This window comes from Haliotis cracherodii, unplaced genomic scaffold (genome assembly GCF_022045235.1).
Source record: "Haliotis cracherodii isolate W230 unplaced genomic scaffold, xgHalCrac1.p SCAF_10, whole genome shotgun sequence".
Lineage (NCBI taxonomy): Eukaryota > Metazoa > Mollusca > Gastropoda > Lepetellida > Haliotidae > Haliotis > Haliotis cracherodii.
Window position 1 is genome coordinate 4,424,597 of NW_027266265.1, and position 137,904 is coordinate 4,562,500.

At 40.8% G+C, this 137,904-nt stretch overlaps 5 protein-coding genes across 13 annotated transcripts in view; 3 read left to right on the forward strand and 2 right to left on the reverse strand.

Moving 5' to 3' along the window:
• Window positions 1-25,331: 25,331 nt before the first annotated feature.
• LOC139445389 (uncharacterized) lies at window positions 25,332-31,005 on the forward strand. The gene is made up of 3 exons (XM_071226529.1): window positions 25,332-25,454; window positions 27,282-27,631; window positions 29,501-31,005. The coding sequence occupies exons 2-3, from the start codon at window positions 27,349-27,351 to the stop codon at window positions 29,680-29,682; spliced, it is 465 nt and encodes a 154-aa protein (XP_071082630.1). The 5' UTR covers window positions 25,332-25,454; window positions 27,282-27,348; the 3' UTR covers window positions 29,683-31,005.
• Window positions 31,006-42,181: 11,176 nt separating this feature from the next.
• On the forward strand, window positions 42,182-54,065 carry LOC139445396 (endosome-associated-trafficking regulator 1-like). 2 transcript variants are annotated; one of them, XR_011651867.1, is made up of 8 exons: window positions 42,182-42,368; window positions 45,350-45,933; window positions 48,551-48,624; window positions 50,580-50,691; window positions 51,133-51,195; window positions 51,549-51,682; window positions 53,203-53,737; window positions 53,772-54,065. XR_011651867.1 is itself a non-coding variant. In XM_071226538.1 (7 exons), the coding sequence occupies exons 1-7, from the start codon at window positions 42,182-42,184 to the stop codon at window positions 53,324-53,326; spliced, it is 1,278 nt and encodes a 425-aa protein (XP_071082639.1). In that variant the 3' UTR covers window positions 53,327-54,065. The 2 variants fall into 2 exon arrangements, 1 of the variants encoding a protein (XP_071082639.1); XM_071226538.1 differs by having other exon boundaries at window positions 53,203-54,065.
• Window positions 54,066-63,721: 9,656 nt separating this feature from the next.
• LOC139453976 (CCR4-NOT transcription complex subunit 1-like) lies at window positions 63,722-111,722 on the forward strand. Of its 8 annotated transcripts, none has more exons than XM_071235436.1 (50): window positions 63,722-64,020; window positions 70,145-70,252; window positions 70,768-70,878; window positions 71,286-71,466; window positions 72,294-72,437; window positions 73,619-73,728; window positions 74,192-74,247; window positions 74,359-74,485; window positions 74,703-74,807; window positions 75,297-75,464; window positions 76,185-76,312; window positions 76,862-76,994; window positions 77,702-77,809; window positions 78,541-78,660; window positions 79,394-79,516; window positions 79,594-79,763; window positions 80,078-80,237; window positions 80,428-81,358; window positions 82,137-82,277; window positions 82,900-83,087; window positions 84,149-84,273; window positions 84,821-84,931; window positions 85,379-85,457; window positions 86,196-86,447; window positions 87,174-87,314; window positions 90,627-90,806; window positions 91,750-91,866; window positions 92,720-92,830; window positions 93,104-93,238; window positions 94,274-94,576; window positions 95,004-95,144; window positions 95,576-95,731; window positions 95,948-96,088; window positions 96,576-96,680; window positions 97,107-97,223; window positions 97,443-97,631; window positions 97,898-98,055; window positions 98,705-98,912; window positions 99,264-99,331; window positions 100,327-100,564; window positions 101,840-102,079; window positions 103,660-103,823; window positions 104,046-104,163; window positions 104,555-104,656; window positions 106,929-107,186; window positions 107,718-107,786; window positions 108,389-108,566; window positions 108,967-109,099; window positions 110,252-110,386; window positions 110,998-111,722. In XM_071235436.1, the coding sequence occupies exons 1-50, from the start codon at window positions 63,919-63,921 to the stop codon at window positions 111,092-111,094; spliced, it is 7,983 nt and encodes a 2,660-aa protein (XP_071091537.1). In that variant the 5' UTR covers window positions 63,722-63,918; the 3' UTR covers window positions 111,095-111,722. The 8 variants fall into 8 exon arrangements, with proteins under 8 accessions (XP_071091537.1, XP_071091539.1, XP_071091538.1 ...); XM_071235438.1 differs by having other exon boundaries at window positions 111,010-111,722; XM_071235437.1 differs by having other exon boundaries at window positions 100,327-100,561.
• Window positions 111,723-125,076: 13,354 nt separating this feature from the next.
• LOC139445418 (putative ankyrin repeat protein RF_0381) lies at window positions 125,077-131,316 on the reverse strand. Its single transcript, XM_071226564.1, has 4 exons — window positions 131,032-131,316; window positions 129,570-129,751; window positions 127,047-127,200; window positions 125,077-126,340 (listed from the first exon to the last, which is right to left on the reverse strand). Exons 1-4 carry the CDS (start codon window positions 131,260-131,262, stop codon window positions 125,642-125,644), a joined length of 1,266 nt encoding a protein of 421 aa, XP_071082665.1. The 5' UTR covers window positions 131,263-131,316; the 3' UTR covers window positions 125,077-125,641.
• A 1,223-nt stretch (window positions 131,317-132,539) lies between these two features.
• LOC139445427 (serine protease 42-like) overlaps window positions 132,540-137,904 on the reverse strand; it is an 11,259-nt gene continuing 5,894 nt past the window's right edge. The window contains 5 exon segments of the mRNA XM_071226576.1: window positions 132,540-132,689; window positions 134,566-134,717; window positions 135,222-135,234; window positions 135,236-135,372; window positions 136,384-136,508. Of these exon segments, the coding sequence (XP_071082677.1) occupies window positions 132,540-132,689; window positions 134,566-134,717; window positions 135,222-135,234; window positions 135,236-135,372; window positions 136,384-136,508 (577 nt within the window).

A 137,904-nucleotide genomic window follows, 5' to 3' on the forward strand; every position in this document is an offset into this window, starting at 1 on the left:
GTTGTTGTGTTTTGGGGGGGTTGGGGGTTGCTACTTGTGGGCGGTCTGTAAACATTCGAGTCAGGACCATACAATTGGTCGTCGATATACACAAGTGGGATGCAACCACATGCATCAACCAAGTCCACGAGTCGCCTCTCACGAGTAGCATGGGTTGCTGAATGCCAGTTCTAACTGGATCTTCACGAGGGTCATATTTCATGCATGCTCCATACACATCCATGCACCTACATTCCATCGCGGCATACTTCCTGAACTTCTCCACCATTAATGTCAGCAATTTCTTAATGTTATAATACGAGCAACATATAAATCATTGTGTAAGTAACGATGTCCAAAAAAGCTAAGTTAAATGCTGAAAAAAACATTATATTTATTGCTGTAATACTGATATTTCAAGATTGAGCAACAACGAAAACATCACATTTTGATCTACCTGGTATAATTTATTGACAGATAACATTTTGTTAACATGTATACTGACACACAATAAAAACGCAACGCCATGTTTTCAAACATCAAACATGATGTGTTTTTGTACTCGTGTCGTATCTCGAAATTCATCGATTGAGATTAGAACGCGAAAGACGACATGCTGGTTTTTGCTTCATGCCTATATACACAGAACAACTTAATTGATAACTTCATTTTGCGGCCAGTGTGGCAAATACTAAAAACAATCGATTGCAAAATGTATTCAGTAAAACAAAAATTTTGGATAGTAATTTACACACGTGTTGATTGATAAATTTGAAAACTCAGAAGACTCTCTTATGTGTATTACTTGGGGATGGGGACACTGTTAACGCCATCTAACAACTGATTAACTGCAGTGTCAGATCTCTTACGTGCACCCGTGAAGATCCTGGTTAGAATTGGTCTTCAGCAACTCATGCTTGTCGAGAGGCCACTAACAGGATCGGGAGATCAGGTTCGCTCGCTTGGTTGATGCATGTCATCGTATCCCAGTTTTGTGGATCGATGCTCACAATGTGAATCACTGGATTGTCTGGTCCAGACTCAATTATTTACAGACCGCCGTCATAAAGCTGGGATATTGCGGAGTGCGGTGTTAAACAACAAACAGTTTTGTGGATCGATGCTCATAATGTCAATCTCTGGATTGTCAGGTCCAGACTCGATTATTTACAGACCGCCGTCATATAGCTGGGATATTGCGGAGTGCGGCGTTAAACAACAAACACAAATTTTGTGTACCATATCTGCACGAGGAAGAGCGTGTGCTTTTACATTTGTTTTAAAAGCTAGATAAATGCAAATAATTCATACGGGAAATAATTTGAGTCAGTAAGCCCCGTTCTGGATGAGTGTGAGTGTACGGACTTTCTTGTGCCATTTCTCAAACAGCTATATGGGAAGTATGATTTGGCAACGGAATGTCCAGGAAGGACGGCCTCGTGTGTATACCGGTTTAATAGCAGTCATCAATTAGCGTCAACCTACATACACTGACAACACAATCATTATCTCCTGTCCTTTCTTCCGGTTGTCAGCTCCGCTTTCCGCAGTCTGGACGTTTTACAGTAGTGACAACATCTTACATGTTCTTTCTCTTACAATGGATATCGAGAGATTTTTGTACAAAATGTAAAAAAAACCTTCTCACATGGGATTTCCGGTGAGAGTTTAGGCCCCAAGCCACGATTGAGACTAAACGGATCGGGTGGTCAGGTTGACGCATCATATCCTAATTGCGAAAATCGATGCTCATGATACCATTCACTAGATTGTCTGGTCTAGGCTCGACTATTTACAGATAGATTTCAAACAAATCAACACATTATTACGCATAAAGTTCCGCCCCAGTGTAGTGGATATAGCGTATGTCATTAGAGTGGTAGGTCTGTGGTTCGACCGCGCCAAGAAAAAACCCCGTAAAGGAGTGAAATAATCTTGAACGCGGCGTCAAATCACATCTCATCTCACCTCACCTGTTACACAAAAACCTCGAATTTATACAACACCAGTGTGTATGCATCAACAGACTAAACATCAGTGGCGATGCTTCTGCAGACTAAACACCAATGGCGATACATCTACGGTCTAAACACCAGTGGCGATACATCTACAGTCTAAACACCAATGGCGATACATCTACGGACTAAACACAAGAGGCGATGCATCTACGGACTAAACACAAGAGGCGATGCATCTACGGACTATGCACCAGGGGAGATGCATCTACGGTCTAAACACAAGAGGCGATGCATCTACGGACTAAACACAAGAGGAGATGCATATATATACGGACTATGCACCAGGGGAGATGCATCTACGGTCTAAACACCAGTGGCGATACATCTACGGACTATGCACCAGGGGAGATGCATCTACGGACTAAACACAAGAGGCGATGCATCTACGGACTATGCACCAGGGGAGATGCATCTACGGACTAAACACAAGAGGCGATGCATCTACGGACTATGCACCAGTGGCGATACATCTACGGTCTAAACACCAGTGGCGATACATCTACGGACTAAACACAAGAGGCGATACATCTACGGACTAAACACCAATGGCGATACATCTACGGTCTAAACACCAGTGGCGATACATCTACGGACTAAACACAAGAGGCGATACATCTACGGACTAAACACCAATGGCGATACATCTACGGTCTAAACACCAGTGGCGATGCATCTACGGTCTAAACACCAGTGGCGATACATCTACGGTCTAAACACCAGGGGCGATAAATCTACGGACTAAACAAAAGAGGCGATGCATCTACGGTCTAAACACCAGTGGCGATACATCTACGGACTAAACACAAGAGGCGATACATCTACGGACTAAACACCAATGGCGATACATCTACGGTCTAAACACCAGTGGCGATGCATCTACGGTCTAAACACCAGTGGCGATACATCTACGGTCTAAACACCAGGGGCGATACATCTACGGACTAAACAAAAGAGGCGATGCATCTACGGACTAAACACCAGTGGCGATACATCTACGGTCTAAACACAAGAGGCGATACATCTACGGACTAAACACAAGAGGCGATGCATCTACGGACTAAACACAAGAGGAGATGCATCTACGGTCTAAACACAAGAGGCGATACATCTACGGACTAAACACAAGAGGCGATGCATCTACGGACTAAACACAAGAGGCGATGCATCTACGGACTAAACACAAGAGGCGATGCATCTACGGACTATGCACCAGGGGAGATGCATCTACGGTCTAAACACCAGTGGCGATACATCTACGGACTAATTATCAGTGGCGATACATCTGCAGACTTAACACCAGTGGCGATATATCTACGGTCTAAACACCAGTAGCGATACATCTACGGTCTAAACACAAGAGGCGATACATCTATTGATCAAACACCAGTGGAGATGCATCTACGGACTAAACACCAATGGCGATCATCTACTGACTAAACAACATTGATGATGCATTTGCAGACTAAACACCCATGGCGATGCATCCACTGACAAAACACCAGGGGCGATGCATCTATTGACTTAACACCAGGGGCGATGCATCTATTGACTAAACACCAGGGGCGATGCATCTACGGACTTAACACTTGGGGCGATGCATCTACGGACTTAACACTTGGGGTGATGCACCTACAGACAAAACACCAGGGGCGATGCATCTACGGACTAAACACCTGTGGTGATGCATCTAGGGACCAAACAGCAGACTAACACGTCCCCACTGACTGCATCTACTGTTGAGCTACTGAAACATTTGAGCACCTAATATAAACACTAAGCGACAAAAGAAAGTATAGGTTGGCAATTTGTAATTTTCCTAAAAACAGCGATAACTAGTGGAAAGTGGGTATTGGGAATAAGACTGCCAAGAAACAGGTACCCAAAAACACCTCACCCGAACACGCCACCTTTGACGGCACTCGTGCGGTGACAAAAAATTGGTGAAACAGGTTTCCCGCCTATGACATAAACTGCACGTGCATGTTAGCTGTATAAATGCGTTCGTCTGCAGGGTATAATTACACGTGATGAAACCAAACAAAGAAAATGCCACGACTGTCACAGGAGCAGAGAGAGAGAGAGCAATCGATATGGCCGAAAAGGGGGCAACACAGGTCCAAATTGCCAGAATGTTTGGTTGTACACCATTGACAGTAGCCAGGCTGATTCAACGGTACAGGTAGACAGGGAGGACACAGGACAGACCTAGAACCGGACGACCCCGAGTGACAACACCAGTGGAAGACAGTCAGATACTGCTCATTCACCCGCGAAACAGATTCGTAGCGGCGACGGCGACGGCAGCAGCAGCGTTGGGACATCCCATTTGCCAACGTACAGTACTACGACGACTTCGTGCTGCTGTAATCCGAGCGTATCGACCTTTCCGAGGAATGGTACTGACTGCTCAACATCGACGCCTGAGACTGCGATGGGCTGGCAGGTTCGACGCTGGCAAGTGAAAAATTGGCGTCGAGTGCTGTTTACTGATGAAAGTCGGTTTAATTTGTTTCGAAATGACGGCAGAGAATGGGTTTATCGACGCAGAGGGGAACGTTTGGCTCCGGCGTGTATTCGAGAGGTCCATCCATTCGGCGGGAGAGGTGTCATGGTGTGGCGCGGTATTTGTGGAGATCAGAAGACTGATTTGGTGATTATACAGGGAAACCTGAAGGCTGTGCAGTACAGAGACCAAGTGTTGCAGCCAGTTGTGCTTCCGTTCTTACAAAACCAACAGCAGGGGAGATTGTTTCAACACGACAATACCAGGCCCCATACTGCAAGCCTGACTCGGAACTATCTAAACCAGCAGAACGTTGACGTTTTGCCCTGGCCTGCCCACACCCCCGATATGAATCCTATTGAACACCTGTGGGACTATCTTGACAGACAGATTAGAGCACGCCATCAGCCTCCCGTCAACAGACAAGAAATGCAGCAGGCCCTGAGAGACGAGTGGCAACGGATTCCAGTCCACGTCATCAGAAGACTGACGTCATCGATGAGGCGGCGTATCCCAGCATGCATTGAGGCAGCTGGAGGTCATACACGCTATTGAAGGCAACTGTGTCGACAATGAACTTGTAGTGTCTGATAATTTTTTGGCGACATTTCAGAAAACTTTTGAAAATGAAATTTCTTACCCCACCATTGTTTACCTTGAGCTTACATTAGCAGTGATTGGACAATTTCATTCAAACTGTGCTTGATCAATCACTTGTTACACCTCCCTAGATTATATTATAATTCACAACAAAACCTCTTCTTGTTATTGTTTTATCGATCATGGAACTCGACCTATACTCTATTGTGCCGCCCAGTTTATTTTACTCGGTGGGGCAGTTTACAACAGGTGGTAGTTCAGACTTACTGTGACGGTGTACACGTAATTCAGACAGTCTGATGGGCTAGTTAAGACTTACAGAGTGTTCTGGTTGAGAAATTTACTTCCAACCGAAATATGCAATGTCCCCACAACATGCATAAATAGTGCCTTATTGCCACGATAGACGTCTGCAGCAGGCGTTGACAGACCGTCTTGATTGTGTTGAGGTATGGTGCAGCATGTATATTTGTGATATGCTCATGTGAAGTGTGTTAAAGGCCTCCTGACGAACTACCGAAGCCGTCTCGTGTCTACTCGTATAATTTTGCCTGGAAAATCTCATTCGAACATGTATGAAGTCTCTTCCGAAGAGGGCGCTCATAAAAAGGCTATCGCTCGTAAAAACGATCGTGAAGAGAATATTTCAATCGCCTAAAGAGAACACTCAATCAACTCCGAGAAATATCACCGTAAACCCTGGAGAAATTGAAACGATCTATGTCAGCGTGTAGCATTGTGGAGTGGATGCTTCAGTGACGTCTTGGTCCTGTCTATAATAGTTGGAGTAGAGAGGCTGCTGTGGACAGGACCCTAGTCGTCTCGTTGTTATTGGATGGGGATTAAGGTAAAGTATTAACTGTCAGTACACAATCACATACTGCCTATACAAGGGAACTTTAAAAGACATAAACTTCATCTTCACTTTGTGATGGACATATTGCCAACGACCGCCACAAATATGTTTCCTGATAACGTATTCTGGGCTTTGCCGTTTGGCTAGACTAACATAGTCCATGAAATCCTTTATTACACTACAGATTTCTCTCCTTTAAAAAAATACTTTTCCCTTACGTTGATGTGGAAAGGCGCTCGCTAGACTTTCTTTTGTATAATTTAGATTGGTTATGGTTGCATTAAATACATATTTTCCAGTCATGTTGCAGGACCACCTTTTCGAATTGATCTTAAACAAGCCCTACTTTTCGTAAGAGGCGACTACCAGGATCAGGTGCTCACGCTCGCTGACTTGGTTAATGCATGTCATCGTATCCCACTGGCGTAGATCAATACTCTTGCTGTCAATCACTGGATTGTCTGGTCCAGACTCGATGATTTACAGACCGCCGTCATATACGAGGCTGGAATATTTCTGCGTGCGGCGTTAAACAACCTGACAAACGCGAACAGCTTACATTAATAATAAAAAACTATCCTTTTTGCAATGGACATAAAGAGAAAAAAGTATCAAACACTCAACCTGTAACTCGAAAAACCTTGAACGAATTCAGCCTGTCACTGTTATTATTCTTTCTTTTCAAATTCATATTTATAATGTTCGTAGTAAGCTAGAGACCCATGAACACTTGAACCCGAACAGAACCAAACTGCGATGACATTATCATTATTGGGTGTTGCTGTGCTTAGGCTTGTGGTGAATAGGTAAGTGACAAGATAGGATAGTATTACAGGTTGAAGGGTTAACGTCAGTGGGTGATTGTTGTGAGGTTTATGGTTGGTTGGTAATGCCAGAGTATCGATCAATCAGGTGGACCCCAGTCGGGCTGACGGCCACCTGATCTCGGTGCTGAATGACTCAGCGAGCCCATGCGGTGTGCTCAAACGGGTGTAAGGTAATGAACCGGCTTACACGTCTACCTGTGCACTCAGTTCGGCACCTGGAGCTGAAATTTATTATAGGCGAGGTCAAATTATGTCACGATTGCGCCCCCTATGAACCCTTACTTATATACACCTATAAAAGCTCCAACAAATAGTACGTCTACCTATTGCCAACACTACTAGATGAGCAACCAAATTTGCAATCTAACAGTAGTGGTACAGTTCTATCAATAGTTACAGCTAGTCTCTACAATGACCAGTACTTTTAAAATTTGCTGTCATTTGCTGTATATATGCTTATAACGAATTTCGGTTATAACAAACGACATTTTAGTGGTTCCTTTGAGTTCGTTAAAACCAAAGTTTACTGTACCACGACCACACACAGTACTTCTTAAGAGTTCACTAGCGACGTGGTTATCACGTTCGCTCGTCATGAAAAAAACGTCAGTTTTTTTTCCACAAATGGACCAATCAACATGTTTCTTGTATGAGTGACGTAACGATTCACCACAGAATCAGTGAACTGCGACATTCTTTGCCAGGAAATCGTATCGTAAATGTCGATACAAAATATGGAGCATGTTATGATGCAATATAATGAAATATGAAATATTATGTCTTGACGGAGAGAACACGAGGTGTCAAGCCACTCACTGTGAGGTAAGGGTTGGTTTTGTTTAAGCATGTAATTACAGTTGAACCTCGTTGTGTCGAACTCCTGGAGACCTGGAAAACAGTTCGAGTTATCCGGGGTTCGAGACCAAACGGGAATGTTAGGTTTAATTTGGATAATGTGGACTCCCAAATGAGTTCGAGACAACCGGGAATTCGACACTTCAAAGTTCGAGATAACGAGGTTCGATGTCGTATGTTTTTCTGGAAATTACAGTAACCTGGTAAACGTCTAGGACCTACATCACTTCGGGCTTTACTCCAAGATCAAGCTGCCACGCCGTCATATAACTGAAATATTGTTCCAAGTAGCGATAAACAGAACAACCCGTACACTCACTGTAGGAATATGGCATCACAACAAATGGCGAGTTTGCATGCATGTAATTGCACATTTATGTACACCACTCAGATGTTTAAATTGTACAACAAACGTGCATAGCATCAACGAAAACAATCAGAGCAAAGGTAGTTTATGTGAGTGAGTGGAATAACGCCGCTTTAAACAGTATGTCAGTTATATCACGAGCTCCTGTGAGGAAAGCCCAAAGTGATGCAGGTCTTAGATATTTATAGCGCTTTGATAAAAACCACGAGCACGGGTATGATGCTGAAAAACCTCGAAACATAATCGTGGCGAACAGGGATTCGAAGCTACGATCACTAAGTTTAAAGGTTGGGTGTGATAGCATACCCACGATCATTAAGGGGGTGGGTATGCTTTTACGTCGCTTTTAGCAATATTTCAGCAATATCACGGCGGGGGAACCAGAAATGGGCTTCACACATTGTAGTAATTTGTACCCATGTCGGGAATCGAACCCGGGTCTTCGGCGTGACGAGCGAACGCTTTAACCACCAGGCTACCCGACCGACCCTCATTAAGTTTAGATATTGCGTATGATAGCATACCCACGATCATTAAGTTTAAAAGTTGTCTATGATAGTATACCCTAGATCATTAAGTTAAAAGCTGGGTATGATAGCATAACCACGATCATTAACTTAAAAGATGTCTATGATAGCATACCCTAGATCATTAAGTTAAATGTTGGCTATGATAGCATACCCTAGATCATTAAGTTAAAAGATGTCTATGATAGCATACCCTAGATCATTAAGTTAAATGTTGTCTATGATAGCATACCCTAGATCTTTTAAGTGAAGAGCTTGGTTTGATAGCATACCCTAGATCATTAAGTTAAACGTTGTCTATGATAGCATACCCTAGATCATTAAGTTAAATGTTGTCTATGATAGCATACCCACGATCATTTAAGTGAAGAGCTTGGTTTGATAGCATACCCTAGATCATTACGTTAAAAGTTGGGTATAATAGCATACCCTAAATCATTAAGTTAAAAGTTGGGTATGCTAGCATAACGACGATCATTAAGTTAAACGTTGTCTATGATAGCATACCCTAGATCAATAAGTTAAATGTTGTCTATGATAGCATACCCTAGATCATTTAAGTGAAGAGCTTGGTTTGATAGCATACCCTAGATCATTTAAGTTCAACGGTTGGATATGAAAGCATACCCACGATCATTAAGTTAAAAGTTGGGTATGATAGCATACCCTAAATCATTAAGTTAAAAGTTGGGTATGCTAGCATAAAGACGATCATTAAGTTAAACGTTGTCTATGATAGCATACCCTAGATCAATAAGTTAAATGTTGTCTATGATAGCATACCCTAGATCATTTAAGTTTAGAGCTTGGTTTGATAGCATACCCTAGATCATTTAAGTTCAACGGTTGGATATGAAAGCATACCCACGATCATTAAGTTATATGTTGTCTATGATAGCATACCCTAGATCATTAAGTTAAAAGTTGGGTATGATAGCATAACCACGATCATTAAGATAAAAGTTGGGTATGCTAGCATAACGACGATCATTAAGTTAAACGTTGTCTATGATAGCATACCCACGATCATTAAGTTAAATGTTGGGTATGATAGCATACCCTAGATCATTAAATTAAAAGTTGTCTGTGATAGCATACCCACGATCATTAAGTTAAAAGTTGGGTATGATAGCAACGGTATTCAAATATGTAATGGTGTAGTAAAGACAGATTCGCCCTGGTTATGAACCTTGGTTTACATGGTACTTTACCACAGTTGTAAACCTCTAAGACCTTCAGAAGGCGGTCGGATAGCCTATAGACTATAGTGGTTAAAGCGTTTGCTCGTCACGCCAAAGACCCGGGTTCGATACCCGACATGGGTACAATGTGTGAAGCCCATTTCTAGTGTCCCCCGCCGTGATATTGCTAGAATATTGCGAAAAGCGGCGTAAAATCATACTCACTCACTCACGCACTCACGCACTCACGCACTCACGCACTCACTCTGGTGTCCAACGCCGTGATATTGCTGGAATATTACTATAAGCGGCGTAAAACCATACTCATTCAGTCACTCTAAGACCTACATCACTCCGGGAAAGCTTCCCACATTGGTTTGTTTGTTTGTTTGTTGTTTAAAGCCGCAGTCAGAAATATTCCAGTTATAGGACGGCAGTCTGTATATAATCGAGTCTGGACCAGACAGTCCAGTGATTGACAGCAAGAGTATCGATCTACGCAATTGGTATTAGGTAACATGCATCAACCAAGTCAGCGGGCCTGACCACCCGATCCCGTGCGTCGCCTCTTACGACAAGCATAGTCGACTTTTACAGCAAGCATGGGTTGCTGAAGACCTATTCTTCCTCGGATCTTCACGGGTCTCCTCCCACATTGGTGATGTATAACTGAAATAATGTTCAAAGCGGCGTTCAACCAAACTCACTATAGTTAATAAGTTGTTTATATATCAAATAATAGTTTAGTTGACATGTGTTATCTCAACGATTCTAACAATTATTTTAGAGTTTGCGTGTCATTATTGCCACAGAGTCTCCGAGGACCTTGGTACCTCCTTATGGAGGTTGAGCACAAGAACACGTGGACTTTCGTGCGTAGGTGAACAGACTTGCTATTTTAGGGTTGCCTGTTATAAGACACTTGACACATTGTTTTCAATTTCGAAATGTTAACAGTTTTCAAAATAACATCGCATAGTCTTGTCTGGTGATATTTATTTACCCAGAACATGTCTGATATTTCAAAATTGTACAATCTTATGTAAATTACATCTGCACTGCTTAACATCGTCTTTTATAAAGACCCACATAAAGGGTAATGCGTGTTTCAGAAATCACACCTGCTGAACCCTCTGAAATGACTGTTTCCTTCACGAGGAAAACCTTCCATCTGAATCTATTTCAACCCAAACAAATTCATGAGAAATTATTGTAATGTTACCCCATCGCCGATTTAAATCTCTTTTTGAGTACGTCGGTGTCAGAGGTTTAGGAATAACTGCGTTGAAGCTATAATTATGTGGTCTAGTATGGCAGTGGTCTAACAATTAAATCGTATCAGTGCATAAACACGTCGTCAATGTGTTAAGTCAACGCGATCAGGAAGTGATATATAACTTTGTCCTAGCTGGCTGGGCCAGGTTTGAGAAAAGGGAACACGATGCGGATTGAAAAGCTGGTAAACAACCCTTTACCGCATTAACTAAATAAGGATAAATCGAACCGTTTTCTCGTTAAAGTATCATTCGCAATAAGGAAATACCTTCATCTGAAATGAACATTTATCAGAATGAGATATCACTCAACCTTTTCCCACAATTTAAGGCACAAAATGACACGAATCTGACACTTGCATCTGGGCGTATTTCGTGAAGTTATCAAAATTCCAAATACAACGAACAATCCTATTTGGCATTAGCATGCAACATTGCAAGGAATATTTGCTACAATCATTAAAGCGGCATGGACACTGTACCGAGTCACCCCTGGCGGTATTGTCAAGGGGCACAAGGCATCTTATCAACTTGACTAATTACCGAAGCAGGTGCCCGCTTAGCGATCCTATAAACTGATACACGATAGTGGCAATACCCCCACCAATACGACTGCAGCGAGAGGGCGGGGGACACTGGATAACATAAATATTCCGATGAGACAGTGAAGAAGACGTGACTGATGGGCTGGTGCCAGCAGGTGTTCTAGGGTGAATAGAGGACACCGGTCATGGGTCGCCAGCGTCTAGATTTACCGGGGGACCTGATCAACCCCTATTCTTGATGTTCGAGTGTGACCAATTTTACTTGTAACAAACCAGAAACATTCTCGAAAACAGTGATGAGAACCCCATAAAGCATTTCGAGGCAAGCGTCAATTAACATAATTTTACGAGGGGGTACCCACTGGGCCAATGCAGGGGATAGTTTGTTTATGGTGGGTATTCAGGGCAACGTCCAAATTTTATTTGACCAAAAAGATAAAACTTGTTATCTCCAAACCATATAGAAAATTATGAAGACTCCCCTAGGAGGATTCCTGGGTTGACTGCGTTTAACGCAGCTGTGACGGAAAAGGAGTCCCGCTGTCTGCTTGCATAAGGCTATGAGTCGGGGAAGGAGGGACTATTTCTCATGCTAAACAGGCACGTGTACAGCATATTCAAAAGAGGTGTATTCTTTCAGTGGCAAGTCATGCACAAAGCTATGTTGAATGATGTAAGAATTTCGGTAACAAAGATTAAAATGAGTGAGGGATTTAGGTTTTACGACGCTTTGACGAATATCACAGCAGTATGGCACACCAGAATGGGCTTCACACATTTTACATGTGGGGAATCGAAACAGGACCTTCGGCGTGACGAGAGAAGCGTTTAACGCTGAGGCTACCCTACCGCCTCCAAATGTGTAAGACTTCCGGTGAGAGGATGGGGCGGAGGTGGAGTTGTGCTTGCAGCAGGCCCGTAACATGTTATTATCATTACAGATTGGCAACATGGTTTAAAAAGACGTGATTTTCTGTTGAGAACTGTTTCGCTTAATTATCAGGGTCACAGTTCGCTGTGCAGAGTTTCGTCCCTTGGCCACGCCAGAAACCTATGATTGTTGGTTTGATTCCGATTCGCCCCGATAATGTCTTTAGGTTTGTCTGCCCCATACCAGTGCTCGTGGGCATCTGAGACCTACATCCCTTCAGTCTTTCCTCCCACAATAAGCTGACACGGTGCGATATAACTGGAATACTGTTAAAGCAGCGTCAAACCAAACTCACTCACTCACGTACCAGTGTTTCTTCAATATTTGCTGTGGTTATGATCCTTGGTCGGTCATCACAAACCTAGTGCCTAGTCGTCTTTGGCCTGCCTCAAGGTTTTCCTCCCACATTCAACCAAAACGCCGTGGTATAAAGGACGTAATGTTGAAAGCGACGTTAACACATCACTCACTCACACAAATTGTCACCATTTTGACCATTAGACGATGGGTCGTAAAAGGGCAGCAACAATCTGTACAGACTGAGAGCAGGCAACACCATATATAGGCGTATAGGTGCATAGGCTCGAACCCATGATGAGCGGGGGCGCAGTAGGGAGACTAGTGGTTCAAGAGTTTACTCATCATTGCGAAGGCAGTGATAGAAACTTACCCTTTTAGTCCCCATAATGATAACATATAGCTAAACCCTTAAAAAGGGCAAATTTCTACTAGTCCTTATGATACCTTAACTATTGGGCAGTTTGGCAAGGACATTAGGACTAGTGCCAATTTCTAACGCTGCGAAGGCCCGGTTTCGATTCCTCAGATAGGTACAATATGTGAAGACCATTTCTGTTGTGATATTGCTGGAATATTATTAAGAGCGACGTAAGATCATACTCACTCGCTCACTTATAACTGCCCTTCACTACGCCATCATTTCATTTAGGTTGAAGGGGTCAAAACAAATATTACAACGATAGAGATATACGGCGTAAACACACACCGCGTTGATACCACTATAGGAGACAACTCTTACCCTGTTTGTGCGTGAAAGAGAGCACAGACGTAACAGTGCTGCATGGCGTTTAACGTAACTCGAACACATGGAAGAATAAAATACAGTAAAGTACGGTTATAACGAACTCAAAGGGACTACTAATTTTAGTTCGTTATAACCGTAGTTCGTTATAAGCATATATACAGTATAACAACAGAAAATAGTCTGGACCAAAAAAGTAAGTTCGTTATATCCGTCAGTTCGTTATAAGCGTGTTCGTTACAACCGTAGTATACTGTAGTAAGCGCTAGAATCCAAACAATCAAATTAAGTACTACGTGAAGCACGAAGCACATGTGAATCCAATATGTTACTGGGGTACAGGACATGCATAATCCCTCCTTTTAACAACAGGCTAAGTAGAATATCAGGTTGCGCTATCTTATTGTTACTACTGAATGTTAACGCGGTTGCAATGTTTTCACTTGCTGATCGGCTATTCCTGCCAACAAAGTGCCCTTATGCAACTCGTAACCACAGAAATTTATAGCGATTATATGTCGCTTTTGTACATCGCCCTTTGAAACTTACAGCGTTTATACATCGTTAATATACATCAGTCTATTTCACCCTGTATGATATTACCAGCAAAACATTTTCGTGTGTGCCTTTTATGTTTATACAACCTTGATTTACTTGCAAAATGTTCAGTTTTTCGTCTGGAACCTGAGCGTTACACGATGTTGAATGATTTATATCTAATTTCCATTGACCGTGCCCAGTAAAAATTGAAGCACATGGGAATATATACAAGATATAGTTTTTGTGGTTTAGAATCGAGTCTTACGACTAACCTTCTCTTATCTTGCATTCAGTCGTGCAAGAGGTTCTTAATTGAAGAACACACACACACACACACACACACACACACACACACACACACACACACACACACACACACCTTCCTTTACATGTGCATGTGCATATACATACACGCGCTTCATCGCCGTAGAATACTGTCAAATGAACTTCGCTGTGTATTAGTGCTATAATCGCCACTGAGTACGCATGTAGGTTCACTAAGGGCGTCTGGTCTCCTAACACATATACGAAAGATCATTTAATTTTAAATGGTAAAATCACATATTTAGTCACATTAATATAAATATATTTATTGGTAGGGTGGTAGCGGTTAGTGTCTGCCAGGAATATCAATCAAGCTGTAAAATGGGCACCCGGTAGGATGGTAGCGGTTAGTGTCTAGCAGGAGTATCAATCAAGCTGTAAAATGGGGACCCGGTAGGTTGGTAGCTGTCAGTGTCTACCAGGAGTATTAATCAAGTAGTTAAATGGGGACCCGGTAGGGTGGTAGCTGTCAGTGTCTACCAGGAGTATCAATCAAGCTGTAAAATGGGGACCCGGTAAGGTGGTAGCGGTCAGTGTCTACCAGGAGTATATTAACCAAGCTGTAAAATGGGGACCCGGTAGGGTGGTAGCTGTCAGTGTCTACCAGGAGTATCAATCAAGCTGTAAAATGGGGGGGGGGGGGGCGGTAGGGTGGTAGCGGTCAGTGTCTACCAGGAGTATTAACCAAGCTGTAAAATGGGGACCCGGTAGGGTGGTAGCGGTTAGTGTCTACCAGGAGTATCAATCAAGCTGTAAAATGGGGACCCGGTAGGGTTGTAGCTGACATTGTCTACCAGGAGTATTAATCAAGCTGTAAAATGGGGACCCGGTAGGGTGGTAGCGGTCAGTGTCTACCAGGAGTATTAACCAAGCTGTAAAATGGGGACCCGGTAGGGTGGTAGCGGTTAGTGTCTACCAGGAGTATCAATCAAGCTGTAAAATGGGGACCCGGTAGGGTTGTAGCTGACATTGTCTACCAGGAGTATTAATCAAGCTGTAAAATGGGGACCCGGTAGGGTGGTAGCGGTCAGTGTCTACCAGGAGTATTAACCAAGCTGTAAAATGGGGACCCGGTAGGGTGGTAGCTGTCAGTGTCTACCAGGAGTATCAATCAAGCTGTAAAATGGGGGGGGGCGGTAGGGTGGTAGCGGTCAGTGTCTACCAGGAGTATTAACCAAGCTGTAAAATGGGGACCCGGTAGGGTGGTAGCGGTTAGTGTCTACCAGGAGTATCAATCAAGCTGTAAAATGGGGACCCGGTAGGGTTGTAGCTGACATTGTCTACCAGGAGTATTAATCAAGCTGTAAAATGGGGACCCGGTAGGGTGGTAGCTGACAGTGTCTACCAGGAGTATCAATCAAGCTGTAAAATGGGCACCCGGTAGGATAGTAGCGGTCAGTGTCTACCATGAGTACGAGATAGGTTAATGGTAGCTAGGCTTCCTCACACTCACCTGCCACGCCGTGACATATCTGAAATATTGTCCAGAGCGGCGTCACACTCAAGCTGCCACGCCGTGACATATCTGAAATATCGTCCAGAGCGGCGTCACACTCAAGCTGCCACGCCGTGACATATCTGAAATATCGTCCAGAGCGGCGTCAAAACCAAACTCAGTCGGTCCAGAATACCTTCAGCATGGTGCGATGAAACACTAGATCAAAGTCAGTGTATTTCTACTCACAAGAGAGTGTGGCCGACCAGTGTTCAGTCCACGGAAGTCGTGTGAGGAGAAGTAAAATGTGACAGTTTAGAACATTGACCTTCCAGCTGAAGCGCACGTAAACTGTCTCGTGTGTGACGCACTGTATACTTTAAATCCATTGTACGATTATCTCAGCGAAATATGTTCTTATTTTCACACTTATTTGTAATTCAAGTCACAACTTGAGTTTTAGTTAAATGTAGACTTTGTACAGAGACTTTGGCTTACATGTCTTTATAATACATTTGTACAGTTTATAACAGTGATCATTGTGTGGATCATTTGCAAATTAAAATCATTTCACAAGAGTGAGTCAGTTCTAGTTACAAGAAGAAAACGAAAGTGTATGCCATTTATTTGTCATTTCATTTATAATCAACGCTGCTTTACCAGATTATGTAGAATGTGAAACAAACGTTTCTAGTTGCATCTGCATCGATTCTCGAGAATTTTACACATCTGATGATCATCCTTTTGGAGTTTGATATTTCCGAACACTAATTACATTTCTCAAGCCATTATGTGAGTAGTGTGAGATATATGAAACAGCGGCACAACCGTACAGCTCAAGTACAGCCCGTTAAACTATGGTCCAAGGGACATAGTCAGGTCGCGGACACAAAATGAAGCCGTCAAAAGTTATCTCCCCTTCTAAACTAAACTTCAAGCTCCTTCCCAGCGCGTGACACCTTCGTTACACTCTCGGTAGTATAGAGAGCTCCGCGAACTGGCTATCGCTGTGAGGAGCTTGACTAAACTTATGGCTGCATACATAAAATATTGCTATACTTCACACATGCGATTTATTTCTGGAATAATATCATAATCTGATCTGCCGCGCCAACGCAATGAATAAATAGAGGTTATCACGCGAGTGTGTTTGGGGATGGTAAATATCCTGCATTAGGAATAAACGTTGTATTTAGCGAGCCTTGGCGAGCTAAATACATAGTGTTTATTCCTAAAACAGGATATTTACCATCCCCAAACACACAAGCGTGATAACTTCTTTATCATATAATGTCATTCTTTAATTCTGTACTTCAAAATCGCTTTCACTCTCTCACAAACATTACACCGAAACATTGCGAGTTTTCCTGGAATGCGCGCATTAATATTTATTTCGTCAGAGGGTTAGTGATGTGTCAGTCGGACAGTGACAGTAGCCAATATAGTTCCAACTGAAACCTATTTCTTATACAGTGGCGAAGCAACATAAACGCAAAACAACAATTGTTTTTTATTGCCTTTCGCGGCAATCCATCGGTCTGTCCGCAAGAGTAACTGCGCTTAGTCAAAGGGAAGCTACTCTAACCCTAGTCTAAGAGACGTCACGGCCACGGTCAGTCGTTGTTGTCAGTCGGTCTGTCCTGTCATAACGTTAAGAAGTGTAGTCAGATGTACACACAAAACGAAACAAGGTAACAATTCAAACATATTTCGACCAAATCCAACTATTTTAATTTGTGGAGAAGGTTTCAAGCCGCAGAGGTCTACAAGCATAGATATGGCTACTGATCCCGCTTGGCTAGGCCTCGTGCCCTCGCAAATGTTTCGAAATATATATCTCCAAAGTTGCCAAAACTTACAAAATCCCTTAGCTACGTCACAGTGAGACACTGATTTTCAGTATATTAGACTGTTCTTTTGGTAATGATAGCAATTATCCCTGTAAATTATCCGGATTTCCGATGGTTAATTCTGACTCGATCGCCGAATGACGAGGGCGACGCCATGTTTGTTTATAAACAGTGAAAGTATTCCCTACTTGACCTTTTATATTTGCATCTCTATCCGCATATGACCCCAACGGATATCGTTTTTATCCGTTGGCTTTATCCTGCCGAGAAACCTACCCATTATTCTCGGCAGGATAAAGCCAACAGATAAGAGGAATAAGTGAAGATACATTTTCTTAAACGACTGAGTTTGCAAACCCGTATCATCACGTGCTCACCATATTAGGGGGCACGAGTGTCCCAGTCGTCTAAGGCTGTGCGGGGTTGCGTTCCCTTGGGCACGCCAGAAACCTATGATTGTGGGTTAGAATCCCGGTTCGCCCCGATTATGTTTCTAGGTTTGTCTGCACCATACCCGTGCTCATGGGTTTCACCGAAGTGGTTAACGTCTGAGACCTGCATCACTTCGGGCTTTCCTCCCACATTAAGCTGACACGCCGCGATATAACTGGAATACTGTTAAAAGTGGCGTTAAACCAAACTCACTCACTCACCAAATCATGTCCATCATATTCCCGATCAGATCACGTTCAGCTGATGGGTGATTTCCCAGGGGCAATCGGGGTCTAAAGTGTCAGCCACAATACATCGATATGATCATTTGTCAAAAAAATGTGGGTGGACCGACCACATCTGCTGCACGAATGATGTGAGAATACTTTTAGTGTCAATGGGCCTTGTCAGTCTCATTAAAATCAGATCTTAGTTCTCGCTACCGCTAAACAAAGATCTGAGGATATCCCATTACGGGTCACGTCAGACCGACCTTGCGCGAACTTTGACCGAACTTTGACCGACCAATGGAATGACCAATCAGAAGGCAGCTTTCTCCAGCTTTACGTCACTAATTTCAAATTGGCGACTACGCTTCGAAACATATTTTGTCAAATTCTCCAAACCTGAACAAAAAAATATTCTGGAATGGGTAATAGATGGTCTAGATTGGATGGATTCGGTCCTTAAACCCGTAACTATCGTTCGGAATACCCCGTGTTAAAGTTTTCGAGATTGCATGATTAGAAATCACATTCCGACTGTCACTTTCATGATCTGGTAAGCGACGCTCTGATTGGTCGGATGAAAGGTCGTTCTGACGTGACCCCTAATGGGATGTCTTCAGATCTTCGTTTAGAGGTAGTAAAATAAGGTCTGATTTTAATGAGATTGTGGGCCTTGTGTGATCGAAAACCGGATTATATACAATTTCAGGATATTGAAATTCTAGTTATTCTAGACTGGTATGGCAAACACTATTAATGCATGCATCATTAGTATGTCCAGAAACAACATCCAGCTAACACAGACTTGAGCTTGTCAACATACACTGCTGGACAAAAACACACAAAAGTATACACATGAAAAATAGATTTGACCAAAATATTACAAATTTTATCAAAACGTTATTAGGCTGAAAACAGTCGCCGAGACACTGCAAACGTAGGGTCGAAAGCCCAACTATGATACCCGTATCAGATACATCACCATCGAAAAACTGTTTGTTATATTTTAAGCAACAATCAAACATGGGTGAATAATTTATTTTTGAACCTATTAGTCAAAACACACATGCTACAAATTGTGTAGCGTTGCTGCAGGTTGAGTTGTTCATAATAAGCTTGCTTTGGAGCACATAACAAATCATACACTGACAGTTCATGGTTAATAAGTCAAGATTATGACTCATTTTTATCATCATTTATTGTGACTGTGTATTGTTATTGTGTCTACCAGGCCAGGGGCACGTTCCGCAATGCAATAGTAGCGCCGAGGTGATCGTAACTCCAATACTTTAACATCGTCTTACGATAATCGTAACGCTAAGATGTTCGTAACGCCCATATTGTAACATCGGCTTACGATAATCGTAGCGCTAAGATGGCTTTGTGGATCAGGGGCTTGATTAAATTAAAAAGTCAGGCACATGAAAAAATATAATGGAGTACAAACTGAGCAGAGTGTTCATTTAGATCTAAATCGAACTACATTTTGATAAAGTCATGCATGAGATTGTAGGGCTGCAACATTATTTGAATTAATATATTCAGCATGGGTTAATATGACACATTTACACTTGCAGCATGGCAGGTACATTTGTATTTTATTAAAACATTATATTTCATCTTCACTGCAGTGTAGACACAGAGTATCTGAAATAGTATCAGCTTATTAAGACGTATTCAATTGAGCTTTAGATGATGGTATGACGTTTGGAATCTGCAGTGACCTATTTATCATAGATATGGGTTACATGATAGTTTTGTGGCCGTGAATGAGTTAACTTAATACTGCAAAAACGTGCGATGCAGATTCTAGAATGCCGCTTTGAAAGACCGCAACTACCGCCTTTGCCTGAAACATATACTCGTCTCGCCTATATTCAAAATCGTGTGTTGTAAACAGAATGGTGACCCCCACACAGAAGTCTTAATTTAACAAGGTCAGGGACTGTCGGTAAAAAGATTAATTTCGACAGTGGTAAGTATGGACTTTTTGGTATAAGTGGATGATATTTCAGTGTCGATCTGTAGAATCTAGACTTTTACCATTTTGTCAATAATAACAATTGACATGAAAACGGGGAAGAAAAGGTCGTCGGCTTGTTTATGCAAATCATTTGCATCACAAAATCACGTGATGAGCATCTGAACCTCGCGGTCCATTGACTACAACTGTATAAAGAAACAAGGGATGTGACTTCCGTTCATAACACTTATGGCTGAACGTTGCATTAGCCATAGAGTCCATGCATAGTATTAGGTTCAAACATCGAATTTGTGAGAATATTACGTGACACAAAATACTGAAACAAAATCATACTTGAGGATTGACTGTATGTTTTTCGGTTCATTGAGGTATGAATAGAAAAACCGATATGCAAACTGTATGAATCCGTGTAACGTCGATGGGCGTGGCTTACATTCATTAGGAAATGAGTTCAATAACACGTAACCAAGTTAGCCAATCAGAATGAAGGAAATACAATGACCAGCGAAAATTTAATTATTTCGAATTAAGAAGAATAACTCTTGGTCAGTGAAAATCCCCTTATCTACTGTAACTTAAGAACTCAGAGGTTGTTTTTTTTTATTTTGGTTAAGTTAAAGAAATTATCTGAGTATTTTCATTGTTTTGAATGGTTTGGTTTTTCGGAGATGAGTTTCGTTTGCCGCGAGAATATGGTTACCTCCCTTTAACTAGGACTCGCTGACTTCCTGAGGAGGAGTGAGTGAGTGACTTAGGTTTAGCGCCGCTTTGAACAGTATCCCAGTTATATCACGGCGTGTCAGCTTAATGTTGGAGGCAAGCCCAAAGTGATGCAGGTCTCAGACGTTTACCACTTCGGTAAACCCACGAGCACGGGTATGGTGCTGACAAACCTAGAAACAGAATAGGGGCGAATAAAATTGTTTTAACAATAAGTCTTAAATTGGGTTCTGAATATGTTGTAACAATCTAACAACACTATATGTGCTAGAATATCAATGAAATTGTATTCAGAAGGTTATGAAAAGAGTTTTGACAAAGCTGAAACAAGCGAAAAATACATCGAGGTACGTCTGCTGTGAATAACCCTGAATTAACTGCTACTTTTGCACAGCCACCATTCCGAGTTAACTAAATGCCACTAAAATGAGTGAGTAAGTTGGGTTTAATGCCGCTTTGAACAATATTCCAGTTATATCACGGCGTGTCAGTTTAATAGGGGGGGGGGGGGGGGGGGGGGGGGAAGCCCGAAGTGATGCAAGTCTCAGACGTTTACCACTCTGGTGAAACCCACGAGCACGGGTATGGTGCAGACAAACCTAGAAACATAATCGGGGTGAACTGGGATATTCGAACCCACAATCATAGGTTTCTGGCGTGCACAAGAGACGCAACTCTGCACAGCGAATCCCGGCGCCGTAGACGACTGGGCCACACGTGCCCCCTACTGAGGATGAAACAGTAAGGACGTTTAAAATTTATTTGCAATATGAAATTGAAATATTAGGAAACAGGGAGTGTAATGAAGAAACAAAAGTATTCCAGGCAGGTAAGACAGCTTTGTTGATAGGCATTATTTAGTATCGCGATAATACCCGCGTGAAGATTCTGGTTAGAATTTGTCAACAGCAACCCATGCTTGTCTTCAGAGGCGACAAACGGGAACAGGTGGTCAGAGTCTGCACTCAGCAATATTCCAGCTACAGACGCTGGTCTGTAAATGTATCGAGTCTGGACCAGAAAATCTAGTAAGCATGGGTCTACGCAGTGTTGGATACCATGACATGCATCAAGTGCGGCGTGTGAGTTTGATGTGGGAGGAAGCCCACGAGCACGGGTATGATGCTGACAAACCTATAGAAGCAAGCTGGGTCAATCTGGGATGCGAAGATCATGGGCTTCTGGTAATAGACGCAACTTTTCACAGCGACTTGTGGCGCCTTGGACAAGGGAGCCACCCCTGCCGCCTTCCTCCTCCCCAGTCCCCGTCCCTTTATATACGTATCCGCAACACAGTTATTTGTCACAGTGAAATAGCTAGATTGATGACTACTCATCACGTTTTGCTGTATGTGATGCAGTGAGGTGGGGATTCATAGACCTCAACAGTGTTGTCGTGCTAATACTGTCTACAGACGCGCACCTGCTTGGTCGTACCCGGATACGTTACGAAGCTCCGAAGTAAGTTTCCTGTTTACTATTTACTGTTAGAGATAAAACAGACATTTGGACATTCCAGAAAATGTTCATGTTTTTTCAATGACACATTGCTCTGTATCATAAACGATTTGACGAGAATAGTTAGGACATCAGTCCTAACGATCAGTCCTTGAATCCCTCGGTCAATGATTTGTTATGTTTATGTAACTAATTGTAAATTACGTTAACTACAGTTAATGGACATACGTGTAAGTAACGCTAACGTACATACACAGTTGATATGACATCCTCGTAAATACATGCTACAAGACCCTTTTCATAACCATAACAAAGCTTTGTAACTGCAGAATCCATTGCACGATTCCGTCTAAACTGCCGGGCAAAAGTACACACGGTGTTGTATTTGATACGGGTATCATAGGCGATATGACATGCATCATATCAATGAGTGTCTCACAACAGGCGACGTGCACCTGACGTCTCAAGGAACATAGAGGTCGCATTTTCACAGTACACAGTTATGGGTATCTAAGTTGTCTAGCACTATAAATCGGCATCAGTCCGGCCGAGTACAAGATGCAACACACACACACACACTCACACTCACACTCACACTCACACTCACACTCACACACATACGTGCATGCACGGGAGTTAAGTGACTATAAAAGTCCAGCTTCCAGTGGAAAGATGCTATAGCGCTTTCCTTTTTATAATAACGCTTTCTTTCCTAAATGTGGGATGCCCTTTCCAGGTAATATCAGAAACGGTTAAGTTGTTTTAACTGAGAAATTATATAACATGGATTTTAACTTTGAACCGGAAACAACTTCATAGAATGCAAACCTTGAACTTGCTCTAACTGTTGAATACACAAGGAAATTTGCCTCGTGAAGCCACGTATTAACTTTCGAAGGGAGTTAAGATTTGAATTTAAGAAAGATCACTCCAAAATCAATATCCGAATTTAAGTCCATGGGCCTAAATACGGAATTATTTCTGTTTTTAGACCCATGAGCGTAATTACGCGTGGGCTGAAATACGGGATTTCCCGCTAGTTAATGCTGAGTGCCCGAGCGTCCATATTATAAATGCAGTAGACGAAGCAGCCTGTCACCACTCAATGTGCAGAGTTAAACAGAGGACGATATCTATGTATGTTTAGTGAGTGACATGTGCACTGTTTGTTATTATGTGCGAACAAAACGCAGTGTCCCACTTGAATAAATGAGCTCGTGTTTCCTTCTCAAAGTGATCTTACGAAACGTTTCAAATTCATAGACAAACTGTGTTGTTATATATTATACGGTTTTTTTTTATTATCTGTGGTTTAAAAAGAAATGTGGGTATGTTAAAGTTGTTTAACATCCTTATGTTCATGACATAAATTACACGACCAAGCAACCGTAAATTCGATAAAAGCATGACAATCTCCAATAGCAACATTCTTTAATCTGCCTATATTGTCGTAATAACCTTAATGACTCCCATGCGGTAATGTAGTAATATTGAAATGCAACTTGTACTTTATATCTTTAATAGAGGCATGGACTGCCTCCATGGTCTGACATGCGCACCATTGCTTTGGATGTGTGGACAAGGGCCTAACGTTCTCCCATAGTTCCAAGTTTGGTGTAATAAGGTTAACATGGTGGTAGAGCTTCTGCCCGGGGAGCGGAAGGCCCGGGGTTCGATCCCCCGCGTCATACCAAAAGAGGTTAAAAGATCGTACTTGTTGTTACCCTGTCAGGCGCTCGGCATTAAGGGGCTAAACTAAGGACAGGTCGGCTCGGAGTCAGTATACTGTGTCTGAGTGGGATATTCATTTAAACTGCGGCATGGCATCTCAGTGAGCTAGCACTATAAATCGGCATCAGTCCTGACTAGTACAAGCAGCCACACACACACACACACACACACACTCGTGCATGCACGTCGCTATATGCAAGTGCAATAATCTTGGACGCGACGTAAACCCCACCTCACCTAATAGAGGCATGAAAATGTCCAGGGAACATGGGATGTATCTTGACCTGCTCAGAGGTCATTGTTCGGCACCAAGCAGTTGTCTAAAACATTCCCAAATTGGAATGAAGCAATTTCCAAGTTATGTTATTATAGTATTTAGTCCTGTAAGGCTGTGCAGAGGTGACTTGCATCTCACTATTAAACACAGCCAATAAACAGAAGAGGCGTTGATGTTTAGTTTTACATTTTTCCATTGAATGAAGTATACGTAATAAAATACAATCCAATTTTGAACAAATCACGTGGGGTTTTTTTCATTTTGTCTGAACAGGGAATTTAGTTTGGATGCTAAGATACTCTCTGCAGTGTATAAGGTCGGTTGCACTATAGTCAGGTCCCCCTATAATTTCGGGTTGGAACGGTCCCTATGCTGGTCGAGGCGGCGACCAAATGCACCGGGGATCAGGCTCGGTAACTTGGTTGATTGCGTGTCATCCATCGTAGCCCGGTAGGAGACGATGCTCATGATATCAGTCACTGGATTGTCTGGTCCAGAATGGATTATTAGCAGACCGCCGTCATATACCTGTAATACTGCTGAGCGCGGCGGCGTTATGCAACAAAAACAAACTTATCTGAATAAAGCCGATTCTTTCGACGACATGGTCCCCATTGATATTTCATAGGTATTTTCATTACAAATAGAGCAGGGTAATATACTAAGCGTGCTATTTGCAATATTAACTTGATCTGGGCAATTTGACAAAACAGATTGACATACCTGCGCGTCAACTCTGAAACCTCGTCCACAGCGCCAACCATCGCGTTTGTAAATTGTCGTCTGCTACATGGATACCGGTTGGAAAACTTTCTGTACACAGATGGCGTTGCAACATGAACTTCCGGTTTACCTGGCTTGTTGATTACAGGTAATCCTGGACGAGAAATAATAACATCACTAACAACTGTGGAGACTTGTAAATGTTGCAACGATGTAGGACAGGAATACGTCACAACATCCACTAAGTGGTAAGCGTTGGAGTTTTAAAATATCTTCATTACACACATTCTCAGTGGGGAGTTAGGTAATCAGGTGACTGACGAGACAAGACTGTGTCAAACGAAAGTCATCAACAACAATTAGATCTCGTAAAAAAAATTGCCACGAAAAGATCGACTGGTGTATTACCACAAAAGACTGTTGTCTCTCCGCTATGGGCTTCACAGCCCTATCAAGAGACATGCAGCATATGTTTAAAACATCTAACTTTGTTAAATTGTTTGGTAATTCATTTTTTTCTTTCCTAGTAATACTCCAATGCCGAACTTTTTATAATGACTTTGTGAGTTCAAAATCTTTAGGATGTCGTAATCAACATGTCTAACAGTACAGATATTTTCTGATTGTTCTCCCTCAAAATAGCATGATAATGGTGAATGTACCTAGTATATTATGAGTCAACAGATTGCTAGCATGAATCGTTGCAGTTGCCATATTCCCCATCAGATTTTCTGTATGTAAACATGCATTTACTTGTACATTTACTACTATATGTTGGGCGATATATTATTCATTTTTTGTTTGTGAATTTGACCGTGTCCGAGGCGACTGTGCTTGTCGTAAGAGGCGACTGTGCCTGTCGTAAGAGGCGACTGTGCTTGCTGTAAGAGGCGACTGTGCTTGTCGTAAGAGGCGACTGTGCTTGTCGTAAGAGGTGACTGTGTTTGCAGTAAGAGGCGACTGTGCTTGTCGTAAGAGGCGACTAACAGGATCGGGTGGTCAGGCTCGCTGACTTGATTGATGCATGTCATCGTATCCCAATTGCGTGGATCGATGCTTATGTTGTCAATCACTGGATTGTCTGGTCCAGACTTGATTATTTACAGACCGGCGTCATATAGCTTTAACATGTTTAATGTTGCTCAGTGTGGCTTTAAACATGAAACAAAGAATGAAAGACATAAATAATTTGTTTGCAAGCTTCTGTAAACCATAATGCATGTCTAATATTTACTGGAAACACTGGAAGCCTGATGAAACCATCAAATGTACTCTGATCAGGATGTTAGTGGAACATATTCTTGAACTGATATATAATTTTCTAAGTGTACTTTACACGCCCTTGCCCTGCAGTATTTCCAATCATGTATTGCACATCACAAGTCTGTTGTGTGCTTAGTGCCCCTGGCTAGTCCCCTCCAAACAGGATATCCTATCTGTGGAGTCTATACTTGACCTTTAACCTCTCGAGTTGATGACATGTTGCATATATATATACAAAAAGAGTTTAATGTTTGATCGTTTATTGTGCTACGTTTGAAGTACAATGCTTGCGGTATCAGTGTTGAGAGCAATAAAAATGGATAAAGTTGAAAAATTGAAGCACAGCAAAATAGTGCTGAGGTCAAGTAAAAATACAATTATGGCAGTCCTAATTGACCTGCAGCGTTTGAGGACTATAATTCCGAACCACTTCCCGTTGCTTCAGTTTTTACTACCAACTGGAACTGATTAAAACTGACAGAAGAAGTATGGTGACATGTTTGTGTTCTTAAAGCAGGACTAGCTACAAATCCTGAAGAATAGTGAAGATAAAAAACAGGGTTTTACCAGACACAGAAATGTAATGAATGGATGCAGAATATAAATATTGTGTTACAATGGTATTCATTCTTACAAACACTTGATAAGATGATAAGGTCCTGTATTATTAAGATTTAGGTTAGATTCCCCACATTTGTGCAGCCCATTTTCCAATGTCCCCAGCCATGATATTCCTGGAATATTGCTAAAAGCAGCGTTAAAACCATACTCACTCGCTGTTTGAACTGACACAGTAATGACTTACATTCCAGTAATCCATCCGAGGCAATAATATCCACCTGCAGTAGCCGATGTGGCAGGCGACAAGGATGAGACAGAATGGCCAAGTTTGAAGATGATGTGCAGGTCACAACTGCAGCAGCTACAACCACTACAACAACAGAAGATGACAGCAATGCTGGTGACAAGGACCAGGTCATGGTGCCGGGGGAAGACACCCCAATCACTGACACAGTGGCCGCCGTCACTGTCGCCATACTAGCAGTCGTGTTACTTCTCACGCTGTTGGTCATTTTCCGTGCCTTACGCAAACGTAGACGTGCACGCCAGGGTCAAAGGATGGACGATATCCCAACAGTATCAGCAGGCATCATGGGAGCAAGTAAGTAACCAGTGGATTAACAGAGCTCACGATGACATGCATACATCACAATCGCACAATTGATTTTGAATTATTTGCATACAAATAAGCATGAGAAAAGAAAGACAATAGCATTATGACATTGTGTAATTACCTTACATAACATTTTCAACTGGCATACCTGTATGTCTCTCCAGATCTTTATAAACTGAGTGAATGCAGGAATTATGTATGCATGAGATGAGTGAGTTGGGTTTAACGCCGCTTTGAACAGTATTCCAGTTATATCACAGCGTGTCAGCTAATGTGGTAGGAAAGCCCGAGGTGATGCAGGTCTCAGACGTTTACCACTTTGGTGAAATCCATGACCATGTCTATGGTGCTGACAGACCTAGAAACATAATCGAGGTGAACCAGGATTCGAACCCACAATCATAGGTTTCTGGCGTGCCCAAGGGACGCAACTCTGCACAGCGATTTGCGGCACCCCAGACGACTGGGCCACCCGTCCCCCCTACGTATACATGAACTCTACTGCAGTGTATACCGGCTAAGGTGCTACATCTCCCTCATTGTAACTCAGATTTGTATCACTGTTGCGAGCTTAGGTGGCCCACTAGGCGTACCACATAAACAGATGAAAATCAAAAGTGACCTGCAACAGTGTTTCAGAAAGGTTCACTCATTGGTTTAAAAATACCAATAGACTGGGATAAAAATATATTCAGACCTCAGAAAAAACAATCAATTGATACCCAAAGTGATAATAACATGTGGCTAAAAATAGGATCTGCTGCTCTGGCATAAAGTATTCCCTGAAGTTTGCATTTTGTAGCCTATAGTTGTACATATAATAATATAGTGAGTGAGTTTGGTTTTACACCGCTTTTAGCAATATTCCAGCAATATCACGGCGGGGGACACCAGAATATAATTATATAAATATGCCTACCAACACTGACTGTAAACAAGGTACTGTCCTAAAAAATATAGGTTTCCTGCTTTCTTGCCTTGATGAAAGACAACAATTACATTGTCCTACTGTATGTACACAGAGGCCTTGAAGTTGAATTTTCTTTATTGGTTTTACCACCAAACCATCTCCATAGTGCTGTGTATAGAGTAGGCATGGGACAATACACCAACTGTGCGATCCGAAACGTATCATGATACCTTGCTCACAATCCGATATGTATCTCGATACTTGCATGTGCTGTTATCAGTGGTGAGTAAGCCATCTTTTTCATAGACAGGATGGCCAAATACCTGGCGCACTGATGATTTACAGTTGGCAGTGTCAAGTTTTGGCACAACGGATGAAACTATGTATGTTTTCACTTCTCATTTCCACTTGTAATTAGTGTTTGGTGTAACATTTATTAAAGAATACATTTAAGGTAAGAATCAATACTTTTTACTTAGTGTGCGATTGTGATCGATACTTGTGTATCGAGAAGTGAAAAAATTCCGATCCACCGATGCATCGGTGTATCATCCCACTACTAGTATATAGCGTGACTGTCTGGTGAGCGGGGGGTCAGTGGTTCGAATCCCAGTCTGTGTCATGCGAAAAGATGTTCAAAGACATACTTGTTGTTACCTTGTGCTTGTTGTTACTGAGCATTAAGTGGATAAAACAAGGACTGGCTGGTTCAGAGTTAGTATATAAATGTGTTTGAGTGGGGTATCCATGTTAAACTTGGGAGTGGTATCTCAGACAGCTAGCTCTTCAAAACTGGTAGAAGTCCAGACAAATACAAGCAATCATACACACACATGCATACACATCGCTATAGGAGTGAGATAATCATGAACGCAATTTTAAACCCCATTTGACCTGACCTTAGATTTTGAAGACAGCACTGACAAGCACCTGTTTTGTCCTCCAAGGTGTGAGTGCCTACAACAACATCCCAGTCGCAGGCCGAGTTACGTGGGAGCCAGTGTCACCGTCCACGTCCTCCGCCCAGCAGACCAGTCTACACCAAGACAACCCTTCACCCACCAGAGCAGGCCGCCACAACAGAAGGTCAAGGCCACCAAGGGGAGCCAACCCTCAGTCAACAAGTTAAAATCATCCTCCAGTTCTAGCACATCTACCTTGCTGTGCTCTAAGAATACTAACATAGAGAACATTTGTGATAGAAATTAGGCTGCCACAAAAGAAGGTCAAGGCCACCAAGGGGAGCCAACCCTCAGTCAACAAATAAAGATCATCTTCCAGTTCTAGCACATGTACCTTACTGTGCTCTAAGTATACTAATATGGAGAACATTTGTGATTGAAATCTCTGAAAGGAATTTGATATTCTGAAGGCCATGGTTGAACAGAGACCAATGGGGAGATAACTCCCGTACAAAGAAGGAAATCATGTCGAAGGTGTAGATATTATTTAATGTTTTTAGTGATGTTTGGGTTATGAGTGACAAGTCTTTCAGTACAAAATGTTTTCACTGTTTGTTTGTAAGTTTAAATGCCCTATTGTTTTGGTTTAAGGTAACAAATGTAAGGGTCACTGGTTTTAGTTATGTGAAATGTTTGTTGTTATTTGATGTTTCATTATTGTTTTAGATGACACAGTGCTGTGATTATAGAATGGCAGATTGTGAAAGAGTTTTAATTATATGTTATATGATTTTAGATAATCAGGAAGTGTTAAGCTGATTTTATACTGCTTCGTCACACCATGCCTTGTGTTGATCTTAAATCAAGCAGTCCTTGTAAGGACCAGTAGTGGGTGTCATGCTATCAACATTATAAAAAAAGATTAAGGTCAGCCATAGTTGTTACTAAAATGACCTCAAAAGTCCTAAATTAATAAGAATACCAGAATGTTAGGGACTGGTCATTGCAGTGATTATTTCTTGTAAAAAATGGGGGGCACAGGTGGCCCAGTCGTCTAAGGCGCCGCGATTTGCTGTGTAGAGTTGCGTCCCTTGGGCACGCCAGAAACCTATGATTGTGGGTTCGCATCCCGGTTCATCCCGATTATGGTTCTAGGTTTGTCAGCACCATACCCGTGCTCGTGGGTTTCACCGAAGAGGTAAATGTCTGAGACCTGCATCACTTCACGTTATCCTCCCACATTAAGCTGACACGTCGCGATATAACTGGAATACTGTTAAAAGCGGCGTTAAACCCAACTCACTCACTCACTTACTCTAATAAATGTCCAGTGTTTGTTTACATGTTGATAAAATAGAACAGAAAGTTTATCACCCAAAAGCAGATAGTGAAATCAAGCAATATCTCCCTGTAGTGAAATTGCATCACAATGCTTTGCAGACCATTGTGATGTCATCTGTACCCGAGAGGTCACAGTTAAATGACATCTCTAATCCCTCTGAAGCTGGTTAGCCAAAGGGTGCGTTGCAAAGCATCAGTCACTTGCAAACGATGTACAGTCATTCACCTTATACTGTGAATGCGCTAACTTTCAGTTGCTTGCAAACGAAAAAATCGCTGTCTGAGGTCGCTTCAGTCTCAAACCAAAATGACTGAATCAAGGAGGAAATGAACAAAGGCAGCTAACACCCCATCATCCTCAGTCTGCTCCACACCTTCAAAGTAGTCATAAATTTCATCAGCTCGCCGTCGAACCTCTTCTATTACATTCTTCATTACGTCAAGGCAACCAAGCAGTAGTTGCGCCCCCATTTTGGAAGAGTGCGCAAGCACTTCGAATTGTTGCAGACCTTGGGATGAGCAATTAATTTGCTTTCTCTAAGCGATTCCTGGCTTGCAACGCGCCCTAGTTTTCACACTCAAGACACTGCTCATTACTGTTTGCAAACTGAAAAAGTTGGAATAATGATTTTGAATGATGTGAAATAGAATCTCACATTCAAGTCTTTTAATATTAAATACTGTTGATATTAGATTAAAACTTGAGTTAATATATATGATATCAAAAGACACAGGGAGAGTCTCTCTGTATAAGTCTTTGTAAGATGCCATGGTGGTTCGAAACTGGATCCTGTCAACCACAGTTAGTCATATTTCTCTGTACATGTCCATGTTGGGAGATCATCATCCTCGATAATCCAGGGTATTATATCTCCATACTCTCCAAGAGATACCGTTCGCAATCAAAGCTTCATCAAAGTAACATCGCTATCTTCATCTCTCTTATCACCAACTTAGAGCTAATCAATGACTTAGGACTTAATTAGTGGTCCAATGTGTGCATCATCGCGTGAGATTACTTATGTTCATAGTGTACTGATACAGACGTTAACTGTACTGAAGAGTTTTTGTGATTGATGTAAGTTCAACCAGGTCATTGTTATGCATATGTTCCATTTTAGTTTTTGAATTTGAAAAGAAAATATGTAATTCATGTACATAATAATTTTGTAATGATCATTATAACATTCAGGAAAGGTTTCAAGGTTAACATATAAATAGATGTGGTATTTTCCTGCAGTTAGAATTCAACAAGTTGGAACCCTGTACTGGCCAGAACTATTATATAAATGTAGCAGCATATGAAATGTCTCAAGCTTAAATCTTTTAAATGGATACAAAATCTAATTTATTGTGATTAATGCTCAGTCAGTCTTGCCTAAAAAGTGGAATGCTTACATTATATATGGTATTTTCTGTCACGGTTTTGATTCTGAAAACAGCAAAAGTTACAATATACTCTCCAGGAAATAGCCCATGTCAACATCAATGTCAGTCAGACTGTCACCAAGGACACCTGTCGTATTTAATATCCATTTAATATTCAGGGAGGCCTAGGATGCTGATTTAACACGATGTTGTTTCAGTCAGCCCGTCAGAACATACAATCTGCTTTTCTGAAAGGAAGAGCCACCCAAACAATTATTCATTTTCCCATTTCCATTTGCATATGCTTCAAACAAAATGGCAATGCTCAGTCAAAACGATCAGATCGATGATCAAGATCTATATTGTAACAAAACAAGTCTTACCTCGCAAAGAGCATCAAACCATGTGAGTACCTTGATTAAAAATATGAAAAGATTTCGAAAATACCTGTCGACATCCCAGCAGTGCAAAATTGCAAATTTTTAAATGAGGGCCTGAAGAGTTTAGTCAGGGCCTGCAGCTTCTAAAGTCTGTGGGTCCTGATAACAGCCTGGGTTCTTTTTAAATTCGAACACTGCATCCCAGGCACGCCCCAAGAATATGAACTGGTCAAGCTTGTGCTGTTCATACACTATATACAGGGATCTGAGTAGCCTGTGAGAACTGTCATTGAGTAATAGGATCTTTACCCTCTGATTACTAGCATCGTCAATGTGTACACACTGCGTTCATCCATCCATGTAAACAACTCAAGGGCGGATCCAGCATTTATAAAAGGGAGGGGTCTAAAATATCAAAACCATCTCTCATTGGGGGTGGGGTGGTGGAGGTATTGTCTGCAACATACAAACATTTGGTTTTTAATTAAAAGGGGGGTGTCTGGACCTATGCACCCCCCCCCCCCCCACACACACACACACACCCCACCCCACACCACACCACCCCTCTTAATCCGCTTATGCAAGCCCATGAGGACGACGATACATTCCATGTGGATGTTATATATGTTAACTGTATCATTTCTTCCTTTGTCACATGTCACTCTCAGCTGTACTTCCATTCCACAGTACTTTGTTATCCTCTTATTGCATCAGTGCAGTTGACATAATAATCTCTGATTGACCCGTCTAGCAAAGTCTCAGGAGAAGCAAGGTCTGGTTCACAAAGTGTTCAGCTACGGAAGATGTACCCTTGGCTTGTAAGCATAGTCTGGGTCAAACAGAGTCTACATTCCACAGACATAAGAGTATGAGGTATACATTCTGTTGTCAGTCGCAAAGACACTTAACACAGTGAAACTATACACAGCAATGGCCTAACCTTGGGGTGGGGGTTGGGGATATTGGTCTTAGGACTATATATTTTGCTCAACCACAACCCCCATTTTTAGAGGGGTAGTGAGATGGGGTAGGGAGGTGTCATGTAGAAATGACAGAGAAAAGAGGGCGGTGGCCAATATTTATAACAACTATGATGAGGAGTTTGGACTATTTTTTAATTTGAACATAAATTAGGGACTGGTCATTTATTATAAAGTAAGGGTCATATGAAATAATGTTACATGTTGTAGGGGATCGCCCCGATTATGTTTCTAGGTTTGTCAGTGCCATGCCCGTACTCGTGGGTGGCTCCGAAGTGGTAACGTCTAAGACCTGTATCACCTCGGGCTTTCCTGCCACATTAAGCTGACACGCTGTGATATAACTGGAATACTGTTAAGAGCGGCCTTAAACCTAACTCACTCACAGGTAGAGCCATCATGTGTGTCAGTTGCAGTGTGGTGCTGTGGTAGAGCCATCATGGGTCTCTGTTGCAGTGCCGTAGAGTCATCATGGGTCTCTGTTGCAGTGTGGTAGAGCCATCATGGGTCTCTGTTGCAGTGCTGTAGAGCCATCATGGGGTCTCTGTTGCAGTGTTGTTCTGTGGTAGAGCCATCGTGGGTCTCTGTTGCAGTGTGGTGCTGCGTGTACATTGTAGCAATCTTTCTCAAAGCTAATCTCAAAGTTACTCCGAAAAAATCTCAGTTTCCTGGAGATAATCTCAAGTTATTTGCATGTACTGTTCAAAGTTACAGATTATGGGAGTATTTGTATCTGTTATTCTGTTAATTTCGTAGTTTTGAAGATGTTCCTGTTGACCTGTATATCTTATTTGAGTACCGATATATCAAAACTTCCAACAAGTACAGGCTGACTGATCGAGATAATGTTACTGAATTATTGAAGTGAATCTGTTGGGAAGTATAGTTCTTTAGTTCATCAATATATGGATATGATGTATGAATGATGAAGAAGATGTAGTGATTTATGATTACAATTGTTGAAAAGGTGAAGTGTGTAGGTTTTAGATCTGAAAGAATGTATGCTTCACCACAAGAGCATAAAGCAATCAAACTACACAAGCAGACAGAACACAGATGCCTATGTTTCGCTTCTGAAGACATCATTAATTTATCCGAAGGATGTACCAACTTCCTGATTTGTCTTTTTCATATTATGAGATTGAACCATTTTGTATGTAATCGCATCATTTTACTAAGTATCAATATGATCATTTTGTGATATAACTTCAGCGGTAATACACAACAGCCTGTATAAGGTTCACTGAATCCTCTCTATCTCCAGAGCTTGAACTTCCGTAAACCTACACCAAGGGTACCGACCATCTTCCCGAGGCAAGAGAGTTAACTGATTTTAAAAGTCCAATTTCCACCCTTGCTGAACTAGGCTGGAATTCTGGGCTCGATTGTAGCGCCACCAGTGGTTATTATGAGTTATGCCCCTTCTGAGCCACTCCTATGGACCAATCCGATTCCATCACTTGCATTGGTTTCATACAAAATGGTGGCGCCCAGTCAGGACGATCTGATCAAAATAAAGATCTATATTGTGATCGCGAAGTGCATCAAATCCTGCAATCGACCGAAATCTGATTTCGATTTCGTTGTGAGATTTTGATTGGACTATGCATAGACTCGTTGGTCCAGCCAAAATTAACTCCATAATCCCAGCCTAGTTCAGCAAGGGTGGAAACTGAACTTGTATAGTCATTTAACTCCCTTGCCTCAGGAAGATGGGTACTGACATACAAACCCTGGTGATAAAGAGGATGGCTTCACCGAAACTGAATCATTCAAAGGAAATAAGGTCATTTATTTTATTATTAAATTTAATTTCTTTTTTTCTTTTTTTTATTCTATTTCATATGATTTTGGGGGGGGAATTAACATCATACCCACCCTGAGAATTGTTTTAAGAGTATACTTTTTGCTTCTGCCTTCCTGGCATTGTGAATGTATGCAAAACAAGAATTATAACTGGTATAACTAAACAAAGATATTAATTTGTCAGGTGTGTCAGCACCATACCCGTGCTCGTGGGTTTCAGTGAAGTGGTAAACGTCTGAGACCTTCATCACTTCGGGCTTTCCTCCCACATTAAGCTGACACGCTGGTAATAGTGTTAAAAGCGGCATTAAACCCAACTCACTCACTCACTGGTTCACTGAACAATAAAGAATGAAAGTTTGCTTCTGGGTAGACTCCATTAACTGTAACCGTGGTAACTAGAGACACTGGCTGTAGGGTGCAATGTGTCACCAAGTGTATAGACACAAGCAACATGTATCATTGTGTAACAAAGTCATAGGCTTGAAGGTATTTGGGGGATATAATCTGTTTCAGCATAAACTTGTATATTCCACGGCAAACAGAGCCATTAGAAGACAAAGAGTCCTGAGAATAGATTAGCAAGGAATCACTCAAATATCACTGAGGCATATGGTGGACCATGCCCTAGCTATCATTATAATCAAGAATTTTGTACAAAATGTTAACAATTCAAACGAATCTTGTAATTTGTCTCCTATATCTAAATGTACCCTCTGTCAATACATACGCTATACATGGGTATGTATTAAACAAGAAAAGCAGTCTAAGTTTACCTAATTTATGGATAACACCTTCATTATTATACTGTTACAGCTGTTATCCATAAATTGTGTCTGACCACTTCTGAGAAAAGCCCATCAAAGAATTCGGGTGAAGATGTATCTAGTACTTATTGATCTAATATTAAACTATATTGTATAAGATATGACAGTGCTTTCAAGAAAGGGTGTCACAGTTGTTTCGTGAAACTCTATATGATACAGCAATACATTCAATGAAACCATGCAAATATGAAATACTCATATTGTCTTAATATACCGGTAAGCTCTCTTGATTTTAAATATTAATATGAAATGCAATATTATTTTAATAAAATGTCTTTTTAACATCATTAGGCACTGTCTGTATAACAGGCAGTGTGTCATTGGTCATTGCATGCCGTTCCTGAAAGTGTGGAAAAGATATTCTTTTATATTTAAGTGAAAGGTCATTTTAATTGTGTACATATATGATATGCAGTGTTTTAGAAGCATTTATATGTGTACATATACATCTTGATATATAATATATAACATTTATCCAAATGAAATGTTTTGTTATTTACCCCAAGATAAGATTGTATGATAGCTAGTGTGTATGTATTTGTTGGTAATTGTGACATGCGTTATTGATTAAAGACTATGTACAGTTTTATTAATCAAAATGTGTGTGTATTTATTGACTCTAACTCAGACGTGTGGTTTATTACCTAGTTTACCGATACGAAGTTAACAGATGCCAAGTTAACATGTCTACTTTACAGATCCCTAGATTACAGGATCACCTCCGTGGTAGTGGTAGAATGTCCGCCCGGAGAGTGCAAGGTTGAGGGTTTGAATCCCCGGATGTTTCATACTAAAAGGTGTTAAAAGATGGTACTTGTTGTTACCCTGCCTGGCACTCTGCATTAAGGGGCTAAAACAAGGACTGGTCGGCTAGGACTCTGGCTTAAGTTTGATTGTTAACGCCGCACTCAGCAATATTCCAGCTATATGATGACAGCAGTCTGTGAATAATGAAGTCTGGGCCAGACAATCCAGTGATTGACATCATGAACATCCATCTACGCAATTGGGATATGATGTCATGGATGAACCAAGTCTGACCACCCGATCCTGTTAGTCGCCAAGTGGGGTATCCATGGTAAACTCTGGTATGGTATCTCCCTGGGCCAGCAAAATATAATCAGCATTAGTATACACACATGTACACACACGCACTGTAAATCAGCATTAGCATACATAAACGTACACACACGCACTGTAAATCAGCATCAGTATACACACACATACACACACGCACTGTAAATCAGCATTAGTATACGCACACGTGCACACACGCACTGTAAATCAGCATTAATCCGGACTAGTGCAAGCAGCCACACACACACACATGCATGCACTTCGCTGTATATATAAGTGGAAAAATCTTGAACGCGACGTTAATCCCCATTTCACCTCACCTTGTTAACAGATCCCCCAATTTTCACAGATGTGGCATAAAATTAAAATAATGAGCATTGTTATTTTTTTTGTTTCTGCAGAGTTTTAATATATATACTCACCGACAAAAGAAACACCAATATCATACATATTAGTAAATAAATGAAGAATTATTCATATTCAAGAGATAATAGATTGGTTCAATGCCCAAATGAACACACTGATATGTTGTGGAATTTTTTTCGTCTTTAACAAATGATACTGCTGAGGCTGGCAAACCCCCTTTGGTACGCAGAATTTGGGGGTCTATTGAGAGGATATTCGTGACTCTCTAGTGTTTATACATCATATAAATAATCAACAGATGGCAATCGGTTGTTCAAAATTGATGTGCTTGCTGTCGTTGATCCAGTGCATCCAATAAATGTTCCATTGTGTTTAAATCTTTAGACCTGGCGAGCCATGGCAGGACCTTGATGTTGTTTATCCTCAAATAGGCTGTCTTGCCGTGTGATGTCGGGCGTTGTCTTGTTGTGTCATGGGAAGGGCATGTGGCCGAAAAATCTCATCCGTGTAAGGTTATTTCGTTTTATTACCCAGAACTTGCACCAAGTCTGTTCTACCAGTGTAGGAGATGGCTGCCCACATCATCACACTACCACCACCAAATCTGACCACTTTCTTTATGCAGTTTCGTACATAACATTCCCGTAACGCCTGCAAACACAACGTCTACGCAGAAAACAGGACTTGTTACTTGTCTCTGTAGAAGATGTGGCCCTAATCTCTGGCCTTGAGTCGCAGCCCACGATTCAGGTCCGTCAAAATGACACCGTAATTCAGCGCGTAAACGGTTCCTCACTGTCTGGGCTGATATCCTACACACTCCAGGTATTGCCCTAGTTGTAGAGGGGCCGTGGTGGTTCTTTCACATAAGTGACGAAGCCATATGAATCTGTTCTGTGCTCTAGTAGTGATAGGTGGTCGACCGGATCTGCGAAGGTCTCGTGTTGTCCCGTGTGTCTGATAACGGTTCCAGAGTATTGTGGTGTTTGGTGCTATGTGGATAAACCTGGCAACAGCTAAAGGTGATTCTCCTGTTTGCAGTCGGACGGTTGCATTGTTGCGTTGGCCTCTCACCAGTCGTGGCATGTTTTCGCTGTTCGCTTGCTGTAATGATGGCATGCAAATGAAAACGTTTTTATCGCCCAACAAGTGATATTGCACGTGCATGTCATGTTGATGTGTTTCGGCGCCAGGCTCTCACCTGGTTGTGTTTTTTTAGATGTTTCGATCTTTTCACCAAATTTCTGCGGTACCCCATTCTTTCCACACAAATTAATCCCAATTCATGCTGAAATGACCCACTAATTTTTAGCATTAATTTTGTATGGATGTCGACATCAGTATTTACGATTTTACTACTTTGGCGTTTCTTTTTTTGCAGAGTATGCAATCTTATGTGGTACGCAGATCCTACATTTAAAACACAATTAATGATGTACACAAAAAGTACCTCTATATACTTTATTTGTTCAGTACATTCACTTTTCTATATATATACAATCCAGCCAACCTGCATACTAGACTGGGCAGCTGTCTACATAAAAGTGGTGAGCTTGCGCACCAATGGTGGAACCAGTTTATAGCCTACTTGTACAGGTCGTACATTAGAATGGCCAATCAGATAGTTAGGTTTTATAGTGTGTAATGGTAAGATATAAAACATAATAACTAGACTGGGGATAAGGTCAACAATCAATATATTTTTTGGCTGACTTGAATTTATAATAAACGTTTATATATTAGATGGATCATAGTTCTATAGAGATGATTAAAAAAAAAGACTATTATTTTTTAATTTATTTCTAAAGATGCAACAACAATAATATTCCCATTGATGGTTCACACTGACCGTGTACTCCTAACTATTTAGCAATGTTACATGTGATAAAAGATTGATAAGGCAGGTATAGAGTATCCAATATATTCAGCGTTCATTACAGGTGTACAATATGAAATATATTCAGTGTTCATTACAGGTGTACAGTATGAAATATATTCAGCGTTCATTACGGGTGTACAGTATCAAATATATTCAGCGTTCATTACAGGTGTACAGCATCAAATATATTCAGCGTTCATTACAGGTGTACAGTATCAAATATATTCAGAACATTAAGGAAAATAAGGTCATCTTTGAGGATATTAATAACAGATGGTGCAGGAAAATGTGTGTCTTGTTGTTTCTTAATTTTCTAACACTGGAACTATAAATCGAACGACTATCCCTCAGAAGCTCTCTAATCGGTGCTGCTTTGTTCATATCTGGCGCTTACATAAGGGCGTTCACGACCAGTTGGCTCTAATTCCCTTCCTTCTCTGGCTCCTGTACAGTTCTGACAGGGGCGGTGGGAGGTCATGTGGTAAAAGTAAAGCGTCTGGAAAAGGCCATGTGGACCAGCACTTCATTATACTGCAGCACAATTTGCTAAGCCATCCGTGTCCGCACTCCGCCGTAACGTCCCTAAACCACTGCGGAAAATACTCACTTACTCCTTTCGACAGCTCACGGATTTTCCCGACTTTTAACGAGTGTTGGCGATTTTACCGCATGTGACCCAGATTCGGCCGTACTACGCAACAAGCGAGCATCGACCAGGATAACATTTGTGAATGATATTGTGCATATTTCGACCCCATCTTTGTTTCACTGCCAAATATATTGAATGTAGGTGAGGTACTGTGAACGATACTGGAGCTAGATATATATTAGCGCTACATTCCCAAGGCCTCCATCTTTGTCCGGCTTGTGCGGTACAGAGTCTAACAACAGGCTTCCAAGCATTCCGAGTGTTGTACTTTCACGCAATCAAGATGTCCTTCGTTTTAGGTCCCGACATGGCGAAGTTTCGCATAGAACATTACTGGACAATCCGAGGCAATGACGCTATTATTGTAGATGGTTACAAGTACCGATCTGGAGGTGCGGGCGGTAAAAGTCACCTGTGGCGTTGTGTATTAAAACAGTGCGGTGCCTACTGCAGAACGGACTTAAACGCTACTTGCATTCTAAGGTATAAGTTTTGTCACGAACACCCGGAGACAGCACCGGGTGGTCGGTGTAATCGGAAACGGAAGAAGACGCCTGAAGCGGCGAGCGTCGTGCCATGCAAGCTGTTCAAGAATAGTACCACGTCTGGCGAAGAGCATTCCAATCAACAGGAAGACTTCCAGAGTCATGACTTTCAACAATTAAATTGCCAAAATGCTTCAAGAACGAGTTGTTTCAATGAAACCACGCCAGTAGGTGAACACGAGGAATACTGTCAGCCCGTGGCGCATGTTAAGTTAGGTGGGTTACAATCTTTCATATGGTCTCTGGTATAGTTCAGTTGTCTGCCCCTGGGGTAGCCGGGTGGTTGAAACATTGGGTCGTCATGGTGACGGCCTGGCTGCTATTCCCAATGGGTGTAATGTGTGAAGCCCATTCTGTTACTGGAATATTGCTAGAAGCGGCGTAAAACATAACTTACCCAATTGAATTGTCAACTAATGTCAATTGAAGCGGTTCGTCCGATGAAGGAGACACGGGTAGTTTGGGGCTTTGCAGAGTTGCGTCCCTGTGACGTGCCGAGATCAGCACCAAATCCATCATGCGGTAAGACTTCCGCCCGTATGCAAACCCTAACAAATATGTGTAATTAAAAGGATTGAGCGGTAATGCATACATATGTAACTTTTTGAAGAGGGGATACGGGCGGAGGTCTTCCCCAAAACGTTCATAAATAAGCATTTGGGAGGGTAATCTATTTTTTTAGTACGCTCACTGGTGAAAAGTTCAACCCTGCCCCAAAGAACCGTCGTAATAAACACCCATTGCATATTCTCATGATTAGGTTGGTTAGCAAGTTGTCTCAGTATTAATTAAGTGCAAACATGATATGTCATTAGGTATGGAAGATCTTATATTGATCTGTGTGTATAATGCGGAATATAAAAGTTACACAGATTGTACATCGAAACGGAAGCGTAAGCATTGTGACATGGATTTTTAACAGACCATTTATAACTATTCAGTCTATTGAACTCTTCTTTTTTTTAAATATAGGGATTCGGGTATGTTCACACAAACGCGCACGCACACACACATAGATGGATATATGGATGGATACATGGGTCATTATAAATATTTTTATTTGTGTACAGCTACGAATTTCTGTATTTTAAAGCAGGACTGTGTAAGTAAAACCCATTTTCACTTGTCTGTCTGTGTTATCTGCGCGTATCGAATGTGTATTGTTGCTTGTGTTTGTTTGGGCTTCTATGTTCTAGCAGAGACCAATTACCGATATATGGTCTCTGGTTCTAGAAGTTTATGTTGTGATACCTCTGAAACCTTGAAGGGGGCGGAAAAAAGAAGAGCCGTCTTCATGGCTGACATCGGGGAGTAGTTTGTAATTGTTTATAATTGAAAAGATAATATCTTCGCTAGAATCTGCCAACTGTAACTGTACAAATTTTTGTGCTATGCTAATATGTCAGTTAATGCCGTTTTGTTAACTACCCATTACGTGCAGTCAATTACTTAGTTCTCTCCTCCATGTAGAAAATGAGCAATAACCGGTCCTTTTAATCACAACAAAAATGGCGGAGGGTGGCGGAGAGGACTCGGAAAATCCATTTTCGTTCAAAAAGTTCGTGAAGAAGAAAGATCACAATCATTCACTGAGTGATGAAGACAAAGATAAAGACGACACGGAAGACATGTTCCTCCTCCCAGACGTGTCGGCGCTGAAGAAAAAGGGGAAGGCAGCGCTGATTGTTGAAGATGGTAGAATCTTATGTCTGTCTATCTCATAACTCGTTGACTGATTAATCTATGGCGCTGTAAATTGACAGTCCGGGGTTGTTTCTGATTGGTATTGACGATGGGTTTCTATAAAGCAGTTCTCAGTCTCACGCTTGTCCAAGGCTTTACTGAATTCTCCTCGGAGATAAGCAAGGGGGAGTCAAAAGAAACACTATCATGACAGATGATCTGTAGTCAGGGATAACTTGTCAAATTGCCATTCAGTCGAAATATTATCAGCTGATTATAACTCAAACGACGCAAGGGACTGGCCATTTGGTATTATTAGTGGGAGGGAAGAAGGGGGTGGTCACTAAAACATATGTCAGTCTTCAGGGAGGGTCCTAAAAAATAATACACATATTTGGGGAGGGTCATGAAAAAATGAACAGTTCATGTGAAAATATAAAGTGTTATTGCATTTCGTCTTTTCAGAGAGGGTCACAATAAAAATGTATCCTCGAGGTATGGATTTTCGAGCTCCTGAGAAGTGATAAATATTGATTAGATGTCTTATGACCATCCCAATGCACTACATTTAGCATGTTTAGGCCTTACCTTTGTGGGGGCGGTCGGGTAGCCTAGTGGTTAAAGCGTTTGCTCGTCACGCCGAAGACCCGGGTTCGATTCCCAACATAGGTACAATATGTGAAGCCCATTTCTGGTGTCCCCCGCCATGATATTGCTGGAATATTGCTAAAAGCGGCGTAAAACCATATTCACTCACTCACTCACTCACTGGCCACTCACTTACCTTTGAGAACATTTATTGCTGTTAAGACATGGATGGTCAAATAACCATGTCTTGTTAATTTTATGGTGATAACGCCCAATCTCATTAAAATCAGATCTTAGTTCTCGCTATTGCTAAACAAAGATCTGAGGACATCCGATTACGGGTCAGAAGGACCTTTCATCTAACCAATCAAAGCATCGCTTCCCAGATCATGAGAGTGACAGTTGGAATGTGTTGTCTAATCACGCAACCTCGAAAACTTTAACAGGGGGTATTCCGAACGACTCTCTCTTCCGTGGGATAAACATTTGAACGGAGCAGGCGTTGCACAGTATGTGTACAATCTCAACCATATATTAGACATACCAGAATTTTCATTTGTTCAGTTTTCAAAATATTAATCGAGAACTTTGTCAACATATTTTTCAAGCGTGGTCTGAAATGGAAGTCGCCAGGTTGAAACGAGTGCTTTTTAACCTCGAGAAAGCTGCTTTCTAATTGGCTGATGTCGACTTCTTGTTAGTCATTTCAGTGGTCGGTCAAAGTTCGTGGAAGGTCGTTCTCTCATGACCCGTAATGGGGTGTCCTCAGATTTTTGTTTAGCGGCAGCGAGAACTCGGATCTGATTTGAATGAGATTAATAATGCCTGATCGATCAAGGGACGAGTCAATCAGGCACCAACTTGTTACTGTCACATGATTTTGAGCCCCTCCGTTACAATCAAGTTAAGATAGATGCACAAAATGATCAATCACATGGCATTACACACAGGAAGTGTACAAACAGCATCATCAGTGCATATGATTGTTCTGATGCAAAATTATCGTCAGATCAAGTTTGATTTAATATGCAGTAGTGAAAAAGTAAGTTTTGAGGTATGTTTTCATTACTTAGTGAATATCTTACAACATGTTTAATTTGTAACACCGCCATGATTTTGCTGGAATATTGCTAAAAGCAGCTGAAAACCATACTAACTCACTTTACTCGTAACATAACTTCAGTGGCAAGTAGCCAATACTTTAATGTGTTCAGTATGCTTTGAACCATCTACCTAGACTACATGATCGAGCATGTGCTTATGTATTGTTTAAGGGCTCAAATATGGTCGTGGAGATTCAAGGACATGGGGAGGGTCATCCACAAAATGACAAGTGTTAAGGGAGGGTCATTTTTTTCTGTACATAGATGTATAAAAAATCTTTGTCCCCCCAACCCAACCCCACCCCACCAATGTCTGTAAACCAACAGGTGTATAATATCATGAAAAATTGTGATATTTGCCATGGCAATAATTACAGAGATGCATAAATGGGCTCTATAATAATGATGCTGCACACCCCTCCAGGATTCGTTTTAACTGTTGCTCAGAGTGAATATTATTCCATGAATGGCATGGTTAACAGGACCACAAGACAACTTGTCAGTGTTAAGACAAGGAGTGGGACTACTCAAGCCATTGATAAAAATGTTTAATATTTCCATTAGAATGTTTAATTCTTATGCATCCGCCAGGATGTAGTTTATGTTTTTCATAAAAAATCATGTCTTTGTACATACTGGATGCACATGTCGTCTTACTGTATGTATCACATATAAACACGGAACAAGGTGTACCTGCTTAAGATTCTAACCTTTTCCAAAGCTATCATTTAGGGAATAACATGGGGAATTCAAAGATTTATCTGGACCTGCTCAGAGGCCGATATTTATCCAGACTACCCAAGTCTGCAGCAAATGATAGTAAAAATTCCCAATTTAAATTTAAACTTTCCAATTATTTGGAATTTATGAAGATATGAAATTTAAAATAATCAAAGTTTGGACAATATCATAATTTTGTCCCAATTTGCTTGTTTGTTTGGAATCCTTGGAAGCATTGATTATCTGTCCCAAGTCATGAGTAATCACTGGCAATGGCAAGTCCTATATATTTTGTTTGTTCTGAGTGAAAATGTATGCACACTGATAAAGATGTGTGTTTCACCACATTTTTCATTCTAGCAATTGTTGTAAGAGTGTAACTGCTGTTGCATAATGTCTTCCGAGACTTTGTTAACAAGTCAGTCTCGTTAGACTTTTCAATGCTATCAGCCAAGCTGAATAAATGAAAGCCGACGATAGGACAGCAAACACAAAGATTAGACAAAATGGTATGTACATACCAACGTCTAGTAGGTGTATATTTATAACATGATGAAAGGTTACTTTCTTCTTATTTCCCAGAGCCCCAGGCCACTCCAGCCAAGAAAGGCAGTGATGAAAATCCATTTTCCTTTAAGAAGTTTTTGTCTGGCCCTCAAACTAGTGGTGCAAGACCAAAGTCAGGAACGTCTCCCCGATCAAGGAGTAATGCCCCTGACTTTGCCAGCGATCTCCCAGATTTTGTACAGGGTCATTTTCTTGACGAGACCCAAATAAAGAAGGAGCGCATAACCAGAAACCCGGATCTTGATCTTCCTGACTTTGCTCTGACTTCAAACGTCGAAGACAATGTCAGTGCCTCTAGTCAGACCATGACCCAGTCACTGTATGATGGAGGTGACCTGCCTGATATTGGTGGCAATGGTACAGAAAATGGTGACCATCACTTGGAAAACAGTGATGAGTCCACAAGGAACAGACCAACAATGCCATCTAGTATATCCAGTCTTCCAGACTTCTTGTCAGACGGGGCAATGAACAATACAGAGTTGTTCAATGGTCACAGTAATGGAGGGAGTGACGGTTCTGTGCATGGTGCTCAGAGAGGAGTGCGGGATGTGTCATCCTTGGAGGTTCATGGAGACTTGGAACTGGAGAACAGAAGAGTAAGTTGTATACCGGTTTACCTGCTTCTATCTCACCATGGGGATTGCGGGTTAGAATTGGTCCCCAGAAACCTATGCTGGTCTTAAGAGACAACTAAATGGATCAGGTGGTAAGACTCAACAACTTACCCCAATGGTAGGGATCATTGCTGTCATGTATTAATCACTGTGAGACAGTGTCTATCTCACCGTGGGGATTCCAGGTTAGAATAGGTCTCCAGCAACCTGTGCTGGTTTGTAAGAGGCAATCAAATAGGATTCCGGGATAGAATAGGTCTTCAGCAACCCATACTATTGAGAGTTGTCATTCCACCTATCGTTATTGACCCATGAAGATCCCGGTTAGAATAGTTCTAGATCTTCGGCAACCCATGCTTGCCGTAGAAAGCGACTATGCTTGTCGTAAAAGGCGACTAACGGGATCGGGTGGTCAGGCTCACTGACTTGGTTGATGCATGTCATCGATCCCAATTGCATGGATTGATGCTCATGATGTCAATCACTGGATTGTCTGGTCCAGACTCGATTATTTTACAGACCACCGTCATATAGCTGGAATATTGCTGAGTGCGGCGTTAAACAACAAACAAACAACAAAAAACAATCAAATAGATCAGATGGTCAGACTTAATGACTTACCCCAATGGCGTGGATCAATATCAATCACTGGATTGTCTGGTCGTGGCTATAATTTACAGGCTGCCAGAAAAAAAGCTGGAGTGTTGCTGAGTGGGGGCATTGACATGATTAACAAGAAACAAATCAGTTGAGCACCCGATCCATTATTCATCTCTTGCAACCAGCAGAGGTTGCTGGGGACCTATTCTAACCCGGAATCCCCATGTGAGATAGACATGTGTTTCGTGCGTGCTATGAAATTAAATAATGCCAACTAGAACTGCAGAAGAATAACTTTGATTCATCATCAAACAGATTTCACCAAGGCTGTCTACCTGGTAATTAAGAGTTGTAGTTTTGCCCCCTTCCTTGTCTTTGAGATAGATAATGTTACTTCACAAAATGCATGGTGACTGCAATATCAGAAACTACTGAAGTTAGCTTATCTAAGAGATACTTATGAAGACTTTGACTAAGAGTTTGAGAATTGGTGCCATAAGTTATTTTTTTCCAGAGAAGGTGCCATAAGTTATTTTTTCCAGAGAAGGTGCCTTTTGTGTGTTCTAATGTCACATTTAATCATCTTTTCTGACGACATAAAGCGATCCTAGTGCCTCTTCTTAAGGCTTCATGGGACTCTTTTCTATAATTTATATTCACTGACCGCCTCAGTGGTCTAGTGGTAGAGCGTCCCCCCCAGAGAGCGGAAGGTCCGGGGTTCGATCCCCGGCCGCATCATACCAAAAGACGTTAAAAGATGGTACTTGTTGTTACCCTGTCTGGCGCTTGGCATTAAGGGGCTAAAACAAGGACAGGTCGGCTCGGAGTCAGTATACTGTGTCTGAGTGGGGTATTTATGTTAAACTGCAGCATGGTATCTCAGTGAGCTAGCACTATAAATCGGCATCAGTCCGGAATAGTACAAGCAGCCACACACACACACACGTACATGCACGTCGTTATATAAGTGCAATAATCTTGGACGCGACGTTAAACCCCATTTCATCTCACCTTTATAGTCACTACTATATGAACAAAGAAAATTCTTGTGCACCCTATGGTGGGGTATGGTGATAACGCTGTGTTCTTGTTCGCTTATGAATACCCAATTGTCTGTTGTTAATCAAACTGAGCTGTAAGAATGTTCACCTACTTGTGGTTTCCTACAGTCAACACTGTCACAAGCTCTTTTTGAAATATTAGATTTCTTCACACGCCCTTCCGGTTCAGGGAACTTATATGTGTGTCACTGCTATTTTGTCTGTGCTATCGGCACTAAAAATGCTAAAGTACAAGGAATTTTGAACCCTGGTACCTATTCTAGCCGGAACAGAGTGAATGTGAGGAATATAATCCAAGCTGTATGGGGTGAATGTAACATCAGTTTCCCTGGTGATGAGGGTCGAAATTAGCAATATTCCAGCTAAATGATGGTGGTCTGTAAATAGTGTGTAAAAAATCGAGACAGTGATTGACCAGACAGTCCAGTGATTGACATCATGAACATCAATTGGGATATGACATGCATCAACCAAGTAAGCAAGTCTGACCACCCAATGCTGTTAGTCGCCTCTTATGACAAGCATAGTTGCCTTTTACAGCAAAACATGGGTTGGTGAAGACCTATTCTGCTCGGGATTTTCACGGGATGTCTATGGGAGGGACAGGTTAATTATGGCACCTGAAATATTGTATGGAGATTGGATATTATTTCAGTTATAGCTGCAAAACTAGATATTTGTTTACTTAAAACCATGAGTCTAAAACCTTTTTTTTTTTAATTGTCAAAAATGTTTTAGCTTCAACGTTCGTGCCAAGTTTGTTCTCCGCCACTATATCTCTAACAACAAATTTGACAAGTTATGGTTTTGTTAAGTATCCCCTTTATCAAGTGGCCAGGGTCAATATACATCTACTAATCAAGTCTTAATTGAAAGTAGAGGAAGCACACATGGTCAAAATCATTATGAATGAATGCCATACCAATTGTTGATTTCAGTTACGAGAAGAGAATCAAAAGTTGAAACAGACAGTTGATGATACCAAAAAGTTAGCTGTTAAAGAAACAGAACGGTAAGAGCTGTCACATGAGAGATTGTTACATTATGTCCTCATTGTTAGTGTCAATCTGATCTTGTGTCCTCTGCTAAATAAATATTTGTTTACTTAAAACTATGAGTCTAAACACTATTTTGTTTTATAATAAATGACTTGAATGTGTCAATATATATTACTTGCACCTGTGTCGTAGTATATGTCTAACTGTCCTCCCCAGAGTGTCTTGGTATATATATGTACCTGTCCTCCCTAGAGTGTCGTGGTATATATGTAACTGTCCTCCCCAGTGTTCTGGTATAGATGTAACTGTCCTCCCCAGCATTTGCCCAGTGATGTGGTATATATGTAACTGTCCTCCCCAGTGTCGTGGTAGATATGTAACTGTCCTCCTCAGTGTCGTGGTATATATGTAACTGTACTCCCATGTGTTGTGGTATACATGTATATGTAACTGTCCTCCCAGTGATGTGGTATATATGTAACTGTCCTCCCCAGTGTTGTGGTATATATGTAACTGTCCTCCCCAGTGTCGTGGTATATATGTAACTGTCCTCCCCAGTGTCGTGGAATATATGTAACTGTCCTCCCCAGTGTTGTTGTATATATGTAACTGTCCTCCCAGTGACGTAGTATATATGTAACTGTCCTCCCCAGTGTTGTTGTATATATGTAAATCTCCTCCCCAGTGTTGTTGTATAGATGTAACTGTCCTCCCCAGAGTTGTTGTATAGATGTAACTGTCCTCCCCAGTGTTGTTGTATAGATGTAACTGTCCTCCCCGGTGTTGTTGTATATATGTAACTGTCCTCCCCAGTGTTGTGGTATATATGTAACTGCCCTCCCCAGTGTCATGGTATATATGTAACTGTCCTCCCCAGTGTTGTGGTATATATGTAACTGTTCTCCCCAGCGTTGTTGTATGTATGAAACTGTTTTCCCGAGTGTTGTTGTACATATGTGACTGTCCTCCCCAGTGTTGTTGTATATATGTTACTGTCCTGCCCAGTGACGTGGTATATATGTAACTGTCCTCCCCAATGTTGTGGTATATATGTAACTGTTCTCCCCAGTGTTGTGGTATATATGTAACTGTTCTCCCCAGTGACGTGGTATATATGTAACTGCCCTCCCCAGTGTCATGGTATATATGTAACTGTCCTCCCCAATGATGTGGTATATATGTAACTGTTCTCCCCAGTGTTGTGGTATATATGTAACTGTTCTCCCCAGTGACGTGGTATATATGTAACTGCCCTCCCCAGTGTCATGGTATATATGTAACTGTCCTCCCCAATGATGTGGTATATATGTAACTGTTCTCCCCAGTGTTGTGGTATATATGTAACTGTCCTCCCCAGTGTCGTGGTATATATGTAACTGTCCTCCCCAATGACGTGGTATATATGTAACTGTCCTCCCCAATGACGTGGTATATATGTAACTGTCCTCCCCAATGATGTGGTATACATGTAACTGTCCTACCCAGTGTCGTGGTATGTATATGTAACTGTCCTCCCCAGTGTCATGGTATATATGTAACTGTCCTCCCCAATGACGTGGTATATATGTAACTGTCCTCCCCAGTGATGTGGTATATATGTAACTGCCCTCCCCAGTGTCATGGTATATATGTAACTGTCCTCCCCAATGATGTGGTATATATGTAACTGTCCTCCCCAGTGTTGTGGTATATATGTAACTGTCCTCCCCAGTGTCGTGGTATATATGTAACTGTCCTCCCCAATGACGTGGTATATATGTAACTGTCCTCCCCAATGATGTGGTATATATGTAACTGTCCTACCCAGTGTCGGGGTATGTTTATGTAACTGTCCTCCCCAGTGTCATGGTATATATGTAACTTTCCTCCCCAATGACGTGGTATATATGTAACTGTCCTCCCCAGTGATGTGGTATATATGTAACTGTCCTCCCCAATGATGTGGTATATATGTAACTGTCCTCCACAGGGTGTCTGAGCTTCTGAAGCAGATGGAGAGACAGCAGAAGAAGGAGGCAGAGGAGACGGCAGTGATGGAGCGAGCCGTGCAGCAGGTGGAGGCCAACCTTGTCACCACCACGGTCAGTAGCACATCAGAGAGTCGCCCTGGGGAGGTATAGTAACACCATGGGGTGACGTAACGTCTGTTATGGAGAAAATGGGGCCACACCTTCGGGAGCCTGGTGTAGCCCTTCTAATAGAGAGAATTGGGAGTCTGTTGTAGCCTTTCTAATAGAGAGACTGTGGGGCCACACCTTCGGGAGCCTGGTGTAGCCATTCCAATAGAGAGAAGCCCTGTCCAAGGCCATCTGCTTGACATGGAAGCAAAATCATTGAAAGGTGATCTCTGATTGGCTTAAAAAAACATGTATCATTTTGATTGGGTTCACTGTAGGAAAGGTCAGACACTGACAAAGAGAGGTATTAAGATGGGATAATTGTAGCGCCTAGTTGGATCCAAGGTCCCAGGCTGGTTAACTTTTTGTCAACATGGTTGTCTAAATATTTATTATTTATTTCAGCAAAGAGCAGTTAAGGCAGAAAACACAGTGGCTAAACTACGACAAGAAGTGAAAACATTGCAGGTGTGTATAACAGGGAGTTAGCTGTTGGGTTGGCCAGTAGATCCTATGCGATTATCATTGCCTCTCTTGCAGTCTTCTGCTAGAGTCTAGTTTTAACCATACTTACTTTTGACTTTTTATCAGTATTGGGGGCGACTAACGGGATTTGGTGGTCAAGCTGACTGACTTGGTTGATGCATGTCATCGTATCCCAATTGCGTAGTTTGATGCTCATGATGTCAATCACCAGATTGTCTGGTCCAGACTCTATTATTTATAGACTGCCTCCATACAGCTGGAATAATGCTGAGTGCGGCGTAAAACAACAAACAACCAAGACAAAACACACTAAAAGTAACTGTATAACTTTACAGAACAAGATATCAGCTTTACAAAGAGACAGAGACTCTTCAAGCACTGAGGATGGTTTGTCTGCGATCCGGGAGAGAACCAAGTACGCCTCCGACCAGCTGGCTGCCGCAGCTGACACAGGAGAACAGACAATCAAGTGAGTCCCAGGCACTGCCTTCCTTCATTTAAGACCAGTCCACAGGACTAGAGCAGACCTTATGTCACTAGTCCTTTGAGTTAGTAGCTAGTCCTGCTTGAATGAGTTAAAAATGTTAAAAATGTTTGCATTTTCTACAAGAGAACTGGTTCAGAATGAAAGCCCTTAAATGCTACCAGATGTATAATTGACCTCAGCACAAGTTATTAGTCGCGGACTAGCAGACTTAGCACTATTTGTCAAAGGCTGCAGGCAGTGTTTCACTCAGTGAGGCAGAAGAGATCGTTGTTGTGTCAGTACAACAGATATTTGCCCCAGGTAAAAGAAATACTGACATGTTCACTAACCAAATTAAGCAACTTTACCTTAGACTGTTGTAGAATACAGAAAGCTCCTGGGTACATCTGTAGTGTCCCATAGAAGGATCCAGAAGAGGGTTCTTAAAGACCTTCAGTGATTGAAATTGCTTTTTCGTCTTTGATTCCATATACAGTGTATATGATTTTCCTGAAAATTCCGAGGTATGGAAATATAATGGAATATCATGTCTTTAACACTGTTTAATTACGTAAAGAATGTTTTCAATTTTAAATTCTTGCAAAGAATTGTCCTGTGTTGGTCTGAACTTGCATTACTATTTTTGGAATGGGATATGTTTCAAGTTGTATTGACTTATGGTAAAGATAGTGTGTCATCATGGTCATGGCTTTTTGAGACAATATTATAGTGATTATGCAAAGTTTGAAATTCACGCAAGACTGCAACTATAAAATTAACTACTACTGAGAACTCCTCTGCCAAGTTGCATATGAGGGCTGTGATTCTGAACCAGTTCCCAATGCTTCAGTTTTAATACAAATTGGAACTGACTAAAACTAGCAGTAGTAAACATGTTGTCTCCTTTTAAGCAAGGGGTGGTCGGGTAGCCTTGTGGTTCGCTTGTCACGCCATAGACCCGGGTTCGATTCCCCACAAGGATACAATGTGAAGCCCATTTCTGGTGTCCCCTGCCGTGATATTGCTGGAATATTGCTAAAAGCGGCGTAAAACCATACTCACTCACTCACTCCTTCGAGCAGGCTCTGCTGGTGTGTCATCACACCATGGCATGTTGATCATAGTCAGCCACTGTTTGCCTGGCCAAGACTTGAATTACCATGATTACAGGATGCCCTGATGTACAGTATTTCCTCTATTACATGTTGGGTCCCTAATACACACCGGCCTCCAACTGACACTGGGTTTTACGCACTGTAACCTTTTATGGCTGTAGAATTGTGGTTCAGTAAGGTATTGAGTTGCCACTGCGCCAGCAGTAAACAGAAGAGACGATGGGCCTCTAAAAGTGAAAGATGCCGAGTTAACAACTTGGACAAAATTAGTAGATGTCCTGGTATCTAATAGAGGAAATATGGTAGTTAAAACATTGCTGACTGAAGTCATAACACAAGAAACAGATGGAATGAAGGAGCATGTTTGTGTTGTTGCATTAGCATTAATCAAAGCATTTGTACTTTCAGACAACTATTGACGGGAGTAGACAAGCTCCGCCTCTTGTCTCAAGTCCTAGCGTCCATCGACAAGATAACAGATGCCCCAGAGGAAGAGAATGCTGAGTCAGCACAGTCCTCCCACAACACATGACATCACGCAGCGTGACCACACACATACTAGTCCACATCCACTGGTTAAAACCCTACACACCTGGTTGTTACAGGCGTACAGAGGTCACGTTTCCCACACAACTAGTCGTTACAGGAGTACATAGGTAGCGTGTTTCCAACACACCTGGTTGTTACAGGCGTACAGAGGTCACGTTTCCCACACAACTAGTCGTTACAGGTGTACATAGGTAGCGTGTTTCCAACACACCTGGTTGTTACAAGTGTACAGAGGTCAAGTTTCCAACACACCAGGTCGTTACAGGCGTACATAGGTAGCGTGTTTCCAACACACCTGGTTGCTACAGGCGTACAGAGGTAGCGTGTTTCCAACACACCTGGTTGGTCCAGGTGTACATAGGTAACGTGTTTCCAACACACCTGGTCGTTACAGGTGTACAGAGGTCACGTTTCTCTGGTCGTTACAGGTGTACAAAGGTCACATGCTTTTGAGCATCCTCTGTGATACAGTGTATTATATCTCACTCTATTGCGGTATATGCCCTGAACCCATTTCACCATCATAACTTCATTTCGGCAGTGACGTCACCTGCTCCACCTCTATATGCATAGAATTTCTTTCACTTATCACACAAACAATAATACTAATTCTTACCAATGCCTAAACCTCATTTACATCCTGTATTTCGGCTGTTATCACACTAGGATATCTTTATACGTATATATATATGTTGTGCAAGAAATAAAGGTAGTATCTTGCTACCCTGGACTCGTGCACATGTGCACACGTGCAAGGCAGAAAAACCTTGCAGTGTGTACTGGTGACAGCATCGTGAAGTGTGTCATAAATTCTTTTTCTGAAGTTGTCTGCATCACATCATTTGGTAGTCACACACTGTTTAATCAATAATTAAGCAGACTGGAACTGCTCCACCCTCTATGCACAGAATTTGTTTGGTTGGTTGAGCGTGAAATAACCAACCAATGAAAATCACTCTTGAAAATAAGAGGTAGGCATAGATCTACATTCAATCAATATAAATTTTATTATGAAAACTTGAAAATATACTTTTATGTGGAAAATATGTTTTCAGGGGTATTACAATTTGGGGAGGGAAGTCCTTACGCTACTGGGCACTCCCAGTTGTATTTGAGATGTTACCCATCATACGAGTTGAGTACTGCTTGTCTCAATCATGAAAGATAAGTTGCGTTGATTGGAAAGCTAGTTTTTACCCAGTGTACTTCGAAATGTATTTCAACAGAGATATCATAATGAATGAGTCCAGGGTATTTACTATATCAGAATGTAGATATAATACACTGCATTATCAAGGATAGCTGTTTCCTTTCCTCGTTGCCAGGATGGGGTAGCCCAGTGGGTGTGCTGCTCAATCATCAGTCCTGGGTTTTAGTCCCCAGATGGGTACAAGTTTTCCTGCTGTGATATTGCTTCAATATTGGTAATAGTGACTTAACCATACTCCATCATGTATTTATTGTAGCTTGACATCTTTCAAACAGTGAAAAGTGTTAAAGAATAATATGTTCAGTCTGTGCCAAAAATGTTTGCCTTTACCAGCCCGGTCTTGGCTTTTCGGAGATAACTGACTATTAAGGTCCAGTTTCCACCCTTGCCGATCTAAGCTGGAATTTCTGGGCTCGATCATAACGCCACCAGTGGCTAATATGAGTTATGTCCCTTCTATGTCATATTAACCTATCAGATTCCACCTATCAGATTCCACCTCTCATATTACTTGCATTTGCTTCAAACAAAATGGCAGTGTCAAGATGATCTGATTGATAATCAAAATCTGTATTGTAATTAAGTTGGTCTTACTTCACGAAGTTCAAAAAATCATGTGAGCACCTTGATTAAAAACATGAAAAGATTTGGAATATGTCTGAGCTGAGCTGGTGGTACACATGTTTTGCTAATGCTTTGCTCAAATCGACTGAAATCTACAAGGCACTTTACGAACTGAATGTTGATTTCTTTATGCGATTTTGATTGGACTATGCGTAGACTCGTGAGTCCAGCCAAACTATAACTCCATAATTCCAGCCTAGTTGGGCAAAGGTGTAACCGGACATTTACAGTCAGTTAACTCCCTTGCCTCGGGGAAGATGCATTACTGTAAACTGGTTCCTTACACAAAGTGAAGCTTGTTTTTCAAATGGAATTAACAAATACCAATCACTATTACAGTCTGAGCCATAAAGGTTTTAGTGTCAGACTAATGATGCCAAACGAAACAGTCCATTTCATTCATCGGTACCATCTGCAGCAGGTGTCTCTAAAAATTCCCAAATTAGAATTCAGTCATGTTATATTTTGAATTAAAGTTATGGCTCTGCAGAGGTGACTTGCATTTCACTGACAACAGGACCAATGGACATGAAGTTTTACATTTTTGCATTGAATGAAATAAAAAGATATCCTTCAATATTCAAACTTTTTAGAAAGTCCATCTTGGATAAAATTTATGTTTTTTCCCACATTGTCTGCCAAAGGGCGCTTTGTTTGGAATGCTAGATAAATCCCTTGAGTAACTGATACTGATAGAAGCATGTTTAATATTTATGATGTGTGTGAAGCATTTCAGTCTGGACAAAGTTGAAGAATTGGCGGTTCTACAAGGAAGTAGACCTGGTGAAATACTTGGAGTGTGAATGCCTTGATTTGCCAGTGCTTTGTATCAATTGTGCAATGTTTTGTATACTGTACATATGTGATAATTGCATAGTTACGACCTAGTGTATAATTACAGATTGTATAATCGCTCAAGAATGCCTTCATTCTTTCAAGTTGCATCATACTGTATGATGAATAACGTTGTTATCGTATGCCTGTTGGATGAGTGTTGTTACATGAAGATTTATGATATGATAGAGAACTGGTGGCACTACTCCCAGCCCAGACAGTCCTGAAACCTTGGATGACTGCTGGTTTTTTGGGGTTTTTTTTTTTTTGTGTGTGTGTGTGTGTGTGGGGGGGGGAGATACCGTGTATATGATGGTGTCAACTGTTTGGGTAGGGGTGGGGGAGGGATATGATCCGTGTATGTGACAGTGTCAAATCTTTACGGTAGCCATAAACTGGGAACAAAAATGACAAAAATACACCACGGAGCATGCACTATATATATGAACACACTAAGGAGAGGGAACACATCAGAGGTGACCACTGAAGATCTGGGGTAGAATAGGTCTTCAGGAACCCATTCAATTGCGTGGATTGATGCTCATGATGTTAATCACTTGATTGTCTGGTCCAAACTTGATTATTTATAGACTGCTGTCATATAGCTGGAATATTTCTGACTGGGGCGTTAAACAACAAAGAAACTAAGAATCAAAGAAACAAATGCCGAGGACCAAGCATTGTTTCTGTATACTTGATGCCATGGGTCAATTGAATTGTCAGGGATTGATGTAATTAAGACTTACTCTGTAAGCTGATGCTACACACTTATACTGCTGACATGACACTTTTAGTACCCGACAGACTGGAACTCTACACGTACAGTGCATCCTAAATGTGTAAATTGATGCTCATGATGTCACTCACTGGATTGTTTGGACCAAACTTTATTATTTACAGACCGCCTTCATATGGCTGGAATATTGCTGAGTGTGGTGTTAACCAACAAACAAACAAACCTTCACATACAGTTTGAACATCTATATTGTCAGAGGGATTAGACACAAGTGAAACACCTTTCGTGAAGCCCAGTGGAGATTGGTGGTAAGAATTGGTCCCCAGTAACCTGTACTGGTCGTACAAGACGTATGAATGGATTGATTGGCAGGCTCCGTGACTTGGTGGATGGCACGTCATGGTATCCCAACGATGTGGACATTGCTCATAATATCAATCACGGGATTATGAATACACAATGCCATTTAGAAAGTTGGCAAATGTAACACACATTATATTTGGGATAACATATTCTTGTACTTTGGGGGGTTGAGTCCCATCGGGGATTTGAACCCACAATCCCGGAGTCGGGCACCTAATCGTCAGCACATAAAGTCAACGATCTAACCCACTCAGCCACCGAGGCTTACAAATAGTACCAATGTTCTTTACTAACAAGGTGTTATCCCAAATATTACATTTGTTAAATCATGGGATTATCTTGTCCAGACTCAATTGTTTACAGGCCACTGTCTTATGGCTGGAATATTATATACTGGAATTGGCCTTAAACAACACGGGGGCACAAGTGGCCCAGTCGTCTAAGGCATCGCGATTCTCTGTGCAGAGTTGCGTCCCTTGGGCACGCCAGAAACCTATGATTGTGTGTTCGAATCCCGGTTCGCAATGAAGTGCTAGATCAAGGTGTTTGAATCAAACTTTAGCACTTTCAAAACTTAGCTCATGATTCTGCCGATAACCATGGAACAAATGATGAAGTAAAGGTTACATCTTGCTTGGTTATTGATTATGATCTAATAAATCTACTGTCTTTGTCATTAACTGCACAACATATTCGTCACTGATCCACCCCACAGTTCTTATTATAACCCTGAACCTATTTCCTACCATAGCCAAGTTTTGATGTGACTGCATCGCGATCTCTCTTATCACCATATAGTATCACAGAATTCCTCTCTCATGATCTTGACGTCACCAACCAACCAAAGGTATTCGTTTGGGAAATTTTGTCACTATTTCTCCTGTCTCATCCCACAGAATTTCTTTTGCATGTTGTATTTTTTTGATACAGCTATCAATTCGATAAGACAGCTCTTTTTTTAATCCTGCCATTCAGCTTGAACTCAAGACGAAGCTATGTTAGAGTCCAGGGTAGGGGTGAAACGATACATTGGTGCACCGTGCGTTTTCATGTCCTCCACTTCCTTGCTGAACTGCTGGGTCATCTCAGGGAAGATGGTGGACATGTCCCCCGGGGGGCCCGCTGGAGAGGAGGAAGATGGACCTATACAATTAGAGGTGAAAAATTACATCGGTGCATCGTGAGTTTTCATGCGGCAATACGATACACGATACATTTTGTACTGTATCAATACGAGATGATACACTTGCTAATATAAATTATTTCCTACTCGTTTTATGACCCCCCAGCGTGTTTGTCTGTCAAATATCGCACAATGTGTTATAATTAGAGTATCAAGTTCAATATTTAAAATAGCTGCTTCAAACATGTGTCTACACCTAGCCTTTCCCTTTGAACCTGCTCTGAAATATTTATAGTCTAGTTTGTGTATTGCGGTACGTATTGTATTGTATTGTGATCTATGTATCGTGATACGTATCGTATTGTGACCTTCCTGTATCCTTTCACCCCTAGTCCAGGGTATTTACCAATACAGAGGTATCATACCCTGGTTGATCGCGGATGACGCCACATAGACCTGACAGTACATTCATTATGAGATGATGGCTTGGCTGCCATTCTGCTGAGACAACCTGTATAGGAACGACCTGTGTTTGTTACTTCATACATTCAAGGTGCCTTGTGTAGGATTACATTGATTTGGGAATATCATTGACACCTGATTCTTTCATGTGACGATAGTTACATGACAAATGAACTATAATCGTAAGAATCTTCTTTTGATTAGTAGGGTTAGCCTAGTGGTTAAAGTGTTTGCTCATCACGCCGTAGACCCGAGTTTGATTCCCGACATGGGTACAATGTGTGAAGCCCATTTCTGGTGTCGCCTGCCGTCATATTGCTGGAAGATTGCTTAAAGCGGAGTAGAACCATTCTCACTCACTCTTTAGAGTAGTATATATGTGTAGAACAGTTGGTGGAGATGCAGTTCCTTTTATGATGTTAAGATGTACATTCATTCATTGAAAGAAAAGGCATTTTTATTTCTTGTTTTTCAAGTTGTTTGCCCAATTTTTTAAGAATGCAGATTCGTGAGAACCCTGATGGGTGACGGAGATGAGAAATGTACTCTTGAGATACAACGTCTGTTTTAAGACTGAATCAAGTATGAATTATGTGTCTATTATTAATTATCATATTTTCCAATATTTTATGATTAATTTAGACGGGATTTGTCAACATTGCCATATTTACTTTTATTGGAATAAAATAGGAAATTAATCTTTCCAGATAATGTTCCAGTGGATGTTGAGGGGAGAAAATACTAAATCCTGAAATTGCTGCTGGGATTGAATAAGAACATGTTCAAGCTGCAAATTTTGTGTTTGTATCTGCATCAGTATATATATCCGACTTGATCGGATGAATGATTTTGTGAGTCAAATATGAGAGCCTGTTATATACTCAAAAATGAAGGTGTTCATAGCTGATCAATGTTTGGTTGTTTTAATAAACAATTGTGCATTATAGATACCCATCTAATTTTTGGTTCATCTTGTTAATTTTATTAAGTTCAGTATGTATAGGTTGTTGATTTGCTCCATGTATATAATGTAAATTGCATATAACAAATAAATAACAATTTTGAAACCTTGCCTTCTTTATTAATATTTGTCGATGGGATTCTGAAACTTGGAATATCGACAGCTGCTGCAGATACATCCTGATGTTGTTTTAACTACAGCACACATGCACATGTATGTACATACACACACACAACATATACACACCACACACACATGCACATGTATGAACATACACACATCACACCACACACACATCACACCACACATGCACACACACACATCACACCACACATGCACACACACAATCACACCACACATGCACACACACACATCACACCACACATACACACAATCACACCACACATGCACAAAGACACAGATGCACATACACACACATTCACACCACACACACATACACACACATCATACCACACATACACACACCAAACATGCACATACACACACATTCACCCCACACATGCACACATCACACCACACACGCACACCACACATGTGCATACACACACCCCACACACACATGCACACACACATTAACACCACACATGCACATGCACATACACTTACCACACACACACATTCACACCAGCACATAAAACAGTTAACACTTTTACACCTTGTCTTCCTCATTAAGAAACTGCTGTTGTAGATATATTCTGATGTTGATTTAACTACACACACACCACGTACATACATACATACATACATACATACATACATACATACATACATACATACATACATGCATGCACATAAACACACACGAGCAGGCACACCCACCCACACACCAATACATGCACACACAAATATACACACTCCATACGCACGCACATGCACATACACACACATTCACACGGTACATATAACAGTTAACAGTTTTAAACCTTGTCTTCTTCATTAAGAAACTGCTGTTGTAGATACATTCTAATGTTGATTTAACTACACACACACCACATACATGCATGCATGCACATAAACACACACAAACAGGCACATACACCCAAACACCAATACATGCACACACACAGATACACACACCACATACATACATGCATGCACATAAACACACACGAACAGGCACATACACCCACCCACACACCAATACATGCACACAAACATATACACACACCACATACATACATACATACATACATGCATGCACATAAACACACACGAGCAGGCACATACACCCACACACCAATACATGCACATGCACACACACATATACACACACCACATACATACATACATACATGCATACATGCACATAAACACACACGAACAGGCACATACACCCACACACCAATACATGCACACACACACATATATACACACACCACAAGCACATACCCTCCACACACACACGCACATGCACATACACAAATCCTGATGTTTTAAGGTTTGTCAGCACCATGCACGTGCACCAAAGTTGTAATTGTCTCAAGACCTCCGTCACTCCAGGCTTTCCTCCAACAAAGCAAACTCACTCACTCACTTCTATTAACGCCATTGATTGCGTCCGCCCGATCTTCGGACACATCATACCAAAAGACGGTATAAAAGGTGGTATTTGTTGTTCCCCTGTCTGGCGCTCGGCATTTAGGGGCTAAAACAAGGACTGGTCAGCTCGGAGTCAGCATACTGTGTCTGAGTGGGGTATTCATGTTAAACTTCGGCATGGTATCTCAGTGGTTTGGCACTATAAAGTCCTCAGACTGCAGACACACACACACATCGTGCATGCACGTCGCTATATAAGTGCAATAATCTTGGACGCAACGTTAAACCCCATTTCACCTCACATCATCATTGATCTGGTGCAGCAGGTAGTCAAGCGGGGAAAGTGTTCACTCATCACAGTTTGATTCCCCAGACAGGGTTTTTGAAGCCCCTCATTGCTGCAGCATCCATAGGAGGGATGCACACACTCACTCTTTGCACATATGGATTTTGAAGTTTATTGGTGATTAGATATCAGTATTAATACTGAATATTACAGCACCATAATGACAATAAGAATAAAAGGACTACAATACATGCACTGCTAGGGAGATTCTTCACATTCATATGGCATGTGTATGTTGTACAGTGGTGCTTACAAAAACAGTTATAAATCTAATAGTTTAGTGATAGCTCGAACTGTAGATGGGGGGAACTTGGTGCGCAACCTGGTGTAGACTTGGTCTTTAAGTAATCACGTACTGCTGTTGTCTGTGTCGAATGATGAACCAACTTGACACTGGAACTTTGGCTTCAGATGTGTCCTACTTTTAACCTGAACACGAGTTTGTCCATTAACCTTTAGCCTGCTGAATTGTTTAAGTATAAGGTGCCATAAAGAGGTGACATCATATTTGTTCAAATCATTTGATTTTAGTTTTACTTTTAGTTTTTATAAACTATTTGAATATCAATGCTGACAACATTTGTTCAGTGACGGTCAATGTTGACATCTTAAACTGCTGACTACAGCTTCTGTGCTGTGTCACAATTTTAACAGTCTGTTCAGAACCTTGGGTAGTGAGTGTTTGAGACATGCTGGTTCTACCAATGTTTCAACTTCAGACTAAGACCCTCAACATACACACAACCTGCACACATACACACAACATACTTTGTATCTCATGGTCTGTGTGTACTTCAATCTTGGGGACAGTAGATTAGAGTTACCTCCCCTTGGTAACAAATCTGGAGAGTTAAACAGAAAAGGCCCAAAACTTGGGTAAAAAGCTGTTCCACCTAAATCCTGGTCGATGTGTCTGGAGATGAAGAGACATCTCAGGGACTTGGACTGTCACAGATGTAATCAGCAGAGACATTGCCGGACTGTAGGCAAACAGAGCACACAGCTCTGCCACCATTTTCTTCCAGCAATGAACCAAACTGAAAATGACACAACTTGGGACTTAAAATGCTTCCTTCTAGGAGTTCAGAACTTTCCTTTGACTCCAGCCAGTGCTAGGCTGGTCAGTATTGAGACATCATGCTACAGAGGCAAAGCTTTAGAGAAATTAATAAACAAAGAGTAATAGCTAACAACCATATTCTTTTGGATGGCATTCAACTGGTACTATCTGAATAATTGAGATAAGCCTACACAAAGAACTTTTTAAAATTAGGCTCCAAAAGTTGTTGTTAACCAGAGATCATAAAATACTTTATGGTCTCTGTGTGAACTGATTGCTTTTGAGACATTGTTTTGTTTGTTTGGGTTTTTTTAGTTTTGTTTTGAGATTTGGTGTTTTGTTTGTGGATTTATTTCTTTTTTGGTTGTTGTTGTTTTGTTGTTGTTGTTTTGGGTTTTTTGGGGGGTGGGGGGGGAGGGGGTGGGGGGGGGGGGGCTCATGATCGTAAAGTCAGTAGTTTTTTTCCTTTTTAATAAAATGACTGGTCTCTCATAGGTCTCACATCAACAATTCATAGCAGACTGGCAGTCACAACAATTAAAGTTATGCATAGTTTGAGAAGTGACAGTTACGCACCACATATATCTTCAAAGTCCACGTGAAAGTAACGTCGTGCAAAATATACCTGAAAATGAAACAGATTATATATGAGTCATATATGTATAATACAAATGATAAATGCGAAACGCACGCATAAAGCAACACGCCGCTGATTGATAGACAAGAAAAACAGAGACTATTTTACAAACGGAATGTTGCATAACAACTGCTGGAGTGGATCTTAATTTATCATTTTCAATCTAAAGACAGAAAATGTGAACATTTATTTGTCCATGTGAAAACGAATTGACATCAATGCTAAAAATAACCTATTTTTACTGGTATCACGTGGTGTGTCACCTGACCCGAACATTGGATCGTTTAAAATCTTTATAGCACGGTCTAAAAGTGTTTTCAATCTTTCACAGCACCATGAAATTGATAGAAAACTGAGTTTAAGTTGGTCAACTTTTAGTATTGAATCTATACGAATAATATTTATTCTTCGGCGGTTTTCGAAGTGCATCCGGACACTCACGATTGAACCCGAACACGAGCCAATATGGCAGCTGTGACGCCATGTCGAGAAGTCTGAAAATGACACAGTGAATATTCAGGACATTTCCTGATGTTGGCCCGGCAAAGGCCGCGTTTGACTTCTCTAAGAACTTTGTTAATAGGTTTTTGTATTTATATTGACTGTGAGAAGGCTTCAAAGAGCATTTGGAGCTTTCGTTTCAATGTGAATGGAGTAATATGAATCTGGACTCACTTTCATTTGCGTTGGCAGAAATCAGTTATTCAGTTGCCAATCTAACAAAGAAAAATTTCAAAGCAAACGTTTCTGAGATATCACATGTAAGTAACACCCATGTTTGATTAATGATTTATGAAATAGAATGTTGATTAACCATGCAGATCATAGATAATTTGGAAATTAAGCCTTGACATTCACAGAGAGTATCTGTCGAGTTCGAAATTAAGGATCAAATATCACCAATTTTCTTCAACTGCCTATTCATTCATTTTTGAATAATATCATAACATACTGAATGGCCAATGGTCAATATGTTATCACAGCAACGTTCACATCGTATGGTATATCTTTACAAGGATGTGAATGTAGATTTGAATTCGGAAAAGATGTCAAGGTCTCCTTGTCAACATCTATGAAGAATGTAGCTAAATATGATGCAGTATCATTTCTCATATTTTCTATATATGGTGTGAATCAATGTTGAATTAAATGTCAGTTGACATTTACAGAAAATGTTGTATAGATAAAAAGTAATTAGGATAATAAACAAGAACTCTGTGTCGGTCAGTTAAAAAAATATGACTGTTATAGGATTACAGCTGTGTCAGTGAATTTTGCATGTCAGCTAATATTGTTATCTGAACAACTGATATTTTATTAGGCACAATAGCAAATAGTGGCATCTGGTGTGTGTTGTACATTTTTTCACACAAAACTGTATTACCAAACTGATCATGCTGATAACATAACTTATTTTCAGAGCAAAGATTTGTTTCACAAATCTTGCCATCTAAACATTTACTGCGACATCAAATTATTTCTTCAAAATTCACAATACCTTCACCACTGTGAAAATTGACAGTGCCGTATCTGGCTCATTGTGTATTTTCATGAACGTGTTTTTATGAAACGGAAAGCATGATTGCAGTGATTATGATTAGTATTTTGATTACAGAAGAGTAGCTGGATTATTTACTGGATTACTGACAAGATATTGTATATTAGTGATTATGATGGACATGCTTGGATATGGAATCTTTTTTTAGCTATCATCAGCTCAAATTGACATATTGAAGTGGTATTTTTGTCACAAGCAAACCATCAATATATTGGTAAATTAGTTATGACATGTAGTTTTACATGTATGATAAATGTAGGATAATGACTTTTCCGTTCATGTTCTTCTCATTGACCTGATAAAATTATCATACATGTTACTATTGTTAGATCTTTTCAGATCACTAAATATATGATAAAAGATACTATTAAGGCTTGTAGAATTCCAAGCATTTTGTGTGTCCTCATTTGTTCTCCATGTTCATAATATTTGGGTAGTTGAACATTTAAGAATTGACTTTCCCTTTGTGTGAGTTCATTGGAGTATGACCCTTTGTAGAGAGACAAGGTTTGAAGGTTTATTCGCCAAATAATGCACGCAAAGTGAAAGTCAATTCTTATAATTTTCTATATCACTATTATATACCTGTACACAATCTCATTTAGTAAGTGGGACTTCATGTTCACACTAACAGCCATTTAACAACCAGCTGTAATGCGGCATAAAATAGTTCACCAAAAGAAGAGGTTACATGAGTGTGGAAGTAGTCCATCAGTGTTTACATTTTTTCAAGAATACAATCTCATGAAAAAACGTATGCAAAATGTGTCGTTCGTAGACTTATGAACGTCAATATATCAGTTATATGACCTGCTTCTCCAATTGAAAAGCTGTATGTCATGTAAACTTCACATGAAACAATTATTTCAGGTGAATTTCCACTGGTGCATTTGTGACATGAGTAAAGGGATTTCAGATTCTTTCCACTTTACACGACACTGATGTGACAGATAAGCACAGAGCTAACAGTAGTGTGCACCCTGCATCATGTAGTGACAGTACCCACCTCCTTGGGCCTTATTTAATTCTTTCTCATTTCTTGTCATACTTTCATAGGAATCTTGTTAGTATGTTGTACACATACATATCAGCAGAAAGTGCAGCAAATGATCCATTTTGATTAATCAACATTCAGCTTGTTCAGTTTCTTTCCTATTTGCAGTTTAAGTGTATGCTCAATTGAAGAATAAAAGTAAAACATTTTCAATACCAACACTGGTATTTTATATCCCCACTTCAGATTTGTAGCCCACAATATTCTGGTTCATAGCGGGTCCAATGCTTGCTAGCATAGCTGAATAAAATGAGAATCGAGTGGCTACATTGTGTGGCCCAGCCAATTGTCTTGATGGTTTGTCATCGTACTAACAGACTAGGGAAGTTCTGATCATTGATATCATCAGTGTTTCATCCTGCACCTGTGCAATGATGGATTGAAATTGTTCATGATCTATATCAAGGACTGCGGGTATAAGTTATTCAAAATGTTCAATCAACATGTGTACTCTGTAAATAGTTACATGTAAACAAATGGTAAGTACGTTCATCATAAATATGCAACAGATGAAGTATTTTCATCTGTGGAATAAGATTCTAAAGATATAGACAAAAATGGACAACCTAGTCCTATCATTATCTTCGATTGACTGGCCTGAAGAAAAACAATTGTGACTGATGATTGTTGAGAAAATGCTAAATGATCCCTAGACAACATTGTAGCATCCTGGCCAGGATTCTTGCACATGCTTTGAAACGTTAGTCACAGTGGTACAGTTGTCCCAGACACTAGTATTGACAGGCATCCATTACATAGCAAGAATAATGCTGATTGCCACATTGACTACAAGTATATTGTTGTATACATAGCTCTAAAACCATAAGAGATAATCTTGATAGATCTGTTTCACCATGTTTTGCAATGTGAAGAGAGTTAAGCATGTGTTCGTGTCAGAGATTCTGTTCAGGGCAGAAACAGTTGTGCACTGTGTTTGTTCATACTGGGGACAGTCTGAATATCATATATGGGTCATTATCCAAATTTGTACCCCTTTTGGTCCTGTTGAATAAACAAAAATAAAACTTGAAAATTCACACTTTTAGTCACGTTTTAAAGTCTGAATCCTCACTCAGTGTGAGAAATTAATTTTTTTCTCTTCTCTGTGTCCCACACATTACCAAAATGATCAACCTAATTTCAATATTCTTTATTTATTGAAAAGTTCTTTGTACTTGTTGAAAATCATGCAATGCAATGTGTGTTTACCTCAATCATTTTCAGAATTTCCTCTGGTAACACTCATAACAACTTTTCTTTCATGTCACAATAATCTATCAGTAGGAAATGATGCACTAAAGCTGGTGTTGCATATTTGCAATGGCATCAGGCTTTTCAAATGTTAAATTTAGCGCGGTTAAATCTACAGGTAACCTAGCTTTACATTGAAAACACAGTATGTTTATCTCCATTCTACCATGACTAAATAAAACTCGAACTCTTTGGTGTTAGCAAATATACTGAGTGAAGCCGCATGGGTTGAGTCCAGTGTTAAGAGTGAGTTATCGATCTGAATTACGGAATCACCAAACAAAATATGGCGCTGTATATACTCAAGCAGTTATACTTCACTCGAACATATGACAGGCATTGAAAGCATATATGCAAGGCAACTTGGTAAGCTAACATGAGGTGGGCATCCCTAAAGAAAACAAAGCAAGCTTTGCAAGGTTTTCGCTCTACATCGCACATCACCATTATGACGTCATACCGCTCATTGTGATGCAAAGATATGACGTCACAGTGGTGTAAAGAAATTCCAAGCTCTCTGTTGTCTCCAAAACGTAAATACATTCCCTTTGTAGATTTCTATTGTGTTTTCTGCACGAAATGTATTGCCACATATCCTTTGAATATTGTAGTAACTGCATCTGTGCATTTTGTAACCTGTAATTGTAAATATAATTATTTAAATATGCCTACCAACAATGACTGAAAATAGTACTATTCTATTCTATGGCTGTCAAACCAACTGTTTCAATCAGAGGGGGTTTATTGTGATAATAGTCTCTGATTGACCAATCACAATCGAGTAAATTCCAAATTCATGGTAGAATGATTTGTTAATATATAATCAGTATAGTGTTGAAATTTAAGGGCTGTTTGTCATAATTCCAACGATCGTGGCTCTCTAGATTCAAACACTGTGCTTACCTCAAGGACCCCAGGACTGTGTAATATCTAACATTGTCAATGTAGGTGTTGCAACCTGCCTCAAACTTCTGGTGTAACTTCCAACTTCATTGGACAAGTCTTTAGCTCGAGTCTTATATCTCACGATGTATACTTTTGAAACACGAAACAACACCATAATGGTTGCAGTGTTTTGAGAATGTGAAGAAGTAGTATACTTTTGTTATCAGGGATGAGAATCTTCCGCGGATCCATCAAATTCCGCGAATTTTTGTGAACTCAAATTTGCTATATTCTGATGAAACCCCCTATAAACACCCCCAAATTATGGACCACGCTCCATTGAAAAGACATTTCAGCTGAAAAGAAAAATATCCATTCTCATCCCAATCTAATTAAAATCAGATCTTAGTTCTTGCTACCGCTAAACAAAGATCTGAGGACATCCCATAAGGGGTCACGTCAGAACGACCTTTCATACGACCAATCTGAGCGTCGCTTACCAGATCATGAAAGTGACAGTCAGAATTAGCCTCGAAAACTTTAAAACAGGGTATTCTGAACGATAGTTAAGGGCTAATGACTGAATCTATGCACGCTAGACCATATATTAGCCATTCCAGAATGTTCTTTTGTTCAGGTTTCAAATTTTTAAGCGAGAATTTGTCAAAATATGTTTCGAAGCTTAGTCGCCAATTTGAAATTAGTGCCGTAAAGCACGAGAAAGCTGCCTTCTGATTGGCTAATGTCGACTTCTTGTCAGTAATTCCATTGGTCGGTCAGAGTTTGCGAAAGGTCGGTCTGACGTGACCCGTAATGGGATGTCCTCAGATCTTTGTGTAGCGGTAGCGAGAACTAAGATCTGATTTTAATGAGATTGTTCTCATTCCTGTATTATATTCCTTTTGTATGTTCAAGGGGGACATAATGATGCCATGTATAGTAATAGTTTAATGGGTAGGAAGTTCTACTTGCCCTTCTGATGGCCTTTACAACAGCCCAGTTGCATGTGGTGTTGCTCGCAAGTGCTATCAGTTTGGGTTTCATGGTCAGTAATAGGTGGCATTGTTTGCTTCAGCCCTTCAATCAACAAAGAACAGTAAACTACGGTTTAGTGACGGTTATAACAACCTCAGAGGGACCAGTGCTTTTAGTTTGTTATAACCGTAGTTTGTTATGAGTGTATATATACAGCAAATGGCTGGGACAAACAAATAAGTTCGTTTTATCTGTCAGTTTGTTATAAGGGCGTTCATTGTAAACATAGTTTACTGTATTGTCTTTCGTTATAAATGTTGCACACTCTTGTTCCATGTGCAGTTCTTCAGGTGGCAAGGTGGTTAAGCCCTGATAAAACAATTAACCTCTCTATTATTTCAAAGTTCTATGTCCCAATAAAACTGAAACCTGACATGATTATGGGTTTGATGTGTAGATGAACATTAAAATAGAACGGTTGATGGTGATGAGAATTTTTCTTAACAATGAACTTAATCATATGTCAGAATGATAGGATCTGATTGGTCCATGTGATCTGGATAAAATACTGTATGTATCCCGCCTTGGAGGGAAATAAATTTCTCAGTGGTAGAATAAATCTGTTATACCCCGGCACGAGCAAATCAGTCAGCATGTAGATTTCTGAGGGGCTTCGAAGCAAAAGGCCACACACTGAAAGTCACGTGACACAGCACAAGCTAACCTCCACTCAATCAAACAGCTGTTTTCTATCAATTTTGAATTTGTTTTAGTTCTTTATCAATGTCATATTAAAACATGTTGGTATAAAGATACATTCATTGTAGCAGGATCACAGGGTTCATGGGGTTTTATGCATCCCTCGCTTCCTACTCGTTATATAGAACCTAACGGGGGATGCATTAGACCCCATGTACCCAGCGTGATCCTTCCACAGTGTGATAGCGGACATTGCATTGGTTTAGGATAACTATATACAGTTATTGTATGTATAGGTCATGTCATCGCATCTCAAATGTTCGATCGATGCGCATGATATCAATCACTGGATTGTCTGCTCCAGATTTGATTATTTACAGACTGCTGTCATATTGCTGAGTAGGGCATTAAACAACAAACAAACAAAATATGGGTCCTGGGAACGTCTGTGTTTGTGTTGCAGCTTGTCGCCCAGCACGGAGCGGAGGCTGATAGGCATCTGTTCCGGTGCCTCTTCTCTCACGTTGATTTCAGTGGTGATGGTAAAAGTAGCGGCAAGGACTTTCACCAGGTGGGTCATTGTGAAGTGTTGCTACATTATAGAACTGACAGGGATTTATCTAGAATTCCAAACCTAAGTGCCCTTGACAGGCACATTATGGGAAAAACCCATACTTTTTTGTTCAAGGTTGGGAATTATTTCATAGTCCTTATTTTCTTAACTTCAGAATTATTTTAACATTGCATTCAGTGCAATAATGAATAACTAAGAATTAAATTCAGAGACAAATTGGTCAAATCTGCCAAGCCCTAACATTAATAAGAACTATGGTCACTTGAATTGGGAATATTTAATTCCCATTTCAGAATTTTAACTGTATTGGGACTTGGGACTGAATATTGGCCATGAAGAAGTCTAGATAAATCCCAGCTGATGCTTATACATGTATATACAAAGTGAATGATCAAACGCAATTTGTCTGCCTGTTCTAGTGTAATGCCTTGGCTTAAAATACTTGAGTAAATATAAAAAAAGTTGGATTTCCATTGTTTTCTTTATTTGTGTGTCAGTAAAAGAGTCTTCAGTTTCCTTTCCAGACTCAGTTTCTGATTCAAGAGTGTGGGTCACTTTTTAGTAAATCCAACTTTGTGTCAACATTGTGCTACGCCATCGACAATCCCCTACACCACCAAAAGGTAGATACTTTTCCCATTGTAAAGATTATTTTAGATTATTTTCTGGTATTTTTCTTTGATTATAATCATGATAATAGATACTGTTGATCTCATATTGTCTATTTATATAAGACTAAGTTTACTGACACTTCTGATATTTTGCTTGAAGATGTATTTGACGATAATATAGGCAGCACCCAGAAATAGCTGCTGTTAATTATCTTGGACAAAATGATTTGATATTAACATCGAGTTGATATCAACAACCAAAACCATTCCCAATCTTCAAACTTTTTTTAAGTAATTCTCATGATCAGAGCTTAGGGGTAGACACAAAATATGTACTACCAGAACTGTACTCCCTGAAAATCATTCTCTGCTCCACATATTTCATTTGAATGACAATGCGTTTCTGTTTGTTTTTCAAGAGTTTAAAACCCACATCGCAGCTGTTTCCCCAGCTGAGTAAGGTGTTGAGGCTCTCGCGTGTACAGGAGGTTGTATTTGGCTTGGCTCTTCTCAACTCTGTGAGCCCTGATTCCCGCACCTACGCCACACAGTACATCAAGCAAAAGCTTCCCGACTTACTCCGGTCATACGTGGATGCAGGTGATTACATGGAGATTTCACAACATCTAGATTGATATTGCCTATATAACTTTATGCTAACTGCATAACTTGACCTGTGGTGTGGTAAATTCTAATATTAACTCGTCATATGTCACTTTATTGCTGATTTGAAGCATAAGTCACATATAGTTACACTAACATTGTCAAAGAAACATTTTTCTCCCAATTTTACAGCAGGTCACCGATCATGCTTATTGCTAATGGGACCTGTGAAGATTCCGGGGTAGAATAGGTCTTCAGTAACCCATACTTGCCGTAAAAGGCGACTATGCTTGTCGTAAAAGGCGACTATGCTTGTCGTAAAAGGCGACTAACAGGATCATGTGGTCAGGCTCGCTGACATGGTTGATAAATGCCATCAATCCCAGTTGCGTGGGTCGATGCTCATGATGTCAATCACTGGATTCTCTGGTCCAGACTCGATTATTTTACAGACCCCCGTCATATAGCTGGAATTTTGCTGAGTGCGGTGTTAAACAACAAACAAACGAACAAACAAACAAACAATTATTGCTAATGGTAAATGTGAACTGTTCTCACAACTTTAATTTTCAGTCAGTACATGTATTATCCTTGTGGGACACCATGGCATTGTTGATGATGCTGTCAAGCAAATAAGCTTTATCATTCGTGACGCAACCAGAGTTGTCTATCGATGGTAAACCTGTTCTATGTTGCACTCATGCAGTGTTCATTTTGGGAATACTTAACTGGTATTACCATTTTGTCATTATAGGCAGCTGATTGTTCTCGCTCAAGATTTCTTTCTGCTTACTGAGACTTCATGTAATGTTTTTGTGTTTAAGACGTCACTAGTCGACAGGAGGGTGGGCTTCAGGACGTCTGCATTGAAGTACTCCACCTGCTACTGACACACTTAGAGCGGGGAAAAGATCACTTTGGTATTGGCAACGAACAGAAGGAGGCGTTCCTGAAAACACTCAGAAGAGGTAATCAGTGCTGAGTCTCAGATAAAATCTCTTCCCCTGTGGAATAAGGATGATGGCCCCGTAGTCTGTGATTCAGTCCGAAACTCTGCCGATTTTATCTGTTAGTCATGCGAGAATCCGATGATTGTAAGATGGAGTCCAAGATTTACCCTCGGTATAGTTATGATGTTATTATAGTTTGGCATATCATTTCTCATGGGTTTCACCATTGGGCTGTCCTACCACATTTAGCTGACATCTTAGTATAACTGAAATACTTTTGAAAGCAGCGTTAAGACAGACTTGCTTACACTTCTGTGGAGTGTTGCAGAGGCAGTGGGGTCTATCTGTTAAAGCTTTCGCTCGTTAAGGCCCAGGTTCTATTCCCCACTTGGGTACAATGTGTGAGGCCCATTTCTGGTGTCCCCTGTTGTGATATTGGTGGAATATTGCTAAAAGCGGCATTAAACCAAATTCACTCACTCTGTGGAGTGTTTCAGATGGTCAAGTTCTCAGACGTAGTATGTTATTTAGGATGGTCTGAGGCTTGCTGTGCAGACTTGCATCCCTCAGCTGTCCCAGGTTCTGCTGGTCAAGGGTTTCCATACCAGATGCCCTGAATATGAACTTTGGCTTCTCTTGCTCAGTTAACATGCTGTGACTATACTGTTAGAGGCTATTGGAAATCTCTCCTCCCTCGCTCATGCATGCAGAGACACCAATTGATTCTGTGGCATTTCATTGTCTAACCAAGCAATAGTTTTTTATGCTTCTTTAAGCTGTCTGTGAATTTATGTGTCCCTGATTTCATATTGTCTACATTTTTTGCATTGATGAGTAATTAAGCAGTCTGATTTTTTAGATTAATTTTTGAGAATTGACTTTAACATGTTTTCGGTTAATGGAGTTATAAATATAAAAACAGTTTGCATACTTTGTGTAAATTTGCATTGCAGACTTGCAGTGTGCAGTGTGCACCTCCATAAATACCAAATATATTGAAGACAATTCTTAAATACTTATCCGTGACAAAGTTCTCAATGTGTAAAGCATGTAACTGTCAACATGGTCAAGAGGGACATGTGGTATACACAATGCTGTTAGAACAAGAGCTGGACCAAGATTCTGATTTAACTTCTCTAAGCTGAAAGATGTCCAGTTGTTTGTATGTGTACACATCCTGATTCGTGTCATGGTTGCAGATTTTCCCCGCGAACGAGCACCGGCAGTTCTTGCTCCCTTACTGTTCCCCAGCACAGAAGACATACCCATAGAGAAACTTGCAGATACACACAGCATGCCCAAGTCAATGGTTTGTATCAACATTCATCCATGCAGATTCATCACTATTTATAGCTGAAATGTTACTTGGAATGTTAGTGAATGATGACAAAAGTTCCTCCATCGAACTTAAGGGGGCATTCGGGTAGTCTAGTACTAGTAGTAGTTGAAGAGTTCGCTCGTCACATGAAGACTCTGATCCGATTGTCGACATAGGTACAATATGTGAAGACCATTTCTGTGTTCCCCGCCGTGATATTGCTGGAATATTGCTAAAAGCGGCGTAAAACCCAACACACTCAAATTTGCTACACTGATCCTTAGTATGGAGACAATTTAGTCGTTAGGTTTTGGGTGGTTTACCAATGTGGTCAAAGCCTGATCATTGATTTTGATGCAGTCAGCTAAGAATTGATGTGACTTGTTTAAGGTAAAGTTGATGGCTTTGTAACTGTCCTGGATCTTTCCTTTCACTTGAATGGCTATCATTCCAGATGGATGCCTCTCTGGCAGACATGATACTAGAAGCTGGATACAGCTGTACCTCCACGTAAGTATCAGTTTTCGTTTCACAGTGAAGATCAGAGGCTGGAGCGTAGTCGATATAGTTTATGTATTGGCTAATGCTTGGACTGACACATGGACATTGTTATACTTCCAGTGTTGAAGAATGCCGGAACCATCTGATGCAGTTTGGTTTCCGAGAGTTGACGCCTACCTCGGTTGCCCGTGTCCTGGGGATGATGGCCCACACACCCACAGGCCTTGGAGAGTCACAGCCAGCACCGGTAGGACTTGTACCAATGTGTAACTGGAAAAAATCATATACAGTGGGCAATATGTATATATCGCTTGCTATGTTTTGATTTTTTAGTAGCTGTTGCTTTAATCATATCCAGTGAGAGCAAATAATATATACACATCATGAAAGAGAAATGTAAGTTGATATGTTTGTGACAGCTATGCAATGAATAAACAATATATGATTTTCCAATTGTTTTTCAGACCTCAGTGGCTGTTGGCAGTGGATGGTCAGACAAAGACAGAATAGACACACCAGGAGTAACAACATGGAATGTAGAAATCTTTGTGCAGGTTGTGAAGGATCTTGTAAGTACACCTTATAGGAGTATGCATAGAATTTCAGCAAAATAACTGCTGCTGTTCCGTAAACACATTCATAAACAGGAATGTATTATATTATTTGACTAAATGGATTGGATTGTCAGGCTCACTAGAGTTAAAACTTGACACTATCCTGCTTGCCTTAGCACAGATTTGCTTGGGCCTGCTCACGCTGAAATTCGACCCCACATCTGCTGCAGATGTTAGAAGTAAATCCCAAATTGGAATTACAAATTTCCAAATTTATGTTATGTATTAATAACTAATGTTATGGCTTTGTAGAAGTGACTTGTATTTCACAAAATAATTGCGATTGTCTTTTCCTGAACATTTTATATACAGGCTGCAGTCATATAGCTGGAATATTGCTGAGTGATGTGTTTAATAAGCAACAAACAATTATCAACAAATATTGATGGCTGGTGTTCAACATTCTGTTGCTCACACGACATAAAAATGTCCTATTTTCTGTAGGCACCACTCCTGAACTGGAAGGAGGTGGTCAGTCAGCTGGATCACAAAGGTTTCTATGTGAACAACAAGAAAGGCCTGAAGCTGCTGATGGAAGGCTTGTTCCGAGGCCTACAAGACATCTTCCCAGTGGAATACATCTTCAAGCCATGGAGTAACACAGAGGGACAGGTACTGCATACATGCCCCTTGATCGGAGCGACAATTGGCCTTCAGCAACCCGTGCTTGTGATAAGAGACAACTAAGAGGATGTGATGTTCGGGCCTGCTGACTTGGTTGATGCATGTCATTGTATCCCAATTGTGTAAATTGATGCTCACGATGTCAGTCATTTGATTTTTTTTCCGAACTCGAATATTTACAGACCATTTTCTTATAATTGCTGAGTGTGGCATAATCACACACATTCATATGTACTTGTGGTTGTGTCCATTTCCAAAACAGACAGTACCTCAAAGTAGCCATTTTCAACTAAAGGATATGTCTGACATGGGCACCATTGCTTTGGATGTGTAGACAAGGGCCTAACGTTCTCCCATAGTTCCAAGTTTGGTGTAATAAGGTTACCATGGAACCATATGGATCCACATACCAAGCCACAAACATGGGAATTGAGTTCGGAGTGAGTGTAATCTCAAGCGACGTTATACCCCATTTCACCTCACCTCAGTGTGACTCACTCACTCACTCACTCACTCACTCTCACTCACTCACTCACTCACTCACTCACATTGTTTCACTCCTAGTTTCAAAAGTGTACACAACAAGGAAGGAATGATTTAGTCCATGTTTGTGCTTTTTCAATTTTATTTTACACCCCTTTGACATCATGCAGCTGAAAACTTGCAGCTTTTGCATTAGAAAATTCATGAAATGATTCTTTGTTTCAGCTTTCATATATCATACAGTCATTGCGAAACCCCGATGTCTTTAGTTTTGCTGACTACCCAGGTGATACAGTGGTCATTGACATCCTCAAATCTACACCCAATGATGAAGACAGAGAGGTTGCTACTTGGTATGTATAGCGTTCACAAACCATGTGGTGTGAAGACTGGATAGAGCAGGTGCCATGTCATACACATGATTCCTTAATTTCTTGTAGTTGTATTTTAGAAGCTTGTTTCCCATGGGTGGTGGAGTGGTCTGTTGAAGCAATCGCCCGCCATGTCAAAGGTCCAGGTTCGATTTCCCACTAGTGTGACCATGTCAAAGGTCCTGTTTTATTTCCTTCAAGGGTAGCTATGTCAAAAATCCTGGGTTTGTTTTTCCACTAGTGTAGCCATGTAAATGGTCCTGGTTGGTTTTCCCTCAACGTTACCCATGTCAAACGTCCAGGTTCGATTTCCCACAAGAGGAGCCATGTCAAAGGTTGATTTCCCATAGTAGGGTACAATATGTGAAGTCTTATTTCCTCTGTCCCTCGGCCATGTCGCTGTAATATAGCTAAAACATAAGCATAAAGCCATACTTACTCAATATTGCCTCAATAGATTTACCTCATTTTGGTGGTTTGGGCTAAATGGACAAGGTAACACAAGTTTTCAGTGACAATGTTTTATTGCAGGAAATCCTTGAACCTGGTTGAGTCATTACTGCGTCTGGCAGAGGCGGGACACTACCAGGCAGTGTGGGATCTGTTCAAGTACCCTTCCCAGAAGTGTCCTGATATGCTAGTCCTTGCCCTTCTGCAAACAACAGTATGTATTCCCTGTCCTCACTGTTTGATGACCACTGAGATTGTTTCCCTGTCCTCACTGTTATATTCTTAATCAGTGGGCAATCCAATTTGAGGCGACACTGTCAACTCACATTTTACTGTCACAACACGGCGGTCATTCCTTTTGATTCGGATCAAGTAATAGTATCAAACCAATTAATCTGGCTTGAATGTGTATCTATATTTGTATGAATGTGTATGAATGCGCGTAGCGCTGGTCAAAACTATCGTTTTCCGTATTTTAAGCAACATGACCAATCAATGCCACTGAAACACTCTGTAATGAATTGTGATTGGCTCTCCACTCATAGCGTCTGTTACTACCATTATCGATCGATATTTTCATGTAAGTAGACTACATTCACATTGAATGTGACAGTTAAGGCTTGTAAATAATAACAAACAGTGAAAACATAATGGATTCATATTTTTACACTATGAACGGTAAACAACTTGTATCATTGCAATGTGTGAGACAAGGCGAAGATCGTGAGATTGACCGAGCGCGCTCCCCCGCCTCGGCCTCGGCCTCGGTTAAACGTCTATAACGCCCACCAATTATTTGGACCCCATAGGGAGCGTTGTAACGAGGGACCACTGTATTACTATTGATCTGACAGTGACATTTTTTAAAAGTAACTTATAGCCCAAAATGAAATTTTTGTCCATGAATCTTTTCTCTTTCAGCCTACATGGAACACTATCAAACAAGAACTGATTGCAACACTTATGCCAATATTCTTGGGCAGCCATGCAAATTCAGCTGTGGTCCTCCATTATGCTTGGCATCATCAGGTACAGTCGTCATGACAAGTTAACACCTCTGTTCCTTTAGATGTCTTAAACAAATTGTACAGCAAGGTTGGCATGATAAGAATATGCCAGTCTGTGACCTGAGCCACTAGTCTGAAGCCGATTGTTGTCTAGTTCTGTTCAGTCTCTCCGCTAATTGTTTTCCATATAATAACTCTAAAATCTCCTGAAAATAATGTCCAGTCATTTGGGGCCTGTAGACCTAAACCCTTTTGCCACAATCTGATATTCTGAATTTTAGGATATTTCAATATCAGTATGCAAATTCCCTTTCCACAAATAATTTTGTTCCATGCTTTGTGCGAGAATGTAAGGTGCCTATGGACTGTTTGATGTTAACCTTGCCCTCATTTTCATGGTCACAGGAAGCACTGACAAATTTGCTTTATTATTTCCATTTTGCTGTTTGTAAACCTTTTTTGTGGATGTATTGATTTGAGTCTGAAAGGTCATTTTCTCTGACTGTGTGTATGATATACATTGAAAATTAGCATAAAAGTCAAGGTGTCTTCATCATAGCTCAATGTTTGAAATATAGGATTGAGGGTGTTCCTAGACTAAGGTAGAAAAAGAGGAAGTTTCAAGGACCCTAGGAGCCTGGTAATTTCAAACACTGATATGTCAATCCTTTTTGTATCCCCCTCAGATGATTGAGTTTTGAATGTTGAATGTGAATGTCGTTTTGAATGTTGAATGTGGTGTTTTGTTTCCAGGGACACTCCAGTACAATCAGGACGTTGATAATGCACTCCATGGCAGAATGGTACATGAGGGGAGAGCCTCATGATCAGACTCGATTGTCACGTATTTTGGATGTTGCTCAAGATCTAAAGGTATGCAATATATTTCCAATGTATAGGTCTTTGTTGCATTCCGATGGCTGTTTGCTCTAAAATCTCTCTTGTGCATTCTGGGCCAGAATAAGTCCTTCGTATCAAACCTAATTATTGTGGATGGGCCTGTTATGGGCAAACATAGACCTAATTTATAACAGCATAGTTTTTTCTTTCCTCTTTTTTAAATGGAAAACTATCCATTCTTATTGATGTATGTTAAAATCACATACTGAATAAAACAAAATATCACCACTCTTAAGCTCATCATTCTTGATAGTAATATTTGACAATTAGTTCCATACTGGTGTCATCTTGGCTGGAGACTACAATCATTAGCCAGAGGTAGAGACTTTGAGGGCTCCAATCCTGGTGGTGACCATACCTTCTGGTTAGAAGAGGGGCGGTCGGGTAGCCTAGTGGTTAAAGCGTTCGCTCGTCACGCTGAAGACCCGGGTTCGATTCCCGACATGGGTACAATGTGTGAAGCCCATTTCTGGTGTCCCCCGCCATGATATTGCTGGAATATTGCTAAAAGCGGCGTAAAACCTCACTCACTCACTCACTCACTCTGATTGGAAGATCTTAGTGTCTTTCTGTCCGTTTGTTGTTACACCTGTGGTTGGTTGAGGATATTTGATCAGGTTATTCTAATGACCTCCACACATCAATAGAGTTCTGTGTTACAATGGAAACAACACTGCCTTATTGTTGTATGTATGTCTGATTACAGGCTCTCTCCATGCTTCTCAATGCTACACCTTTTGCATTTGTGATTGACCTTGCATGCCTCGCCTCCAGACGAGAGTATCTCAAACTGGACAAGTGGTTGACAGACAAGATCGGAGAACACAAGGTTGGCCATTTTGATTCTTTGATGTGTGTGACATGTTTCTACCTGATACTGAATGACATAAATGACACTATTTGAAGATGGTTTCATTCCAGGAGCCTTTCATCCAAGCCTGCGTCACGTTCCTCAAGAGACGTTGTCCTCAGCTGGTTGGAGCTCCGGTGAAGGAAGAACTGCCACAGATGAAGAGCCAACAGTTGCCGCCAGACACTATTGCAACTATGCTTACTTGCCTCAAGACTTGGGCGAAGTATGTAGAAGTTCTTTGTGTCAAACATTAATCTCCATCATATTCTCTATGATTAATTGGGCGGTGGGGTAGCCTTTCGATTAAAGCAATTCCTCGTACACCGGTTTGACTCAGATTTGAAGGCCATTTCTGGTGTACCCGCCATTTGGTTGCTGGAATACTGCTGCAAGCGGCATAAACTCATACTCACTCACTCACTGAAAAAAATAGCAGTAAGAATATGTTGATTATTTGAAACGGAGCAATTATGTTGAAGTACATATCCTTTCAACATTTGTTTTTCCATTAATGACTGAATGCTTGTTGCTTTTCAGCCAAGTGTCCCAAGAGTTATCGGAATCCATTGCAACGATGTTCACCAATGCTAGTTTGATTCTCAACCGCAACAGACAAGCCCCACCCGGTGTGGTTGGCCCGAAGCAGCCACAGCAACAGCCGCCAACAAACTTCCCTCCTTCAGGCATGGTGAATCCTGTGAGTTGGAAACTGTCACATTTACCTCAATAATTGTTACAGGATTCTCCTGACCTTTCTTCTGATATTGTTTTTGTTGAGCTCCATAAACAGACACTGTTTTGAAATATATTAATAATTTTGGATTTCATAGATTTTTCATTTGGATGATGTGTGAGATGGTAACTAATAATCATATTTTTGCTGACAGATGGATCCCCTTGCTAACATTGGCAATGTGCTGGCACCACCCACACAGTCAGCAGTAGGCTCTGGGGCCTCCTCGGCCTTCCCTACAAGTGGGATCACATCAGCCTTCCCAACTACTGGTGCATCGTCAGCTTTTCCATCCAGCGGATCCACAGCATTCCCATCTACAGGGCTATCATCTGGCTTTCCCACAAGTGTTGGCTCATCTGTCTTTCCTACTAGTGTTGGTTCATCTGCTTTCCCCACAAGTGTTGGCTCCTCGGCTTTCCCCACAAGTGTTGGTTCCTCAGCTTTCCCCACAAGTGTTGGGTCATCTGCCTTCCCTACAAGTGTTGGGTCATCTGCCTTCCCGACAAGCGTTGGCTCTTCAGCCTTCCCAACAAGTGGTGGCTCCTCAGCTTTCCCTACCAGTGTTGGATCGTCTGCCTTCCCAAGTAGTGTTGGGTCATCAGCCTTTCCCACAAGTGTTGGATCATCTGTTTTCCCATCAAGTGGATCAACACCATTTCCATCAAGTGGGTCCACACCTTTCCCCTCTAGTGGATCCACACCTTTCCCCTCTAGTGGGTCAACACCTTTTCCCTCTAGTGGATCAACACCTTTCCCCTCTAGTGGATCAACACCTTTCCCATCTAGTGGGTCAACACCTTTCCCCTCAAGTGGATCAACGCCATTTCCATCAAGTGGATCAACGCCATTTCCATCAAGTGGGTCAACACCATTTCCATCAAGTGGGTCCACTCCATTTCCGTCGGGATCAACGCCGTTTCCGTCGGGATCCACACCATTTCCTGCAGGTGGATCTTCAGGCTTTCCTCAGTCACTGGCTGGATCTGTTGCACCAGGCTCTCCTTCCAAAGGCTTCTCTGGAATCTCACAACAGAACAACACAGCATTCAACCCCATTCAGTCATTGTCGTCCCAGTTTCAAAGTAAGTTTTAATCAATTTTGAAAATATTTAAAGATATTATTCAGGCATTATAGTACTCCATTTGACACTGTGAAATTTCTTGAACAGAATACCTCTTCATGTCAGGGGGCCAGGGGTGGCCCAGTCGTCTAGGAGCGATTCGCTGTGCAGAGTTGCGTCCTGTGGACACGCCAGAAACCTATGATTGTGGGTTTGAATCCCGGTTCGCCCCAATTATGTTTCTAGGTTTGTCAGCACCATACCCATGCTCGTGGGTTTCACCGAAGTGATAAACGTCTGAGACCTGCATCACTTTGGGCTTTCCTCCCACATTAAGCTGACACGCCATCATATAACTGGAATACTGTTAAAAGCGGCATTAAACACAACTCACTCACTCACTCACTCACTCTTCATGTCAGTCACAAGAAAGATGACATCGGAATATTGCTTGATTGACTCGTCCTCTTAATCTTTCATTATGATTGGTATTTACTTGAGGTATACACAAGGTTGTTTCCTGCGCGAAGTAGTCTCAATACAACATATATAGTTTTGTGATAAGGACTGGTCGGTTATCTTTTTATCTACTTGTTGATTGCTTTGGCCGAGTACATCCTGTTAGGTTATGTGTTGAATCTAGGACAGTGTCCATTTGCTCCTAGAATAAGAAAACACAACTTGTTATATTAGACTTAAGATAATTTCAAGAGGCTTGTATCGACCTTCACGGATAATATGACAGTGACTTGCGGTCTGGTTTTGAGATGTGCAAAGAATTCTTTTCATCCCTTTTCAGATCTAGGTTTCCAGACCCCAATATCGACAGCCATGGGTCCCCCGAGGAACCCAGTGAACTCCCTTGCCAATCTGAGTGCCCAGGTGGCTGTGAAACAAGGGGCATCCTCCGCCGACAGGATCAGCACAAGGCCCACTGGAAGTAAGGCATTACCATGTGTCTTGCCAGGTTACATTATTTCATTGTTCCCAGGATCACAATATCTTGTGGAGTTCCATGATGTCCTCAGTATCTTTCCACAATCCCACTGTCTCACTGAGTATTATAACTCTCACTGTACCTTCTGACAACCCCATTGTCTCACTAAGTTCCATAACTCTCAGTCGTCTTAAGGCACCATGATTTTCTATGCAGATTTGCTTCCCTTGGGCATGCCAGAAACCTATGATTGTGGGTTCAAATCCTGGTTCGCCCCGATTATGTTTCTAGGTTTGTCAGCACCATACCCGTGCTCGTGGGTTTCACCGAAGTGGTAAACGTCTGAGACCTTCATCACTTGGGGCTTTCCTCCCACATTAAGCTGACAGGCCGTGACATAACTGGAATACTGTTAAATGTGGTGTTAAACCAACCTCGCTCACCGACTCACTCACTCCATAACTCACATTGTACCTTCTGACAACCCCATTGCCTCGTTAAGTTCCATGACGCACACAGTACCCTCTGACAACAATGTATCTCTCGTATCGTTGCATGAAAAACTCACGATGCATGATGTATTTTTTCACCCCTAGTTGTATGTGTCCCTCTTCCTCCTCTCCAGCGGGCCCCCCAGGGGACATGTCCACCATCTTCCCCGAGATGACCCAGCAGTTCAGCAAGGAAGTGGAGGACAAGGCCAACTCATACTTCCAGCAGATCTACAACCAGCCTCCGCACCCCACAATGTCCATAGATGAAGTGCTCGAGATGCTGAAGAGATTCAAAGACTCACAGAACAAGATTGAAAGGGTACGGTAATGCAGAACATAGTGTGTTATTCCATGTTATAAGAGTTTGGCTGTGAAAAATATTCTTGGTTTTCACATATGTATGGCAGTAGTTTGTTAACTACAAAGGCATCACTCAGTGATATAATGGTCAAGGCCTGTGAACCATGGATCTCGTCAGTTTGTTAACATAATGGTGGGCAAATGACAAACCTGAAACAGAAGTTTGTATTTGGATATGATCACACAATACAACTCAAGGCAGTGTGGGTTCAAATCTTGTATGGCACTCAAACCCAAAAAGTACTAGAATCTGTACTTTACTTAGAAAGTGTTATCCCAAATATAACATTTGTTACATTTGACAACTTCCTAAATGGCATTGTGTGTTCATAGCTTTCAGCTATGGGTGCCATGCCAATTTACACTTGTCAGAGGGGTACTCAAAGTACATGATCTAGACTACCAGAGGTCAGACTTTCCTTTTTGTGGAAGCCTCAGTGGCTGAGTGGGTTAGATCACTGACTTTGTGAGCTGATGATTAGGTGCCTCACTCTGGGAGTGTGGATTCAAATCACGGACGGGACTGAACCCAAGAAAGTACTAGAATCTACTTTACTTAGAAAGTGTTTTCCCAAATATGACATTTGTTAAGTTTGTATAAGAATACTTTTACTTAACATTTTTGGAACTACCTCTAAGTCTTAATCATTAAATAAATACAACATATACAAGGCATTAAAGATTTTAACTTCTTTGTATATTGTTGCAACATGTGTTAAAGTAACTATTTTTCAAGCTTTGGTTCACAGAATGTAAAACAGTTGATAAACTACAAAAAAAAGGGTTGGGACCATCCAATTACTAAATGTTACTAAAGTTAGTCTGTCATGGCATGACAAATTAACTATAGTAATGTGAAAGAAGGTGTTCCTTGAGCTTTTTGGGGTAGTAAGGTTTTAGTATGAGTGTCATGAGCTGCTAACTTTTCAAGTGAATTTCTTTCACAGTTTTTAAGAGTTGCAAAGAAGACATATCTGTACACCTCACCTTGTGTCTGACATTCTATCTTCTCCCTTGCAGGATGTGTTTGCGTGCATGTTGCGGAACCTGTTTGAGGAGTACCGCTTCTTCCCCCAGTACCCAGAGAGGGAGCTTCACACCACAGCAGTACTCTTTGGGGGCATCATTGAACAGGGTATTGTCACGTGAGTAGCCACTTCCAAACAATTGCTCTCAAACCAGTAGTCATTGTGGTACAAACCTTGGTGATTTTAACAGCTGATATCTGTAGTTATGTACATTGTGTTGTTTTGATTGGCATTATCAGATGTTAAATGTTGTAGTTCCCTGTTGTTGTTTCTGCAATATAAGTGCAAGTATTTTAAGGATGAGAAACCCTGTGTTATTTCAACTGTCTCACATTGTTTCATCAGCATTGATTGACCTCTATGTGGCTGCATGTCTATTTATAGTGCCAGCTCAGGGTTGTCTATAGTCATGATATTCCTCCACCATCTGTAAATCTAGTTACAAGTGTCTGGGTTCTGCTGTTTCATCAGTCTGCTGGCCACAGAGGTTTGATATTTATATGCTGTAATATTATACTACTCAAAAGAACTTAAGGACCTGACTCTTTCAACATGAAAAAAATGGGTGGTTCTCAACTTCTTTTGAGAAGTTTATTAGAGCAGGTAATTGTACCTTGTCAGCTGTTCATACAACAATGTTTAGTCAGAATACTTGTTGTTTCAGATACTGGACCCTTGGTATTGCACTGAGGTATATTCTGGAGGCACTGAGAAAACCATATGGGAGCAAGATGTATTATTTTGGAATTGCTGCTCTAGACCGATTCAAAACAAGGTACTTGCTGCTAGATTCATGATTTTAGAATATCATAATGAGTGAGAGTGGTTATTGCTGTGTCATCAGCATTTGCATCCATTGACAGCTTAGAATATGATAAAGAAATAAAATGAATGTGAATTACAAAAGCAGTATTTGGACTTACAAGTTAGATAGTTAATATTGAAATGATATACCATCAGTTATTTTTAACTTCATTACTCAAAAATCAAATGTACACTGTGGCTCCCATTGGGGATATTAGGTTTCTGTCATTTCTGGGATCATCCAACGAATGAAGGAGGGAGAAGTTCAAACATGTGGAAACATTTTCCTATATTGAACCTGTGTGTGTTTTCTTGATATCAGGGAATATCTTCTGGCATTTCCATACTTTTGACCATAAAATGTGGAAGTTTTTTTTGAAATTGACAGTGTTGTTTGAGTTGTTTGTCCATTTTTCAGACTAAAGGACTACCCCCAGTACTGTCAGCACCTGGCAGCAATACAGCACTTCCAGCAGTTTCCCCAGCATCTCATTGAGGTAAACATTTCTCCCTCGTCACATGCCCATCTAGGGTATTCTCATTGACAGCATCTCCTGGAGGTAACCTCGTATTGGGGGTTTTCCCATTGACATCATATTGTAGCACACGTGTGGGAACGTGGATCACAATGTGGGAATGTGGATCACACACGTATCTGGCATATCACCGTTTACATGTGTTAATGTTCCCCTCCTACAATCCTTATTCCTCACTGATGGGGTGGTGGGGGAGCCTAGTGGTTAAAGCCCTTGTTTGATATCCCCACATGGGTACAGTGTGTGAACTTATTTCTGGTGTCCCCCGCCATGATATTGCTGGAAAATTGCTAAAAGTGGCGTAAAATCAAACTGACTCTTCATTCACTATTCCTCATTGGTAGATCTTCAGTTACCACTACCATACTGTTGATACTATATGTGAGGCCTGACCTTGGTGTATCCTGTTAGGATATTACGGGAATAATAAGAATTCCATTTTCAATCATAAGAGGAGACTGTTCACACTAGTCTTTAGTTCGTGTTCCATTGAAATTGAGGCATTCCTTTAGTGTTTCTTAACTACTTTTTTAAATCTAGATATTAAAACTAGGGTAAGCAGACGGATAAGGTTCTGTTTAAATACCATGTCAGGCTTACTGTCTGTTAATCCAGGCTTATCCTCTGTGTAGGCAAACTGTTTTCTGTGGCTAGCTGCCTGTTGACCTGCAAATTTATGGTGACTTCTCTATCCCCCAGTTTGTTGACTTTGGTGCCCGGTCCCTAGAACCTCCTCCAATGGCACAAACTTCAGGCACCCTCACCCCAACAATGGGAGGAACGCCTGTCCCTGTACAGCCAGCCAATAACCCTGTTGCCAGGACCACAGAAGGAGCTGTGTCTGGGGGAGGGGCTGCTACCGCTGTGGTGACAAGCGCGGGGGCGGGGTCTGGAACAACTACGGTCAACACCACCAGTACCAGACCGACACCAGGACCTGCGTTTTCCAAGGTAAGGCTGCTGTAAAGCTGTATGTGATCACCTGTTGATGAGAGATCAACAACGTTGTCACTTGCCATAAAGAATTTTGGGTGACTGTTTGTAAGTATATATATATATGATACTCCGGAATGTTCCACAGGTAGTTGGAGAATCATATCAAAAAGTGTACTTGTTGGTGGAGTGAAATGTGTCATGTCTCTAAGTTGCACAACTGAAATTGATCCATTTTGAATACCTTTCACTGAAAGAGTTGATATTGAAGCACTCGTGCACCCGTGAAGATCTGAGTTAGAATTGTTTTTCATTAACCCATGCCTGGTGTAAGAAGTGAAAAAACAGGATCGTGTGGTCAAACTTAGTTGATACATGTCATTGTATCCCAATTGATGCCCAAGATATCAATCACTGGGTTTACTAATCCAGACTCAATTATTTACAGACCGCTGTCACATAGCTGGAATATTACTGAGTGCGGCATTGAACAACTAAGAAACAAACAATCAAACTTGGTTGATGCATGTTATCATATCCCAATTGTGTAGATCAATGCCCATGATGTCAATCACTGGATTGTCTGGCCCAAACTTGATTATTTAGACTGCCAATATATATACATGTAGCTGGAATATTGCTCAGTGCAACATGAACAACAAACAAACAAGTGGCTTTGTGTGTGCATATACCATCTGTGATGTTTTAACATTCCTCCATTGTCTATGTCTACTGTTTGTGCAGCCCTCCATCGCTACTGCCACCAACATTGATACCCTGCTGGCGGGACAGGGGAAGGAGGAGATAGCTGTGCCGCCCGAGTCACTTCAAGACAAGGTCTTCTTCATCTTTAACAATCTGTCCCTGGCAAATATGCAACCAAAGGTGAGACATGCTGCTTGTGCTCAGGCTGTGTCAAGATTTTAGTTTCAGGTCTTCATGCTTCCAATGTTTATCATTGGAGGTTCTGAAATACTGTTGTATGATGTTTGGTATGTTGAAATATGTTTATCTATCTGATATAATGAGGCTCATCAAGATTCAGGGTAGAATAGGTCTTCAGCAACCCATGCTTGGTGTAAAAGGCAACTATGCTTGTCGTAATAAGCGACTAACGCTTGCTGACTTGGTTCATGCATGTCATCTTATCACAATTGCGTGGATCGATGCTCATGATATCAATCACTGGATTGTCTGGTCCAGACTTGATTATTTACAGACCGCCGTCATATAGCTGGAATATTGCTGGAATATTGCAGAGTGCGGTGTTAAACAACAAACAGTCAGTCCGATTTTATGATGGTTGGATTTTCCAATGAGATTTACCAGGTTTCTGATAAGATGGTTTTAATTGCTGCCAATCTCTTTAATGCTTACCGTAAATGTTATATGATGCTATCATTAACTTTTTAAGTACATTATAATCCAACCAGAGTTTATGATTTGTTGTTTACCTTTAGCTAATGTCTTATGACAATCTGGCTTTAAGGATTTTTATGACATCTTTTGCTGGCGATTAGGTGCCTCACCCTGGCAGGTGTGGGTTCGAATCCCGCACGGGACTCAACCCAAAAAAAGTACTAGAATCTGTACTTTACTAAGAAAGTGTTATCCCAAATATAACATTAGTTACATTTGACCACTTTCTAAATGGCATTGTGTATTCATAGCATTTACTTTTGTATAAAAGATTCCTAGGCATTTCATGAACCACCTCCACATGACAGACTGTTGTGTAGCCTAAATATGGATGACTGCATTCACTCATTGTGATCCACATTCCCTCATTGTGATTCATAGTCACTCATTGTAATCCACGTTCACTCATTGTGATCCACATTCACTCATTGTGATCCACATTCCCTCATTGTGACCCACATTCCCTCATTGTGATCCATATTACACTCATTGTGATCCACATTCCCTCATTGTGATCCACATTCACTCATTGTGATCCACATTCACTCACTCACTCACCCCATTCACTTATTGTGATCCACATTCACTCATTGTGATCCACATTCACTCATTGTGACCCACATTCACTCATTGTGACCCACATTCCCACATTGTGATCCACGTTCACTCATTGTGATCCACATTCACTCACTCACCCCATTCACTTATTGTGATCCACACTCATTCATTGTGACCCACATTCCCACATTGTGATCCATATTCACTGACCCACATTCCCACATTGTGATCCCCATTCCCACATTGTGACCCACATTCCCACATTGTGACCCACATTCCCACATTGTGATCCACATTCACTAATTGTGACCCACATTCACTAATTGTGACCCACATTCCCTCATTGTGATCCACATTCCATCATTGTGATCCACGTTCACTCATTGTGATCCACATTCACTCATTGTGACCCACATTCACTCATTGTGACCCACATTCCCACATTGTGATCCACGTTCACTCATTGTGATCCACATTCACTCACTCACTCACCCCATTCACTCATTGTGATCCACATTCACTCATTGTGACCCACATTCACTCATTGTGATCCACATTCACTCATTGTGATCCACATTCACTCATTGTGATCCACATTCACTCACTCACTCACTCACCCCATTCACTTATTGTGATCCACACTCACTCATTGTGACCCACATTCCCACATTGTGATCCATATTCACTCACTCACTCACCCCATTCACTTATTGTGATCCACACTCACTCATTGTGACCCACATCCCACATTGTGATCCGCATTCACTCATTGTGATCCGCATTCTATCAACTTTTTAAGTACATTATAATCCAACCAGAGTTTATGATTTGTTGTTTACCTTTAGCTTATGTCTAATGACAGTCTGGCTTTAAGGATTTTTATGACATCTTTTGAATATTTACACAATTTGTGAGTTCATTAGAAGTGCCTCAAATTTATAACCAGCATTTATTTTGGTATAAAAGATTCCTAGGCATTTCATGAACCACCTCCACATGACAGACTGTTGTGTAGCCTAAATATGGATGTCTGCATTCACTCATTGTGATCCACATTCCCTCATTGTGATTCATAGTCACTCATTGTAATCCACGTTCACTCATTGTAACCCACATTCCCTCATTGTGATCCACATTCCATCATTGTGATCCACATTCACTCATTGTGCCCCACATTCCCACATTGTGATCCACATTACACTCATTGTGATCCACATTACACTCATTGTGATCCACATTCACTCATTGTGATCCACATTACACTCATTGTGATCCACATTCACTCATTGTGATCCACATTCACTCATTGTGCCCCACATTCCCACATTGTGATCCACATTACACTCATTGTGATCCACATTCACTCATTGTGATCCACATTACACTCATTGTGATCCACATTCACTCATTGTGATCCACATTACACTCATTGTGATCCACATTCACTCATTGTGATCCACATTCACTCATCGTGATCCACATTCACTCACTCACTCACCCCATTCACTCATTGTGATCCACATTCACTCATTGTGATCCACATTCACTCATTGTGATCCACATTACACTCATTGTGATCCACATTCACTCATTGTGATCCACATTACACTCATTGTGATCCACATTCACTCATTGTGATCCACATTCACTCATTGTGATCCACATTCACTCACTCACTCACCCCATTCACTTATTGTGATCCACATTCACTCATTGTGACCCACATTCCCACATTGTGACCCACATTCACTCATTGTGACCCACATTCCCACATTGTGATCCACATTACACTCATTGTGATCCACATTCCCACATTGTGATCCACGTTCACTCATTGTGACCCACATTCCCACATTGTGATCCACGTTCACTCATTGTGACCCACATTCCCACATTCTGATCCACATTCACTCATTGTGACCCACATTCCCACATTGTGATTCATGTTTACTCATTGTGACCCACATTCCCACATTGTGATTCATGTTTACTCATTGTAACCCACATTCCCACATTGTGACCCACATTCACTCATTGTGATCCACATTCACTCATTGTGATCCACATTCCCACATTGTGATCCACATTCACTCATTGTGATCCACATTCCCACATTCTGATCCACATTCACTCATTGTGATCCACATTCCCACATTCTGATCCACATTCACTGATGTGACCCCCATTCACGCATTTTAACCCCCATTCCGGTTGTTGCAGGGCGAGGAGCTGAAAGAGCAAGTGGGAGAGGAGTATATGCCATGGTGTTCCCAGTACCTGGTCATGAAAAGAGCCAGCATTGAACCCAACTTCCACACACTCTACTCCAGCTTCATCGACGTCCTGCAGATACCCAACATGACACAGACTGTCATCAAGGAAACTTTCAGGAACATCAAGGTTTGATTCAACATATTTCATGGTGCAGTCTCCTGTCCTTCCCGTCCTCAGTTCAAAGATTTAGCTAGTCCTGCCGAGGCTGATATTTGGCCCCAGGCTGCAGGAGTTGTTAGTAAAACTTTCAAAATGAGAATAAAAAAGTTCCAATTTCATGTTTATATAGTTATAACTAATGTAATAGCTTGGTAACTTGTATTTCACTGATAAGAACTGAAAAAGTGGAAGAGGCCTATTTTTACATCATAGTATTGATTGCAGTGTTAAAATATGAAAATGCAAACATGAAAAATTAACAGTTTTGAACAGTTGTTTCCCCATTTGCCTGCTGCCATGAACACTTAGTATAGAACGCTGGATAAATCCCTACAGTTAAGATGTACATGTAGGGGCACGGGTGGCCCCGTTGCGCAGTTCGCAGAGTTGTGTCCTTGCTTATGCCAGAACTCCCGGTTTGCCCAGTTATGTTTCTAGGTTTGTCAGCACCATACCCGTGCTCCTGGGTTTCACCAACGTGGTTAATGTCTGAAACCTGCATCACTTCGGGCTTTCCTCCCACTTCAATCTGACACACCGTGATATAAATGGAATACTGTTAAAAGCGCTGTTAAACTCAACTCACCTCACTATGGTTAAACAGAGAATGATAAATGAAGATGTCAAATGACACATATTCACAAGTGTTAAAAAATCTAAATAGAAAGTTACTAGACATTTTTTCTGGAATTCTATGTAAGGTTTCCCTGACCTAATTTCAAAAGGCAGTCATAGCTCTACGACTGGAAACTGCTGTCCTTTACTATTGACTTCAGTAGATGCTTGTTTTTCTGCCCATGTTCATTTATCTGATGCTGGAGGGACAGTTAACTGAATCATTTCTGTTCCATGTGTACAGATGCTATTCATGTAACCATGTATGAAAACCAAAACATGTTGATGTTTACAGGTTCTGTTAAGGAGCGACAAGGGTGTTGCTAACTTTTCAGACCGAACGTTGCTGAAAAATCTGGGTCACTGGTTGGGAATGCTCACACTAGGAAAGAACAAACCCATCTTACAGATTGTGAGTATTAGCAACACATGCACTGTCATATATATTAATTGTTTAATTAACATGAAGAAATTCTTGACAATCTATGTAAGACTGTGTACACAGGTGATAAGCTTGACATTTCACCACACAGGAATAATGCTGCATGAATCATTAAACCTATCGTGAAGATCTGGGTGAGAATAGGTCATCAATAACCCATGCTTGTGGCAAGAGGCGACTGACCGGATTGGATGGTCAGGCTCTCTGGTTGAATCATGGCATTGTATCCCAATTGCATGGATCGATGCTCATGATGTCAATCACTGGATTGTCTGGTCCAGACTTGATTATTTACAGATCGCCGTCATATAGCTGGAATAACGCTGAGTGCGCGTTAAACAACAAACAAATAATCATTAAGCCATGATTCTTCATTTCTTTTTATGACTTTCTATATGATATTGTTGGCATTTAAATTATCAGTGTCTTTTATTATCACCTGTCAACATTTATAATAACAACTCCAAGTACATTCACTACATTGTCATAATTAACCTGTGCCAAAAACATTTTAGGTCTACTAGCTCTGAACATGGCTCTTAACATCATGTTCAGTAGATTTTAGTGTTATTATCGGGACTATTAGTAACTGATCTTACAAGACTGAACAGAATTTTACAGGACACGGCTTCAGGCAAGTGGCTAAGATCACAGCATAATTGATATTTATGATGCTCCCTTATTTTGACATGTGTGTATATATATATATATATATATATACAAATATGTATGTCAGTGATTGATTGTTGTTTTCTATGTATAATATGTTGCATATTTGCCTTGAATTTTCATTGAAGTGATTTTGCTTATCTTCTTTTCCAAGGATATTGATGTGAAAGCCCTGTTATATGAAGCTTACCAGAAGGGTGCGCAGGAGTTACTCTACGTTGTCCCCTTCAGTGCTAAAGTGCTAGAGTCGTGCTCCAAGAGCAAGGTAAGGCTCACATGTTTCACTCCTTCATTTTTGGTTTACTTGCTGACTAAGGTTAATCATTCCAAGGCAGAACATGCCTTGTCATAAGTGCCAACTGACTTAGGGAGTGGACAGCTGGCTGTCAACATAACCTGTTGGCATATGATCAACCATTGGCAAATCTGACTAAGATTTAATTACCTATAGCCTGCCTTGATATGGCTGTAACTTTGCAGACAGCTGTACATTCCATGTTGTGTTTGTTTTTAAAGTTGACATACTGGTGTGTTTCAGGTGTTCCGCCCACCCAATCCCTGGACCATGGCCATCATGAACGTGCTAGCTGAGCTCCACATGGAGCCAGACCTCAAACTCAACCTCAAGTTTGAAATAGAAGTGCTATGTAAAACACTGGGACTTGATATCAATGTAAGTCACAGCTTCAAGTTTGAAATAGAAGTGCTATGTAAAACACTGGGACTTGATATCAATGTAAGTCACAGCTTCAAGTTTGAAATAGAAGTGCTATGTAAACACTGGGACTTGATATCAATGTAAGTCACAGCTTCAAGTTTGAAATAGAAGTGCCATGTAAAACACTGGGACTTGATATCAATGTAAGTCACAGCTACAAGTTTGAAATAGAAGTGCTATGTAAAACACTGGGACTTGATATCGATGTAAGTCACAGCTTCAAGTTTGAAATAGAAGTGCTATGTAAAACACTGGGACTTGATATCAATGTAAGTCACAGCTTCAAGTTTGAAATAGAAGTGCTATGTAAAACACTGGGACTTGATATCAATGTAAGTCACAGCCTCAAGTTTGAAATAGAAGTGCCATGTAAAACACTGGGACTTGATATCTATGTAAGTCACAGCTTCAAGTTTGAAATAGAAGTGCTATGTAAAACACTGGGACTTGATATCATTGTAAGTAACAGCTTCAAGTTTGAAATAGAAGTGCTATGTAAAACACTGGGACTTGATATCAATGTAAGTCACAGCTTCAAGTTTGAAATAGAAGTGCCATGTAAAACACTGGGACTTGATATCAATGTAAGTCACAGCTTCAAGTTTGAAATAGAAGTGCTATGTAAAACACTGGGACTTGATATCAATGTAAGTCACAGCTTCAAGTTTGAAATAGAAGTGTTATGTAAAACACTGGGACTTGATATCAATGTTAGTCACAGCTTCAAGTTTGAAATAGAAGTGCCATGTAAAACACTGGGGCTTGATATCAATGTAAGTGACAGTTTTAAGTTGTTTTGGTTTGAAAATATTTGTTTATTCATGATGAAGTTAAATCATTTTGGGTTTTGATCGGCCTCTGAGCAGATCTGGATAAATCCCTGCCTTTATACATAGTAGGTTCTCAGAGGGACTGATGACATTTGTTTACTGTAGAATTACATCATGTTATTGATGAACTTTGTCAATATTTCTGTGTTTCATGTTTTAGGAACTGAAGCCCACCAATTATTTAAAAGATCCAATGCGACTGCCAACAATCGAGTGCCAGCTATCGGCACCCAAGCCCCAGATTGGCACGCCACTCCCACCGGCGGAAGAGTCTGTCGTGCCTAGCCTCACATCTATGTCTATCCCTCCACCCATTGTGACATCCGTAACAACCATGTCTACACCTACGTCCACTGCACCAGTATCGACACCAAACCTGCCGCCACAGCCAACATACAGTTTCCATGATGTCAATGCGTCATCATTTACAGGCCTGGCTCAGCACATCATCATCAATGATCAGGTGTGATGCCTCTTTCATATCTTAACCACTATGGGCAGGTTCTTCGATTAGGGATATTGATTTTACTTTTTATAAATGTAGAATATGTATTATAATGGTTTGAACATGGATAATATTCAGAATGGACAACCTGCAGAATTATACAAGGTACATTAAATTTGAGAAATTAAACTAAAATGTATACTAGCCTGAATGATAATCACATGTATATATGTCCCTAATTCTGCCAGTCCTCATGATACCTTTACTCGTCACTACATGGCTGAGATACTGCCGATGTGATGCTAAATATTAACTCACTCATGATACCTTTAACATTGGACTGACTTTGGTTTGTGGACAAGTGGCGCCTTGTATGCATATTGCACTAAGCTATGGATACAGGTTGGAATACTTTCGGGTTACAATTAATGTGTTTGTTTTGCAGATTGCTCTGTTGCACCAGAACCCGCAGCTGAAGCAGTATGTGAGGCCCGCCATCGAGAGGTCTGTGCAGGAGCTGCTGCCACCCGTGGTGGAGAGATCCATCAAGATAGCGCTAACCACATGTGAACAGATTGTCAGGAAGGTACGTAGCAGTGACATCCTGACTGTCAGTTCAACTCCATCTCTGGCTGTTCGAGAGCATAAGCTGTATCTATTTTCAGATTTTAAGAGTCCTCTGTGTTTGATCTCTTGTCTGTCCTGTTGACTTTTATTATGTTCTTAGGATAAAAACTAGAATCATAAGTCTCTATGTGGAAACTGTTCTCTTTGAAATATGTGTACAAGAGGGCAGTTTGATCCATAAAAGGTGTATGAATGATGATATTAGTTGTCATAGTCAGCATGGCATTCTGGAAGAAGTCAAAGTTTCAAGTAAAGTTTCTAGCCGAAAAAATTGCAATGTGACTTGTACCATGATGCTGTCCAGAAAGTGCTTTGGTCAAGTCAAGAAAGTTTCATTATCGACATTGTAGAGTTATGTTTCAATTTCAAACTGTAATATGTTATTGCCAGGACTTTGCCCTGGACCCCGAGGAGATGCGGATGAGGTCCGCGGCACACTACATGGTGCGCAACATCACTGCCGGACTGGCCCTCATCACATGCAGGGAGCCCCTCTTCATCAGTATTAACAACAACCTCAAGAATGCTTTCATGGCCACACTCAGAGTAAGACATCTCCAGCTGTTACCTATCTTTACCCAAAATTTTCTTGTTTAAGAAGTGTATAGACTTTGCTAATGTAAATGTGATGTTGAAATAGTTGTTTTGTGTCGATATGAACTACACGGACTGTTGGTATGTCTAAAGATGTGTTGCCATAATTGTGATTAGCATATGCTTCATGTAGTACAGTTAGTCATGAGTGAACTGTTTGTTGTATAGGGCGCCACCCAAGCTCAGAAGACCCTGATTGAAGAAGCTGCCACCCTTGTGGCTCAGGACAATGCTGAACTGGCCTGTGCCTTCATACAGAAGACTGCAGTGGAGAGGGCCATACCAGAGATGGATAAGAGACTCGCTACTGTAAGTTACCAACACTTATCTCATTTCACTCATCTTTCAGTCCACTTCTAATGATAGTACTTCAGATTTTTTACCTGTGAAGATCATGGTAAGAATAGGTCTTCAGCAACCCGTGCTTGTTGTAAGAGGCAACTATGCTTTTCATAAGAGGCAACTAAAAGAATCTGGTGTTCAGGTCAGGCTTACTGACTTGGTTGATGCATGTCATTGTATCCCAGTTGCGTAGAACAGTGCTCATTATGTCAATCACTGGAATGTCTGGCCCAGACTCGATTATTTACAGACCGCTGTCGTATAGCTGGAATATCGCTGAGTGCGGTGTTAAACGACAATCAAACGAACAAAAGAAACTTCAGATTTTCACCCCAGATAAAAAGTAGCCCAAAACTCTCCCAGTGACGTGACCCATCATTGTTCACAGTAATTGTTGTATGTTCTTACCATGTATTTTGAGACTCTTTATAAAGGAATTTGTTTGATTTGGCAGGAGTTTGACTTGAGGAAACATGCCAGATCCGAGGGAAGAAGGTACTGTGATCCTATAGTTCTGCCCTACCAAGCTGAGAGAATGCCGGATCAGATTCGACTCAAGGTGGGTTGCAGTCCTGGTCAAAACTTGCCACTTGCCTGAACTCATCTCTCAGCATCATGTTCTGTACACTTTAGTGGTACATGGACTATTGTTCGCTTGCCAGACTGAACAGAATTTTTCTTGAATATTACTTGGGTTTCGGTCGAGTGGCTAAAGTCACAGACTGGGTTGTACAAGTGACAAACATAGTACAGAAATTCCTTTATACTTGACAATGTAATATGGTAGCTGATTGTAGACCAAAGTAAATTCACTCACTTTAAGAAATATGAACCTATTTGATGATCTAATTGAACGAAGCAATGCGATTTAGTAGTGTTTTTGGAATGTGCCAACTGAAACACTTTTGCCTATTATTAGAAGTCCCAGACTATTAATATCCTTGAAAGAAGTAAACTGATTTCTACTCCTGTGTTTGTTGTTCAGGTGGGAGGAGTGACGCCCCAGCAGATTGCCGTCTATGACGAGTTTGCCAGGAACATCCCTGGCTTCCTGCCCCTCACTGATGCCACATTCCCACCCGGAATCTCAAAACCTACACCAGTAAGTGCAATGTTCTCCAAGAGGAAGCCTTGTCTATATACCTGTCTCCTGTCTGAATGTAAGAAATAAAGAACAATGTTACATATTTGTCTGTGATTTGGTGTTTGACCAAAATTTAAGCAGGATGTGGACAACGTCTCTTTCAGCCTTTAGTAGGATATGAACAATATTTCTTTACATGAAGGAATAGAGATTGTGAATATTTCCGACTCCTTTCAGTCTTATGCACCCGATGAGATCACTATGATCTATGAGAAGATTGCCCGGGACATTGAGCAGCATCTGCAGCAGATGATGGGTATCCCAGCTGGCAGCCCCATGGGGTCCCAGCTTCACAGTCTGCTGGAGGCTGTCCTCCTTGCCAGGAACTCCAGAGAGATTGTTACAGCTATAGCTTTACTTCAGAAGGTACGAAGCAGAACATGTTGAGGTTGGCAGCAAGTCAAGTCGAAATTGAACATTAGCAGGATGCAAACTGATCTACTTGTTGATTTTGTTGCTTTATGTTTGACTTGAAACAAAGGTTCTTTAAGAGTACAATGTGATATGAATTTGACACAGTAATTATCCATTCTTAGAGCATTGTGGAAATGAGTTATCAGTTGCTGAGTCGTCATATGAAGAAAGTTGCTGTTGTGTCTGCTGGGCCAATCTGTGAGTGTGTTGTATTGTAGGCCGTGGAGGGTTTGCTGGACCAGTACTCCATGAACTCCTTGACCAATACCGACCAGGAGATGCTGCTCCGATTCAGGGAGTGCCATCTTGTGGTGCTGAAAGGACTACAGGATGCCCGGGCGTATGGGCCACAGTGGGTCAACAAGGAGGTCACAAGGTCAGTACACGAGGTCACAGTGGAAATGTACAACTTTTGATTGGGGTACTGAGATGTTTCATTTTGAACATTAAGATTATTGAGATTACCACGGTTAAGATGGACAATGAAAAGGCAAAAGATTTAGTTCTAAACATTTATTGGATCAGTTTAGTTCACATTTAGCATTAAATTGATTAATTGCAGGTCTACATGTGTGTATAGGAAATCTTTATATAATACAGAATAACTAATTTTTATTATTAATCAATACCTCAATATGTTGTTATACATTTGACTGAGTCAGTATAATCGATGCTATAATTTCCAATTAATGACACGCCTAAAATGCTGTTCGCATGACCATCTCCAAGTGATGAGTCCCCCACCTGGAATTGAGTTGAGTTATATAGGTTTGGTTTGTCTAAAATCTGTCCTTAAATAGAAGCCCATTATTAGAATCATCAGTCCACTGAATGGTGACGATGTCACTTGAGGTGAGTATCCAAAACTGAACAAAGAAACGTGAGTCCGCATGAATCCACAGTAATTCTGTTAATATCAAGATTTCACCCGCTTAGAACACTAGGTGATTTCAGCAGCCCTTTCTTTCTGGATAATGGAGTTCAGTCTCAAGTGACACATTGTAACCACCTGTTCCTGTCTGCAGATGCTTGATCCAGTGCCGTGACGAGTTCAAGTACAACATAGATGCAGTGGACTGCCTCATCCGCAGCGGTCTGGTCAACCTGCAGCAGTACGACGTGTACCTGTCCCAGCTGATGGAGAACGGACTCAACCATGTGGCCGTCTCCTTCTCCATGCAGCTGGTCCAGCGCTTCTGTATCGATGACAAGCACAACAGCTCCGTCAGTGAGGTCAGTGCAGTCGCTGACTAGCGTGAAATTTGAAGGCAGCAGTCATGTCAACCATGTGTTGTGAACGTAACACTAAGATGACTAGGTCAAAACATTTCTTGAAAAAAGAATGGCTGGAATAAAAAAAAGGAAATGCCATTTAGAAACAGAATCTATTTAAAAAGATGGTCAATTAAAATCATTGTGTACATGGCGACTTGTCAGTGTCAAGTGGTATCAAGACTGATTCCTTGACGTATGGTTTGAATGTCAGAAAATTTCCCACCTTTTGGTGTTAATGTAGATAAATGGAGACTAACACTGGAGCTTTATGAAGTGAAGTTTATGGTGTAACGGCTTTCTTGTCCTCAGGCTGATTTCTACAACACAATAGAAGCTCTTGGTGCCATTGCGTCCCGATCAAGACAACACCCAGAAGGGTAAGTAGGACAATAGAGAGAGCTTGTTACATGTACAGAATGCTGAGTGTAGAGTTTAGGTCTTCTAGAGGGCTATGCCAGACTATCTGTCTTTGTCTTGAATGTTGATTCACTGTGGCTAGGTATTGACAGTTATGCAGTGGATAGCCAATTCTCAGTGGGGATTCTAGGTTAGAACATGCTGACCAAATGGATGAAGTGGTCAGGCTTTTGGTGACTGGGTCGATAGCATGTCATCGTACCGGCATGGATTATTGGCCACAATATCAATCCCTGGATTGGGCCTTAGACTCCATTAGTTACAGATTACCATCATATAGCTGTAATATTGCAAACAATTATTTTGACGAATGATCACCATAGTGATGTCCTGGTATTCAAGGAAGACTAGCCCCCTTTCCTCTATGCTTGTGATAAGAATAAACCTAAACTGGGATCTATTGTTGAGAATGTCGACCTGACTGACTGTTTTATCTTGACCTGATGACCCTGTTTAGAATTCACTGTGTCATACAGATTGAGTAAAGTATCCAGTTATGAATTTTAAGTACTACATTGGGATACCAATTGTATCACACCCATAGTATCGGGATACATATCATATCACAGCCCCACCATATTATACCTCATAGCAGTCATGCTTGAATAGGGGGCGGTGGGGTAGTCTAGTGGTTAAAGAGTTCGCTCGTCACGCCGAAGACCCGGGTTCGATTCCCGACATGGGTACAATGTGTGAAGCCCATTTCTGGTGTCCCCCGCCGCGATATTGCTGGAATATTGCTAAAAGCGGCGTAAAACCATACTCACTCACTCATGCTTGAATAGGGGGCGGTGGGGTAGCCTCGTGGTTAAAGCGTTCGCTCGTCATGCTGAAGGCCCTGGTTCAATTCTCCACATAGGTACAATGTGTGAAGCCTATTTCTGGTGTCCCCCAATGTGATATTGCTGGAATATTGCTAAAAGCAGCATAAAACCATACTCACTCACTATTCCAGCCTGTCAACACTGATTGAGATCATCCGTCAGAACAGTGATGGAGGACTCCTCGATCGAACACCAGGTGGCCCAACATCCATGATGCAGTCAGGAATCTCCCAAGCGCGAGAGTTTGACGACCCACCAGGCCTGAACGAGAAAACAGAGTATTTGCTGAGGGAGTGGGTCAACATGTACCACTCCCCTGCAGCTGGGCGGGACAGCACAAAGGCCTTTTCTGCTTTTGTTCAGCAGGTGGTACGATCAGTTTTGTTTGTGGTTGAACCCCTCATGTCTCACCCCTTTACTAGACAGCAGCTCATAGTGACCATTGCCTGCACACCACTCTCATAGTGACTTACATGTCCGTGACGGAAGGTTTGAAATCTGCTTTTACACTCACACCATACCACTCATCCTTTCAGCATTTCAGTGCCCTGCAGTACGATTGGACCAGTAGTGCGTCGTTATGAGTAGGATATTACTGCAGGCCGATTTTTTTTTGTCAATCTTGGTATTTTGTTACTATTCTCCAAGGTATCGTGTGTTGTCACATTGTGTACATGTTGTGCTGATTTATGTCAAGGGGATTCAAGGTTTTAAATGATTGTAAGCACTATATGGAAATGGAAAGGTGGTATTTCAGTGTTGCCAAAATGATATTGTAGGAAAATTCGGAAATTGTAATTTATACTTAATTCAGTATTGCTACAATCATAGTGTGATCATGTAGGGTGGAACAAGCAGCAGTAAGAGGTTTTGTAAGCTACTTCCAGATTATTTGATTTGTCTGTTGGAATGGGGAAATTATGCATTGTAGATTTGAACAAATAAGATAGTATCAATACTACTTTTTCACTCTTCATCACTTTGATAATAAAATAATCAGAATTATGCCTCAAAATATGTCTGGGTTATTTAACAGTAGGGATTGTTATGTAGGGTTGTGTTTCAGATATAATAATTGCTGGAATTTATTTTGTGGGGCACTGAAGTGACATTTCTAAACCTGTCCTCTCATTTTGTCTCTTCAAGAGAATAGTGGTACCTCCTATTTCTCCTTTACACAACAATCTGGCCACGTGAGTTCTGAGTTGCATGGCAGACAACACTAGATAATCATGCATGTACAACCTGCAGTCAACGCATTAACACACTAGCATTCAACTCTGCAGTAGGGCACAAAGTTTATGTATGTATGAATCTAACAGTTTGATCTTTGACTAAAATTGACATGAATGTTGCATGTCTGTAAAACTATTGTGCAATAACAAATAACTGTTCTGAACATAAGCCTAGTTCTATGAGGACGTTTTATTTTCATCCTTACCTGTTGCAGTAGGTCAAATATTTTATATAGCTCATTTCAAAACTCTGCTTCTTGATACGCTAAATGAAACCAGTTTCTATTTGTGACAGAAAATGTAAGATTCATACTATCAAAACTTCACATACAGCAATATGAAAAAACTACAAACTGGTCAGCTGTTCTTTCAGTCTATAGTAATAGGTACGTGTTTCTGTTTCTGTTAGATGCACCAGCAAGGCATCCTGAAGACAGATGATCTGATCACCCGCTTCTTCCGCCTGTGCACCGAGATGTGTGTGGACCTGTGTTACCGGGCTCTCAGCGAGCAGACCCACACAAGCCCTACACTCATCAGAGCCAAGTGTTTCCACACACTGGATGCGTTTGTCCGACTCATTGCGCTGCTGGTGAAGCACTCGGGGGATACGACCAACACGGTCACCAAGATCAACCTACTCAACAAGGTGGGGAGGAGGACTGGCTTTGTACCTGTTCGTGTTTACTTGTTTTGTCATACATGTAGAACAATGAGGATAAGATATAACCTTGTTAATAAAAGTATTAAAACACACAATAACTATAGTTACGTACCAAGGATGTTAAATGTGATTAATTACAGTGATAGATTTTACATTGTTTCAAAGACCTTGAAGAATTCATGACAGACTTAATTTATTTTATTTGTTGGTTGTGAAAATCAATCTTATTTGAACATTTGTGATGTTCATACTGCTTTTTAGGTCTTACGACTAATATATATAGTATGCTAGAAAAGTATATGCAAGCTGCTGCTTATAACCCAATTAAGAAAACCTTCAAAATGACAGTTCAACGCCTTGAAAAGCCTTGAAATTTTAGTATTCCTTATCTGTATGAACCTTGAATGGGTTCAAGTTATCGGTACGTTTGAGTTAATGGGGTTCAAAATAACGAGGTTCGACTGTATTTTGAAACCATAGCTTTCGATTTCCTGCAGCTTTTCCTTTCTGGTGTATGCAGATTGACATGGAGCATTTTGATCTGTGGTTCCAGGATGGTACTATCATGACATTTGTTATTCCTCATTGATTCCGAGTGATTTTTCTTGGTAAATGATCTAAACTGTGTAGTGGGTCCTATATGCAGTTAAAATGGCGGGGCTGAAGTCCTCACTAAATGAGGGTAACTTCAACACTTCAACATTTGGCAGCACTCTATCACATACTGTGACGCTCTGTCTACTGTATCACAATGCATGGGCAAGTTGTATGTAGAATAGAAACAGTAGTGTTGTGTACTTTCCAACAATCCACTGCAAGGAACTCATTTTCACTTTGGAGGATCATTTGCACTGGGGCATCTGTCCTTTCTGTCTGGTTTTTAAATAAATTAAGTAGTGTTGGGACAATGATTGCAAACTTACACAAAAAGATCCCAGAATTTAACCATTTAACGAAACTACATGTTAGAGTAAAATCACTCATTCCTACGACAATTATGAAAGCATTCATGTCATTTGTTGTCAAGTTCAACCAACCGTGGTTGTGATTTAGCAGTGTCAAACTGCACATTCTGTTTCAATAAACTTTATGGATGTTGAATCGATTTGAGCACCTGGAACACAGTAGGTTCATCTCGAAAATGAGTTGTTCTGTGCGATTTACAACAGACACTACTTGTTGAACCTTGCTGTCTGCTGTGTTCTACATGACCATTAGCTTCCACAGCAGGTTCTCATCCCTACATCCCCACATGCCCACATCCTAGTGGGAATTCTGGGTTAGAATAGGTCCCCAGCAACCTTTGCTGGTCATAAGGGGCGACCAAATTGATGGGTGGTCAGGCTAAGTGACTCGGTTGATGGCGTGTCATCGTACCCTGACAGCGTGGATCGCAATACCGATCACTGGATTGCCTGGTCCAGACTCGATTATTTACAGGCTGCAGTCATATGGCTGGAATATTGCTAAGTGCTGCATTAAACATCAAAGAAAGAAGCATCTCCTACTCACACATCCATATATATATATATTGCCTTCACTCACACTGGACGTCCCCTCTGCAGGTACTGGGAATAGTAGCTGGTGTGCTGCTTCAGGACCATGAAGTCCGGTACACTGAGTTCCAGCAGCTGCCTTATCACCGCATCTTTATCATGCTCTTCATTGAGTTGAATGCACCAGAACCCATCCTAGAGAGCATCAACTTTCAAGTGTTGGCAGCATTTTGGTAAGACACCTTTCTTACGTGGAATTGCGTGTACCACTGTAGTTTGATTATATGGTTGTCTGTAACTTGATTCCACAAGACTATGCTTCTACTATCTGAATAGGTTTTATGTCAATTATGACAGCAGTAAAATTTCTAAAGTCAGTGTTGGTTTCCCTGATGATTTTACATAAGATATGCTACTTCCCTCACCCATCTCTGACTATTGGAGTTTGTTTTCAGCCATGTGTTCCACATCTTGAGGCCTGGGAAAGCCCCTGGATTTGCGTATGCCTGGTTAGAGCTGGTCTCTCACCGTGTCTTCATCGGTCGGCTTCTGGCCCTCACACCTCAACAGAGGGTAGGTACCATTGCTGTGTATGGAATTTGATCATCGATGAATTGCCTTCTTGTTTCATGTCAGATGAGACCCGTGAAGATCCAGGGTAGAATAGGTCTTCAGCAACCCATGCTTGCCGTAATAGGTGACTATGCTTGTCGTAAAAGGCGACTAACGGGATCGGGTGGTTAGGCTCGCTGACTTGGTTGATGTGAGTCATCGTATCCCAGTTGCGTAGATCAGTGCTCATGATATCAATCACTGGATTGTCTGGTCCAGACTCGATTATTTACAGACCGCCGTCATATAGCTGGAATATTGCTGAGTGTGGCGTAAAACAACAAACAAACAAACAAACAATCATCTCAGATGAGTTTTCATGTTGTTGATGTACGTAACTCCCATGTTTCAGGGCTGGGGAATGTATGCTCAACTGTTGATTGACCTGTTCCGCTTCCTCTCTCCCTTCTTGAGGAATGCTGAACTGACAAAGCCGACACAGCTGTTGTACAGGGTAAGGAAGCAGTCCTTGTTTGTTATGAAGACAGTTTTTTTATTTCAACTTTGTTTGTGCTCGTACTTTTACCAAGCAAGTCTGACCCGTGAAGATCCGGTGAGAACAGGTCTTCAGGAACCCATGCTTGTTGAAAGAGGCGACAAACAGGATCGGGTGGTCAGGCTCGCTGATTTGGTTGATGCGTAATATCGTATCCCAGTATCATCGTATCATCGTATCATCGTATCATCGTATCATCATGCATATCATCGATTATTCACTGTCCACTGTCATATAGCAGGAGTATTGCTGAGTGCGACGTTCAAACAAACAAAAAACGAAACCAAGCAAGTCTTCTTCAAGTAGAAAATAATAACAATACTGGTGTTATTTGTTCAGGTCAGTGATTGCATATGTATTGTTGTTCAAGGTCAATGACTGCATATGTGTTACTGTTCAGGTCAGTGACTGCATATGTGTTACTGTTAAGGTCCGTGACTGTATATGTGTTACTGTTAAGGTCTGTGACTGCATATGTGTTACTGTTCAGGTCAGTGACTGCATATGTGTTACTGTTCAGGTCAGTGACTGCATATGTGTTACTGTTCAGGTCAGTGACTGCATATGTGTTACTGTTCAGGTCAATGACTGCATATGTGTTACTGTCCAGGTCAATGACTGCATATGTGTTACTGTTCAGGTCAGTGACTGCATATGTGTTACTGTTCAGGTCAGTGACTGCATATGTGTTACTGTTCAGGTCAGTGACTGCATATGTGTTACTGTTTAGGTCAATGACTGCATATGTATTGTACAGGTCAGTGACTGCATATGTGTTACTGTTCAGGTCAGTGACTGCATATGTGTTACTGTTCAGGTCAATGACTGCATATGTATTGTACAGGTTAGTGACTGCATATGTGTTATTGTTCAGGTCATTGACTGCATATGTGTTACTGTTCAGGTCAGTGACTGCATATGTGTTACTGTTTAGGTCAATGACTGCATATGTATTGTACAGGTCAGTGACTGCATATGTGTTACTGTTCAGGTCAGTGACTGCATATGTGTTACTGTTTAGGTCAATGACTGCATATGTGTTACTGTTTAGGTCAATGACTGCATATGTGTTACTGTATTATCTTGAGTATAGTGCACACTTTTTTCCCAAAAAACACAGCTGTGTAGGCATTATACACGCCATAATGAGTTTTGATGTTTTTTTACCCCAACGCATAGACATTATCGTGAGCATGTAAAACCGGAAATACCATGTCAACAAATCCGTACTGAAGTACGCAAATTAATCATGTATATCTGGACTTATGTTTGTAAATTATTTCATTAATTTTATTCAAAATTCCTTTTAATATTGTTTTAATTAATTTCGGCGAAATCATGTGGACAACTCACTGTTAATAACAGCAACCACGATGGTGACTGGTCCAATTGTTTTGTGTGAAAAAATAACCGGCAGTCGCAATCACCTGCAACTAAGTGTTTCGCTAAGGGTTATTATTATTTTATATATATTTAAGCTGCAACTAAAATAACATGATATTGGAATATATTATTCCTGATAAAAAACTAGTTCAGATACAATTTTTCCCGATCCTTGCATTAAAATCCTTTAAAGTTATATTATTGAGTATGTTTTAACTAGATCACCAGTAGATTCCAAGAAAACGTGTGTACAGCTGATTGCTGTTTCTTAATCCATCGATGTAAGACAATGCCAAGCAGAACACAAAATACAATTTAAACCGTAGATCAACATGTCTGGTGATTTTGTATCTCAAATTTGTTCTGATCAAGTTTCTTATCACACGATTGTTTACCGGAATTAGCTGAAGGGGTACGGTGTAATTTATTTTTGCGTCTAATATTCGAATTTTTCTTTTTTCTCCAAAATACTGAATCCACTAGAGGGGGTGCACACTATACTCAAGAAAATACGGTACTGTTCAGGTCAATGACCGCATATGTGTTACTGTCCAGGTTAATGACTGCATATGTGTTACTGTTCAGGTCAATGACTGCATATGTGTTACTGTTCAGGTCAATGACTGCATATGTGTTACTGTTCAGGTCAATGACTGCATATGTGTTACTGTTCAGGTCAATGACTGCATATGTGTTACTGTTCAGGTCAATGACTGCATATGTGTTACTGATCAGGTCCGTGACTGCATATGTCTTGTTCAGATCAATGACTGCATATGTGTTTTGTTTAGGTCAGTTACTGCATGTGTTCTTCTGGTCAGTGACTACATATGTACTTTTGTTGCAGGGAACATTACGAGTCCTGTTGGTCCTGCTGCATGATTTCCCAGAATTCCTCTGTGATTATCACTATGCATTCTGTGACGTCATCCCACCCAACTGCATTCAGATGCGCAACCTCATTCTTAGTGCTTTCCCCCGCAACATGCGGCTGCCAGACCCCTTCACCCCCAACCTGAAGGTGGACACCCTGCCTGACATCACACATCCCCCTCGCATCCTCACCAACTTCGTCAACATGATTCAGCCAGCTTCATTCAAAAAGGTAGGCAGGGATTAACCTGGGACCTTGGGTCTCTCAGTCTTGCTCTTAGGGGGCCTCAGTCATGGACATGGGGGACCCATAGTAACCACAGTACCAACAACAAGTGACATATTAAGTATTTATGAAGTCTTATGCTGGTCATGGATGGGGTTTACCTTGGATGAAACCCAACTGAGTAACTCAGAGAAAACAATTGAACGTGGATAGTAAAATGTAGGATGATAATGTTTAGTCGATAGTTGAGGACTTGCTGTGAAGGTCAGATGTCATTTACTGAAATATTTTCAAATTGTGTTGATGTATTTAACAAAAATATATGACTCAAACTATTAATTAGAAAAAGTTTACATGTCCATTGGATATTAGCTTCCCTTCATTTATGTTAGGTTTTGGACAAATTAGTTTCGATTTTCGATGTTAGGTTTTGGACAAATTAGTTTCGATTTTCGATGTTAGGGTTTGGACAAATTAGTTTCAATTTTCGTTATAGCAGGGAAAATAATTATATGTCTGATTTGCTTTGATTATCAGGACTTGGACTCTTATTTGAAGACAAGGACTCCCATATCCTTCTTGTCTGAACTGAGGAGCAGTCTACAGGTGGGTGGCATGAGTGGCGTTTGGCTACCAACACTCAAGAGTAATCGATGAAAGTAACTCGACAAGCCTGATGGCTTGTTGCTTCCTTGCACCAACACTATAGGGCTTCCAGTTCTTCAACCGTCCTTTCTTGATAGTGCTCTCATTATCATCCACCTGTCTGTTTGGTACAGATTGCAGGGGTCAATTAAACTGCTGCCCCGTTGGCCCGTGGCCAGTTAAAAATACAAAAGGCTTGCTGTAGTATAAAGCTAATGGCCTGTCTGGCTAGTCAAAATTTCACCCGTTCTCTGTTTGTTTTAATTTTTTTAATTCGACACAGCTCGTGAATCATGTAATTTCGATGAGAAAATATTGATGGGGATGAGGTCCTGTGATTGGTTGGCTCAAATATCATCTCAGTTTGGAGAAGGGCTAGTAACTTTTGAAATGAGCAAGCCCAGCTGGCTGCGCTGGCTACGTATAAATTTTGTTGTATGAAAGATCAATTGCCCTGCCAGGGCACTTAGTTTGCTTTTTAGATCCTAGATAAATCTGTAGAGATGTTATAAATACCATGTGTTTGTTGGGTGTAGTGGTGATGCAGTCCATGATGTTTTCAGTCCAATGAGCCAGGCTGCCACTACAACATCCCCCTGATCAATGCACTGGTCCTGTACGTGGGCACGCAGGCCATCCAGTTCATACACACCAAGGGACAGACACCGGCTATAAGCACTATAGCTCCTTCATCACACATGGACATCTTTCAGAATCTCGCCGTCAACCTTGATACAGAAGGTTAGTCGCAGATGTTTATTACAGATTGGGTACAGAAAACTTGTTTCAGACATGAGAATTTACTTCGGATTCCTGGAATTCTTTGATTTTTTCCTCTCACAATGATGTAAAATGCACTTATTTTAATTCTTGTTTTTAAAATGTTCTTTGGGGAGGCGGGGGATGTTGCATGCCCCCAAACCCCCCTAGTTTGGCAAGATTGGCGATGATCCTCCAAAAACAAGTTTTGCAGTTCTCGTGTCTATTTTCTGAAAGTTTAAGTAAGAACTGTATTGTAAATTCTCTATTCTTCTGAAGCAGATTAGACCCAGTGAGCCCAGTTTGCAATCATTAAGGATAGATACACAGAGATTATAGAGATTGTGAAGGTAGAAACTAGCTTGTTATTGTTCTTTTGTAGGTCGGTACCTGTTCCTGACAGCGATAGCCAACCAGCTGCGCTATCCCAACAGTCATACTCACTACTTCAGCTGCACGCTGCTCTACCTGTTTGTGCAGGCCAACAATGAGCAGATCCAGGAACAAATCACAAGGTAGGAAACCATGCTGGACCTTCGTCAGTACTTCATGGATCGGAATACACAATGTTCATCCTGTCACCCATGGATACATACTGCCACTATGATGTAAAAGTGTGTGTCTATTGTCGGGTTATTTAATGATTGTTTTGTTTTTGTTTGTTTGATGCGCACTCAACAATACTCCAGCTTTGTGATGGCATTTTTTGAAAATTAAGCCTGGATCACACAATACAGTGTTTGGCTTCATCAGCATTGATCCAAACAATAGGGATACAGTGACTTGCAATCAACTAAGTCAAAGAGCCTGACCACCCGATTCATTTAGTTGCTTGTTTCGACAAGTAGTGCCCACTGAGGACCTATTTGCTTACCCATGGGTTGACCTCACCACTGCTACACGGGGAGATGATTTAGCTCACACTTGTGTTATTTCAGATTCATAGTGTCACTGTACCTATACGGTTTGTTTGATGGTCACACCACTTGTTCCTCTTAGCTTGCTGCTATATATGTGAACAATATGACCAAGTCTTGCCCTGTTTCTTCATCAGGCAGGGATGCAACCTGAAACATGTACTAGACCAAACAGTGATAACATATAGGACTGCCCCTAAAGACTGAAATTGTACTTTCCCTTGAGATGTCATAAACACCAGACACACTTACTTGGGCTAGAAAGTTGGATGCCAGTTTGCATCTCTGTATTGGTACTAGCATCTGTACCGAAACATCTCTTTGAATAATAAGTTGAAATATAGTTGAATAAATAAGTTGAAATCTGTTGGTCAGCTGCATTCATTGATACTACATAATGACAGTTACAGACTAGTTCAAAAGCTTGATGTCAGATAAACTCGGGACTTAACATTTTGAGAATTAAGTTTTGGGGGTGTAAAGGGGTATGTCTCAAAACTTAAGGAATTAGTATTTTATTCGACATCAAACTTTTGAACTGGTCCCTTCAAGACATCTTGAAGTATGACATTCAGAAATATAACCGATCTTGTTTGGTGTCTGATGTATGCTAGTATGTTCCAGTTGAACTACATTGTTATGATACAGTTGAGAATTGTTCAAGAGTGTCAGTTTATTAACAAAGGACATATTTCAGGTTGGTGCAGGTCAGCAAAGGTACTTACTGATCTGTGTTTTTCGTTATTTCAGAGTGCTACTTGAACGTCTGATTGTCAACCGGCCTCACCCATGGGGTCTTCTCATCACATTCATTGAGCTCATCAAAAACTCCACATTTAAGTTCTGGAGTCATGAGTTTGTCCACTGTGCACCGGAGATTGACAAGTAAGTACTATCTTCACGATCCGGATATTGACATATGTCGTACCAAAAGTAAGTCCAAAATAATAGGCAGTGGCATGTTCTGTTATGTTGTTTGGTATTGTTGAATAGATAACTCATTTTGTGACAGTTATCTTAATGTGCACAGGGGCACGGGCTGTCCTGTTGTCAGAGGCACCGCAATTCACCGGCAGTCCCTAGGGCATGCCATAAACTTATGATTGTGGGTTCGAATCCTGGTTCACCCTGATCAGGATTGTCCACAGCATACCCATGCTCATGGTTCTCACGAGAGACCTCTTGGGCTTTTCTCCAACATTATGCTGATACGCCATGATGTAGCTGGAATACTGTTTAAAGCAGGATTAAACTTCCAACTCAATTGCACTGTCCACCTCACTATTCTGATTTCTGTTCAGGGAAAAGTCATCTGAATTCAGATTTAGCATCCCCTGAATATTACATGAACGCAAACTGACATGTATGAATTTGATAAAACAAGCTCAGATTATTGTACTTGAAAAGTTGGTTGAGATGGTTAGATTTACTCAAAAAACAATATATACATATATATTTTTGTGTGTTCAATTTAGTGGACCTTTAACATTAACTAGTCTTTCTTGCAGGCTTTTCGAGTCTGTGGCTCGATCCTGTATGCAGCCAAAACAGACCGGCAACTCACGGGAACCTGAGACAGCTGAGGTTCACTAGCCAGAAACTGTTTTCCAATATTGGTTCAAACTTTTGGAGCTTGATCAACTTGTGTGAGACACATGGCGTCACAGTTAGCCAGCATTCTGGAGTGTTCATTTAGTCTGCAGCCGTATCAACCCTCTCACCAGTGATGCTACTTCCCCCTTCATCCTCACCACCAAACTGACCGGTCCAGGACCCTGCTCAGACTGTGTGGATGGTGTGTGTCCTTCACCTTGGGATTCTTTGTGTGGCTGGGACTAGTGACACAAGTGATTGTGCATTATCACTACAAATAAGGCTCTTCGCCTACTTGCAAATATTTTCTTGTGTGTACATTTTGATGGAATTATGAAAAGAATCAAAGATGTAAGAAAGTGTCCATTTGCTATTTTTTCTTCCCTTGGGTTCATCCACTGTATAGTCATGTGTACAATTTGTTCATCATGCATAGGGAGCGCTGGACCCGGACTGGCTCAGCTACGGAACTCCTCACTATAGAGGTGAAATTGTTAATTTAATAATTATGTCGACAGATGGCGACAATAAATGTTACTGATGTTTTAAAGACAGAATCACTGGACAATGGAGTATGATTTGAAGTGTTGATTTGTTGTTATCGTAGAAATAAAATATATTGCTTGCAGTAATTCGGAACTTTGTTGTATGTCATTGTTAGATGGAGAAAAGGGTGAGACTGTACACATTGACCATTGTTTTACTAATCTCATGGTAAACATGGGACTTTAACCAGTACTCATGTCTGCAGAGCACAGATATTTAACTGGGTCTACCCCAGGGGTATTATATTTTGGGGGGGTTCCAAGGTATGAACAGTGGAGTCCCAGGCTGGTGGCATGTTTCACAGGGATAGACACCAAGCCTTTTAAAAAAAGGCTGTCGGTCGGACACGTTGAGGAATCATATTTACATGTCTTTGGGTATGGGAGTAAATTTTGTTTTATGATTTTTAAACTTATCCAATATTTATTCAGTATGTACAAGATACTGTAAAAGCATAGGGTGGGAAGGCCATTCCCTCGAGGATGGTTGGTGGACGTGACAGTCTGCTATGACGTTGTGGATCCCACATCTTCCCGAGGCAAGAGAGTTTCCACCCTTGCCGAACTTTGCAGGAATTCCTGGGCTCGATCGTAGCACCACCAGTGGCTATGACGAGTTAAGTCATTTCTATGCCTCTCCTGTGGTCCATAAGATTCCACCTCTCGTATCACTTGCATTTGCTTAAAAAAACATGGCGGCGCCCAGTCCAGACGATCTGATCGATAATAAAGATTTTTATTGTGATAAAATGGGTTTTACATCGCGAAGTGCATCAAATCACGTGAGAATCTTTATTAAAACAACATGAAAAGATTTTGCAAATATCTGTTGACAACGAGTTGGTGGTGCACCTACTTTGCAAATCCTGCAATCGAACGAAGAGAGCTCAATAAACATTACATTCAAGATAGATACAATTTTTATGGATAACAACTTCTTTAATACTGTAAAAAGCACGTTTCGGTATAGCTCCTTATACCGTTGTCAAGCAAGACTGAATGAGGGACATAGTGCAGAATATATATATAGCAAGTGGAGGATTAACAGTAGAGGATTAACAGGAACAATCGAATGCAAACTGTCACTCAGATAACGGTCTGCACAGATGGCGTTTGTGTACTAGACGCCCACATGTCATCCCACAACTTACTGCACGTCATTTGAATCAGAGGCGTCAGTGGTGTTGGGAACGTCAGCACTGGGATATTGACTGATGTCATGTTTTAGGACGAATCGAGGTTCACTCTCGACTTCCATGACCGAAGGAATCCAGTTTGGAGACGTCCTATGAGCTTTATATGGACGTTAACGTTGTACAGCATGATCGTTTTGGGAGATGACTGGCCGAACTGCGCTCCATATTGTCCATTGCAGAGGCACAGGTCAATACTATCAGGACATCATCATTGCACCACTCGTGGTGCCATTTGCACAGCGTGTTAGGCAACGTTTCATCCAACAGCAAAACATCCATGTCATGCTGTTGACATCACTTAGTCCTGACGTTTCCTCAATTGAACACGTCTGGGACGTCAATAGCAGACGTGTACATCAACGTCAACATCCATCCACCACTCTCAATGAACTCGGTGCTGCTCTCTCAGTTGGGCAACATGAGTCATAGAGGATTATTTCATGTGTCGAGTGAAATATCATGTTTCTCTAATCGAAAAGGGGGAAAGGAGATATTTTCCGAGTGGCTTAGTTTCACAAGACACATGGAATATCCTAGCTATTCTTTATATAGTTTTTGTGCAGTCTACCGGAAAATTATACTATTTCATTACAAATGTAAAACCTTGAAACGTAAATTCTCTCAACCTACACACAGGGAAGGTTCACCGTCCCATGTATTGGCGACTTAAAAAGTAGTTTCCTGTTTGCATAATCTTAAAAAATCTTAACAAAAGTATCAAACAATATTGAGGGTCACGATCATTCTTCATCATACATTTCGAAATGATAATATACAAAATCAACTTTAACAAAAAATATTCTTGAAAACTAGGAGGCCGCTGAGAGAAGCGAGTGAATACACGCTGGTCAAGTAACAAAAATGGCGCTTTACGAAACGAGCAGTCTCGATTGACGAGTTAATGAGAAATTTACTGTTTATAAGGAAACATTTTTGAGAGAATAACAAACGGCAAGAAGTGATATTAACTCCATAAACGACCGTTTGTCATGATTTTGCCTTGTCAATGTAGACCTAACGTAAAAGAACGTCAACAGTTTGTGTATGGACTTCACACGATGAAGGGAGATAATTAAAGGAGAAGTAACTCTTGTGTGACAATTGTTCCGTCAACGTGTTATGTTCACTGTAATGAAAATAACACTTTTCTCAGCTTCAGAAAACTCAGTCTTGCACACTGAAGTATACAATAAAAGCTGGTCGACTCGTCAGATGCATGCCTTGATATTTTCGCGCATGTCTTGCCAAGAGAGGCGGTATTACCCGATATATTAGTGACCTTGGCCGCAAAATACATCGAATTTTACTTCCCAACCTTGTGACCCACGATCTCATCGCATAAATCATATCGCCTATAATATAAACCTATCATTTCATTTGTCATTACCCCATTTATAAGTGGAGTAAGATTTAACACAATTTTAATAGGCTAGCGCTTTCAACTCGTACCACGTACGAGTCTCATCAGGCCATAACTGAATAACGGACATGAAGTAGTAACATATAGTTACGTGACGTCATAACATTTTGTACCTATATATATATATATATATCAGAAGATATGCCTTGAAGATTTCCACTATCCACTACTTCTTTTGCATAGTATATGTATGTGTTCCATATTTCTGTACTTTGTCATTTGATAAATTCAACCTCAAACCAAGTGTTGTCGATTTATGTTTCTTATGGTGTAAGCAGAACTCTCTTTGTCATATTAAAACAAACGCCCAAATCATCACAGGGCGCATGCGTACCTCAAAAGAAATAAAATGTGACTCTATATTTTGCAGAATTTGAAAGTAATTCATAAACGTCTATTAATCAAATAACATTATGCAAAGTAAACTGATGTAATCATTCGTTGAATACAAAAGAGTCAATATATGTTTTCAAATTTTTATTATATATTTGGCATTGTCATTTTGAGATCATTTTTGTAGTATATCAATATTATGAGGAGTGAAGATTACATAATGTAATCACAACAATTTCAAAATCAAACGCCTATGTATCATTTCAGCAAAATGTTTACAACGCTGCTGTTATGTAAGTTTCGACTTGGTTAAATATTTAGCAGGCTGTAGAGTCCGGTTCAAGTTTGGTTATGAAACAACCCCTTCGATTGGAGATACTGTTTTATTGTTATTGTTGACAGAAGGTTCATGTTCTACAGCCTGCTGTCGTTTCCCTGTTACACCCATACAGGACTATAAACAACACAAACGTGAACCAGGAAATAACGTCGATGGTCTATCGTAGTCGTAATCAGAGGCGAAAAAGGACTGGTGTTTGTGACAATTAGTATATAATGTTAGTATTCGATTCCGTCCTTGCCAAGGTGTGTTGCGGTGGGGTTACAATTACAATCGATTATTGATCGATAACAGATCCCCGATTATCGATATGCATATAGTGAGATATAACCAACACTAATGATGTATACTGTTGCGTTACATTACATTACCTATAACACTGTTCGTGTTAAAATAATTAGATAAACCTTTGATGACCTAAGAAACAGACGAACAAGTATATCCTTGTTCAGGGCTCTACATTTCCTGTAATCCCTGTCAGCATGTATACAAAACATGCAACAGATGGAAAAAACGCCCGAATAGGGCCCCAGAAAATTGTAATGAGCCTTGTACCGTGCATTGTGGAGATCAGCTGGCAACGGAGCATGGTTCACATGCACGTGATTGATGAAACACATTTAGGGCCCCAAGAAAAAGTAAAATAGCCCCGTGCCATGAGTTGTGAACATCATCTTTGAAGGTCTGTAAATTCCTTGCCCGTGTCTCGATGATCGATACAATGGCTGTTTTGGCTTTGGCGAGGAATTAGCATTTGGCACACTTGTCAAATTGGCCAAGACACAATCATGTCCCCTGTCTGTGTATAACTTTGGCCTGCTTGAACATATTTCACTGTTTTATCTTATACGGCAAGGTGTAGCGTGGTGAAACTTTGCCCGGACCATCACATTGGTCATCTAGCAATTTTGCTTGAACATATTTCACTGTTTTATCTTATACGGCAAGGCGTAGCGTGGTGAAACTTTGCCCGGACCATCACATTGGCCATCTAGCAATTTTGCTTGAACATATTTCACTGTTTTATCTTATACGGCAAGGTGTAGCGTGGTGAACTTTGCCCGGACCATAATATTGGCCATCTAGCAATTTTGCTTGAACATATTTCACTAGGTGTTTACCTCGTACTTCAAAACTGTATTTGTAATACTCTGTAAGGTATTGTAACGTACCTGGGTAGCCTTGTTGGGATGACTAAGGAAATCATCTCTACCTTGAATGCATGCGATTATTCACCTATGTAAAGACTCCATAACAAAGTAGACTGATACATACACTATCCTTAGAAATGTTTGTTTGTTTGTTTGTTGTTTAATACATCAAATATTCCAGCTATGTGACGGCGGTCGGTACATAATCAAGTCTGGACCAGACAATCAAGTGATTGACATCAGGAGCAGTGATATGCATCAACCAAGTCAGCAAGCCTGACCACCCAATCCCATTAAGATATTGACGGGATATATATATATATATATATATATATATATACTCACAATGTGATTTGAGTGAGTGAGTGAGTGTTAATACAAGACATAATCTTCCATCTTTTTCACAGTGGGCTGTAAATAGATGAGTCTGGGTCAGTGGTTGTGCCATGAACAACAGTGACGCCATCAGGACATGATGACACACAATCAGCCCGAGACATGTCGCAGCCCTTATCTAATTTAGGATGCGACAGCTGCATAAACCTTATCGCAAATAAAATGCCTGCAAGGTCAGCGATCGTTCTCAGTTAAAAACAAAGAACTTCACAATTTCGCTCTGTGCTGTTGCTGATGATGTGGAGATATTACGCGCGCTTCCCAATAATAGGCGATTTTCGCACACGATCTGTGCTGACGTCACTGCCTCACTTCTGAACGACATCAGATTCAAACTTTACATTATATATTGTTTGTTTAAAGTAAAGTTTCTTTTAGGTTTAATGTTTTTTGTAACTTACTCAGCATGTTACAGGAAGCCTATATATGAGGAAATGTCAACATTCCTTGCAAGACGCATACATATATTTAACTTCATATAATTTTAAAGCAAATATTTTGATGCAAATAATGATGCACATCTTATAATTATGTAAAAATATATCTTCATTGAAAATACAGCGTGAGTTTATCACGCCAGTATTTAATTGTTTATAATGTAACTGTAATGTATCATATGCATATGGATTGTATATTATTATCTCCCGCCACGAAGTGGGAGGGGATATAGGAATGGGTGCTGTCCTTTCGTCATAATGGAATGGGTACTGTCCTTTCGTCATAACGGAATGGGTGCTGTCCTTTCGTCATATCGGAATGGATGCTGTCCTTTCGTCATAACAGAATGGGTGCTGTCCTTTCGTCATAACGGAATGGGTACTGTCCTTTCGTCATAATGGAATGGGTGCTATCCTTTCGTCATAATGGAATGGGTGCTGTCCTTTCGTCATAACGGAATGGGTGCTATCCTTTCGTCATAATGGAATGGGTGCTGTCCTTTTGTCATAATGGAATGGGTGCTGTCCTTTCGTCATAATGGAATGGATGCTGTCCTTTCGTCATAATGGAATGGGTGCTGTCCTTTCGTCATAACGGAATGGGTACTGTCCTTTTATCATAATGGAATGGGTGCTGTCCTTTTATCATAATGGAATGGGTGCTGTCCTTTCGTCACAATGGAATGGGTGCTGTCCTTTTGTCATAATGGAATGGATGCTGTCCTTTCGTCATAATGAAATGGGTGCTGTCCTTTCGTCATAACGGAATGGGTGCTGTCCTTTCGCCATAACGGAATGGGTGCTGTCCTTTCGCCATAATGGAATGGATGCTGTCCTTTCGTCATAACAGAATGGGTACTGTCCTTTCATCATAATGGAATGGGTGCTGTCCTTTCGTCATAATGGAATGGGTGCTGTCCTTTCTTCATAATGGAATGGGTGCTGTCCTTTCGTCATAATGGAATGGGTGCTGTCCTTTCGTCATATCGGAATGGGTGCTATCCTTTTATCATATCGGAATGGGTGCTGTCCTTTCGTCATAATGGAATGGGTGCTGTCCCTTCGTCATAATGGAATGGGTGCTGTCCTTTTGTCATAACGGAATGGGTGCTGTCCTTTTGTTATAACGGAATGGGTGCTGTCCTTTCGTCATAATGGAATGGGTGCTGTCCTTTTGTCAAAACGGAATGGATGCTGTCCTTTTGTCATAATGGAATGGGAGCTGTCCTTTTGTCATAACGGAATGGGTGCTGTCCTTTTGTCATAATGGAATGGGAGCTGTCCTTTTGTCATAACGGAATGGATGCTGTCCTTTTGTCATAACAGAATGGGTGCTGTCCTTTCGTCATAACAGAATGGGTGTTGTCTGGAGCATAACTCGGAAACCGTTAGATATTTTTATGATGAAACTTTGCACATGTATCAAATGCATGCTGAAATGGTGCCTTTTGGTGTTTTGGTATTTCTGCACTTCTAAATTACTGCAAAGTAATTACTGTAGAAGTACAAAATGCAATGGCAGTACAATCAAAATGGCAACATAACATACAATAGGAGTGGTTATATTTATGAAGACGACGATCAATATTCACAGTCAAGATTAAAAACAGGCCTAGGCTGGATATATAAAAACAATCAAGTCTGGACCAGTGATTGACATCATGAGCATCGATCCATGCAATTGGGATACGATAACAAGCATCAACCCAGTCAGTGAGCCTGACCACCCGTTGCCATTAGTCGCCTCTTACGACACACATACTCGCCTTTTACGGCAAGCATGGGTTGCTGAAGACCTATTCTACCCCTCGATCTTCACAGGTCAATTATCATTGTGGCATTGCATATGCACTGACACCTTTAGTCTATTATGGATGGGGATTTCAATGTTTGATTACAGAAAATCACCCACTGACACTCGAAATTTTGAACGCATTTCTTACCAGAATAGAAATGTTGGTTCTATGTAACATGCTATCTGTTTATCATGTAAACCCTCGTATCACAATGAATGGTGCCCGGGCTAGGGTTTGTGTGTGGAATTGAGATGCATGCAACAGGTTCTTACAAGAATATGAATGCCTTGTCGATAGGTTAGCCATTCAAATAATTCGTAATTCCAGGTTAAACTGCCAACAAAGTGAGACTTAACATGTCAGAAATAGCAAATATGGACTGTTGCTGGATTTATAGGAAGATATTCCAGGGGATTCTGGCTTGTATTGGCGCCAAGCAAAATATGCTTGTGTAAGAGGCGACCAAATGGATCGGGCGGGTGGGTTCGGTGACTTGGTTGATTTGTCATTGTAACCCTGACAGCGTGGACCGTTGCTCACAATATCGGTCACTGGATTATCTGGTCCATGCTCTTATATACAATCCGCCAACATATAGCTGGAATATTGGTGAGTGCAGGGTTAAAAAACAAAGAATGAAAAACAGTTTTGTTTGTTGTTTAACATCACACTCAGCAATATTCAACCTACATGACAGCTGTCTGTACATAAACGGTCTGGACCAGACAATCCAGTGACTGACATCACGAGCATTGATCCACCAATTGGGATCGATGACATGCATCAACCAAGTCAGCGAGCCTGACCACCCGTCGCCTCTTAAAATAAGCATAGTCGCAGAAAGGAGTCATTAACCAGATCATGACATTCTGCAACTTAGGTTGCATTGTTTATAGTGAGTGAGTTTGATTTTATGTCGCTTTTAGCAATATTCCAGCAACATCACGGCGGGGGACACCAGAAATGGGCTGCACACACTGTATCCATGTCGGGAATCGAACCCGGGTCTTCGGCGTGATGAGCCAACGCTTTAACCACAAGGCTACCTGACCACCCCTTGTGAAAAGCACAGACTCTCATGTTTGTGTGGTGTGTGCAAACACAACAAATATTGATTTATGATATGCTACAATTTATTTCGTGTCAAAATACAGTAGATATTATTATTTCATACAAAACCAGGAGAAAAAAATGCATAACAATAAACTTAATATCAGGTCCATATTAAAATCATGTTTGCAAATGTGATATTCCATAAATGATTTTGTGTTGTTACCAATCCTTCTTTAGATAATTCATATTAATACCCCAACCTTGTTATCTTACCTTGCACCAGGAAGAGTAATGTAAGGTCCACAGAATGTGTATAACTGCTACATATTCTGTGAACCAGGGCCCACTTGCACAAAGCCATCTTAGCACTGCGACTATTGTAAGCCTATGTTAAAGTATGCGTGTTAGATCATCTTAGCACTATGACTAGTGTAAGCCTATATTAAAGTATGGGAGTTAGATCATCTTAGTCCTACGGCTAGTGTAAGCTTATGTTTAAGAATGGGGGTTACGATCATCTTAGCACTACGACTAGTGAAAGCATATATGTTAAAGTATGGGAGTTACAATCATCTTAGCACTACGACTAGTGTAAGCCTATGTTAAAGTATGGGGGTTACAATCATCTTAGCACGACTAGTGTAAGCCAATGTTAAAGTATGGGGGTTACGATCATCTTAGCGCTCAATTTCTGCAAGTGGGCCAAGAATCTGTGGTCCAGTCTAACTAACAAATACTCTCATCAGATCATTCACCGAACTTGCCTAGGGGTTTCCACAAAGGATACCTAAAACGTTTAACCTCTTTAGTTTCTGAACCATTAAAATGTGTCAAATATACATATGCTCGACCACAAAACCTAATCTCCAAAATGGCGCATCACAACACATTTATTACGTGTCATGTTCTTGTAAAAGAACTGTGTACCCTGGTTTGAACGGACCTGCTGAGGATTCCTGAGTACGATGGCGGCCTTAATTTGTTGGAACAGGGAGGTCTCAAAGATGTGCTGCAAACCCAATACCCCAGGGGCAAATGTGCTCGGTCTCGCAAAACATTGTCACTATGCATCACAGGACTTTTTCATGAACAGTTTCAAGTAGAATATGAAGTCTCTGACTCATCGTCATGTTTCCAGTTGCTATCATACATTTATTTTAAATCTGATTCATATGACATGACTCCAAAATTAGTTCTCCAATCAAACGTCAGTGTTGTTTCATTATTGTTATAGTGATGTAACCAGTGCTCGCAGTGTAGCCTGCAGGGGTCGTCTCGTACTGCATAGAACTCCATGGTTACGCTACCACATGGCTACAAGTCACTTATGTTTGCATTTCTTTCTGACTATGCACCCATTCCTTCTGACTTTTCATATGGTTGATTAAAGATATCACATAATTCAAATTCAGTGTATGAATGACCAGATTGTTTATTACGTGTACATAAATACGTTTGGCCAGGGCTATGCTAAAAATGTTCCCAATCGGACATTTTAAGACATCTCCTGAGACCTACAGTGGGTACCCAGGTAGGGTCTGGTAATTGGGGGCCTGGTACCCGGGTAGTAAATTTGGACTCGTCCCAGCCCTATGGTATATTTACAATTTCATATTGAACTGACTTTGATTTCGACAGGAAACCCATTTTCCAAATAAAACGAACTATATGTCCTACACACCTGGTAGAGATGCTGTTTTCTTTGATATTATGCTCAATAGACATGATTTATACATAGTTTACACTGAGGAGCAAAAAGCAGGGAAATGCAATGACTGTATGCTTTAAGCACATTCAATAATACCATCAAAAAAGCAAATTACGAATGGTATGATTAATGTAAATAAGAAAATGAAATTTGTACAACAAAATAACAGAATATATGTATGACCTTATCATGAGATCATATATAACAGTACATGTATGACCTTATCATGAGATCATATATACCAGTACATGTATGACCTTATTATGAGATCATATATAACGGTACATGTATGCCCTTATCGTGTGATCATATATACCGGTACATGTATGACCTTATCATGTGATCATATATACCGGTACCTGTATGACCTTATCATGAGATCATATATAACGGTACACGTATGACCTTATCATGAGATCATATATACCAGTACATGTATGACCTTATTATGAGATCATATATAACGGTACATGTATGACCTTATCGTGTGATCATATATACCGGTACATGTATGACCTTATCATGTGAGGTGAGGTGAGGTGAAATTGGGTTTAACGTCGCGTCCAAGATTATTGCACTTATATAGCGACGTGCATGCACGTGTATGTGTGTGTGTGGCTGCTTGTACTAGTCCGGACTGATGCCGATTTATAGTGCTAGCTCACTGAGATACCATGCCGCAGTTTAACACGAATACCCCACTCAGACACAGTATACTGACTCCGAGCCGACCAGTCCTTGTTTTAGCCCCTTAATGCCGAGCGCCAGACAGGGTAACAACAAGTACAATCTTTTAACGTCTTTTTGTATGACGCGGCCCGGGATCGAACCCTGGACCTTCCGCTCTCCGGGCGGACGCTCTACCACAAGACCACGGAGGCGGTCTGACCTTATCATGTGATCATATAAACCGGTACATGTATGACCTTATCATGAGATCTAATGTGTATGGCGTTATGATGAGATCTTATGTGTAAGACCAATAGAATAATCTCTCAGTAACAACCTGAAGACTTGGTACTGTGTAAACACAATTACACAGAGACTAATGCCAGTACTTCGCCTCACACACATTCTGTGACTACACTGCAAATACATGCAACAGGAATTTATATCTGATGGAATATAGGTTTGACAATGGCTAGAGCATATTCAAAAGAACAACGATGTTTGTGTGTTGTTTTACGCCGCACTCAGAAATATTCCAGCTATATGATGGCAGTCTGTAAATAATCGAGTCTTGACCAGACAGTCCAGTGACTGACATCATGAGCATCGTTCCACGCAATTGGGGTACGATGACAAGTATCAACCAAGTCAGCGAGCCTGACCACCTGATCCTGTTAGTCACCTCTTACGACAAGCACAGCTGCCTCTCAGGCAAGCATGGGTTGCTGAAGACCTATTCTCCCCCCGGATCTTAACGGGTCTGAACTACAATGACAGGTTCATAACTACTTATACATGACTAAGAAAAAGGACCAGTGATGTTCAAAAACTCACTAGATCCACAGAAAATTAGCCAACTTGGAAGACAACCCCACAGCATGTTTTCAGTAAGCTGTAATAATGTTAGAAAAGGTGACAAGAAACAACAGTTGAAAACATTCAGGTCATACCTCACATGCCAGAGCTAATCACTTTTAATACCTAACATTTCAACAAACAGGGCCTGTCTTTTTTTAACAATTTTTTTATTCGGTGAATATGTTTATTAACATGAAAGTTATATGTGTGACTTTGTCAGCCTGCACAAGCAGTGATGTCAAACTGCCACAAATCTTTTGTCAAACCCTGTTGAGATAAACCATGAAGAATACACATAGATATAAAATACAAGGTATAATAAATAAAACATATTTAGGAACATGTTTGACAGAATACTTTGAAACAGCCTTCTTTGTTTACATGGTTGAAGTATCCAAACAAACAAACAAACAATACATTGAAAAAGCCGTCTTTGATTACACTTTGCATCCAAACAAACAATATCTTGAAACAGCTTTACTAAGTTTACATGTTTGACGTATCCAAACAAACAATATATTGAAACAGTTTTTCTTTGCTTACACGTTTGATGTATCCAAACAAACAATATATGGAAACAGTTTTTCCTTGTTAACACATTTGAAGTATCCAAACAAACAATATATCGAAACAGTTTTTCTTTGTTTACACTTTGAAGCATCCAAACAAACAATATATGGAAACAACCTTCTTTGTTTACACGTTTGAAGTATCAAAACAGATAACATACTGAAACAATGTTCATTGTTTATGTTTAAAGGATGGAATCAACATATAATCTTCCACTGGACAAAGTACAAGCTTTTAGACACCCCTATACCACGTATACAATTGGTGCTATTTAGGGCAAGACTGAAACATGCAAGTTTTGATATGAACTTCTTACTTCTTATAGTCTCTTACTTCTTACTTGGGAACAGATCTGATAACATTCTTAATTATTTGAAAAGGTTTTCCCACTGATAATCACAGGAGATCTAGATAACGTTTCAAACATGTGCCAGAAATACATCTTCCGTCACAGACATGCTCCTACTTCGTCCTTCCTGTCGGCCATGTTTGTTTGTAATCATGTCACAAGTACAAAACTTGCATGTTTTGGAACGAAAAAAGGTAGTTGTGAGTAATTTGATATAATAACTTTCAAGTTTTCCACCATTTTAAGATTAGACATTTCCAGTCCAAAATAGCCCTAGTTCTACCTCTTCCTGAAGTACACTGACCTGAAACAAGCACTGCCTCTGTGGTGTTGAGGATAGAGCATCTGCCCAGAGAGCTGAAGGTTGGCATTTCGATCCTTAGCAGCATCATACCATACATTAAAATATGGTACTTGTTGTTGCCCTGCCTGGCGCTTGGCATTAAGGGGATAATAAAACAAGGACTAGTCGGCTCGGAATCAGTATGCTGTGCTTGAGTGAGGTATCCATGTTAAACTGTGGTATCTCAGTGGGCTAGCGCTTTAAAACAGACATTAGTCCAGACTAGTACAAGCAGCTACACAGACACTTGCATGCACATACACACACACTGCAATTTAAGTGCAGTCTTGAATGTGACTAGCCCCATCTACCATAACGCATGAAACTCACTCACACCAACAGGATGTTTTCTTACAGGAAGAGCACCCTAATCAATGACCTGGAATCAGTGTTAAGGGAATACAACAGGAATGTATACAGTCCCTTCTACAGAGTGCCTTTGATCATTAGTGAATCTCACCACTCAACCCAGGGATTTGTAGGACTGTCCACTCAATGCCAGTGGCAGGCAAACTGAACAAAAGTAATCTCCTATGAAATTGGGAACTATATATTTCTTAATTTGGGTATTTTAGCTAAACATTCCATTCAGGGCTGTAACATGAAGTGCCAAAGACTTCTTACAGAAGTCAGCTTTTCAAAACTTAAAGATTAATTTATGTTTTTTAAGAATTGATATTTTGTGTTTATGGAGGAAGAGGAAGAAGTATGTGAAGTTTCAGCTGCACTGCTCCAGAGGGTTTTGAGGGGAAGATGTTTATGGATGACCCACGATTATTTGAAATTATCCCCCCCCCCCCCCCCCTCCCCCTGAAAACTTTAAAAACAAGGATTAAAATAAGTCTATTTTACATCATACTGAGAGGAAAAATTACGAAATTCTGGGAATCAGAGGAAAAATTCTCATGTCTGTATGGCAACAAACATCAACAAAATATTTCAGCTCAATCCATTTTGTGACTTCGTACAAATTTGTATATGCTGATGTACAGTGTGCACACCAGTGCACATAAGGAAAGAACACAAGGAAGTCAATTCTTATAAATATGTATGTCAAAAGTAACGACTTCACAAACTTCTTATTAAATCAGCACCAATAAAACAACAGACACCAATACACAATCACCGACATCTTCCAGTGCAACAATGTAACTCAAGCCCCGCCCATTCTAATATCAGTCAACCAGGAAACAGTACTACGTAGTAGTGGGCGTGGTCTTTTTTTTCTTAAATGCAGAATATTATTGCTTGGATAGCCAATCAAATGCCACAGAATCACTTGCAATCTGTTTATAATAACATGGAAATTTCTTCCAAGTGAGACTTGGCATGGAGTTTCAGCCAAGGAGACCACTGAGATAATTCCCTGGACCGACCACACAATCATGCTAGCTTCACTTTCAGTTCCACACAATCATGCATCACTTCTGGCAATGATAGTTTGGAAATATCTTTCAGAATACTTCCTTGTGATGCTTGGCTTTTCAACGTTTGACGGATAGTGTGACACGCTATCATCCTCAGCGGCAGTACCTTGTTAGCCAGTCTCCGCAACCAATCACGAGTTGCCTTAGAAATGTTCAGATGATTCCGCACTTCATCCGACAAAATTCTCTTCAACCAGTTGGTGTTTCCGGAAGCGAACAACAATGTGAGAATGAGCTCCAGGTTCTCGCTACTTAGAAGTCTCGTGACGAGATCATTTTCGTCCGAATTGAGAAACTGTGTGGAACTGCCATGTTGGATGAGTCGGATGCATATTTTGAAGTAGTGCTCTGTCGCGGCCTGCTGGAGCGGGTCTTGGATGTTCACCTGCTGCAGGATGTTGTGGGAAGAGACCACACACGTCGTCTTTATAGCATCAATAATTGCACCTTTATTGAGGAAATATTCTACCAGTGGGAGATCGCCATGTGTGATAGCATGGTGTAGCACCGTGTCGCCTGACCGACTTGTGTGGTTGATGTTGGAGCCGTACTTTACCAGCAGTTCGTGGATGTCTTGTCGCGTGGTGAAGAATGACGGAGTTAAGCGTTGATTGACTTCATAACTATTAGGGTTGGCGCCGGCTTCCAGCAATACCTGAAACACGTGTTGCTTGGGTTTTCTTCAGTTTGAGCATATTGAATGAGTCCATGTGTGGAAAATCAATGCCTGATTCATATGTGACATCACTTGACGACAGACAACCTTATAATTGAGCCGATCTTGATGTACAAAATATAGACTTAAAAACGTGTTGGTTGGTTGGTTGTTTAATGCCACACTCAGCAATATTCCAGCTATATGACGGAAGTCTGTAAATAATCAAATCTGGACCAGACAATCCAGTGATTAATATCATGAGCATCGATCCACGCAATTGGGATCAATGACATGCATCAACCAAGTCAGCAAGCCTGATCAACCGATCACGTCATTCGGCACTTACGACAAGCACAGTCGCCTTTTACAGCAAGCATGGGTTGCTGAAGACCTTTGTAAACATCACCAATCCCAATTATGGCAGGGCATTATTTAGTTCCTTGTTTCACATTGTTTACTTCCTTATTTTATCACAAATTTGATATTTCCACAACCTGCTGTGAACCATTTCCTCGTTCAGTATTCTACAGAGAATGTTCATATTCCTTTGTTAATGTAGTGTTTTTGGGGTCACCCTTAATAATTGAAAAAAAACAAAAAAACAGACACACACTTTATCATCTTAACATGCTTAATTTGTTTCAAAACTTTAAAGCGATGTGAACTGGTATGTATGCATCACATCAGCCATCACCATGGTTACCTTGACGATATCCAGCTTTCCCTTAGCAACTGCCTCGTGGAGGATGGTGTAGTTGGTGTCTTTGGTGCCGAGGTTGATGTCGCACCCTGACCTCAGAAGGAGATGTAACATGTCTTCATTGGAACAAGACATGGAGTAAAATAATGGAGGTCGGCTGAAGTTAAACCAGTAAAACATGTCAGGAATCTTGGTGCCACATGGAACTAGCCATATATTACCTCCTAAAGACATATAGTGTCGTGGCACTGTAGCTAACCTGGATGTGTGGTCAACTGACTAAAATGTCATGCTGACTGCTTCTTATCATAATCACTGCTATTAAAATCTATTAAATAAGATAAAAAAAATTATGAAACAAGCATTTAAACTAAATTTTAACAAGATTTCTGCAAGAATGAATATAATATTGTAGGTCATTGTTGCAATACACAACAGTTATATTTACTTTCTAAAAGGTTTCAAATTTTAGGCTTAAAGACTTATAGCTATTAACATGTCTGAGGAGAATAAAAGTGTTCTTGTGACATACAATTTTTCAAATTGTTTCACAAAAAATCAAATAAAATCCTAATGATTTGAACAAAATATGTCATGACTATAACAGAGACATACATGCCAAAGTTCATCTTTCTAAGTCCGTCGATTTCAGATGAAAAGATGCATTTAGAGAGAATTTAAGATCATTAAAGTACATTTAGAGCAGAATGTAAAATATTGTGCAATATGGAACATACATGGTGAGCCCCACTACACATACATCAAACACCGGTACAGTTTGAACCCAGATGGCCGGAGAATGGTCATAGCAAGCTTCTGCTTTAAGTATGGTCGAAGTGAAAAGGTAAATCAGTGATATTTACAGTGTAAAGAAATATATTTTGAGAGAATTTACGATCAAAGTGGAAGGTGAACTGTTAGTCAAAATTTAAAATATCTTGTGTGTTTGTTGTTTAACGCCACACTCAGCAATACTCCAGCTGTCTATATGGCAGCGATCAGTAAATAATTGAGTCTGGACCAGATAATCCAGTGATTGACATCATGAACATCAATCCACGCAATTGGGATCATTGACATGCATCTGTCAAGTCAGCGAGCCTGACCAGTCGATCCCATTAGTTGCCTCTTATGACAAGCTTAGTCACCTTTTACAGCAAGCATGGACTGAAGGACATATTCTACCCCGGATATTCATGGAATGGAAAATGGAACACATATATCTAACATATTTGGAAAATGGAACACATATATCTAACATATTTTATTACTTTTTAAACTAAAATATGACTAGAATACATTTTTTAATATGGCTCCTGTGGCGGCCATATTGAAAATCATATTCAACTTCTTGAACAAATTCAGCTGTCATCATTTTGAAGTATCAGCTGCACTGCTCTAGAGGGTTGTGAGGGAAAAATGTTCATGGATGACTCATGATTATTTGAAATTTTCCAATATGGCCACTGGCAGCTATATTGGATACTCGATCAGGAATAAACATGGTACCACATAAGCATGATAAGGGACTGTCTCACCATCATGTTTCAGGCCCCTCGCCTTTTTAATTTTTCAGAAATAGACACTTGAATGTTTCTTTGATCAAATCAAAGCTTGTAATCATCTTTTAATGTCAATTTTGATGCCCCCTTATACATGTTATAGTAACAAACATCAACATAAATTTTCAGCTCAATCAATCGTACGATTTTGTGGAGTTGAACATGTAAGAGGTTTAAAGACAGTCATGACAGAGCTGCTTCCCAAGTCTCTCCAGCTTAGGACAAATTAGGGGTGAAACGATGCAGCAAGATCACAATATGATACATATCATGATACATAGGTCACGATACGATACATATCGCAATACGCATATTTACGTCAAATCACAAGGAAACTTCTTGACTAAAAATATTTCAGAGCAGGTTCCAAAGGAACAGCTAGTTGTAGACAAATGTTAGTAGCAGTTATTTTACTAGTGAATTTGAAAACATTTCGCAATATTTGACTGACAAAACTGCTGGGGTGGGCATCATTAACTGAGTAGTCGGTAATTCATTTTAGCAAGTGTATCATCTTGTATCGATACAGAAAAAAACGTGTTGTGTATTGTATTGTCACATGTAAACTCAAGAAGCATCGGTGCACTGATGTACCATTTCACTCCTTGGACAAATACTGACTGTAACCATGCTAACTCTCAGCCAACCACGAACTGCTGAAAATATTACGTTATAATAATGTACAGTTGTCCGGTTTTCGATCATATTTTTCAGAGTGTTTTTTTTAAAATCATTGATTATATTTTTACGCAGAAGATGAATTTTTCCGAGGACTACTGTCATAAAAAACTCAATTTTCCGCGTTTCCACGGAGATTTCACCTCCCTGGTTATTAAAGACTCTGAGTAAAAAGTAACAGATTTATCATCAAGTAGGACACCTTGATATTGTAGATGCCGTACCTGAACATAGGTTGGATGTGACAAATGAAAATAAACATTTATTCTAATCTTGTGGACCTTACCCAAGATCATCTCTGAGATCTTTTTTACATCCGGCGTGTAGGAGCATCCTGACTGCCTGTGTGTTCCCCCCACTGACAGCTTGACACAGTGGGGTGAGGCGGAAGTAGAAAGGCGGGACTGTCCCACTTTTGTTCAAATCACAGCCATGTTCAATCAACAGCCGGCACATAGCAGTATTTTCCTATATGAAGATTATCATTGAACAGTGTTACAAGGGGACTCAAATACTCATATCTACCTCTACGTCGTAAAGTTTGAGTGAGCAGACAACAAAGTATGTTTAACAACCTAAATCAAACTTGCCACAACTGAAAAAAGCCTAATCGTGCTTTAATCATGTAAAGTTAGGAAATAAGTTTTGAAAAGCCAGATGATAATAGATATTAGATGGTACAGAGGGAATAACATCTGTTGACAGTTATTGATTTAAAAAGCAATGAAAAACCAAGCGTCCTGTTTCTGACGATAATAAATCCAATAAATTAAGTATCTAAGGTTCAAATCAGTGTCACCATCCTCTTAAGTTTGATGGGGTCTGTGCACAGACTACATCAATACCTTGTAGACTAACTAGTGTCCAACTAAGACATTTCAATGTTGTAGAAGTTAAGTGAAAACTGCAAGATTTCTATAGCATGAGTATACAGAATATAATTTGAGATAGGACCACAGGGTCTTGTAATGGCAGAAGGTGATTTTGTAACCAAACTAATTCTCAGCCATGGAAAATTTGTAGCCACCCCCAACTCGTAGACAAAACAAATACAATAGAGAAATAGAACTGATATTGATTTATTACATACACTTATTGAATTATTTTGTGGCAAATGTATTTCATCGACAGTTTTAAAGGAAAATAAATCCTTGACTCAATATGACCCGGCGTGACATTTAACCCATACTTCACTCACCAATAAATATTGTGCTTTTTGGTTTGCATATACTTACCTGATTATTATCTGAAAGCAAAATAACAATACAGTAATCCACCCCACTCACCATGTCCTTCTAGGCTCAAATATATACTTAGCTGATTATTTATTTTTTATGGTAGTTACAAACAATCCTGTAAATCCTATCAAAATAAATTAATAATACAGTACCGAATGAACCTCCAATACTAACATTGTGTCTACGAATTCTCCACAAATTGTATCTATAGGGAGTGGCTACGAATTTACCGTTTCCGCTTGTAACTCTAAACATAGCAGCTACAATGTACATGGTCACAACATATGTCAGTTCTATCAAATGTTATTTTACAGTCCCCTGTGGCTCGGACCACCAACAGAGGCGAGTCTAGTCTATATTACAGAGAACTAATGACGATAATGGCACTCTAGGGGTCATCAGCTGATCGTGTTAACCAGTTGTTAACACATCGCCAAAGATAATAATCATTAGTTTATGTTGTCGACAAACAAAGATGTTGGCATTGTCATTAAATATGTTCATAATTACAGTAAACACAGCCGTGGTTAAAGCGGTTTCCTTTCCTTCGCCTTCCACGTCTGCCTCCAGACCTCCCTCCAAGAAACGCTTCACTGAATTCACGTCACCAGTTCGAACAGAACTTAGAAAGTTCGTGATATCTTTCTTTTTCTTGGGTGAAATTATATTTTCTTCTTTGTAAATCTTCGGTACATATCTTCTTGTCGGATTTACATCTACCAAGCGAGCTAAAACTGGCATGACTGTTTCCTAGCACAACAATCCTGTTGGATGCTCGTGAACAGACTCTCGTCCTTGTTGATAAAATGTCAGTAATATTTGGAGTGATCTGCCCTTGGTTAGTCAAAATACTTAACAAATTTAAAACTCACCTAATATATTTTCCGGAAAAGGATTATGTCATAAGGAAATATTGAATTTTTCTAATTATATTTCCAACCATAATATAAACATAACTTGCTGTCATGAAAAGACATTTACAGAGGATTGACGGCGGATATCTCTCTCTTTAAACACAAGAAGGCGTGATCAAATGTGTAATTGTGTCATATTTTAAGATGAAACGAGTCAGCATCAACACGAAAGACTCTAAAACAACACTTTCATTAATGTTTATTATGCAACATAATACATGTTTCAATTTTCGGTGTTTTAAGAAATCTCACTTCCAGCTAATATTGCAGTGTTCTATATTCACTTTTATCAATATTTTGGTAATTGGATTTTAACGTCAAGGGTAATTTATCAGTAACAAATACCCCTGAATGAAAGGCAATACATATCTTTACTTCGTCATAAATTACTGACGATTTAACCAAATTATGCGCGCATATTTAGATTGCACATATATGTACAAATGCAAATTCAAGATTCCTCGAAAATGTGACATAATATTATTAATCATCATTCTAAGCATTGGGGTGTTTTATTCCGATCAGGTTGTAATGTGGTGCAAGGGGGCACGGGGGGCACGGGTGGCCCAGTCGTCTAAGGCGCCGCGATTCGCTTTGCAGAGTTGCGTCCCTTGGGCACGCCAGAAACCTATGATTGTGGGTTCGAATCCCGGTTCGCTCCAATTATGTTTCTAGGTTCGTCATTACCATACCCGTGCTCGTGGGTTTCACCAAAGTGGTAAACATCTGAGACCTGCATCACTTCGGGCTTTCCTCCCACATTAAGCTGAAACGCCGTGATATAACTGGAATACTGTTAAAAGCGGAGGTAATCTCATTCACTCATGTGGTGCAAACTGTAATATCTGTGTCCAGCAAATAAGAACACCACAAGAGTATAAATGGGGATTTAGTTTAAATACATCCAACTTATTATGGGAAACGAAACATGGTGTTATTTTTCAGATTTAAACCAAACAACAACGATTCCACCAATGCCTAATACAAGGATAGCCTAATTGAGGCGACAGAACACTCAGCTGTGGGAGAAATAGAAATGAAAGTAAAAATAAATTAATTTGAGAAGTTAAGCATCGATTTGGTTGTAAATTAAGTCGGTTGTTGCTAGACGCCATTGATCCAGTCGACGTACTGCGAGACGTCCGTGTAGACTCCCGCCTCGCCAGGGTTGGCGCACCCGTCACCGTACGACACGAGCCCGTACTGCACCCAGCGGCCGTTGACGGAACAGAACAAGGGGCTGCCGGAGTCTCCCTGGGGAACACAAGACAATAGTCGCTATAGACATGCACGTGCATACTTTCTAGACTCACATTTAGTCTCCGATATTGAAAATGTTTTACATTTTCATTTTTTGCAAATGCGTTATAATATGTAAGAGAAAGAAGTTCTTTTCAGGAAACCAGAAATAAAGAAATCTAGATATGCCTAAGCATTGTAGACTTGCATAGGTTATTTGTGTTACCGGGTCTGAATGGGTGATTGGCATACCTGATGGTTAATAGGAATTTATGACGTTTTGTCATTTCCCCTATAATAATCGGGCTATATTAAAACTATTTTTAATATTTGATGGCTGCAGATAAAAGTGAAAAGAAATTGTATAGAGTGTTTTTCACAGTTTATATTTTTGTATTTAACAGTCTATTAGTCACTATTGTTATTGTGTATTCTTATGTTTGTAGTGGTTAAAGCGTTGGCTTGTCACGCCAATGATCCAGTTACGATTGATTCTCCACATGTGTCCAATGTGTACATCTCATGGTTCATTTTTTTTTAGTTCTCTGCTGAAACATACCCCTACCACCACTACTCCTCTCCCTCTCCCCCTCTCTCTCTCTCTCTGTGTGTGTGTGTGTGTGTGTGTGTGTGTCTCTGTCTCTCTCCCCCCCCCCCCTCTCTCTCTCTCTCCCCACCCCCCACCCCACCCCACCCTTCTCTCTCGGCGCACGTATCCATCCAACTCGAAGTAAATGTGCCTAAAATATTCTTCAGTGCACGGACTTATTGATACATAGTTATTTAGTATATACATATGATTTTAATAATAATAGCATAATAATGATAATGATTACATGTGTTATTCCCCGTACAGTTGGTATATTCCGTGACATAGAGTATATGATTCAAGAATGTAATCTCTTTTTACGTAATGATTTGGTAGAATATTTTAGAGTTTTAATGCTTAAATGGTAAAAGTATCGCCGGTATGTCCATGTGGGATTACACATTACGGTGTATGGAGAGCAACTCCACCTGCACATATCAAGGTGTAAAGGTCCCAGAAGCAGGGCTCCTATTAACCCATCGGTCTCATTGAGTACACATAACTCCCAGATGTCATCTGACTCTCCAGTGCCAGGCCATGCGACCTGTGACACCGAGGTGAGTTGCATCATAGCGGAAAAGTTACACAGCTAGGATGTCAAACGTGAGAATCAACGCATCAGTTAGCCCGAGGCCACGGTGCGCGCTGCCCTCTGCCCGACCCGGTGATTGACCTCCGAGCAGGAGTGGAGGGGCCGTCCTCGGTGATGATGTTGCACACTGATGTTCACATTGAACTACCTGGTACCAGAGACTATAAAATAGATAGTCTGCTGATACATGGTCTTTTGTGTCTAATATTAGACAAACGCTTACTGTCTGAAAATATATTCTTTTGATAGATTTGGGAAGAGGCCCTGTGCGATGGGAGAACCTGTGGAAAATCTAGACTTGCTTCATTTAGGGCTCGAGCATTAAAGTAAGAACTGGGCGGATGGCAAAGTTATATGATTCAGGGACTGTGGGACAGTCTAGTCTGACATGTATGATTTAACAATTAGTTACATTTATCACTGTCTGAAATGGGAGAACCTGTTGACAATCTAGACTTGCTTCATTTAGGGCTAGAGCAATTAGTTTCATGTATCAATATGCAAATGGTGTAGAATACGCCCTCTACTACTAACTGATGCAAAATTATAAATGCGGAGTGCAACATGATTCGTTCGCTTCCGATTTACAACAAAATTGAGAAAATGGAGATTTAAACAATATAATATTTTATGCTTTAGAATTGCCACAGTTCCCTTGCCAGCCAAACAGATACCATTGATTGGGAAATCTACACATTGTACTGCCTGACCTGACAAGAGTCGACCCCCCCGGTACCAGGTGCGCCTGCGCACAGCTGTGTTGCCGGGGTGGTGGGGTTGGTGTTGAAGTTTGCCGTGCACGACGTCCCTGCGTACGTTGGAACTGACACCTCCTGAAGGATGTTTGGGATCTGACCTTGAACTGTAACAGTGAGATTATTATTGCCATGGAACAATTACAAAACATAAGATCAGATCATCTGTTCCTGTTTTCTATGAGTATGGAAAGAAAAATAGTTTCGACAGAAAACGGATACAGGAACAGTTTTACACAAAAATGCTATTTTATTTGGTGCTTAACCTTTATCACAGTGTATATCAGTGACTATTGCATGGTACAACTATCAAGATTGTTTCGAACTGACAGCGTTGGGTTTAAGAAATTCAAATCACTGACCAGCAGATCCTGGCATGGTCAAGGGACTCAACTCTGAAGCACGAATTGGGATGCCCTAACCCCCTGTTCCCTTTGTTTTAATGGTTAATGTTATACAAAACAACTCTGAATAAGAAGGAATATATTATCGCCAACCAGCATGTATTATCATGGAGCCATTTATTCCACACCCACCCCCCCCCCCCCCCCCCCCCACAGACCCCCCCACCCCCCCACCCCCACCCCCGTAGTATGGGAGACTGGACTTACATGAGAGGGTCCCCCCACCCAGCTACTATACACTCAGTGCCGTCACCCACGGTGGCTGTGAACGTGCCGCTAGGGAGACAGATAGGCGCGGCGTCAGTTATTGTGTTGAAGTCTATAGGCGTCGAGAGTTCCAACAAGGCGATATCATTAGCTGAAACAAACAAAATTTGATATTCCTCTGGTCAAGTCTTTAGGATATTTACTGTATACCTGTAACTCCTGAGACGGTCTTGTAATTGGCGCTTTGTACTGCTGAATGGACATCAGCAGAAAAGTAGAGTGAGTAAGTATGGTTTTACGCCGCTTTTTAGCAATATTCCAGCAACATCACGGCGGGGGGCACCAGAAATGGGCTTCACACATTGTACCCATGTCGGGAATCGAACCCGGGTCTTCAGCGTGACGAGCAAACTATGATACCCGTATCAAATACTTCACCATCGTATAACAATGTCTTGTTTGTTTTATATTTAGCCACCAAAAAGATGGATGTATACGTTCTTTTGCAGTTTACTTAATCTATCAAAGACAAAAAACCAAGCTATGATAAAACAAAATCGAAAAGGTTTGGAGGTTAAATATAATTCTATGAAACGTGAATATCCCAAACGAAATATCCGCGCCTACATGTAGCTATTGTCAGAGCTCCAGATAAGCTTTTGGTGTTGTGGGTATTTTACCCATGCATTTTAAAATCATTGGCTATCAGTAAGTCTATCTGGGTATTCAAATTTCCGTTACCCACTAGTTTTTACACATGTGGGTATTTAAGTTAAATATTTAAAAACACTATTCATCTAGTCCCTGCAAACTGTCGTGTTGATTCGAAAGCTTTATAGGACTCAAAATACCACGATACTTCCACAAGAAAGTGTGATGGCAAATGATCATGATGTAACTGTCATCGTGGAGTTTGGCAAGGTTGACGGAATGCCAGTTTATAATTTCAAAATAAGTTGCTGATTTGCTAACCAAATACGCATGGTTACTTCACAATATTTTGATGATACACACACGTTTTATTTTTGTAGCGTATCTATAATGTTCGTTGCGTATTTGATACGCTTGGATTTGATTTTACTGCATAATTCAGCATATCTGATGCGTATGTTACGCAGATACACAGCTTATCTGGAGCTCTGTACGCTGCTTCTTTCCCCACCCTCAGAGCCAGGCTGGTAATTCTCATGGACCGTCACTGTCGACACCTGGAACGTTGTGTGGTCGTTGTCGTTGAACCGGTCTTGTTCGCCCACGTCTACTGTTATTGTACTTGCCGCAAAATCACTGAAACGTATTATCCTCTCTTGATAATATGCACAAGTCCGTATTATGTACTTTAAAGGGCACAATGTGCGAATGAATGAATGAGTGTAGTTTTACGCCGCGTTTAGCAATATTTCAGCAATATTCCGGCGGGGGACACTAGAAGTGGGCTTCACACATTGTACCCATGTCGGGAATCGAACCCGGGTCTTCGGCGTGACGAGCGAACGCTTTAACCACTAGGATACCCGACCATCCCGAATCTGTGAATAATGTTTCATCCAGCTATATTTCAATACTCTAGGTAAATGCGTGGTTGATATTGGGAGCAACGATCCTCGCCGCCAGGGCATACCGACACAATCACCCGATCTTCATTAATTGGCTCTTAGGACGACCATGTCACCATTGCCTCAGCCACAATGCACAATCCCGGTACACAGACGCTTGCAACAAATGTGGGCCACGGGTAGCACATTCTCTTTGCCGTGTTAGGGCTGCTGTCCGTATCACACCTCTTGGGATTTAACAAAGTGGTAAACGACCCACACTCACACTACAAAACCCCACATTAAACTGAAACGCGCTGATTTAACTGAAACACTGTATAAAACCGCTTTAACCCGACACTCACCAAACCACCTAAACAATCATTCCCCCCCCCCCCCCCCCCCCACACACACACACACACACACTCACGAATTCACTCACTCACTCACTCATGAAATGCAAAATTGGTAGGACATACATGCAGTGTGCGTATAAACACAGATATCATCTAAGTATTGGAGAACATGTCATGTGATGCTATCTAACATCTGTTCATTGTCTATTGTAGTATGCTGACATACATTTCATATTCATTTCAAGCATGAATTCCCAAGTTTATGAGCAGTTCAATCCTCTACTATTTGCACTGAATGCCACATACAAGGGCGGTTACCTGCAGGGGCGCGTGGCGCAACCACTTCACGCAGAATCCTGCAGTATATTTACCGAAAGGTGAATAATTGAAACAGATTGGTCGGTTCATGCAGCCTACATAGTGTCTTTTTATAATGTTTGATGATGTTTGTTTGTTGTTTAACACCGCACTCAGCAATATTCCAGTTATATGGCGGCGGTCTGTAAATAATCGAGTCTGGACCAGGCAATCCAGTGATTGACATCATGAACATCGATCTACGAAATTGGGATACGATGACATGCATCAACCAAGCCAGCGAACCTGGGCACCCAATCCCGTTACTAGCCCCTGAGACCTATTCTAACCCGGATCTTCACGGGTCCTTTTCATAATGATACTATATATTATTCTCCCCTTCTTGATGCATCATGAACATAGTGTACTATTTATTGGATTTATTAATTTTTTACTTTGAGGGTATGTGCTGTTCAATGTTGAGCTCCCTGAATC

Bases quoted from the DNA above. Each gene is read 5' to 3' on its own strand.
- LOC139445396 (XM_071226538.1), top strand. From the start codon at position 42,182: ATGGCGGAGGGTGGCGGAGAGGACTCGGAAAATCCATTTTCGTTCAAA. The intron at 50,692-51,132 runs GTCAGTAGCACA...TATTTATTTCAG, and splicing joins CCAACCTTGTCACCACCACG to CAAAGAGCAGTTAAGGCAGA. The intron at 51,196-51,548 runs GTGTGTATAACA...ATAACTTTACAG, and splicing joins AAGAAGTGAAAACATTGCAG to AACAAGATATCAGCTTTACA.
- LOC139445418 (XM_071226564.1), bottom strand. From the start codon at position 131,262: ATGCCAGTTTTAGCTCGCTTGGTAGATGTAAATCCGACAAGAAGATAT. The intron at 129,752-131,031 runs GTAATTATGAAC...ATCTTCATATAG, and splicing joins TAACCACGGCTGTGTTTACT to GAAAATACTGCTATGTGCCG. The intron at 126,341-127,046 runs GTAACCATGGTG...CACGTGTTTCAG, and splicing joins GAAAGCTGGATATCGTCAAG to GTATTGCTGGAAGCCGGCGC.
- LOC139445389 (XM_071226529.1), top strand. From the start codon at position 27,349: ATGGCCAAGTTTGAAGATGATGTGCAGGTCACAACTGCAGCAGCTACA. The intron at 27,632-29,500 runs GTAAGTAACCAG...TTGTCCTCCAAG, and splicing joins AGCAGGCATCATGGGAGCAA to GTGTGAGTGCCTACAACAAC.
- LOC139453976 (XM_071235436.1), top strand. From the start codon at position 63,919: ATGAATCTGGACTCACTTTCATTTGCGTTGGCAGAAATCAGTTATTCA. The intron at 64,021-70,144 runs GTAAGTAACACC...TTTGTGTTGCAG, and splicing joins ACGTTTCTGAGATATCACAT to CTTGTCGCCCAGCACGGAGC. The intron at 77,810-78,540 runs GTACAGTCGTCA...TTTTGTTTCCAG, and splicing joins ATTATGCTTGGCATCATCAG to GGACACTCCAGTACAATCAG.